The sequence below is a fragment of the Capricornis sumatraensis genome, chromosome 10 (genome assembly GCF_032405125.1).
Source record: "Capricornis sumatraensis isolate serow.1 chromosome 10, serow.2, whole genome shotgun sequence".
NCBI classification, from domain to species: domain Eukaryota; kingdom Metazoa; phylum Chordata; class Mammalia; order Artiodactyla; family Bovidae; genus Capricornis; species Capricornis sumatraensis.
The window spans coordinates 78330960-78475138 of NC_091078.1; the positions used below are offsets into that span (position 1 = coordinate 78330960).

General features: G+C 42.0%; 1 protein-coding gene across 1 annotated transcript; it reads left to right on the forward strand.

Annotated features, from left to right (window-relative positions):
* The first annotated feature begins 577 nt into the window (after window positions 1–577).
* TAFA4 (TAFA chemokine like family member 4) lies at window positions 578–120680 on the forward strand. The gene is made up of 4 exons (XM_068983114.1): window positions 578–692; window positions 95386–95541; window positions 118041–118165; window positions 120669–120680. The coding sequence occupies exons 1-4, from the start codon at window positions 578–580 to the stop codon at window positions 120678–120680; spliced, it is 408 nt and encodes a 135-aa protein (XP_068839215.1).
* The last annotated feature ends 23499 nt before the right edge of the window (window positions 120681–144179 follow it).

Below are 144179 nucleotides of genomic sequence, written 5' to 3' on the forward strand. Positions count from 1 at the left end.
ATCTTTATCCATTTATCTATTGATATCTATATGAAGTTGTTTATATATTTATCTGTAGTTGCCCATGTTCTCATCAAACTCTGAGATTGGATTAATACACTATGCAGCCAGTATTCTAGGCCAAAAGGCATTAATATGCAGTCAGAGAAACCAGGGGAAAGTTCTCAGGCCTGGTGTGTGAATTTCTGTGGTTTCTTTCACATGCAGAAACCACATATCTTTTATTTGAATCCTGCTTAAAGTATGTTGCTTTTTAAATTTTGTGGTATAAAGTAGTATATAGCCCCCATGTTCTATCAGAACCACTCAGGCTACGCTCTAGGGGTTCATAAATAGACTTCTCACTGAGGCATGCAGTTAACTTGAAAAACTTTTAATTATAAAAGGTGTGTATTGAAAACTAAGTGAATGCACAGTGCATGTAAGGTTCACTTGGCCTGTAGTCTCTTTGGTGAGGTAGGGTAGAGGTGCATTGCGCAACATCTTCCTCTGCTCTCCGTGCCGTCTAAGGACGGTGTTTGCTCAGAGTCTCTCACCAGCCACCCATCGCTGACCTGCATCCTGCTTTCCCTCCAGGATGAGAGCCTGTGCCAGATCCGTCTTGCTGTCTAACTGGCTCTTTCTGGCCTACGTGTTGATGGTGTGCTGTAAGCTCATGTCCGCCTCCAGCCAGCACCTCCGGGGACACACAGGTAAGCCCTTTAAACTTGTCATGCGCCACTGAGATCAATTAATAAAACCGTTTGAAACGTCAAAGCCCACATTTTAGGCACAGGTAATTGACAGGAGCCTTGGATGGTGTGTAAATAATCAGAGGAAGCATGAAATACAGCAGGGTAAAGCAGTTTGATGGTTTGATGCTTCCAGATATCTTTTTAAGATTTCTCCAGGTTTTCCTTTCCTGAGTACACTTCCATTCTTTGGAAGTGATTTTTCTCGAGAATCCTGGAAACCCAGCAGCATTTTGTGCTTATATATTCCAGCTTCCTTTGAAGGCAGAACATCTTTTTTGATAAACTTGAATGAACACTGAAGGCAGTTTGCACATAATATGGTTCTTTTAGGAAAAGATGGTGAATGATTTAAAAAGAAGAAAGAAAGGAAAAAAAATGTGGTGGTAACTTTTGCACAGGACCTAAAATAGAAAGTGTGTGAAGTCTTAGAGAAGCATTCTGATACTTTGTAGTGAGACCCATGTCTGTCCTTTGCTTATTTCTAAAGACAGATCAAAATAATTAGTTAAGTATCTCGGTGTGTATTGTGTATTTGTCTTCACCTTTCCCTTTAACATCTACATTTAAAGTGTTACAGATTTGAAAACTCCCCAGTGAATTGTGTTTTCCTGAATAATTGATATTTGTCAGCAAACTTGTTGCTAAACAATTAATTTACTGTCTATGCTTCAGTAATTGGAGGTGTGGCAGTGCCAGGCATGCTCTGAGTTTTTGGTGAAACAGTGAAGCTTGAACCCTAAGCCGTGTATGTGTCAGAATTGTAAAGTTTGTGTCTAAGAAAGTGTGCTGGTCGCATAGCCTTATTCTCAGATATACAGCAGGTCAAGTTTTCCTGGTAGTTATTCTGATAATTTAGGACTAAGACTTAAATTTAGGCTGAAGTTTTTAAACTCTCTCACAATTCAATTTTCCTTAAGCAACAGTTTCAAGAAGACAAGGAAAATAATGATTGCAATTTTAATAAATCAGTGTAAAATCGATACCATTTGACTGCTGTGAAAGTGCCCAGGGCTAGTTGGTTATTGTGCTGTGTATCTTTGGGTGAGCTTACTCTCAGGAATAGGGTATTTGAAGTCATCAGTCTTACCTGTTTAATACACATCTCTTTTCTTGGGTTGCAGGTAGAGAGTCAGTATAGTTCAGAAGCAGAACATTTCATTGGGGCGGGTTAGCACCGGCACATTCCAGACTTCTCAAAACTGGGTTTGAGATTGTGATCAACAGTGATTAAACCTGAGGGAAACAGGGGCCATGACTGACCCTTCAATTCTTCATCTTTGTTGGCAATCCTCATTCCATACCATAACGTTTTAAATTTGGAAAAGGTGAGACCATAGGGTATCTGTGTGAAAGTGAAGGTGCAGTTTGGTAATAAAGTGTGTTATACGTGAGCAAAAAAAAAAAAAAAAAAATCTGAATTAAATCTAAGTTAAGATTAGAATCGTGAACACAAGAGATGCAGTATTTTCCCTATAAGCCAAGACTCAACTGTAACAGGGAAGGTAAGAAGTCTGAGCAAAGCCTTCGAAAGTTTTGCCCAAGAAATGAAATTTTCATCATCGATTTCTTTCAGTGATTTTATTTGGATTCTTGGTTTTTGGTTTCTCTTTGACTTTTGGGGTATTCTTCCTGATTTTGTTTTTGGAATTTAAGTACCTGTCATCCCTCATCTTTTTAAATTAATTAATTAATTTTTAATTGGAGGATAATTGCTTTGCAATGTTGTATTGGTTTCTACCACACATCAATACGAAGCAGCCATAGGTATACGTACGTCCCTTCCTTCTTGAACCTCCCTCCCACCTTCCACTCCATCCCACCCCTCTAGGTTGTCACAAAGCATCAAGTTGAGCTTCTTGTGTCATACAACAAATGACCACTGGCTATCTATTTTACATATGGTAATGTGTATCTTTCCATGCTATACTCTCAATTCATCCACCTTCTCCTTCCCCCACTGTGTCCACACGTCTCCATGTCTGTATTGCCTTGGCTGCCGTGCTTAGGTTCATCAGTGCCATCTTTCTAGATTCCATATATACGTCTCACCCCTCATCTCAGTAACCATCAAAGTAGTCAGGATGGCTCCTGCCCACGGGGAGCTCTGTTCTCTCCCTGGGGCCGCAGGCTGTATATGAAGAATCATCTTTGCAGAAGTACAGATGTGCTTTGTTTAGTTTGCTCTTGGCTTCTTTCTTGTACTTTACTGCTTTTTTTTTTTTTTTTTTTAACAAATCAAATGTTTGTGGCAACCCTTCATCCAGTAGGTCTATTGGCTCCATTTATTCCCAACTGCGTTTGCTCTCTTTGTGGGTCTGTGTCATAGTTTGGTAATCCTTACACTATTTCAAGCTTTTCCATTATTTATTTGTTATGCTGTCTGACCCATGATCTTTGATGTGACCACTGCAAAAAGCTTATGACTTGATGAAGGCTCAGATAATGGTTTGGAGAAGGCAATGGCACCCCACTCCAGTACTTTTGCCTGGAAAATCCCATGGACAGAGGAGCCTGGTAGGCTGCAGTCCTGGGGTAGCTACTAGTCGGACACGACTGAGTGACTTCCCTTTCACTTTTCACTTTCATGCATTGGAGAAGGAAATAGCAACCCACTCCAGTGTTCTTGCCTGGAGAATCCCAGGGACGGGGGAGCCTGGTGGGCTGCCGTCTATGGGGTCGCACAGAGTCGGACATGACTGAAGCGACTTAGCAGCAGGAGCAGCAGATAATGGTTAGCGTTTGTAGCAATGAAGTATTTTAAAATTAAGGGACGTGAATTCTATTTTAGACATAATGCTTTTGCACACTTACTAGACTACAGTAACATAACTTTTATATGCAGAACCAAAAAACTCACGTGTCTTGAGTTATCGTGATATTCTTTTAATTGCGGTGGTCCGGAAGCACACTGGCAAAGTCCCTGTGATCTGCCCATACCCTTTGTTTAACTACAGTTGAAGGCTCCTGAATCCTACTGTGAAGTCTTATTCCCTCATGGGTTTCTTAAGCTGTGTCCTTGATGCCTGGAAGATAATGGGTGCTAAATGAATATTTATTAATAGGCTGATTTTGCCTATTTGTCACCATGGAATCAGTTATGTAATTTTCTGCTGGTTCTAAAAATTCCAGACAGTAACAGGCAGGTTGAAAATATATCCTGTTAACTTTTTGTTGATTATTAGGGTTCTCCGGAGAAACAGAACCAATAAGATATATATATACACACATATTGTTGTTGTTTAGTTGCTCAGCTGTGTCTATTGACTGTAGCCTGCCAGGCTCCTCTGCCCATGGGATTTCCCAGGCAGGAATTCTGGAGTGGATTGCCATTTCATTCTCCAGGGGATCTTCCCCACTCAGAGATCAAACCCACATCTCCTGTTTGGCAGCCAGATTCTTTTACCACCGAATCACCAGGGAAACCCTACATATGCACAGTGTACATTCCAGCCTTCCGAAGGCCTGTGGCCCAGGAGCACAGAGGGCAGGAGACAGTCAGTGTCCCAGCCCAGCAGTCAGGGAAGGAACACATTCCACCTTCTGCTTTTTTCTTCTTTTCAAGTCCTCAAGCGCTTGGATGAGGCCCACCCGCAATGGGCCATCAGCTTCACTCAGCCCCCTAGTTCAAATGCTAACTTCTTCCAGGAACACCTTCACAGACATATTCAGGGGTCATGTTTTGGCAGATATCTAGGTGTCCCCTGGGCCACTCAAGTTGACAATTTCATGTATCTTTCTAGATAGTGTTTTATATAGTCATCTATATTTTCTATATTATTTTACAGTTTTTATGTATGTACACACCTATCCTTCCAGAAAAAGGAATGTGTATACTAGTACGTGCGTATGCACAGATATCTCACTCTATACTGTTGTGTACCTTGATTTTTTTTCCCCATTTAACAGTAGAGTTTAAAGAGTCTTCGTTTGAGTGCATGCAGATTTATATCACTCTCTGTTGTACAGATGTGCTCTCATTTATTTGATCACTCCCAGTTTTGGTGGACATTTAGCTTGTTGCCTGTTGTATTTCCCAAATATATGTCCTGACTTCAGATGAATCTCTAGTAGTGGAATTGTTGAATTCAAGTGCACGTAAATGTATTAGTGGGGCTTCCCAGGTGGCGTTGTTGGTAAAAGAATCCACCTGTCAGTGCGGGAGATGCAGAAGACGCAGGTTTGATCGCTGGGTCAGGAAGATCCCTTGGAGAAAGGCATGGCAACCCACTCCAGTATTCTTACCTGGAGAATCCCACAGACAGAGGAGCCTGTCAGGATACATTCCATGGGGTTGCAAAGAGCTGGACACGACTAAACTTCTGAGCACACACACAGCAAATGATTTAGTGAGAGTGGGCTAATTCCTGTTACACATAGACCAAATGGCTTAAACAAAAGAAGTTGTATTTCTTGCTCACGAGTGCTGGGTAGGTAACATGTCAACTGGCTGTCCTCTACTGTGGCCTTTTTGGAATCACAGGGCATGGAAGCTATACTCTTCTCAGCCTGTGTCCTTGAAGGTTGTTCTGGAGCCCTCTTCAGCCAGCTAGAAGGGGAATGGGTGGGGAGGGTACACCTGGGAGGTGATGATGAACCGGGTTAGAAGCTGGCAGTATCCCTTGACCTGTCCTCTCTTGCCATTGGCTACAGCTGAGTGCCCATGGCCACACCTTGCTGCAGGGGCTGCTGGGAAACATACCCTAGCTGGGACCCAGGTCCGAGAGGAGATGATGGTTTTTGGTGAGTGTCCTGCATCCTCTGACAGCCACATTAAGATTTCAGTAGTGTAGGGGGTTTCCTGGTGGTCCAGTGGTGGAGTCTGAGCTTCCTCTGTAGGGGGCACAGGGTCTATCTATCCCTAGACACAAAGTACCTGGACTATCATTTCCTTGTTTCTTCCTGCTTTTTCTTTGCCCAGGTTCTAGCGAGGCCGTGTATTCTAGTGTATGAGAGAGAGAGAGAGAGATGGGGAGGGAAATGGCAATGGGAGGCAGGTGTTGTAAATGTCTCTAATGACCTTGCAGTGGCCACATGGATTTTCTTCCCAGAATTGTGCTCACCTGATGACAAAGTCAAGGGTCAGACTTGAGAAACTCTGGTCAGGTCTTTGGGTGTATCTGAAACAGCCTGAGAGTGGGAGCAAGCTGTAGAGAGTTAACTGCAAAAGACAGTGTACTGTGTCCAAAAGGACTCCTGACACCGTCCCAAGAGCTTTGTGGTTTGTGCTGGCCAATTAAAGAAACGGTGGCCCTAGGAAACCCTAGTTGGAAGTTTATTGGATGCTTTTAATGGCTCAGATTAGAACAACTTGCTGAAGGTTGTGTATAAACAAGGAGATATTTTCCAATCCCATCTCCACTCATCCCTCTAAGACAGAGCCAGAGGGGAAGAAGGTAGGACCCCATCCCTGATTTGGGCTGATCAGATTGGGTGTTAGGTGTGGGCCGAAGTTCACTTTACTTCAAATGTTAGAAAACAAAAATGCACCGAATTTTCGCGGAACAGGGAGTGGGAATCTTTCTTTAAGGCATTGATCATCTTCCGCTAGAGTACAGAGGCAGTATTTTTAAGGAATTAGAAAACACAAACGGCCACCTTTGTTGTTTTTTAAACTTCTACCTGACACAGTGATTGAGTAGGAGGCCTTGGGGTCGCGAAGAGGCAGACACGACTTAACAACGGAGGAGACCGTGTGGGCGTCTGTATCCCCGAACCACAGAAAACGTGCCTGGGGCCAATTGGTAGGTTACATTCTTTTAAAAGGAAGCCAGAGTTAACTCTCTTGTTTCTTCAAGGAGCAGTTTGTCCTTTTGTTCCCTGTGCCCCAGCCTTTCCCCGCCGCTGTACATTTCCCCACAAGAGGGCAGCACGTGTAATGCTGTGGAAAGATGCTGACAGTTTCACAGACTTCAGTCATTTGAAATTAACCGCTTAGGGGATGTTTGTGAGTTTCATTCGAGGTTCACGTGATGAGTTTGGGACACAAAACATCCTGCATCCTGGAGATTTATCCCTGGGTATATTTTGTTGCTGTTCAGTCGCTCAGTCGTGTCTGTCTCTTTGCGACTCCATGGACTGCAGCATGCCAGGCTTCCCTGTCCTTCACAAACGAGCCTAAGAATGAATATTTAGACACTTTAAATTTCCCCTTTGAAGACAGAATCATAGCTACTTTTCCCAGGTAGCTGAGAGAGTTGGAAACTTGGGTGCTGCTGGTTTGCAGGTTCATTTTAATAGTCCCATTTCTCCAGACAGCTTTAAATATGAATGACTTTGGTCACATTTAATTCCTGCAGATGCCATGGTGCCTAGCTGCTGTTCAGTATACTCTGTTTTGGTGTAAAGTCTCCTGTTTAATACATTGTGCCCAGGTGTTAAGGCCCCGAGAAACGGGCGCACAACTGAGAATTGAGGCAGCAGAGCACAAGCTGATCTTCAGTAAAGCATAGTCCTGGTTCTGCCACTTCCCAGCTGTGTGACCTTGTCCAAGTCACTTAACCTCTCTGAACTTGCTTCATTATCTGTAAAAATAGAATGATGTACTCAATAAAAAAGTAAGTGAAAGGATTAGTACATAGTCAACACTCAGTAAATGGTAGCTGTCTTCCTGTTTAGAGGCATTTAGAATAAGCAGGAGTCTGGAAACCTTCAAGGAATAATTGAGGGCTCCGTATGGGTGGGGGATATAGTCAGTGACATAATGTTTGAAGCTGTATTGTGTACAAGAGAAAATGCTTGTTTTTCATTGTTCTAAAGAGCTGACTGTAATGAAGAGAATGTCTTTATGAAGACTGGTGTTTCACTCAACCTTAAGAAAAGAGGAAAGGAATTTCTTTCACCACGTTGGGGACAGGGCAACCCCAGGGCGCGCTGAGAGTCCTTTTACCTTCTAGTCTTCAGCCAGGTCTTCTGTAGAGGGAGGCACCTCACTGATGGGGAGCTGTGTCAAGAACTGTCACAAGTCTGAGGCTTAACCTTCCTTGTGAGATCACAGGGCAGCCTGTTGGTTTCCTGGATGCTGGTGGAAGATGAGAGATCCTCAGCCAGAGGCAAGGGGTTTCTTCTTACTGCAGCAAGTAGCAGGGTTCAGGTTAGCTACTGCTCTCCTTTCATATTTGAGCTGGTTACAGAATCTCTTTGGGACTCAGTCTCTTCTGGAAAGTGGAGATAATAAACAGTAAAAGTCATCTTTAAGGAGTTGTAAACAGGAGTCAGTTCCTGTCTTGGAAAGTGCTAAGAATTGTGTTTGTGCTGTGAATGTTCAATAAATGTTGGTCATGTTTATTGAAAACTGCCTTCTCCTTATGAGGGCATTCCATTTTATAGAGGTTCTGTGATGTTTACATTTATGGAAGTTTAGATGTTCTGTTTTCTCTGTGATACAGGATGATCGCAGAATATGAATGTTGGACTTGGGTGCCTTGTGTTGTTTTCAGCTTTGGTTAAATTGTTTGCAAAGTAACTGCACCTAAATTTAAGCTCATGTTTCTGTCCCCTAAAACAGCTGAAATTTTATAGGAACCCTGCTAATGATTTTGATTGGAATGACTACTTTAGCCCTCATTTACTCTAAGACATTTCTTTCAAAGATCATACAGATAGTTTTGAAAAATAATTAGTCTGCATTGCCAGAGTTCTGACACGAGGGGGCAGGCAGGGCTTAGAAGAGCTAAACAGGAAGAAACAGTATTCTAGCCTGATGCAGATGTTGTCTAGTAGAAATAGGAGAGGCACGTATGTAATTTTAAATGTTCTATATAACCACATTTAAAAAGTAAAAAGAAACACATGAAGCAGTAATATATTTTATTTAATCTAATACATTGAAATATGATTATTTCAACCTGTGGCCCAAGCCACATTCTGAGCACTCAGTAGCTACACGCAGCCAGAGGCCAGTGTAATCTGCTTAGTGCAGGAGAATGAATTGAGTCTTAGCATTACTTTCTGAAAGATTAGAATTATGAGTTATTTGTATTTTCATGGGTCAATCCTAGGGCACAGTGTTGTATCTCCCTTTTGTTCACTGAATTTCTTTTTAAGTTTTTAGTTTTAGTTCTTTATTTTTTTCTTGAATGACTGCTTCTAAATTTAGGTTAAGTACCAGGTAAGTGGGGTGTGTAGCCTTCATAAAGTGTGGAAAAGATGGCTGCATTTCCTGATGAACTGCTTATACGATCATTCCTTGCAAGAGTGTTTTTTTTTTTTAGGAAAAGAAGAATGGCAGGATAGTATGTGTGTATCTGTGTGTGTGTGTGTGTGTGTGTGTGTGTGTGTCTGTGTATGTGTGTGTGATGGCTTCAACCGTTAAGTCTTAAAGTTAGTCCCTGGAAGTTATTTGACCATTAACAGGTATTTATCCACTGGAGTGAAGTCCAACAATATAGATTTAATATGGTTTCTTCTGTAACTTTTTCATCTTCCTGCCCTGCCCCCAGTGAATGGTTACTTCTTTAACTGTATGGGTATATTTCTATGTAGGCAACTCCACAGGAATATCCTCTATTTTATAAACCAGAAAAAGGCTCTGGAATGGCCCCAAAGCCCACGTTTTGGTAGTACAGAGGGTTTCCATGTGATGATGCTTACTTGATTTCTCTGGGGAGCTTTTACATGAAAAAACAGAGCGGCTCCACCACAGCTATATCTGAATCTTGCACGGTGGAGCCCAGGCAACTATATTCCTGGTGAGTATCAGAACCACTCATTCAGAAGAAAAAAAATCAGAAGTTTGACTCAAGCTCTTGTCATGCTACAGTTTGATCGCAGTGGTGATGAGTCTCCATTTTCGGCTCACTACACACGATCAGGCTTGAAGAGAGGTCTGTTTGCTCCCTGTAGCGATGACCTCCATCTTCACTTCTTTGGAAGGACTGTGAGGATATTTGGTCATTTTGCACTGGCATGACTGTTTCTGGATGCTAAGAGCTCGTAGAGTGAGGGATTCCACTGACTTCCCTTGGACCCTTCATTATTTTTGTCCAGTGCCATTTGATGGGCTCATCTTAATCTCAGTGTTCATAAGAAAAAGGAACCAATTATATGAGGTGTTAACATTTGACTTCTCATCTCAGCTGCAAGTTCAAGTCCCAGTGCCACAGACAAGGTCAGCTTGGCAAAATATCTGACAAATGAGCATGCTTCACATTGTTTTTTGTGGGGAGGAAGGGGTGTTTCACAGAGAGGGGAGTAAAGAATTTCAGGTCCTTAAATAAGCTTGTGAGCCCCTGAAGGTGACAGAGCAGGCTTTTTTTTTCTGATGCATTTTTGTGCCTTTGAGGCAGAAGAGGCAACCCAAGGCCTTTGAAGAGTTCTCTGGGTAGTTAGGCAAAAGATTCTCTTTACCCTAGAGAAGAAAGCTGCTTTTTCTTTCTTCAAGTCATACCTTTGAACTTACCTAAACAAAGCCTACACTTTGGGGTTTAAAAAGCCCGAGATCTCATCTGTGTGTTGGCTTTATCCAAGGAAACCAGAATCTTTTGTATAAGGAAAACAAAATCATTTGGTAAGAAGAATCAGGACGGTAGAGATGGCATGGGAAGAAAAATGAAGTTTTATGTTTTTCTAGGTGTAACGTGAATGCTGGAAATAACGTGGCCCATATGGTGATAGTCATATTGTTGAAAGGATGTTCAGAAACCTATTAAAACTTCAATTCACTCCGAGAAGAGAGGGTGTACAATAGTTAAAAACTTTCCCACTCCTGCCATGGGCTGTCAGTGCATATGTCTTGGGGAATGTCTGAAATCAGATAAAAACTACAGTCATTTTAAACTGGGCTGGGAGGGTCTGACCAGGTGGCTCAGTGCTTAAGAATCTGCCTGCAATGCAGGAGACATGGGTTCAATCCCTGAGTCAGGAAGATCCCCTGGAGGAGGAAATGGCACCCCACCCCAGTATTCTGGCCTGGAAAATCCCACAGAGATATACTCCATGAGGTCACAAATAGTGGAACACGACTGAGCATACTCACAATGTGTTGTGGAACAGGTAGTGAGGGATTCAGAAAGGGAAAGAGTAGATAACTTTGTTTCAGGGAAAAGTAATACGGGCATGAAATAAAATGGAAGAATGACTCTACCAGTGGGCCTTCTTTCTAGAGTTTGTTACTGACTCTTACATAACTACTCGTTAAAAGGCTAGAAGTAAATACCAGCAATCCAGGCAAGTGTATGGCAGGGGAACGTGAACAGTTTCAACTTGGCACAAAGTTAAAGGTGTGTGTCTTCTGCCCTCAAGCCAAACATAGTTCTAAGCTTTGCTGTTAGGAAAGCATTTGCAAGGCATGGTGGTCCAGGAAGTCATTTCTTTCAAGAGAACCATGGAAAGGCCTGGTTGGATTTGAGATATAGGCATGAACTTATTGCTGTTTTCTCTACCTGACCTTCCCCAGATGTCCTATAGTCATCTAGCCGGTTTCCAAAGTGCCAGCCAGTGGAGATCAGTGACTTCTATTTGGAGAGATTCTGTGTGTTTGAGCTACTGAAATAGGAAATACTGACTGTATATAAAGAAAGATAGTGGCAAGTAATACTGAATATTTTTCTAGTTAGTGGACATCTAGAAATTTGAAACATCCACACAATGGCTAGCTCAGCGTTTTAGTTGCCAGATCTGTGTGTGTGTTTATTCTCCAGAAGAAAAATTATGGTGTTTGATTTCTCCAGGTGGGAGCCTCTCTCTTCTACTGTATGTTGTGCTGATTTTGGGTTTGTTTCCAATGAGCCTGACTTGGTGACTCTTGGCTGTGTGACACGTCAGAACCTGGATTGTTTCTCTAAGTCACTGAAACCTTAAATTGAACCCTATTAATTTTAGAATTTGTGATGATCCTGAAATGATGGGGTTGACATTTACCCATGCTCTGTCTATGAAAGGAGATTTGCTAAGCAAATAAATAGTGTAAACAGTGGGAGCTGTTGAAGTTACCTTTAAAAAATATCAAGTGCTTTGAAAGCATTTATTTAACAGGAAATCAAAATGCTTGTGCTTTGGCTCTGTGAAGCCCTAGCTGTGTGTTATTGAAAAACAGTTATTCAGTCTCTCTGGCAATGGGACTGCACCCTCTATCTCAAAGTTTTTTCATGAAGTTTAAATTAAATAGTGCAGAGTTGGGTATTACATTGGGAACTTAAATGTATTTTTAAATTTTTTTAAACAGCTTTATTGAGATGTAATTGAATGCAGTAAACTTTGTGTAAGTGTGCAATTTGGTAACTTTTAGCATACATAATGCATAGGTATAATTGTACACACACATACACACACACACGCATGAAAACAATCTCGATGATCAAAATAATGAATATACCCATTATCCCTGAAAATTTTCTTGTGCCCCTTTGTAATCAATCTCTCTTGTCCCTACCTGTACCATTGCCAGGCAACCACTGATCTTTTTTGCCATTGTAGATGAGTTTCCGTTTTCTGAAATCATGTTTAAGTAAAACCATACAGGATCTGTTCTTTTTTTGCTTGATTTCTATTTCATAGTCGCTGTATGGTTCATCTGGGGTGTCATATGCATCAGTAGCTCATTTCTTTTCTTCATTTTTATTAGAGTATAGTTGCTTTACAATACTGTGTTTCTTCCTGCTGTACGGCAAAGTGAATCACCTATATATACATATATATACACACACCCTCTATTTTGGATCTCCTTTCCATTTAGGTCACTACAGAGCATTAAAAAAATAGTTTTATTTATTTACTTTGTCTGTGCTGGGTCTTGCTGCGTGGGCTTTTGTCTAGTTGCAGCGAGTGGGGTCTTTTCTCTAGTTGCAGTGCAGGGCTTCTCACTGTGGTGGCTTCTCTTGTTAGGGAGCAAGGGCTGTAGGGCACACGGCCTTCAGCAGTGGTGGCTCCTGGGCTCTAGAGCAGAGGCTCAATAGTTATGGCACATGGGCTTAGTTACTTCATGGCACGTAGGACTGGGGATCGAAGCTGTGTCTCCTGCATTGGCAGGTGGATTCTTTACCACTGAGCCACCAGGGAAGCCCACTGTAGAGCTGAGTAAAGGTCCCTGAGCTATACAGTAGGTTCTCATTAGTTATCTGTTTTATACATAGTAGTATATTTACGTCAATCCTAATCTCGCAGTTCATCACATCCCTGTTTCCCCCGTTAGTGTCCATACATTTGTTCTCGAAGAAGCTCATTTTATTGCTGAATAGTAGCCCATCCTGTGTCACACGCTGTTTATCCATTCATGTGTTGGTGGACATTTGAGGGTGTCCGGTGTTAGGAACATTTCTTACAAGTGCTTACATGAACATATGCTTGCATTTCTCCTAAGGAAGTTCCTAGGGGACAGAATGGCTGGTTCATATGGTAGATGTATGATTGACTTTTCAAGAAACTGTCAAACTGTTCTCCGGTGTGGTTGTACCAGCTCACACTCTCCCCAGCAGAGTAAGAGAGTCTTAGTTCCTTCACATTCTTGTCAGCACTTGGCATGGTCTGTATTTTTAATTTTAGCCCATTTACTAGGTGAGTAGTGATATCACATGATGGTTTTAATTTGCATTTTCCTTATGACCGGTGACATTGTGAATCTTTTTGTTTGCTTTTCTCTATATCTGTGAAGTGTCTATTCAAATCATTTGCCCATGTTTTAGAAAGTTGGGTTATTTTCTTAATATTGAATTTTGAGAGCTCTTTACATATTCTCAATACAATTCCTTCATCAGATAAGTGAATTGCAAATATTTCCTCCCAGTCTGTTCATTCCCTTAACAGTTCCTTTTGAAAAGCAGTTTTTTGTTTTGATGAGATTCCATTTACCAGTTTGTTCTTTTAGCTACCATGCTTTTGATATCTTTTGCTTCTAACTCAAGGTCACAAAGCTTGCTTTCTATGAAATGGTTTAATTTTAGTCTTGATGTTTAGGTCTGTGATTCATTTTGAGTTAATTTCCGTAGATGATGTACTTGAGTGCATTTTGAGTAGGTAAGAAAATACTGCTCATTGTAAATTCTCCTCCTGTTACCTAGGTGAAGTTGCCGAGAGTACTTGAAAATAATAAAATCATAGATTTATTTTCAAAAGACTTAGGCATTTTAGTAAGCCAGACTGATAGTCCCACACTAGTTAGTCTGAATTAGTGAGTTAAAATAATGATGTCCAATAAGGTAAACAGTACAGCTCTACAGATAAGGATATTTTAAACAGAGTGCATTTGTGAAGCTGTTAACAGTAAGAGGACTGCCATCCTGGAAGCCAGGAGACCAGCTCTTCTTCCAGACTTGGGCAGTAACCAGGCGTATAGACCGTGACAAGTTTAATCTCTTGGCCTCAGTTTCTGCAGCTGTTAAACACAGAAGTTAGATGATCTTTGCTGTTCACAGTGTGTAGCTCTGTTCACTAGAGGTGGGTTGGATTCTTATGGGTCTTTATGTTCATCCTAGTACCAGTAACTGACTAGGTTGAATAGATGTCCCACAACTGTGTGCAGCTCACTTTTCAAGCATGCATTGATGGCATCTAATGAAAAAAATAGAAATTGACTTAAAAGGGCTTTGACTTCCTATTAATGCTATGTCAGGTCTACGTTTTCATAATCAAAGACTTATCAGCAGTGCAACCACTGTCTGATTGGAAATACATTGTGAACTTTATTCTTACTAGTAGGATGTGGTGGCTCAGCTAGTAAAGAATCCTCCTGCAATGTGGGAGATCTGGGTTTGATCCCTCGATTGGGCAGATCCCCCGGAGAAGGGAAAGGCTACCCACTCCAGTATTCTGGCCTGGAGAATACCATGGACTGTATGGTCCACGGGGTTGCAAAGACTTGGATATGACTGAGCGACTTTCACTTTTCAAAATAGTCTTATTCATTTTAGCTGGGAAACCTGTGTCTAAATGATCTTCTGCTAAGGATTTTTCAAATTTGGAGGTGTAATGAGACTGTGAGGAACTACAGTTCATCATTTGTGGCTAGTGGGTTTCAGCTGAGATGCCTCCCTGCCCTTCACAAGTCGGCTAAGTGGGTAAGAGTGGCAGGGAGCACAGGCGTCTCGCAGCCTCCTCATAGAACTCTTTCCCCTGCAGGGAAGTGACTCGCTGGTCACGTGGGAAGCTGCTCTATCATGATGTCAGGTGTCCAGAGAGGTGAGCTTCCCCTTGGGCCAGCGAGGAGAGGGAACAGCAGCGGGCAGAAGTGAAATCAGTTGCACCATCTGGCAGAGCTGGGACATGGAGCTTATGTGTGACTGGTTCTGGGGGAGCATCAGCAAAGTTGTCATCAGACCAGTCCCCTCCCCACATCCCCGCATCAGGTGTCCAGTATTGAATCTCCATTCCTGACATCTGCCGTGTCGGTCTGCATCGCTAGCAGGTGGGGGAGATCAGATGACAGGTCATAGATGGCTTAGTTTGCTGATGAGTCCTCGTGACCCTTTTCCAAACCATTGGGTGGCATTTCAACGGGCTCCGAAAATCTCCCATCCTTTATGTCTCAGCACAGAAAGAGACAAAGTGATAGATAAGAGGTGATTTATTAGAATAGGATGCTTGGGAAGCTTACAAGCCAGGCAGGTGAGAGGGTGCCATGCCTCACGAGCTTAGTGGGCTACAGTTTTATAATCAAGGGAAAAGTGGGGAGGAGGGAAAGATGGCCTTCTTCCTCATTCTTTTATTTTTTATTTTTATTTTAGTATTTATTATTATTATTTTTTACTTTACAATATTATATTGGTTTTGCCATACATCAACATGAACCCGCCCTGGGTGTACACGTGTTCCCGATCCTGAACCCCCTCCCACCTCCCTCCCCAGAATGGACATCACACTTCCATCATCAGTTCTTTGACCCGTTTGGGCAGGAGAGTCTTCTTGTCCTTTTATGGTCTAGCCAGGACTGTCACGACACTATGGAAAACTTAATTCAGGTCTCTCTGTTCAGTGAGGGTATTTCACTTTGAAATGTCGCCTTTCCAGAAAGCATCCCTTCTCATGTGCAGAAAGCATGTCCTGGGAATCATGAACTTACTGAGCTCACTGGGCAGGATGTGGGTCTCATGCTACCATTGGTTTATTGTTTAGGGGCATGTCTCATGCTTCTGCTTATGAATTTTGTTGCTAAGCAAGCCTTGCTGGTTTTGTGGTTAAGCAAATGTGCTTCCTTGAGTAATCATTAACTGATTAACCATTGTTAACCATTAACATGTTAGTGTTATCTCCCATACTTTTTTTATAACTTATAGTGCCCTAGTGGGATGAAGTATTTAACCCTTTGTCCCTTTACTCCTTTCCTGTCCCTTTCTCTTAGTGGAGAGAGGAGGAAGTGAGTGCTGGAACACCTCCAGGGCTGTGGGGTCCTCTCTGAGTCTGTGCCTTCTCCTCCTTGGTGAGTTCCAGCACAAGCCCTGAACAGGTATACTTGACTTTGTGGCCTTTATTGTTGTGTATGAGCGTGATTTGTGTGTGTCTCCCTCTCTAGGCAAGAGTTCCAGCAGGGTAGGCACAGGGGTCTTACTTTTGTTTCACAAGGTACCTGACACTGATTTAAAAATTAACAGCGTGAGTGAATATTGAATGCAACAGGATACTTTCTATCCGAAAGTAAAATTTCACAAGGCCTGTCATCCTAGCTTTCTGGGATACAAGTGGGAGAGATTTTTCACGAGTTATTTCCTGAGAGTGAATGAAGAACAAACTAAGATTCCAAGTGCTGTGGAATATTTCATCGTGAATGCCCATTACGTGAATTCTTCATTTGCTTAGTCAGACAGATTGTTCTTGCTCTCCACCATCCCCAAACAGAAACAAACAACAATGAAAGTGCATTGGTGATAATCCGTGTGAATGTCTCTGTCTGGAACTGTTCTGGAATTTTGGAGATATACAGATGGGTGGGAGGAATTACTGGGTAGCCAGGGAAGAGGGTGCATACATAATATGACAAAATACTAACAGATGGGCTGGCCACAGCAGCCACTCTCCTTTGCAGTCCCTGAAGCTGTGTGTGAGATATATTCTTTGAAAGGAAGGAATTTGAAGGCAAAGATTGTAGACAATAATATCTGTGCCTCGCTTGATGAGTTTCAGGGTCTTAGCCCATTGATTAGTATATATGATTAAAATTTTGGGTCAGGGACCTAAGTGCTACATAAGTACTTGAGGACTTAAAGTTTTTTTGCAATCATAGGATTCAAGCGTTCTACATAAATAGTTGTTGTCGCTAAGTTGTGACTCTTTGAGACCCCATGAACTGTAGCCCACCAGTCTCCTCTGTCCATCCAACCATCTCATCCTCTGTTGTCCCCTTCTCCTCTCACCTTCAGCCTTTCCCAGCAGCAGTCTTTTCAAATGAGTCAGTTCTTCACATCAGGTGGCCAAAGTATTGGAGTTTCAGCTTCAACATCAGTCCTTCCAATGAATATTCAGGACTGATTTCCCTTGGGATGGACTGGTTGCATCTGCTTGCAGTCCAAGGGTCTCTCAAGAGTCTTCTCCAACACCACAGTTCAAAACCATCAGTTCTTCGGTGCTCAGCTTTCTTTATAGTCCAGCTCTCGTATCCATACACGACCACTGAAAAAAACCATAGCTTTGTCTAGATAGACCTTTGTCGGCAAAGTAATGTCTCTGCTTTTTAATATACTGTCTAGGTTGGCCAAAACTTTTCTTCCAAGGAGCAAGCATCTTTTAATTTCATAGCTGCAGTCACCATCTGCAGGGATTTTAGAGCCCAAGAAAATCAAGTCAGCCACTGTTTGCACTGTTTCCCCATCTGTTTGCCATGAAGCGATGGGACCAGATGCATTGATCTTAGTTTTCTGAATGTTGAGTTTTAAGGCAACTTTTTTCACTCTCCTCTTTCACTTTCATCAAGAGGCTCTTTAGTTCTTCTTAACTTTCTGCCATAAGGGTGGTATCAGCTGTATATCTGAGGTTATTGATATTTCTCCTGGCAATCTTGATTCTAGCTTGTGCTTCATCCAGCCTGGCATCTCGCATGATGTACTCTGCATAGAAGTTACATAAGCAGGGTGACAATATACAGCCTTGACGTACTCCTTTCCCAATTTGGAACCAGTCCATTTTCCCAAGTTCAGTTCTAACTGTTGCTTCTTGACCTGCATACAGATTTCTCAGGTGGCAGGTCAGGTGGTCTGGTACTCCCATCTCTTTAAGAATTTTCTACAGTCTGTTGTGATCCACACAGTCAAATGCTTTCATGTAGTCAGTAAAGCAGAAATAGTTGTTTTTCTGGAACTCTCTTGCTTTTTCAGTGATCCAGCGGATGTTGGGTATTTGATCTCTGGTTCCTATGCCTTTTCTAAACCCAGCTTGAACATCTGGACGTTCACCGTTCAACGTACTGTTGAAGGCTGGTTTGGAGAATTTTGAGAATTACTTTGCTAGCATGTGAGATGAGTGGAATTGGGTGGTAGTTTGAACATTCTTTGGCATTGCCTTTCTTTGGGGTTGGAATGAAAACTGACCTTTTCCACTCCTGTGGCCACTGGTGTATATTCCAGCTTTGCTGGCATATTGAGTGCAGCACTTTCACAGCATCATCTTTTAGGATTTAAAATAGCTCAACTGAAATTCCATCACCTCCACTAGCTTTGTTTGTAGTGATGCTTTCTAAGGCCCACTTGACTTCACATTTCAGGATATCTGGCTCTAGATGAGTAATCACAGCATCATGGTTATCTCAGTCATGAGCTTTTTTGTATAGTTCTGTGTAATCTTGCTGCCTCTTCTTAATATCTTCTGCTTCTGTTAGGTCCATAACATTTCTGTCCTTTATTGTGCTCATCTTTGCATGAAATGTTCCCTTGGTATCTCTAATTTTCTTGAAGAGATCTCTAGCCTTTCCCATTCTACCTTTTGTTAGAGTCGTAAGAGTCCTTGCTGGTGGTTAAGCTCTTGGCACAGCTGTGGGCTGGGCTGACTTGGTGTGTGTAGCTTTCACTGTACGGATGCAGCACGATGCAGGGTTGATGCATGGTTGGGAAGTTCTCTGCCTAAATCGTTTCCATTATTTCCCAAGTCTCAGTCCATTAACTAACTTGGTCAAAAGGCCAGGAAGAGAAATGGCATTCTCGAAATATTATTAGTATTTGTGGTGAATGCTAACTGCTGTACACTTACAGCCGATTAAGTTTTGCTCTCTGTTTTATTATACAGTATGACAGGGATTTTGAGACTGAATTCTGTTAAATAATAAATAGAACCAGCAAGATCACTTTCTACCTCACCAAAGGTAAACTTTGCAGCAGGAAGACATGAATGAAGAAACAGGTCGAGCTAAACATCTCAGGGGGGTGAGGTGGGGTAGGCAGGGATTCAAGATTTTCAGAATCAAAGAGAATCCAACAGATGCTGGGGACTTCCCAGTGGTCCAGTGGCTAAGACTCTGGACTCCAAAGGCACAAGGCCAAGGTTTGATCCCTCATCAGGGAACTAGATCCCAAATGCTGCAACTCATACCTGGCATAGTCAAATAAATATTTAAACATAAAAGAATTTTCTATAGCTGGGAAGAATACTAAAGAACAAGAAAAACAATCAATCAAATGGATGCCAAATAAACACCTGCAGTGAAATGTGAATATTGCTATTATTTATTGCCAGTTATTTGATGGATTTTTTTTTCCCTCACCAAAATTGCTAGGGCTTGAAACAAGGGTCTCCAAGTGACAGCCCACAGGCAAATTAGGCCCATGGATGTGTTTTGTTTGGCCCCGATGATGTTTAAAAAGCATCTTCAAAATCAGTTGTATTGTTTGAAAATCACAGGGTTGCACACATAAATCCAGATTTTGGGCAACACTAGGTTTTCCCCTCTGCTTTGTAGCAGTTCGCTGTAGCTGACTGCTGGCTGCTCTCAGCAGAATGGGCCATTTTTCATTCTCTTTGTCACCTGCTTCCCTCATTTATGTTGACCCCCTTGACTCTGAAGTATAAGCAATTGAGTTTGAGAGCCTTGACTCCCATGTTTCAAAATGAAGACAAAGATAACTAGAAGATTGTGTTTCAGGTTCCAAGCCTCTTTGTTATTTTATAGCATAGTGGTTAAGAGTTGGGTTTTGGGATCAGAATTGCATGGAAACATGTGCTGGTTTCTTCCAGTTTAGCTGTGTGACCTTAAGAGGGGTTATTTAACCTCTCTGAATACTAGTTTTCTTGTTTAAATTGGACCGCAGTTTTATCTGCCTCCTAAGATTGCTACAAGTATTCCGTTTGTGTCTGTGTGGATGTGTATCCATTCAACACTATCACACAGATAAACAAACACACACACCACTTAGAGTAGTATCTTGTTCATGCTAACTCATCTTATATTTTCAAGTAAAGTTTGGTTGAAAAAGAAAATTTAATTGATAAATAAAAGGATAATTTCTCTTCTATTACTCATCAGTTGAAAAAGGCAAAAAGTGATATTTTTCAGGCTTCATGTGATTTTTCTTAAAATGCAGGTATGCTAGGTTGATGGTATTATTAACTCCATTCTAACTTGACTACAAAAGAGAAATTGTCAAAGCTGATGGACATTATCCTGCTCTTGATATTCTGCCAAGCAGTGAGACTTGAGAAGATGGTGCATTGTATAAAGGATGCCAAGCATTTCCACAAAGCATTTTTGTTATGTATGTGAGCCTTGTTCCTTATACATGAATCAGATGGCTCTAAGTGATGGCTTCCATGATCCACCTGAGGAGGTGGAGATGATTCCAGGCTGATGGATAAAGTGAGCAGTATCTGACAGTCCACAGGGGCAGAAAAGCAGGATCAGTCTCAGAGACAGTGTCTCATGCTGATGGCTGGTGTTTGATATGCAAATGGGGCATCAGAAACCAGATTTAAATTACTGGGTGATGGAAGGAGATGGAGATAAACTGGCCTGCTTTAGTCATTATGTCCTCTCTTGAGTAGAATCAGAGCTTAATATATTGTTTTTCTTCAGCTGCTTCTTATTTTAAAAGATGATGTTATTGTTTTTCTCTACCCGCTTCTTATTTTAAAAGATGATGTTGGCTTCCAGAGCTATTTAGTGTTATTTCTGAGTGTTTTCCCCCCCTCTGGAACTCTTAACACTCAAGAAAATTAGTAATACATAACTATAGTACATGTATGTGTGTGTGTATCTATATGCTACATATATGTATGTGAATTTACATTTCACTTCTATATAATGTATTTTAGATAATGATAAATTAGTAAAGCAATCATAGTATGTAAGGTGAAGTGAAATGAAAGTTGCTCAGTCGTTTCCGACTTTGTGACCCCACGGACTATACAGTCCATGGAATTCTCCAGGCCAGAATACTGGAGCGGGTAGCCATTCCCTTCTCCAGGGGATCTTCCCAACCCAGGGATCGAACTCACGTCTGCCGCATCTGCAGGCAGATTCTTTACCAGTTGAGCTACCGGGGAAGCCCTAGTAGTCTGTAAAAGTCATTTTTAATTTCAGTGATTTGATAATTAAGAGCATTATCTGGGTGATAAAAGATTTCCATCTGTGGGTTCTAATTAGCTACCATTATTTCTTGTTGATCCTTTTATACCGTAGAGTGCAGGCATTGTGTTTCTGTCCTTCTAACACTGTGTAAGCATACAGTGCTTAACGAATCAACAGGTTATGATATTTCTTTATTAAGAGGGACTTTGTCCTTTAGCTGTGCTGTGTTATTTAACACTTGTGCCACCAATTTATCTTTGAGTTTTCAGAACTGGTTATGTTCCTATATTTTGACAATTTGCATAAAACGGAGCATCACTGAATGCCATGGTGAAAGGGAATCTGATTGTCACACTTCGTACATACAACAGGTACATGGAAGCTGATAATAAGAATGCTCAGGAATGTAAGCTTAATTCAGAAAGAATGTTATTGCATACTAATGAGTTTAGTTAATATTAATACCTAGAATATTATAAATTATTATACTGGGCCAAGTGCTCTACCCCGTGTACATTCCATTTGACTCACCCTCAATCGTGGAGGGCTGTGTTGTTACCTCCTCACATGTGCACTGAGGCTCAGACCTCTTCAGTGAGTGGCCCGACGTCACATAGCCAGCAGATGGTGGAGCTGGGGGTGGAATGGTACTGGTTTTCCTTCCCTCCGTATCCCAGTGCTTCACTAGTGATAGGTTTCGTTTCTGAGTTGTGGTTCTCACCTGCATCTCCCTGAGAACGGGTGAGGTGGAATTATCATTTATTCCATCCATAGGAATGCTGACTTCCTCCACACTGTTATGTGCTAGGGGTGAGAGTGGAACCGTGTCTTGTTTTCCAGCTTAAGCTTCTTACTATTCTTAGGAGTTAATTTGAAAATCATATGAGGTTTACTGCTCCATAGCTAGTAAAGTCTGGTACCCCAAGAGGTTGCCTAATAAGTTGAAGCCACAGGTCAACAGAAGTTTTCATAAACTCTGGGAGAATGTTGTGAGAGGAGTGAGACAAGTTAGGTGTGCTTGGGACCATCTCAGGCTCTGGATATGGATGCTGGATGAGGTAACCGTAAGAGACTGCCTTATTCCTCTGTGCCTCTTTTCACATAGACTCTCAGAATGATCCTCTGTTTTATTATTATTTACTTTTATTGAAAAATGATGGCTTACAATGCTATATTAGTTTCAGATATACAACAGTGATTCCATATTTTTATACATTAAGAAGTGATCATTATGCTAAGTCTAGTCACCGTCTGGCATCTATCTTTGAATTAAGTATGACATAAATAACGATGCTGCTGCTGCTTAGTCGCTAAGTCGTGTCCAACTCTTTGCGACCCTGTGGACTGTAGCCCGCCAGGCTCCTCTGTCCATGGCATTTCCCAGGCAAGAATACTGGAGTGGGTTGCCATGCCTTTCTCCAGGGGATCTTCCCAACCCAGGGATCAGACCCTAGTCTCCTGCTTGGCAAGCAGATTGTTTACCACTGAGCCACCTGGAAAGCCCCGACATAAATAATACAGATTGTTATTTTGAAACCTTTAAGAAGACAAAGCTGCCTTACATCTCCCAGTCCACTTCTCCCATTGTGCCCTTAACTGTTTTCTCCTCAGGGTAACCACTTTTGTAAGAGTGGTGTATGAATCCTTTAGGATTGTGTCATCTACCTGTAATCAACTAAACGTAATAAGAAGGCAATGGCACCCCACTCCAGTACTCTTGCCTGGGAAATACCATGGATGGAGGAGCCTGGTAGGCTGCAATCCATGGGGTCGCTAAGAGTCAGACACGACTGAGTGACTTCACTTTCACTTTTCCCTTTCATGCATTGGAGAAGGAAATGGTAACCTACTCCAGTGTTCTTGCCTGGAGAATCCCAGGGACAGGGGAGCCTGGTGGGCTGCCGTCTATGGAGTCGCACTGAGTCAGACATGACTGAAGCGACTTAGCAGCTCCCTCTTAACAAGGAATCTAGCAATGCATAGTCCAGAGAGGCACAACTGTTCAAAAATCCAGACTCCTCTCTTTCTGCCTCACCATCCTTAGTTTGCAACTTTTGTTTTCATGGTGGCAAGATGGCTGCTCTAGCTCTGGAGAGCCTGTGTGCCTTTGGGGCAGAACAAACAGGAAAGGGCAAACAGAAACAGGTGCATGACAGCGGATTCTGGTCCTTTTTCTAGGAAAACTAACTTTTCCGGAGACCAGGGACATCTTCTTATCTTTAATGGTCAGAATGTTGTCACAAACCACTTGGGAAAAACAAATGATGTTTCTCAGTAAGAAAAATGGGATAAAGGGATGTTGAGTTGGTATTTATCAGTGTCTGCTTAGTCATTCATTCTTTTTTCAACGAATTTATGTATCTGTTTACCTATGTATATATAGAGTCTCTTTCTCTTTTTTTATTCTAACTGACGTATACTCTCAATATTGTTCTGCAACTTATTTTCCCTGCTTGTCAGTTTGTTACGTTAGTAATTTATTGGGCTTCATTACAGAAATAAAATTTTCTTCCCATTATGAGTAAAATGCAAGAGTAAATCAAGCTGTTTCTGTCATACAGCAAAACTTTGCTGATTTTAACCATTTTGCATAGAACTCCATCTAGATGATAATTTACTGTTTACTTTCTTGTAAATGAAAAGATACAAAACATAATTGAAATCTTTGGTGTCAGCCACTTTAGAAATAACTAGTTTGGAGTTTGGGGAGAGCACCCAGCTATAATTTAGATTTCCTTTCTTACTGAGCTTTTTTTCTTTTAATTTTATTTATTTTTGACTGCACTGGGTCTTTGTTGCTGCACGGGCCTTTCTCTAGTTGCAGTGAGCGGAAGCTCTCTTGTTGGGGTGTATGGGCTTCTCATTGTGGTGGTTGCTCGTATTGGGGAGCATTGGCTTCAGTAGTTGGGGGTCCCGGGCTCTAGAGCATAGGCTCAGTAGCTGTGGTACACGGGCTTAGTTGCTCTGAGGCATGTGGGATCTTCCCAGACCAGGGATCAAACCTGTGTCTCCTGCATTGGCAGATAGATTCCTTACCACTGAGCCACCAGGAAAGGTCTTTACTTAGGTTTTATAGAATCACCTTTTACTTATTATTGTCAGTTTTCTGGCCCCTAAGGACTCCACTGTTCCCTGTTACGATTTTTATTCTGTTGGGAGTTTGGGACCAGAGCTATTGGAATTCTGTGTCAACCAAGAGTGAGTTGGAGTGTGTCCAGATGGTTACAAGTAAAATACAGACATAGTGTGTTGGGAAATTATGATTGATTCTTGGAGAGCTCAGTAGACTGTTTCTTGTTTTTCAAGACTGTTCGAGAAGCTTGAGGTTGTTGGAAAATGGACTTCAGTGAAGGTGAAATTGTTGTTCAACTGTCTTTGAATGTTGGTTAGGAAAGGAGGCAATCCATGTCCCATGACTGCCACCCGCCCCCACCCCCCCCCGCCCCACCCCAGCCCCGCTGCCCCACACATACACACAAAAACAGAACAGAGAAAAAACATACTCCAAGATGCTTGGTGACTTTTTCTTTTTAAACTGTGTCAGCTGAGAGGAAAAGATCATTCTTTCAGTCAAACAAGGCTTTTATCATGAATCTGTTCCCTGCCCCATGTGAACTGTATAAGAGTCCAAGAATTTTAAGACTTAGTGCCTGCCAACAAGCAACTCAGAGCTCACAAGAGCAACTAGCGAACATATGTAATTGTTTTGACAATTAGTGAAACTGTATGTGATTCTAGCATGTTCTCCACATAGCAGATGATGTCACACCCATCCCCCCACCCCTACCCCACCCCCAGCATGTAACCCTCCAGCAGCTTCCTGCAATTCTTAGAATAAAGCCGTCATCCTTCCTGTTACCTCTAAGGCTGTCTTCAGTCTGGGCCCTGGCTACACCCTTGGCATCATCTCCTGTCTTTTTCTTTCTTACTCACTTTTTCTAACTATGCTGGGCCCCTTGCCCTTCCTCACAGAACATTCTCATCGTGGGCTTGAGTTCCCTCTGCCTTGAACCCTCTTTCCTGTTCACTGTCCCATTTCATTGAGAACTTTGCTTAAATGTCATCTCTTCTGGGATTACCGCTCTGCTCCATCTCTCTCCCCATTTTCTCTGCTTTGGCATTCTTTATGGAACTCATTGTTATCTGATATCCTGGTATGTCTTCATTCATTTTTCTCCTGGTTCTTGTTTTTCTCTCTCAATGAAAAAGAGAATTTTCACACTTACATCCCCTGAATAGTGTCAGGTACATAGTAGGTGCTCAGTAAATCTTTGCTAAATCAGTGAATGAGTTCTAAAATATGAAACAGACACCTTGCCCTATTTATTTGTGTACTTCCTGAGCCCAGGGATATGATTAGGAGTAGTGATAAAAGTAACAGCTAACGTTTGCTGAAGCTTTCTACACTCCAAGCCCTGTTCCATGTGCTTTGCAAGTGTGGATTTATTTGAGGACTCTTTGAGGTAGGACAGACTGTTAGCTCTGTTTGTAGAGAGGAGGAAGCCGAGGCACAGAGGTTGACCAGTTAGCCTGAAGTCAAGCAGGTAGTAAGTGGAGGATCCTTGTATGTGGGCATTCTGTGATCCCTTAACCACTTCACTGCAGTGTCTTTGCCTCCAGAAGACCTTCTGTAAATAGTTATTGCATTGAAATGAATAATAAAGGGCCATATTATGGAAAATGGATGATAAGAGACTAAAGGAGTGTGTAGAGAGGCAGTAATTGTATAAATTAGTAGAGTAGGATTTAGCCAGGGTAGGATCAGGGAAGGAAGGGTTGTGGCCCAACCCCTCCCTGGAAGGAGAGATAGGGCTTATCTGGATTTTAAGAATAAGTCTCTTTTAGTAGGCGGAGAAGGGGAGAGGTGATTTTCCAGGGGAAATGAATAGAAACAGTATATCATGCATTTAAAACATTACTTAAAATAGACTTGAAGGTAATAGAAGGAATATGGGTGTTTCAGAGTCACACTCTCCTGTATTAAAAACACAACTGAGTCATATCTATTAACAACTCAAGGTTTATTTTTAGAACACTGGCAAGGGAAAATTTTTTTTCCCTTTAACTCTGTAGTAGATAATGATAATAATTAAGACTATTAGATGTATAAACATTGTGACACTCCAACTTTATATCTATTTGACATTGTAAATTAAAGTATAATTTACTTAGCAGCAATCACATTGCTTCAAATGCTCTTACCATGTTCTTGCAAAAGACTCAGGGGAATCACAGCTGAACCTTCGCATTTCTGTGGAATCTAAGAAGTACAACAGAATTCTATAGTGACTATAACAAAAAAGAATCACAGATATCCAGTGGGGGGGCAGTAAAGGAGTGAGGGGATGGGAGGTACAAACTGTTGGGTGTTGGATAGGCTCAAAGGTATATTGTACAACATGGGGAATATAGCCAATATTTGTAATAACCACAAGTGGATTGTAACCTTTAAAATTGTATATCAGATTAAAAATTAGATTTACAAAAGCAAACAAAAATCACCGAAAAAGGAATAAAAAACCCTCAGATTTTCTTTGAAGGAAGAAGAGTTTATTAAGGAGGAGTTATTTTAGAACACTTTTGGGAAACATGTAAGGTTTTTAGATTCAAAAGGATTATGTAATCTGATCATGAATATGAGATGAGGGGATTTTTTTTGTTGTTGTTCTCGTCTTATACCTCTCCCCCACAATCCTGGGCCCTCAAGAACCAAGGAGCTCAGTGTTAGCTTTCTTTCTGGACTTTGACAATGCTAAGTTGAGAGTGCCCTAATGGTGTTTGGGACCTTTGTTAATGACTTTCAGTGACTAAGGAGCCAAGCTTAATAAATCTGAAAGGAAACTGATGACTGTTGTGTATTGACTTTTCTGCAGAAGCTGGAGTTTGACCAAACCATTTTGAAACTTGTGATTGGAGTTTTGGGAGGCCTGGGAACTTGCACCCCCTACTTTGAGTCTGAACTGGTTGAGAGAGAGCTATGAAGTCAGGCAAGTGGAGATGAGCATATTGCCTTGGGCACTGTTCAAGCTGGTTGGAGAATGTGCCTTCCTGTCTGTAGCCAGGGGAGCTTGCTGATGCTTCTGCATGAAATTAGATGGACTTCTCTACCCTGTCCCTGGCAGGGTTGGACAAGCACAGCCCCTGACACAGGAATAGCCCTCAGATGATGCAGAACTGACCAAATGCAAATGTCCTGAAGGAATGCAAGTCCCAAAGTAGGAAAGGGAAGGAACTGGGTTCAGTTTATCCTTCAAAACTTAGTATTTCAGTTAGTTGCTCCTCTTCAGATGCCTGGTCCCTCCTAATTGTATCTGGCATGAAACAGTCACCTCCCTCGAAACCAGCCCCTCCTCATCTCCCTACTTCTCTCTTAGCTGTTCTAAATCTTGAGACATAAGAGTCACTGATTCATCTTTTCTTTTCATCTTTGTCACCCATCAGGGGATTAGATCTCAAGCCGGGATTTTCAGAGTGGTCTGTGGCCACTGTATCAGAATCACCAGGAAGATGTCAAAACATACATTCCTGGGATCCCACTCAGAGGCACTGAATCAGAGTCTCTTGGTTGGAGCCTGGGAGTCTGAATTTTTAGGGTGGTCATCTGCTCCTTCTGAGGCATGCTGAAGTTTGCTCACCCTGGTTCGATCTTAATACTGCCTCCTGAAATGCGTTCGTTCCATTTCTGCTAATATCGCCCCAGGATCCAGGCTCATTTATCTCTACCTAGGTTGTTTCCCCTTCACGTCTTGCCAGACTTTCTCCTTTCCTTTGATTTTTCTGCACCTACTATGACTATATAGTGAGTTTTGAAATCAGATAACCCAATTTCTGGGCTTCCCTGGTGGTACTAGTGGTAACGAACCCACCTGCCAATACAGGAGATGTAAGAGATACAGGTTCAGTCCCTGGGTCAGGAAGATCCCCTGGAGGAGGGCCTGGCAACCCACTCCAGTATTGTTGCCTGGAGAATTCCATGGACAGAGGAGCCTGGCAGGCTATAGTCCATGGGGTCACAAAAAAATTGGACATGACTGAAGCAATTTAGCACACACACGCAACCCAGTTGCTAAAGCCTACCCCCTCAGTGTTTAGTAGTAATGAGTTGCATTTATGTAAAGGTATAAGAGCCCTTAGCAGATCAGATGAGATTTGAAAAGGGCCTCCTACATCTGGTTGTTTCCCAGTGAAAGAGACAACTGTGGACCATGGTGGTAAATGACAACCAGCACTCACAACACCCTCTGGAGAGGCAGAGAGGAGTGGGAGAGGGAAGGAACCTGGTGGGGGCTGGTGGGTGAGCTGTTCAGTAGCAGAGGAAGAGGCAAGTGAAGCAACATGAATTAAAATTTGTGTTTTGTGAAGGGACTGGTGTTCCACTTGTTCAATGCAACCTAAGAAATGACTCCTAAAATTGTGACTTAAAGCAATGTTTTATCTTAGATCGTGATTTCAGATCAGGACTTCCGGACACTTGGTTAAGGGTGGTTCTCCACAGGGACTGGCTTGCTTGGTGCTATTCAGATGACATCTGGGCTAGTTTGAAGGATTCAGGTACCTTCAGTCACATTGGGAGGTTGGAGGCACTGAATCTCTTTGCGTGAGTCTCAGAGCCTGTCCATGTTGTCTTCTGGGAGGTGGTGGTTATTACACTTGTCAGCAGGGGCTCAGGGCTCAAGAACAAACTTTCCAAAAGCCAAGGAATGGGAGCTGCCAGTCTTTTAAGGTCCAGATCCAGAAACTGGTGCAGTGTCATTTCTGCCACATTCTATTATTCAGAATGGTCACAGAGCACATCATCTTCAAAGAGGGGCAGAGACCCCACGCCTCCGTCAGAGGAACATCAAAGCCTTTGCAGCCATCTTTCTTGTGTCACAGTGACTTACTGTCTCTTTCTGATGCATCTCTTGGCCAGAAGAAAGTTAAGAGATATGAGAAGAAGGAAATAGGGGGTTGGAATGCAATAATCCTACTAGAATAGCCAAGGAAAGATAAATGTAGAAAAACTATACATACATTATATTCATCAGCTGTAGTTTCTCTTGCACCTGTTTTTCTGGATGGATAACTTGTCCCAGTGATCATGTACAGTTGTGAGAGCTGGACCATAAAGAAGGCAGAATGCCAATGTCTCACGTCTAGAAATAGAGTTGTATAGAGCCTCAGAAAATTCTGAACTGGTTAATTTTGTGTCTTTCCACTGAAATATGGAGAAGACAGATTTCCACAGACATGACGAGCTGGTATGGGGGGGCAGCAGTTAGTGCTGGTATGGTGGGGGAGCGCTTCGTAGCATAAGCCCTGGGGTCATATTTCTTGTGATCTGATCATGGTGCTGCCATGGAATAGCTGAGACACTAAGATTGTTATTTAATCTTTCTTTCCTCAGTTTCCCCACCAAGAAGTGAGGCTAACAGTAGCATTGCCTTCTTGGTAGAAGTGTGAAAATTAAAATACATGACTGTATATAAAGTGGACAGAGAGCTATAAAAATGATAGCTCTTAGCAGTAGTGGTGGTTCTCTTTTCTAGAGCAATTCCTGACATCAATTCTTGGCTAAAAGTAGGGTGAGTGAATTTGGCATGTGTTTGCCTTGGCCTTTGGAGGACATGTTCATAGCAAGAAGCACAGGAAAAGTTAGTAAATATTTCCAAAACATGCTGTACACCTGGGAAATTAATGTGCATTTCATGACCAAGTGATTTCGTACCTTACTGTGCTCAAATCTACCAATCTGGAACTTGTGACCTTTGAGAAGTTCAGTTCCTCTGAAACCTGTCCAGTAAATCAGTTGGAGGTGACATCACATGAATTGTGGAGGGTCATAGTCACGCCTTGCTATTTAGCTCAGGGCCTGGGGGCCTTGTGCTGTCAGGGAAGAAAGGCAAGAACTCTGGCAGTCAGTTGTGGAACCAGAGAGATATAATGCAGATTAAAAGTTTTTTTTTTTTTTTTTTGCATGTGTGTATGTACTTTTAAGATCACCTTCAATTAAGACTTGTGAAGAAAGAGTGAACGCCTTGGAGTGTTGTAAGGTTTTCACACTGCAGTGTTTATCTTGACAATAGATGTGGGGAGTGGGTGACAGGGAAAGTCCAGCATTAGGAAGACACTCCACTTAGTTCAGTATTTCAAGAAGTAACAGTGAGTGAGGCCAGGATGATTCTCACCACAGTGGGGGCAAGTGGTGTTTGGCAGGCGTGGTGGCACCTAGGGACAGACTATGAAAGGCTTGTCATGCAGGCAGAGTGTTTGCTGCTAAACCAACTGTGAAACTATGATTTTTTCCCCATGGGGAAGGGCTGGGGCTCTATTTTCCCTTCTCTGTCACCGTATTGGGTACGTGTAAATGTCACCTGCTCACTTCTCAGGTTCTGTCTTTGTGTGTTGAAGAAAACAGAATGTTAGTTTTAATTTTGAAAAGTCATGTATATTATATCTCTCCAGCATTTCTTAGAGAGACTTCCAGCCTAGCCTGACAATTGCTCTTTCTTATTCTTGGCGGTTCAATTAAAAAAAATTATTAAAAAAATTTTTTTAATTAAAAAAATTTTTTTTTAATTTTATTAAAAATTAAAAAATATTTTTTATATTGGAATATAGTTGATTCACAATGGTATCTTAGTTGTAGGTGTACCACAAAGTGATTCATTTATACCCCTGCAAGCATCCATTCTTTTCCAGATTCTTTTCCCATTTAGGTTATTATAGAATATTGAGCCAGGTTCCCTGTGTTGTGCAGTAGGTCCTTGTTCATCTGTTTTAAATATAGTAGTAAATACACGTCAATTCCAAACTCCGAATCTATTCTTCCCCCCACCCTTTCCTCCTGGTAACCATAAGTTTGTTCTCTAAGTCTGTGAGTGTTTCTGTTTTGTATATAAGTTCATTTGCACCAAACAAATGGTGTTCCTAAAACCACTAAGTGGCGAGACCTGAAATCTAGTCAGGGAAGGTTCACTGATGTAGCCCGTGCTTGCCATGGGGTCTTTTGTCCTACAGTCTGCATCTTTCCTTGAGATTTTAGCCTCAGGGAACAAAAGCTTCTTTTTTGGAGGAAAGACAGAATTGTATCACAGCTTCTACCTGGAAGCGGAAGGACGTGATGAGACTCTAAGAAAGCCTTCTGCTGCTGCTGGTGCTGCTGCTGCTAAGTTGCTTCAGTTGTGGCCGACTCCGTGCGGCCCCGTAGACGGCAGCCCACCAGGCTCCGCCGTCCCTGGGATTCTCCAAGCAAGAACACAGGAGTGGTTTGCCATTTCCTTCTCCAATGCATGAACGTGAAAAGTGAAAGTGAAGTTGCTCAGTCATGTCCAACTCTTAGTGACCCCATGGACTGCAGCCTACCAGGCTCCTCCGCCCATGGGATTCTCCAGGCAAGAGTACTGGAGTGGGGTGCCATTGCAAAAGCTTTCTGGCTGTGTATTAAGTCTGTGTATTAAGGCTGTGTATTAAGGCTGTGTATTAAGTCTGTGGCCAGTGCTGCATGTTCATGGGGGCCCATCAGTGGTCTTTTACACTTTCTCCTTCCATCTCAGCCCAGTGCCTCTGTGACTATAGTTGGTGGTCTGTCTAACCTCTGAAACTTGCAACCAGCTTAAGGAGTTGCTCTCTCTAGATTTCCCCCCCTTAACTGTAACTTCCCAAGGCACCTCCTTTACAACAAACTGCTTTGGTAAGGACCCACAGACCTCAACGTTAATACTTCTAATGGATTACCGTGAGGCTAGAAAGCAGGGCAGCAGGCCATGTGTCAGGGAAGGGAGGAATTAGAATGGTTTTCTAAGAGGCAGGGGAACATTTCTCAATATGAAAAGGTTGTGAATTGCATCTGGGTGTTAATGAAGCTTGGTTGGTACCAACTTTCCCAGGGGCCATTTGAAGCACTTGCTTTCACATCATGTGGTAAAATTTTCACATTCCACCTTGATGGTGTGTGTTTGGGTCCTGAGGCCCATTTCATACTGCATGACTTCTGTGTGTTTGTTTTGGACATTGTTTCTACCATTCCCCAAATGGTGTTAATGTCATTCTCCACGATGAGATTTTTTTTTTAAGCTTTTACTTTTTATTTATTTATTTTTTTCTGTGCTGGATCTTCACTGCTATGGGGACTTTACTCTAGTCGCAGCAAGTGGGGGCTGCCCTTGAGTTGTGATCACGGACTTCTCACTGGAGCAGCTTCCCTTGTTGCGGAGCACGATCTTCAGAAGTTGTCGCTCCCTGGGCTTTAGAGCACAGGCTCAGTAGTTGTGGCCCACAGGCTCAATTGCCCTGCAACATGTAGAATCTTCGCAGATCAGGGATCAAACCTGTGTCTCCTGAATTAGCATTTGGATTCTTTGCCTCTGAGTCACCGGGAAAGCCCCTCATGATAATAATTTATTGTGAGTAAGTCTTGCCATATCTGGAAGAGTACTCATTTCCCCACTTGATTCAAATCTCTGCTTAAATGTCACCTTCCTTGGCCACCTCCTATGACTGTCCTCTTCTGCTGTCATTCTTTAATCCCTTTAGTATTTTTTTCTTCGTAGAGCTTAATTGCTATCATCCTTTTACTGTCTTTGTTTATCATACATGTCCTTTGGCTAGAGCGCACTCCCCATAAGGGCAGGGACTTTTGTTCACGCCTGTATTCATTCCTATCACCTAAGGATTGAAAAATGACAGCCCACAGACTACATCTGGCTCATGGCTTGTTTTTGTGGATTGCTTGAGAATCAAGAATGATTTTTGCATTTTTTAAAAAGGCTTTTAAATGATTTTGTTTTAAAGGGTTGCAGAAGGGGTAACAAAGAAACAGAGGAATAATATAAGACAGAGACTATATGTGGCCCACAAAGCCTAAAATATTGACCATCTACCCTTTGGAGAAAACATCTGCTGACCCCTGACATAGAACAGTGCCTGGCTGTTGAGCCAACCCTCATCAAATATTTGAGGAGTGAAAGAATGTCACTTGGGTCCCCCAATTTTGTTCTCTCCATCTTCCTAGAATGATGTCTCACTGACATCTGGTGTTGAATAAAATGCCTTGAATATGGCCCTGAAGACTTCAACCTGGACTCCTGTCATTGAAAACAGTAATTGTAGTGAAATATTTTTTTATAGCTCTTAGAGTTTGCAGCAGCTGACTCCTAGGTAGCCACAGAGGCACCATGAGTCTTTACTTTACAATAAACTGTAGCTCTCAGGTCTCCTGGATATTTTAAGTGTCCAAAAGTAAAACTCTGATAGTGATGGACACAAATGATGCTTCTTGATTTTGGCCCCAACTGTGATGGAGGTGGTTTAGTCTCTCGGGCTTTCCTGGTGACTCTATTGGTAAAAAATCAATTACTGCCAATTCAGGAGACCTGGGTTCAATCCCTGGGTCAGGAAGATCCCCTGGAGAAGAAAATGGCAACCCACTCCAATATTCTTGCCTGGGAAATCCCATGGGCAGAGGAGCCTGGCGGGCTACAGATTCAAAAGTCTACTCTTTTAAAGCAGTATTTCCAGAGTAATGTCCCAGGCTCACTTGTGTCTGAATCTTCTCAGGGGTACTTGTTTAAAAATTCTGGAGTCTTTGACTCCATCTCAGGTATGCTGAATCAGAATCACTGGAGGGAGGTCCCAGGACTTTATATTTCTTACAAGCTCCGTTTGTGATTCTGATTTTACTAAGGTGGAAAGTCATTGTTTTGAATTCCGATGTTGGTAGGAAGGGGTAGGGTGAAATTTACATCAGTGTAGGGATGGGTATTTCTATCATCATGAAACACTCCATGGCAGTGTTTCCCAGGCTTCAGTGTCATAGAATCCCACTTGGGGATCTTGTTACAATGTAGATTCTGATTCAGTTTTGGAGTAGAACCTCAGATTCTGCATTTCAAATAAGCCAGGGTGATAGTATCTGTTCTTGAACCTCATTCAGTATAACAGGGGATTAGAGCAGCAGCTGTCAAATTTTTTTTCTCTAAAGGATGAGGAAGTAAAAATATTAGTCTTTGTGGGTTGTAAACCCTCTGTCTCAACTACTCAACTCTGCCTGTAGCGCCAAAGCAGCCACAGATTATATATAAATGAATGGCAGTGTGGCTGTTTCCCAATAAAACTTTATTTGCAAAAACAGGCGGCCAGTCAGACTTGGTATGAGGGCTATGATTTGCCAATGCTGTGTTAGAGAATCATACCAGTCAATATCACTGTTCTTCAGAATTATTGAGCATCTTCCGTATGACAAGTCATTTGGTAGGTGGTTTCATTCATTTGTTTCCTGGTAGCATATGCAAAAATAGTTCTGAAAGGTTAATTAAGGAACATTCACAGCTACCACTTGGGAGAGTTGAGACTTGAGCTCCTCCGACTTCTGGGCTCCCATGTGAGTGTTTCTTATACTGTACAAGGCGAGTTCCACATTAGGAATGAAACTTGTTTTGAAAATAACTTTCCTTTTGAAGGACAAATAGAATGGAGACTTCATGAGGGCAGGAATTTATACCTTTGGTTCTCTCTGTATCCTCACTGCCTGGAAGAGGGCTTGGAACACAGTAAGTAGTTCACAGTTCAGTGAACATTTATTGAATGAATGGGTATTTCATGATTTCCCACTTCTAATAATAGTGTTTTATGGGAAGGGGTTTTCTATGTAAAGTGATGCAACCCCTTATACAGTTAGTGACCCTGAGTGCAAGTCCTAGGAACCAGGTTGTTCTGCACCCAGGCTCTTTCATTCTGAGCAGTGCACTCAAGTTAGATAGAAGACGATTTGTAGGGACCGAAACTGTGACCTTATAGCTTCCAGCAGATACTACCCGCCTCTTAATTTTAAGTCTTCAGTCCCTCTTCAACATTGCAAATAAAACTGTGTTTTGACAAACCTCCTGGTGAATGGAGGAGTCAAGGACTATTCTTGGGGCAAGAGATCCCAGACAAAACTCCTGTCTTCTTGTTGTAGGGAGTTCCTCCAAAATGTCAATAGTCATGTCACCAATCGGAAGAAAAAGGGGCCCGACAAAAGGGACCCTCTTCCTTGTTCTTCTTTGGAGTTTCTCATTTTAGGACACTAAAGAAGATTTTTGCAATGAAATCCATAGATCTTGCTAGAATGAGTTTCTTGGTAATAGTATTGCATAAAACCACTGTAATTGGCACAAGGTGCTTCTGACTCAAGGAAGGGCAGTTGGCAGGTGTGTTGAAAGCATCACAAATAATTTTTGAAGAAGGATATGAGAAGAAGCCCGAATGACTGCTTGAGGTGGAATTTACTAGAGATGCTGCTGCAAGGCTGGGAGTCAGGGTTTTGATCCTAAGGCAGCAAGAGGGGAAGGTACACCTGCTAAAGCTACAAAGAGACTGACTTGAGAAGTTGAATCGAGCTCTTTATCATTTCTAAGCCTTCTTGCTTCAGGTGACCTAATGGTGTCACCTCTGAGCTAACTTTGTGACCCATGCAAGACTGCCCCCTGATGTCTAAGCTTCATAATGAGATTTCTCACAAAAGTGTTCCCTTGTACTGCACTTGAACAACTAACTTGACTAGTTTACCTTCGATGGAGAAATTGAAACTGTATAATCTGGGGATTTATTTTTTCATGGTGTTATCATCAGGCCATGCAGAAGCCAGTCAGCAAGGAAGAAATATATTTGTTTCTATCATATACCTTGACTTCATTCATTCATTTTTTCATTTATTCATTCTACAAATATTTGCATACTGACTGTGTGTCAGATAGCATTCTCATTCTAGGACAAGCCTGCCTTCAGGTTGTTTTTAATCCTAGTGCATTAAGAGAGATAGTCAACAGACAGAAAAAAGTAAACATCAGATGGTCACCAGTTCTAAGGAGAAAAATACCAGATTCAAGGGATCTGGGGAGCAGGGTGGGTGTGGGGGAGGTAATTATATAGGGCCGTTAGGGAGGCTTTGATGGGGGTACCCCTTAGATAAAGACCTGAGGATACGTGGGAGCCAGGGTTCCAGGTGGGGCGCACAGCAAACGTGAAGGCTGTGAGAGAGGAGGTGGGGGAATAGAGGGTTCAGCGGAGTGAATACGGCACTTGCCACCCCTGGATGGAGATGCAGACAGTTTTGGGCTTATGGGCCATTGTGAAGACTTTGGCTTCTCTCCTGAATGAGATGCAAGATTTTGAAGGTTGGTTTTGTTTTTTTTTTTTCAATTGGAGTATAGTTGCTTCACAATGTTATGTTAGTTTCTGCTGAGTGAATCAGCTATACGTTTACGTGAAAGTGAAAGTGTTAGTCGCTCAGTTGTATCTGACTTGTTGAGACCCTATGGACTGTAGCCCACTAGGCTCCTCTGTCCGTGTAATTCTTCAGCCATAATACTGGAGTAGGCTGCCATTCACTTCTCCAGGGGATCTTCCCAACCTAGGGGTCAAACCCAGGTCTGCTGCATTGCAGGCAGGTTCTTTACCATCTGAGCCACCAGGGAAACCAAGGTGTTTAAGTATGCCCTCTCCTTTTTGGATTTCCTTCCCATTTAGGTCACCACAGAGCATTGGGTAGAGTTCCCTGTGCTTATATAGTAGGTTCTTATTATCTGTTTTATACATAATATCAGTAGTGTATGTATGTCAATCCCAATCTCTCAATCTATTCCGTGCCATCCCCTACCTTGGTATCCATAAGTTTGGTCTCTATGTCTTTGTTTCTGCTTTGCACATAAGATCTATACTATTTTTCTAGATTCCACATGTATGTGTTAATGTATGATATTTGTTTTTCTCTTTCTGACTTAACTTTGCTCTCTGTGACAGTCTCTAGATCCATCCACATCTCTGCAAATGGCACAATTTGATTCCTTTTTATGGCTGAGTAACATTCCATTGTATGTAGGTACCACATCTTCTTATTCCTTTCTTCTGTTGATGGACATTCAGGTTGTTTCATGTCCTGGCTATTATAAATAGTCCGGCAGTGAACACTGAAGTGTGTGTCTCTTTTGAATTGTGGTTTTCCCTGGGTATATGCCCAGGAGTGGGATTGCTGGATTATGTGGCAGCTCTGTTTTCAGTTTTTCAAGGAACCTCCAGGCTGTTCTAATGTTGGAGGGTTTTGAGCAGGGCGACAGGGTCTGACTAGCACTTGAAAAGCACCACTCTTGTGCTATATTGGCGAGTAGAAGAGCACGAACCAGAACAGGGTGACCACTTAGGGGCCTATTGAAATAAATTCCTGGCAAGAACTGTGGGGAGCTTGGATGAGGGTGGTAGCAGTAGAGATTTAATAAGCTCTGAAAATGTTGTGCAGTGGAGCCAACACAATTTTTCTGACAGGTAGAATGTAGATGGTGAGAGAGAGATCAAGGATGAGGCCAATATTTTGGGCCTGAGCAACCAGAAGGGAGGTAATGCTGCTTCTAAGATGAGGGAGTGTATGGGGGAAACAGGGGTTAGGGGTGGGCGTGGAAGTCAGGAGTTTGACTTAGGGTATGTTGAGTGGAAATGCTGATGACCTCAGATGAAGAGGCCAGGAAGGCACCCGGGTGTGTGGTGGTGAAGATGGTAGGGAGTGTTCGGAAGACGCTGTGATGCTGGTAAGAGTCATTAGGATTGAGTGCCTTTTATTTGAATGTACGAAAACAGTAAAGAACCTTCTTTTTCACAAGTGTCTGCATTCAGAACCAAGTGATACATGAAAACAAAAGCTATATAGTTACAGAGTTGAAATTTCACCTTTATTGCTCATAATGGCAGGATTAGAGAATGTGGCTTTGAGTCTATGGCAAAGTGGACTTGCCCATGCTTTACTTTTGAATCACATGGACTTTTCCACAGGCATGGTCAAGATGGACATTTTCAGGGATGAGTCCCTTCTTGAGTGGAGGCACCAAGCAGATCAGAATGTTAGCCTGTGCTCAGGTAAGCGGATTCTAAATGAACACTTAGCAAAGACAGACTTTTGAATGTCCACTTCCTTCTTGAACTTGCCAGTTAGTCAACTGCATAAGTCATTCTTCTTCCTCCAGAGAGGGGCTCCAGATGTTTTGGGAGAGAAGCCAGGGTGTGCGTTAACTTAGATAATGGAGTGTCAGGAGTTGGGAACACATATCTAACTGAATGTTAGATTCTTTACACTTACTGTTTCAAGTGATCTTCACATCTTTATTATCATTTTACCGATGAGGCAGCACTCTGCTTAAAGAGGTTACTTTACCTCATATCATATAGCTTGGAATGGGAAGACCTCTGTGTACATTTGACACTAGTCTAATTCCACTGTATGTCTTCCAAAGAAATGAACTATCAAATGGGTGATCATTTTATTTTATTTCTTAAACTATAGACATGAAAACATTTGTTTTTGTTATTGTTGATGGGGTGGTCAGAGTATATGTCATTTAAGAGAAACTTGTATTCACATCACAAAAGAATTAAGAAAAAAAACACATTGAATATTTACATGCAATTTAAACATAAAAGACTGTGACTGTTCATTATCATTGAACTTATTTTTAGGAAAACTTTTTCCTCTCACTTTTATTCCCAAGTGCCTGAATGCTTCAAAGATTCAAAATCATCTTGACATTGGCATTTTTATTGGGACTTCTTAGACAGACATGCAGCTGTAAGTCTGGGTGCTGTATTTCATACAAAGTCAGGTTTCAGTTGTGGAAAATTCTAGACTGTGATCTCTATGTTCATCGGCTGAATCTGTGATTATTCTGTGGTCTTTTGAGAAATAAAGTCCTTTAAAATGGATATTTTCTGAAATAATAAGGACCTGTTATTCCTTCTCATACCTTGTTGCTCTCATATTACTGAGTAAGAAAGAATTTGCAGGAGAAAGTATTGAGTCTTCAGAAGAAATATAGGTTTCCCTGACTCTTGAGCTTCTTCAGAGCAGACTGAATCTCCACTCCTCCCAGTGAGACTTTTCTGTTGGGGTTCTGCCCTCAAATTCAGGTCAACATCTACACTGGCTTAGTTATTTTATTTTTGCAAACCACCTCCCTGAACAGCCTTTCTTTTATCCCTTGTTATGGGTGACAGAACTTGAGATGATGGAGTATTTGTGGTTCCACGGGTAGTGGCAGAACTGGTCCTTAAATGTCAGCCTTCCAATTCCAAGTCCAGTGTTCTATTCCTAACTCACTGCCTTGCTTCAGCCCCAACAAAACTTCTCTCTGAACTACACCATCATTTCTGTCCCACAGCCTTTGCTCAACTGCAAAACCCTCTTCATTCTGCAGAGCTCCCTGCCTGTTCTAAAGGTCCTCCTGGTTTGATCTGTTTGCTTATTAAAAGCCCCTTCATGATGCTGACCTAAAGCCTGGGTCACTGACTGAGTCCCCCCTCTATTGAAGAGTCATGTTTGCACTGGTTGATTTCTACTTATTCCCTCTACCATCCCTTATGTTATAAACAGTGTGTGAGCAGGGACAGGTGCCTTTCCGTGTCCCCAACAGATTCCATGACAAAGTCTTGCACCAGTGAGTGGAGATGGTCATTGAATCGGCCTGAGAGTCCCTGTAAAAGGCCTGAGATATTGAAAGTCATTCCCTTCAAAGGTTGCATTTTCATTCTTATGAATTATGGGGGCCACGTTCATTGAAGGATAAAGAAGCTGCTAAGTCTCTGCCCTTGTTTTCCCCCCATGCTGAAGTTTGTACAGTAATACAAGTTAATAATGGATGAATAAACATTAAATTCAGGGACATAACAATGAAGGTACCAGGCATTCGAGAGCCATGAAGGAAGCATTAAACTTTGCATCCAAGTGTAAATGGGACTTGGTCGAGAGAGCATGGGACAGCAAGTCTGGAGGGTAAAGTACAAGGGAATCTGGATATAAAGCATTTGATATATAGAAGGCAGGGCTTGTATATATCAGGTAAAGAAACCGCCTGCAATGCAGGAGACCTGGGTTCAATCCCTGGGTCAGGAAGATCCCCTGGAGAAGAGAATGGCTACCCAGTCCAGTATTCTTGCTTGGGAAATCCTGTGGACAGAGGAGCCTGACAGGATACAGTCCTTGGGGTTGCAGAGTCAGATATGACTGAGCAACTAAGCACACACACACACATCAGCACACACACACACACACACACAAACACACACAAGTACACACACACACATAAGCACACACACACACATAAGCACACACACACACACACAAGCACATGGGCAGCTCATAGAAGCTGGAGAAGGCAGGGAGACAGCTTCTCCCCTTGAGCTTTCAGAGCAAACACAGTGCTGCTGACATTTTGATTTTGACCCAGTAGATCCGTTTTGGATTTCTGAGAGATCCAGCCCAGAGAGATAATGCTTGTATTGTTTTAAGCCACTGAATTTGAGATGATTTGTGTAACAAATTTCCAGCAGTAACAGGAAACCAATTCAGTAAGCATTCATCTGTATTGTGGTTGCTGTTGTTGTTACTATTATTTCTGGAGTAATTTACAGTAATTTAAAGCTTGAAGTTGCTGAAGTAAGTTACCCTCTCCAAGCTTTGGGTGCTCACCCCTACTCTGATACCATCACTGTACTGCACTTCATTTTGTTCTTTTTCTGAACCATGCACCCATTTGGTAGCATATTATGTAAAGCCTGTGGATGATTCTCATAATTATTTTAATTCATAAAGTCAGTATTGTAACACAGAAAACCCATTATATTGAATCACGTTTATCAAATATATATATAAAAAACTCAATTGTTGCATTAAATTGATGTTTGAACCTTAGTAACTCATCAGAAAAGATCTTGTGTGAGGCCTTAAATCTACTGTACTTTTGAAATAGTAATGACCATAAATGGTACTTCAGCACATCTGCAAAAACTGAAATGTGAGATGAAAATATTCATGATTTCTTTTGGTGATAAAACCTCAGGTACCTCTGATACTATTTCATTTCATTGCCTCATCTTTGGAGGAACAGCTAGATTGCAGTTCAAGATTAGTGGAATGAAAATGTAATTTCCCCCTCCCCCCATCCTGGTTCACTTGCCAAGTCTCCCAAGCTCCATTTCTCTCTGTGGACCTCCTTGAGGGCCTGAGGCCCTCAGGTCAGAATCCCTGGGAAGGACAGTGTTGAAAGACCACAAGGCAGGATAGTGAAACTTCAAGATCTTAGTACCTCTAGCAAGATTCAGTGTGTGTATTCTGTGAATACTTGAGGATAGAAGGGTGATAGGTCTGTTAGAATGAGGAAATGACTGCTCTGTTTCATTTGGGAAAGGCCAAAACCATTATTGTAAACCCAACTGAATTTATTTGGGCTTCACAGTTTGAAACATTTTTTTTGTAAAGCTAACTTACCAGGAGAGAAGACGTATCAATAAACAGTAGGATAGGGTGATGAGAGTGAAATTAATTCCATATTAGCAAAGCATGAAACACAATGAAAGGAATGAGTATTGTTGCAAGAATTTCAGTGAAGTTGCCTCTTAGAGGAAATTCTGGGTATATAACAGTGGTCAGGGAAATATTCTTGACCAAGAATGAGCAAGTTGGTCTGGAAATGGTACTGACCATTGTCACGGAGCAGTATCCACAGGTGAGCTTCAACCAGAGTTGAAAGAGAGAGCTCCAACCAGAGAGAGGAGCTCATGGGATAGCACATCAAATAGCTTGTTTGGTGAGAGTTTTATGCTTAAATCTGGCACATGGCTTTGCACATAGTAAGCGTGCTCATGGTTGTCAAATTGGCTTGACTCAAGAACCTTTTACCCCCTTCTCACCATTTGGATTACACTTTTGGAAAAGTCAGTATTCTCACTGGATAATTTAGAAAGACAGCTGTGGCAGCCACAAGTAAGCATGTAGCTTTTCAAAGCTGTCCACACCTGCCATATAACAAGAGTGAGCATAATACATTTTTATTTTGTTAACACGAGGCTCAACAGGATTGCAAAATTAATAACAGTAGAGCTTTTCTTCAGGCAGTTTCCATTGCAGATTGACTGGAGGACTTGCAAGTATCTTTGTAAGTGATGGATTTGACAGCCATGTCTTGAAATAGAAGACAGAGAGCTGTTAGGTACTTAGCATGGTTTAAACAGCCAATATTTTCTCTTTTGTCTTTCAGATAAAAAGTTACATAGGGGCAAAACACCCCAATGAAGCATAGTTATTGGGAATATGCCTTCTTGGATTCACTCTTTATGGCAAGGTTTAAAATTCAGAGTGGCAGTGGGGTTTTTTGTGAGGAGTGTTACCTAAAGGAATCACATAATTCACGGTGCACAAGGCATCCGAGCCTTATTTTCTTCTGGAAAAAAAAAATCAAATGGGGTTGCCTTCATGGACCATAAATCTACAGCCATCATGTCTTATTGTTTCGATGCTATGTGTATTTCCTTAGTATTATTTCTAATGTCTCAGAGTTTGTTCTTAAATTAACAGCATGGTATATGTTGGCAGTGGTTCAAAAGCTATTGATTTTTTGCTGTGTTTTTCAGCATCAGTGAATGTATGGATGACATTATTATAGATTTTTTAAAAATTTAATCTGTAAGTATTGACTGTTAAAAACAACAGCTAAAATAATCAGTAAAATAATTGGCAGAATTGGTTTCCACAATGTTAACAAAGTCCGTGTATTGGCAACTTTATATGGTGCAGTGCAAACGATAGTTTCCATAGCTCGCCAACTCTGAAATGAAATCCTTTATCTTTAATTGTGAAGGGTTTATGTTGTTTCCAACTTTGTACATATAGTGAGATTTAATAATATTTTATATCTTGCCATACCAAAATTGTATATTTCAGAACTGCCTAAAAGAAGCAACCAAATTATGTTGGCAACAAATTATATTTCTAGATAAATAACTCTAAATGCCATGCTGTTAATAGTGAACTTTAAATCCATGTCCAGATTATTTTGTTGTACTAGAATTTCATTGCATTGGTTAGCTGAGTTCACAAACTGGCAATCCAAAGGAGATGTTATTGGTTGTTATTCATACGGATCAACTGTGTTTTTGGGGTTTCAGTTTATACTTTAAAATATACAAATCTACTGCTGTCATCATATTAGAACAGAATACAGGCAAAGCTCAAAGATCATATAGGTTTAGTTCCAGACCACCGCAATAAAGATTGCAATTATGACAGTCACACAAATCTTTTGGTTTTCCAACACATATAAAAGTTTTGTTTATGCTGTACTGTGGTCTGTTAAGTGTGCAGTAGATAGCATTGTCTAAAAAGAATGATGTACATACCTTAAGTTAAAAATATATATTTGCTAAAAAAACCCACTAACCATTCTCTGAGTCCTCATCGAGTCATCATCACTTTGCAATGGTCACATCAAAGATCACTGTCCACAGTCACCATAACAAAAACAATAATAATGAAAAAGTGTCAAATATTGCAAAAATTACCAAAATGCGACAAAGATACAAAGTCAGCAGAGGCTGTTGGAAAAATGGTGCCTATAGATCTGCTTGATACACGATTGCCACAAGGCTTCAGTTGTAGAAAACACAGTGTCTGCAAAATGCAATAAAGTGAGGTCTGCCTCACAGAAACAGTTTGTTGCTGACCATGGAACTTGTGCAGTCCTCTGGAGATTTGAGACTATGCCTGGGAAGTGATCACGAGCTATGCAAGTTGATTCAACCACTATTGATTTTAATGTTATTTGAAAACATTTGTTGCCCCGCTTTTTCCTGTCTCACTGACATCAGGTTTGGTCATGTGGTTTTCTCTGGCCAGTGAAATCTGAGTGGAAATGACTTGTGAACTTTCTGGGCAAAAGCTTAAAAGTTACTGGGGCTTCCCATGTTCTCTTTTCTTGATGTGCAGCAACCTTCCAGATCAAAGCTGGTTCCCTTTCTCATCCCCAGCTCCCAGAACAATTTCTGATACACCTTAGCACTCAGTGAACAACTACTGAATGAATATTGGTGGCATTTGTATATCTTCAGAGTGTTGTATACTCTTGGCCAAGTCCTAGATGGTAAGCTTTTTTGTAACAATAACAAAAACTTAACCACAGAATATATAATGTGAGATTTTAGACAGGTAACCTGGAATGGCAAACAAAATCAGGAGGGATTATTTCTTCTTTAGAAATTCACTTGAATTGAAACAGTGTTTTCTCATTTGTTGCTTTTGACATTTTTAAAAAGTTTTTAATTTTTTAAAAAATTGAAGTATTGTTGATTTACAGTGCGGTATTAATTTCAAGAGTAGAACAAAGTGATTCAATATATATACATATGTATATGATTGTGTGTGGATGTACTCAGTAATGTCTGACTCTTTGCGACCCCATGGACTGTATTCTACCAGGGTTTCCTGTCCATGGGATTTCCCAGGCGAGAATATTGGAGTAGGTTGCCATTTCCTCTTCTAGAAGATCTTCCTGATTCAGGGATTGGACCCCCATCTCTTGCATCTCCTGTATTGGCAAGTGGATTCTTTACCACTGTTACCACTATGCCACGTGGAAAGCCCATACATATGATCATGCATATACTTTTTAAACATTATTTTCCACTATAGATGATTATATCATGCATATCTTATATGGAATATATACATATATTCTTTTTCAGATTTGTTTCCCTTGTAGGTTATTACAAAATGTTACATATACTTCCTTATGCTATAAAATAGGTCTTTTGCTGTTTATTTGGTATCTGTTAATCCAAAGCTCCTAATATATCCCTCCTCCCCTTTCCCCTTTGGTAACTGTAAGTTTGTTTCTTGTGTCTGTGGGTCTGGTTTTTTTTTTTTTTTGTCTTTGTCTTTGCTATATTGAAGTATAGTTGGTACCTAATACTATGTAAGTTACAGGTGTAAAATATAGAGATTCACAATTTTTAAAGGTTATACTCCAGTCATAGTTACTGTAAAATATTGGCTGTATTCCCCAATGGTACAATATATCCCTACAGTTCATATTTTTATTGGTTTTATAAAAACATTTATATTTGGGTGTGTTGAGTTTTCATTGCTGTGCGTGAACTTTCTCTAGTTGGGGAGGGTGGGGGCTACTCTCTGTTGTGGTGTGTGGACTTCTCATTGCAGTGGCTTCAGTCGTGGAGCATGGGCTGTATGGTGCATGAGCTTCAGTTGTTGTGGCATGCGGGATCTTCCTGGACCAGGGGTCGAACTGGTGTTCCCCTGCATTGCAAAGTAGATTCTTAACCACTGGACCGCCAGGGAAATCATATGGTTTTTATTCTTCAATTTGTTAATGTGGTATATCACATAGATTGACATATATTGAAGAATCCTTGGATCCCTGGGATAAATTCCGCTTGATCTAGGTGTATTATCCTTTTAATGTGTTGTTGTATTTGGTTTGCTAGTATTTTGTTGAGGATTTTTGCATCTGTGTTCATCAGTGATATAGACCTGTGATTTTGTGTGTGTGTGTGTGTGTGTGTGATATCTTTGTTTGGTTTTGGTATCATGGTGATGATAGTCTCATAGAATGAGCTTGGTAGTATTCCTTCCTCTGCAATTTTTGAAACAGTTTCAGAAGTGTAGGTGTTAACTTTTCTCTAAATGTTTGATAATTGTGAAGTCACCTGCCCTGGATTTTTGTTTGTTGGAAGATTTTTAGTCAGAGTTTCAATTTCAGTACTTGCGATTGGTCTGTTCATACTTCCTATATCTTCCTGGTTCAGTCTTGGAAGGTTATATCTTTCTAAGAATTTGTCCATTTTCCTAGATTGTGTGTTTTTCTTGGTGTATAGTTGCTTGTAGCAATCTCTTATGATTCTTTGTATCTCTGTGGTGTCTGTTGTAACTTCTCCTTTTTCATTTATAATTTTATTGATTTGAATCCTCTCCCTTCTTTTCTTGATGAGTCTGGCTAAGGGCTTATTAATTTTCTTTATTTCTGTTTTGTATATGTTCATTTGTGTAATTATTTTAGATTCATATATAAGTGATAATATTTGCTTTTCTCTGCCTTTTTGATAATTTTTAAAGTAGACAATTATGTGTGGAAACCAGTAGAAAAGTGTTTTCTACCGACTAGTCGAATTTGAGCAAAACACTTTTTCTCCTTACTTGGAAAGCACAACATTCCTGGTGAAAGTCTTTTTTTCTCTGCCCTGTGATTACCAGGTCATAAACTCTATAATAACTACTGCTCAGGTCACTGGCATATGAGTTTTGGTGTTGTTTTTTTTTACAGTGTTTAGATTGTTACCAAGTGCTTAAAGCCACCTAAATCCAAGACACCAGGTACTCAATTTTCTGTTTTTATTTTCTTATATAATATTTTGTATGTAACTAATGCCGTTTGTGTATTGACTTAATTGGAGACTGTGTTCTTAGATGTCTGTAGGCGTATAGACTGGTAGTTCCTTTAAAGGGTTGAATTGAATTCATGTTTCTTGGAAAAGTGGGCTAGATTTTCTTATCTACTCATGGTTTAATTATATTATATATAGTGTATATGAAAAAAAATCAGAAGTAAAGATCCTGGAAGGCTCTGAGCTTCTTGAGGGCAGGAATCTTATTTGTTGGGGTCTGAGAGCTGTTAAGGAGTAAGAGCTATCTTTTTTTTCGACTTAATGAACCTTGTGAAAAGCAGACACAGGCAGAAAAAAATCAAAATATCAATTTTACGTCTAATGTTAAGAGAGTAAAACAGAGTTGAAGAATGAGGCTGAGACCTCTAACCCAGGCAGACTTTTTCAGCTCTCTATTAATTACTTGGCTGCACTGCACAGCATGTGAAATCTTAGTTCCCCGCCAGGGACTGAATCTGCGTCCCCTGCAATGGAAGGGTGAGTCTTAACCACTGGATTGCCAGAAAATTCCCAGATGGACTTCTTGATTCCTCCCTCCTGACCCTGAGTTTCCTCTGTGGGACTCACACATGGGAGAACAGTCATCCAGTAACCCAAGGGCAGCATCTTGGTGGATCATGGCCTTCGTCAGTACAGCGACTGTGAATCAGTCAGCCTTGCCCAGGACCGAACAGTGGACCAGGGATTTGGGATTCTCGTTATTTCACCAATCAAATCAGTTCCTCCTTTCCCCATTTGGGGGACTGAGTGTGAGAAGGCTGCAGTGTCAAAACCAACTGTGTAGGAACACAGGGAGAGGAGTATTGTTTTCTGTAAATTATTCATCCCTGTATTTCTTGTTATCTCGCACAGCACATAATAGGCATTAACAAATAGATGGATGGCTCTCACTTGTGTTTATTTATTGAAGTCTGGTAACTAAAAAATACTACGGCTGTAGCTGCTGCAGATATAAAGTGAGCTACTTGCGTAATTCATCAGTGAAGGGAATTTTCAATAAAGATCTCTTTGAGTGGCATCTCAGGTACTCATTTAGGCAGATGGGAACAAGGGGGGAAAATCACAGTGCCTAGAGAAGGGTGGAAAGTTACTCTTGAGCAGAAGCATACCATCCTATTAGAGTTCTCCTTTGCAACATACAGCTCTTCATCTTACTAGTAAGCTGCGGTTTTGACAGCAAGTTTCCAAAGAAGAAAGCACTTGAAATTCTATTTCAAGTTCTTTGTTGCAAAAATGTAGTAATTTAATTGAAAGAAAGGCTAACTTCCTTGCCATGGAAGCTTTTTAAAATGGGGCTGCTCTATGCTTTACTGCTGTGTGGGAAAGCTAGGTGACATCTCAGAAGCTCTGCTTAGAAACCGTCCTGTCTGGGGGCAGGATTCGCCTTCTTCTATAGGTGTCAGACGCTTCTCTCTGTGCTCTGTGTTGTTCAACAGCGTTGTGTTTTGGCTGCTCTTCAGAGCACTTCTGGGGCTTCCATATTTATGATAACTTCAGGCCATCTGCTGCTCGACTGCTATCAGAATGAAGAAGAATCTTCAACTTAAACAGAGCCATACTCCTCATGCCAAAGCACTTTCCATAGTATTTATCTTCCAGTGCAGTAGATTTTGTTGTTGTAAACTCCCATGGAGTTCACATTGAGTTATGATTTGCAGCCTTTTTTTTTTTTTTGGAATTATCTTTCATCCCATCAAAAAAATAAAAAACAAAAACAAAACCAACATGCTGCCTTCTATTTCTGGGCCTATGTATGGGGCTCTAAATATGACAAAGATTCATTCTGACCTTCTGATTCAGCATGTAAATTAGGATACTTGAAGCAGAAGGCTCCGCATTTTCTTCCAGTTCATGTGTAATGCCAGCAGATTGGTATGAATCAAAATGGAACACTTAGAAGCAGCTACCATTTATAAAATGTCAATTAGAGAAGGCTAAACTGCATATAAAAGTTAGCTAACTGGTGATATCAATTAGAAGAGCTTTCTTTCCGTGTTGCTTAATACTGCTATCATTGTTTTGCAATAGAGTAAAAATATAATGTAATCCCCACCCTGTTATTTTGAGAAAAACATCATGGATGTAAGTGTGCATCAATATTCCTTAATTATATTTACCTGCGGCAAATCCTGAAGCTCCCAATGGTGCATCTGATACACCCTATTGATCTCTGGGCTCCAGGAAAACACACACACAGACTACAGGGATTTAATGTAAAGAATTTGAATGATTAAGGGAACAGTTCAAAATTCAAATTCCAGGATTCCCACCCCTCGACCTGTGAATAGACTTTCTTAATTATCTGAATTTTTGTGGTTGTTGAGTTGCTACGTCCTGTCCAGCTCTTGGTGACCCCATGGGACTGCAGCACGCCAGGCTTGCCTGTGCTTTACTATCTCCTGGAGGTTGCTTAAACTCATGTCCACTGAGTTGGTGATGCCATCCGACCATCTCATGCTCTGTCGTCCCCTTCTCCTCCTGCCCTCAATCTTTCCCAGCGTCAGGTCTTTTCCAGTGAGTCAGCTCTTCGCATCAGGTGGCCAAAGTATTGGAGCTTCAGCATCAGTCCTTCCAATGAATATTCAGGGCTGACTTCCTTTAGCTAGGTGAGAGGTTGGCAAAGTATGGCCCTTGTGCTAATGCTGGTCCACTACCTCTTTCTGTAGGATCTATGAGCAAGAATATTCTTTACACTTTTAAAAGATTATGTTTCAAATGATTGTTTAGGCATGGATATAATAGCCTTAATTCTGCGTCTCGGGCCTGAAAGCCTAATGTATTTACTGTTTGGTCTTTTAAGAAAAAGTTTGCCAACCTCTGGTCTAGATTATGGTGATAAGACTTTGCCTAATTGCATTGCTATGATAGGCAGACAGTCGGTAAAAAATAGGTGAAGCAGAAGAAAGTGTTAGTCTCTCAGTCATGTCCAACTCTTTTCGACCCCATGGACTATACTTCCCCTGGCTCCTCTGTCCATGGAATTCTCCAGGCAAGAATACTGGAGTGGGTAGCCATTTCCTTCTCCTCTGTAGTAAATTTAAAAAAAAAAAAAAAAAAAAAAAAGGCTTTCTGAGCCACATTGATGTTGTGGTCACCAGAGCATTGTCATAAGCAAAGCAGCAATGCAGTTGGTGCTGTGAGTGGAGAACCTTTGTAAACTAAGAAGGTTCTTAATCCCCATTTTTCACATAAGCCACTGAACAGCCATCAGTGGAAAAGAGATGAGAGAGATTCCTAACCTGGATCCGATAATCCCCCTGAAGCCTGCCACAAAATCCATGGGATTCTGGAGCTTATTCAGAGGTATAAGGGGATGGTCGATCAGGCAGAGACAGAATTCAACCCAGGGATACCTCAGCAAAATGGCAGTGCTTCCTAGTATTTCAGCCGGTGAGGATATGGTGTGAGTTTTCACTTAGAAATCTACATGCCGATAGCAGTAACTGAATATTGTATATATTGAATTTACTATTTTCATAAAACTCATGACCTTAGGGGTTGTGGGTGGAGGGAGTTACCTTTCCTGGAACTTAAATCCAAAACAGATCTGGCTGTTAGACTCTGGGGCCTTGAGGGGCTGGTCCTGAAAGTTAATGGGGGGCTCTTTCATACCAGGCAGCTGTGGCCATTTGACACTTGCAAGCCCAATTAGCTTTGTGGCTGTGCAAGGGGTGCCATCTGCTCTGTTCGCCTCGATGCTTGGCACACACCCGTGGCTTTGCTAACAAAGCTGGTGTCCCATCACTTTGATCTGACTTTGTCCCATTCTGAGCCTTATTTTCAATTCCACATCTTGGTAGTAATGATACCAACTTATTTCTTCACGTGCTTCAGTTCTCATTAGGTCTGTGGAATATACACCTGGCAGAAGAGCTTACTTTTCTTTCTCCCTTTAAGTGGTGGCAAGTATTTCAAACATGCGTTAATGACACTCTTCAAAAACAGGCTTTATGTTCCAGTGCCAGGCTTGGAGAGCTTGAAGAAAGTGTGGAGCGAACCTGTTCAGAGATAAGGGTGAGCTGGAGGCCGAGAACTCACACATTATGAGTTTGGCAGGTTGCCTGGAGGCACCATGGCTTAGTTTTTCTTCATATAAGTCAAATTGTGGAGTTGAACAAGAGCCACAGCATGTTTCCAGCTGTTTTGAAATGTTTGACTTTAGGACAGAGTATCTGTATGAAAATCGCTTTCTGCCACACACTTGATTTCCTAAAACAACACAAATTTATTACTTTATAGTTCCAGAGCTGAGAACTCCTAAAACCAGACTTCCACAGGGCTGTGGAAAATTGAATTTGCATGAAAGAAACAGTGAAAGTGTTAGTCGCTCAGTCATGTCCGATTCTGTGCGACCCCATGGACTATAGCCCGCCAGGCTCCTCTGTCCATGGAATTCTCCTGGCAAGAGCAGTGGAGTAGGCTGCCATTTCTTTCTCCATGAATTTACATACTTTACTATTTTCCTGGGTTCTATTTTATTTTATATAAGTTAGTTTTCCTAGTTCTGCTTTCCTGGAAAAGTAGTTGATGATTTTTTAATGTTTGGTAAATGGAAAACTCACTTTTCTATCTCTCTGTCTAGGGGAAACCCACTTCTTTCCTGTTATGTCTTTCTTCCCTGTGTGTTTCCTTTCATTCAAGAAAATGCCTCACTTCGACACTGCTGCTCATCTAATGTGTGGAGGTATTTACACCACATCAAGCAATTCTCTGACACCGGCTGGCTGTCCTACAATTTAATGGAATTCTAGTTAAATTTTATTTTGTACTGGAGTTTAGGTGATTTACAATGCTGTGTTAGTTGCAGCTGTACACCAAAGTATACCTGAGTAGTTTTCTCTGAGTGTACCCCTTGGACTGCAATTTACAGATCATATGGTAGTTCTTTTTTTAGTTTATTAAGAAACCTCCAGACTGTTCTCCGTTGTGGCTGTTACCAATTTACATCCCCCCAAGTACTGTAGGAGGCTTCCGTTTTCTCCATGCCCTCTCCGACATCTACTGTTGGTAGTCTTTTTGCTAACGCACATTCTGACTATTGCAGTGTGATACCACCTTACAGATGTCAGCATCTTTTCATGTGCTTAAAAAAAACCCACAGACACAGTGCATTAAATTGACCTCTTGCAACTGGCTTCTTGAAGGTCTGCCCTGTTTTGAATTGCTTTTCCATTACCTACCCCTGGACATTTGTCAAGGGCAGGCGTCCTTTACAGGCCACCAGGCCTTATGATTTTGGAGTGCCCCTAGCTGTGCTGTGTTCAGTCGCGTCTGACTCTTTGCAACCCCATGGACCGTAGCCCTCCAGGCCCCTCTGTCCATGGGATTTCCCAGGCAAGAATACTGGTGTGGGTTGCCATTTCCTTCTCTGGGGGCTCTCCCGACCCACGGATCAAACCTGCATCTCTTGCGTCTCCTGCATTGGCAGATGGATTCTTTACCAGCAGTGGCACCTAGGGAGTCCCGGAGTGCCCCATGCACTGACTGTAAAGTTGTTGTTATGGGAAATGTCCACAAGGTGGCAGCACTCCCCCATGCCCTTCTCAGGTTCCTCCAGCAACTGGAACCCTAGAGAAAGGCATGTTCCTGGGCTGTGGATCAGAGTGGACTGTGCCAGGGCTCCTGTCTCATGACTTCTTCCCCTCTAACCCTGGGACCCCCAGACAGGTCCCAGATCCTGCCAAAACTGAAGTTGAAGGTGCTGTCCTGGTTAGGTGGAGGGACTCTGAGGAAGGAGGCTGCTGCTGGGAACACCACACTGGGAGACTGGTAACATTTCAAAGCTCTTTCAGCGCAGAGGGTCCGTTGTTTTGGCTTGCGCTAGGCTTGGTTGAGCTGTATGAGGGCCTGCCTGGATCTGGAGGTCAGGGTCCCTCCACAGGGAACCAGGCACTCCAGTTTCAAGAGAGACTCATTTGCTGCCACATCCTCCCCCATTCCCACAGCTCCACCGGAGTCCAGCCTTGGGAACCAGGGCTGTCAGACGTTAGGGATGTGACAGCAGCCGAGGCATTTCTCTGCTTTTCTTTTGCATTTAATTTTTATTTTATATTGGAGTCTAGTTGATTTTAAAAAAGGTTGTGTTTGTTTTGGGGGTACAGCAACCTGATTCAATTATACATATATATTTTATTCTTCTTTGGATTGTTTTTACATATAGGTTATTAAAGAACATTCAGTAGAGTTCCCTGTGCTCTACAATAGTTGCTTGTTGATTGGCTTTTTTACGTATGTTACTGAATTTATGTTAATCAAAGCCTGCTAATTTATTCTTTGCGCTGCCTCTTGTGTTTTTTAACCATAAGCTTGTTTGCAAAATTGTTGAGTCTATATTTGTTTGGTAAATAAGGTCATGTACCTCGATTTTTAGATTCTCCTTGTAAGTGGTATCATAGGTTATTTGTCTGTGTCCAACTTCCTTCACTTGGTATGGTCATCCCCAGGTCCATTCGTGTTGCTGCTGCTAAGTCGCTTCAGTTGTGTCCAACTCTGTGCGACCCCATAGACGGCAGCTCACCGGGCTCCCCCATCCCTGGGATTCTCCAGGCAAGAACACTGGAGTGGGTTGCCATTTCCTTCTCCAATGCATGAAAGTGAAAAGTCAAAGTGAAGTCACTCAGTCATGTCCGACTCTTAATGACCCCATGGACTGCAGCTTACCAGGCTGCTCTGTCCATGGGATTTTCCAGGCAAGAGTACTGGAGTGGGGTGCCATTGCCTTCTCCATTTGTGTTGCTAGAAAAGGCATTATTTTATTCTTCTTAATGGCTGAGGAATATTTCACTGTATGTATGTACCACATTTTCTTTATCCATCCTTCTGACGATGGATATGTTGCTTGCATCCATTAAGGTTGGAGTGCATGTCTTTTTTTTTAAATTTATTTTAATTAGAGGCTAATTACGTTACAATATTGTATTGGTTTTGCCACACATTAACATGAATCCGCCACGGGTGTACATGTGTTCCCCTTCCTGAACCCCCCTTCTTCCTCCCTCCCCACACCATCCCTCTGGGTCATCCCAGTGCACCAGCCCCAAGCATCCTGTATCCTGCATCGAACGTGGACTGGCGATTCATTTCTTACATGATATTATACATGTTTCAATGCTATTCTCCCAAATCATCCCACCCTCTCCCTCTCCCACAGAGCCAAAAAGACTGTTCTATACATCTGTGTCTCTTTTGCTGTCTTGCATACAGGGTTATCATTACCATCTTTCTAAATTCCATGTATATGCATTAGTATACTGTATTGGTGTTTTTCTTTCTGGCTTACTTCACTCTGTATAATCGGCTCCATTTTCATCCAACTCATTAGACCTGATTCAAATGTATTCTTTTTAATGGCTGAGTAATACTCCATTGTGTATATGTACCACAGCTTTCTTATCCATTCATCTGCTGATGGACATCTAGGTTGCTTCCATGTCCTGGCTATTATAAACAGTGCTGCAATGAACACTGGGGTACACGTGTCTCTTTCAATTCTGGTTTCCTCGGTGTGTATGCCCAACAGTGGAATTGCTGGGTCATAAGGCAGTCCAGTTTTTTAACGGATCTCCACACTGTTCTCCATAGTGGCTGTACTAGTTTGTATTCCCACCAACAGTGTAATAGGGTTCCCTTTTCTCCACACCCTCTCCAGCATTTATTGCTTGCAGATTTTTGGATCACAGCCATTCTGACTGGTGTGAAATGGTACCTCATTGTGGTTTGATTTGCATTTCTCTGATAATGAGTGATGTTGAGCATCTTTTCATGTGTTTGTTAGCCATCTGTATGTCTTCTTTGGAGAAATGTCTATTTAGTTCTTTGGCCTATTTTTTGATTGGGTCATTTATTTTTCTGGATTTGAGCTGCAGGAGTTGCTTGTATATTTTTGAGATTAGTTGTTTGTCAGTTGCTTCATTTGCTATTATTTTCTCCCATTCTGAAGGCTGTCTTTTCACCTTACGTATAGTTTCCTTTGTTGTGCAGAAGCTTTTAAGTTTAATTAGGTCCCATTTGTTTATTTTTGCTTTTATTTCCAATATTCTGGGAGGTGGGTCATAGAGGATCCTGCTGTGATTTATGTCGGAGAGTGTTTTGCCTATGTTCTCCTCTAGGAGTTTTATAGTTTCTGGTCTTACTTTTATATCTTTAATCCATTTTGAGTTTATTTTTGTGTGCGGTGTTAGAAAGTGATCTAGTTTCATTCTTTTACAAGTGGTTGACCAGTTTTCCCAGCACCACTTGTTAAAGAGATTGTCTCTAATCCATTGTATATTCTTGCCTCCTTTGTCAAAGATAACATGGTGTGTGGATTTATCTCTGGGCTTTCTATTTTGTTCCATTGACCTGTATTTCTGTCTTTGTGCCAGTACCATACTGTCTTGATGACTGTGGCTTTGTAGTAGAGCCTGAAGTCAGGCAGGTTGATTCCTCCAGTTCCATTCTTCTTTCTCAAGATTGCCTTGGCTATTTGAGGTTTTTTAAAATTTCCATACAAATTGTGAAATTATTTGTTCTAGCTCTGTGAAAAATACTGTTGGTAGCTTGATAGGGATTGCATTGAATCTATAGATTGTTTTGGGTAGTACACTCATTTTCACTATACTGATTCTTCCAATCCATGAACATGGTATATTTCTCCATCTATTAGTGTCCTTTTTGATTTCTTTCACCAGTGTTTTATAGTTTTCTATATATAGGTATTTAGTTTCTTTAGGTAGATATATTCCTAAGTATTTTATTCTTTTCATTGCAATGGTGAATGGAATTGTTCCCTTAATTTCTCTTTCTATTTTCTCTTTATTAGTGTATAGGAATGCAAGGGATTTCTCTGTGTTGATTTTGTATCCTGCAACTTTACTATATTCATTGATTAGCTCTAGTAATTTTCTGGTGGAGTCTTTTTAGGGTTTTCTATGTAGAGGATCATGTCATCTGCAAACAGTGAGAGTTTTACTTCTTTTCCAATTTGGATTCCTTTTATTTCTTTTTCTGCTCTGATTGCTGTGGCCAAAACTTTGTTGAATAGTAGTGGTGTGAGTGGTCACCCTTGTCTTGTTCCTGACTTTAGGGGAAATGCTTTCAGTTTTTCACCATTGAGGATAATGTTTGCTGTGGGTTTGTCATATATAGCTTGTATTATGTTGAGGTATGTTCCTTCTATTCCTGCTTTCTGGAGAGTTTTTTTTTTTTTTTTAAATCATAAGTGGGTGTTGAATTTTGCCAAAGGCTTTCTCTGCATCTGTTGAGATAATCATATGGCTTTTGTCTTTCAATTTGTTAATGTGATATATTACATTGATTGATTTGTGGATATTGAAGAATCCTTGCATCCCTGGGATAAAGCCCACTGGGTCATGGTGTATGATCTTTTTAATGTGTTGTTGGATTCCGATTGCTAGAATTTTGTTAAGGATTTTTGCATCTATGTTCATCAATGATATTGGCCTGTAGTTTTCTTTTTTTGTGGCATCTTTTTCGGGTTTTGATATCAGGGTGATGGTGGCCTCATAGAATGAGTTTAGAAGTTTACCTTCCTCTGCAATTTTCTGGAAGAGTTTGAGTAGGATAGGTGTTAGCTCTTTTATAAATTTTTGGTGGAATTCAGCTGTGAAGCCATCTGGACCTGGGCTTTTGTTTGCTGGAAGATTTCTGATTACAGTTTCAATTTCCGTGCTTGTGATGGGTCTGTTAAGATTTTCTATTTCTTTCTGGTTCAGTTTTGGAAAGTTGTACTTTTCTAAGAACTTGTCCTTTTCTTCCAAGTTGTCCATTTTATTGGCATATAATTGCTGATAGTAGTCTCTTATGATCCTTTGTATTTCTTTGTTGTCTGTTGTGATGTCTCCATTTTCATTTCTAATTTTATTCATTTGATTTTTCTCCTTTTGTTTCTTGATGAGTTTGACTAATGGTTTGTCAATTTTATTTATCCTTTCAAAGAACCAGCTTTTGGCTTTGTTGGTATTTGCTATGGTCTGTTTTGTTTCTTTTGCATTTATTTCTGCCCTAATTTTTAAAATTTCTTTCCTTCTACTAACCCTGGGGTTCTTCATTTCTTCCTTTTCTAGTGACTTTAGGTGTAGAGTTAGGTAATTTATTTGACTTTTTTTCTTGTTTCTTGAGATATGCCTGTATTGCTATGAACTTTCCCCTTAGCACTGCTTTTACAGTGTCCCAGAGGTTTTGGGTTGTTGTGTTTTCATTTTCATTAGTTTCTATGCCTATTTTGATTTCTTTTTTGATTTCTTCTGTGATTTGTTGGTTATTCAGCAGTGTGTTGTTCAGCCTCCATATGTTGCAATTTTTAATAGTTTTTCTCCTGTAATTGAGATCTTACTGCATTGTGGTCAGAAAAGATGCTTGGAATTATTTCAATTTTTTTGAATTTGCCAAGGCTAGATTTATGGCCCAGGATGTAATCTATCCTGAAGAAGGTTCCGTGTGCACTTGTGAAAAAGGTGAAATTCATTGTTTTGGGATGAAATGTCCTATAGATATCAATTAGGTCTAACTGGTCTATTGTATCATTTAAAGTTTGTGTTTCCTTGTTAATTTTCTGTTTAGTTGATCTATCCATAGGTGTGAGTGGGGTATTAAAGTCTCCCACTATTATTGTGTTATTGTTAATTTCCCCTCTCATACTTGTTAGTATTTGTCTTACATATTGCGGTGCTCCTATGTTGGGTGCATATATATTTATAATTGTTATATCTTCTTGGATTGATCCTTTAATCATTATGTAGTGTCCTTCTTTGTCTCTTTTCACAGCCTTTGTTTTAAAGTCTATTTTATCTGATATGAGTATTGCTACTCCTGCTTTCTTTTGGTCTCTATTTGCATGGAATATCTTTTTCCAGCCCTTCACTTTCAGTCGGTATGTATCTCCTGTTTTGAGGTGGTCTCTTGTAGACAACATATATAGGGGTCTTGTTTTTGTATCCATTCAGCCAGTCTTTGTCTTTTGGTTGGGGCATTCAACCCATTTACATTTAAGGTAATTATTGCTAAGTATGATCCTGTTGCCATTTACTTTATTGTTTTGGGTTCGCGTTTGTACACCCTTTTTGTGTTTCCTGTCTAGAGAATATCCTTTGGCATTTGTTGGAGAGCTGGTTTGGTGGTGCTGAATTCTCTCAGCTTTTGCTTGTCTGTAAAGCTTTTGATTTCTCCTTCATATTTGAATGAGAACCTCGCTGGGTACAGTAATCTGGGCTGTAGGTTATTTTCTTTCATCACTTTAAGTATGTCTTGCCATTCCCTCCTGGCCTGAAGAGTTTCTTTTGAAAGATCAGCTGTTATCCTTATGGGAATCCTTTTGTGTATTATTTGTTGTTTTTCCCTTGCTGCTTTTAATATTTGTTCTTTGTGTTTGATCTTTGTTAATTTAATTAATATGTGTCTTGGGGTGTTTCGCCTTGGGTTTATCCTGTTTGGGACTCTCTGGGTTTCTTGGACTTGGGTGATTATTTCCTTCCCCATTAAAACTCCCCTAAAAGGAGGTTTTCAACTATTATCTCAAGTATTTTCTCATGGTCTTTCTTTTTGTCTTCTTCTTCTGGGACTCCTATGATTCAAATGTTGGGGTGTTTAATATTGTTCTGGAGGTCTCTGAGATTATCCTCATTTCTTTTAATTTGTTTTTCTTTTTTCCTCTCTGATTCTACCATTCTATCTTCTATTTCACGTATCCTATCTTCTGCCTCCATTATTCTACTATTTGTTGCCTCCAGAGTGTTTTTGATCTCATTTATTGCATTATTCATTATATATTGACCCTTTTTTATTTCTTCTAGGTCCTCGTTAAACCCTTCTTGCACCTTCTCAATCCTTGTTTCCAGGCTATTTATCTATGATTCCATTTTGATTTCAAGATTTTGGATCATTTTCACTATCATTATTCATAATTTTTTTATCAGGTAGATTCCCTATCTTTTCCTCTTTTGTTTGGTTTGGTGGGCATTTATCCTGTTCCTTTACCTGCTGGGTATTCCTCTGTCTCTTCATCTCTTTATATTGCTGCGTTTGGGGTGGCCTTTCTGTATTCTGGCAGTTTGTGGAGTTCTCTTTATTGTGGAGTTTCCTCAATGTGGATGGGGTTGTACAGGTGGCTTGTCAAGGTTTCCTGATTAGGGAAGCTTGTGTCGGTGTTCTGGTGGATGGAGCTGGATTTCTTCTCTCTGGAGTGCAATGAAGTGTCCAGTAATGAGTTATGAGATGTCAATGGGTTTGGAGTAACTTTGGGCAGCCTGTATACTGAAGCTCAGGGCTGTGTTCCTGCATTGCTGGAGAGTTTGTGTGGTATGTCTTGCTCTGGAACTTGTTGGCCCTTGGGTGGTGCTTGGTTTCAGTGTAGGTATGGAGGCCGTCTCTTTGAATTATGGTTTTTGTCAGCATATAGGCCCAGAAGTGGCTTTTCCAGATCATGTGGCTGCTCTAATTTTAGTTTTCTAAGGAACCTTCATACTGTTTTCCCCTGTGTCTGTTACCAACTTACATTCCCCCAAATAGCACAGATGTTTCCTTTTGCTCCATGCTCTCCCATGCATTTTTTGTTTGTAGACTTTATGATGATGGCCATTGAGACCAGTGGGAGGTGACACCTCGTTGTACTTTTGATTGGCATTCCCGTAATAATTGGTGATGCTGACAGAAGATGAGATGGTTGGATGGCATCACCAACTCAATGGACATGAGTTTGAGCAAGCTCTGGGAGTTGGTGATGGTCAGGGAAGCCTGGCGTGCTGCAGTCCATGGGGTCACAAAGAGTCAAACACGACTGAGTGACTGAACCGAGCTGAGCATCCTGTGCTGTGGTGGTTTTGTGTTTTTTTGCTTTTTTTCCCCTTCAAGAATGTGAGAAAAATTTACCTGTTGCGATTGGCTTCTTGAAAATTGATTGTGTTTGGAACTGATTTATGAAATAACTATCCCAGGAAACTTCCTGAGGGCAGCTGTCATTAACAGTCCCCCAGGCCTTGTGTTCTTGCCTGGAGAATCCCAGGGTCGGGGGAGCCTGGTGGGCTGCTGTCTATGGGGTTGCACAGAGTCGGGCACGACTGAAGCGGCTTAACAGCAACAGCAGCAGGCCTTGTGAATTGGAGGTGACAGTAAGCAGCAGTCAGAGAAGTCAATGGCACCCCACTCTAGTACTCTGGCCTGGAAAATCCCATGGACGGAAGAGCCTGGTAGGCTGCAGTCCATGGGGTCGCTGAGAGTCAGACATGACTGAGCAACTTCACTTTCACTTTTCACTTTCATGCATTGGAGAAGGAAATGGCAGCCCAGTCCAGTGTTCTTGCCTGGAGAATCCCAGGGACGGGGGAGCCTGGTGGGCTGCCGTCTATGGGGTTGCACAGAGTCGGACACGACTGAAGCGACTTAGCAGCTGCAGCTGCAGGCCTTGTGAATTAGAGGTGCCAGTAAGCAGCAGTGGTCAAGCTGTAGTTACAGGAAATGCCCACAAGGCGACAGCACTTTTTCATGCCCAACAGGTTCCTCAGGCCACCAGAGCCTTAAGGAAAGCCGACTTCCTGGGGTGTGAATTAGATGACATGTGCCTGAGAAAACACGCAGGGCCTTGTGTCTCACTGCTTCTTCCTCCTAAAGATTCACCACCCCGCCAACTCCAGGCTCATCCCAACCTGAGCCACAGCACCCTGCTGAGGGTTCATAGGTGCCTAGAAGTCTGCACTCTCAGGAAGGAGGCTTGAGCTGAGAAACCCAGGGCAAGGTGACTTTTCCAAGGTCTTCAAGGATACGGGGTCGGGCCAGCATCATTTGGGTGCACTAGGGACTCTGGTTCCAGCCAGAGCAAATCAGACACTCGAGGTCTAAGAAGGGGGCTCAATAAAGGGCACCCCCTCGGCTGCCTCGACCACAGCACAGTCGAGCCATGGGACTCAAACCTTCTGAGGCTCTAGGGATGTGATAGCAGCCCAAGTCAAGGAAGCCGGAGTGTAGAAACCATGCATTGCTTCTCATTTCTTTAACTTCATTATGATGCCATGTTGGAGTATAGTCAATTTGCAATGTTTAGCTTGTTGTCTATTTCAGTAATGACATGTACATACCTGTATGCCTGTTCTTTTTAGGACTCATTTGCCATAGAGGTTATTGCAGAAGGTTGATCAAAGTCCCTGTGCTGAACATCAGTCCCTTGCTTATGGCTTATCTAGTACAGTTGCAGATTTCTGTGTATATGTTAATTCCGACCTCCTAACTGATCCCTAGCCCTTCAATACTTTTTTTTTTCTTTTTTGTAGCCCTGTGTTTGAATTCTGAGAATCTCTCTTTGTTTTCTAAATCAGTTCCTTTGTATTTCTTTTTTCATTTTCCCTAGAAGGGAGATTTTTCGCTATTATATTCCTCTCTCTGCCTGACTTCACTTAGCGTGTGATCCTCCAAGGTCATTTCTGTGCCTTGGAGGCATAATTTCATTCATTTTTTTATGGCTGAGTAATACTACATTTTATGTATGTACCGCGTCTTTTTAAGCTTTAATCTGTTGGTGGACATTTTGCTGGTTTAGTCCTGGCTATTATAAGTAGTGCTGCAATGAACAGTGGGGCGCATGTGTCTTTTTAAATTATGATTTTCTCGGGATATAGACCCAGGTGTGGGCATGTCAGATCCGAGGCTTAGTTCTTCTGATAGGTTTTTCTGGCATTTGGTGACTGTCCTTTGTAGTGGCTGTTGCCCAGGTACATTCCCACCAGCAGTGTAGGTGGGTTCCCTTTCCTGCAGGCCCTCTCCTGCATTTATTGTTGGTAGACTTGTGAGGATGCCCATTCTGACTGGTGGAATTTGATTTCTTGTTGTAGTTTTGATGGGCATTACTGTAATAAGAGAGATAAGGTCACACCTCACAGGTTGAGGGCTCAGTTTCACAAGATGACCCCCTGGCTGCCCCAGCACAACCTCAGATATCAGCTGCAAGCCTGGCTTGTCACCTGTGCTTGTGACTAACTGGCGGTAGATTGGGTGTTCCCAAAGCCTCTCGCTGAGTTCAGTTCACTTGCTGTGGCAGATCACGGAACCCAGAGGCACTTACCTACATCTACTAGTTTGTTAAAAGGTACGAAAGAGGACACACATGAATGTCCAGGTGCGAGATGTGTGGAGCTGAGTATGTTTTAAGGGCCAGAGCTTCCTTGCCCTCTCCCAGCCGCCATTCTCCCAAGTGTTCAGCAACCAGGAAGCTCTGTGAACCGCATCATGCTGGGTCTCTATGGTGGGTTCATTCCACAGGCAAGATAGATAGAATCATCAGCCACTGATGCTTTAACTCAGTCTCCAGCCCTTCTCCCCTCCCCCGAGGTTAGGGGATGGGACTGGCAATTCCAACCCTCTAATCACAGGGTTGGCTCCACTGGCATCCAGCCCTCATCTTAGGTCCTGTCCAAAAGTGATGTCAGTAACCTAACAAAAGACATCTTTATCACTCTCTTCACTTAGGAAATTCCAAAGGTTTGGGAGCTCTGTGCCAGAAATCAGGAATGAAGATCAAATATATATTTACTATAAATCACTGTATCACCATTCTGTAGATAGATTTCAAAAATACTGAGGAGTACCCCTGTATTCTTTGTTGAAGTAGTATGGTATGTGGACCGTGCAATCGGGGCTTTGCTCCTCTATAATTGGCCAAGAAATATTTTTCATAAGCTCCACCCCCTAGGCACCAACCTATAGACTTCCTGCAACCAACATGTAGTTTATTGAGGGTCTGGATCTTTCGTAAGTTTCTGGATCTTTCAAAAGAATAATTCCTTATTCTACTTAGGTCTCTTTCCAAGTGTCAGAAACTCGTCCACTTTGCTCAAGCAGAGGGCAAATATGGTGGCTCTTGTGAGGGCAGAATTTGTTCTAATTATAGCTTGAATAGCACTGAGATACAGTTTTCCTCTATCTCTTGCCTCTGCTTTCATCCAGATTTTATTTTTATTTTTGGGGTCCCTGTGGTAGCAAGATAGGAGCAGTAGTTCCACCCTTCGAGTTTCAGTGTCATGGGATAGAGTGATATATTTGTTAGTAGTGTATAAGACCAGGCTAGCTTTATCTAGGTAGACTCGAACTCATCACTAAAGCAATAATATTAAAAAAAAAAATAGTTGAAATATAGCTAATTTATAGTGCTGTGTTAATTTCTACTATATAGCAAAGTAACTCAGTTATGCATATATATGTGTTCTTTTTCATAGTCTTTTCCACTATAGTTTATCATAGGATATATATTATACTTTCCTGTGCTATACAGTAGGACCTTATTGTTTACTAAACCAATTATTGTGACTTACGGGAAATACGAGATGCTGAAATTTGGGTCTGGGTCATAAGATCTGTAGGTGGAGCTGGAAGAATCATGAGACTGAAGATGGGGAAGGCTTTTACTGAAGTCAGATCAGGCTCTTACTAGCACTGAAGGAGATGGATGGTGCTGAGTGGCCTGAAATTAACAGCTGTTGGAACTCTCCTCTCCTGAATGCTTTCTGCTCTCCCTATTGTTATTAGTGTCTGCATCTCTTCTTTAACATCTAGCTAAAACTTTACCTCTTCTTGGAGTCCTTCCTGTAAGGTTCCCAGAGCAAAGTGATCTCGAACTTGCCTCATTATTTATGGAATCTGTCCGTTTACTTAATAAATACCTGAAGTGTGTTCATCTTTTGGCATCTGTGTTCTAAGCATTTGAAAGGTTGATTATTTCCTCTGAGGGGTTTAGTATGTAGTGGAGGTGACTGGCATTTCACAGGTAATTGTAGGTGCAATGAAAATTACAAGAGGAAAAGGGGGTGAGAGAATTTAACAGGAAGAATTAATCTGTAGGATCAGAGAGGGCTTCCACAAGGAGGTGTTGTTTAATGTGAATCCTGGAGTTACTGAGACGCAGATGAGGATAGTTTAGGGTGAATGGAATGCTGTAGATGGAAGGAGGTAGACAGGCCCAGAAACTGTCATACATCAAGGATTTCAGACTCCTGTCTGGGGGGAGGATGAATAATTGAAAGAAGTCCACTGTCATGAAGACAATACAGGTTGGCAGGGTTGTGAGTCAAAGGGCTATTTTAAATAGCTTTGTCCTCTCAGCTCTAGTCCAGGTTGCCAGATCTTCTGATGTTTGAAGAGTTTTTATTTCACTTTTGCCAATTCAAAAATTTTGGCAGTGGATTAAAATTTTCTAAACTCTGTGTGGGAAAAATAAAATTCTGCTGGCTAAAGTGATCCTTTGTCTAGTTTGCAGTGTCTGCTAACCCTGAATCTGTTTAGGTAGATACAACTTGTAATCTCTGGATTCTTTGCCTAAGAAGTTCTAATTTGAGATCACTAGGATGATGCTTTGTTATCTCAATTTTTTAAACCAATCTTTTATGTATTATTATTAGCCATGCTGCACAGCATGTGGGATCTTAGTTTCCCAACCAAGAGTCAAACCCACCCCCTGGATTGGTATCGTGGAATCTTAACCTCCAGACCACTAGGGAAGTCCCATTTGTTATTCCAATTTTTAACTAGTGTTCTTCCCATGAGATTGTTTTAAAAGGATCAGATTATAGAGTTTGAGAAGGAAAGAGAAGCAGAATCTGGTCCTATAAACCTTCTAGGATTTGGCATGTAAAGTTTGGGCTTTATTCTGAGTTTAATGGGGAACCATTGGAAGTTTTAAGGAGAGAAGTGTGTTGTGCTAGGGTGAGTTTCATACTGGTCCATGAGAGCTGGTGGTTCTTTTTTCAAAATTTGGGCAAGCAAGTGGTTAAACAATTGGTAGCTTGAAAATAATTGGTAGCCATGAGGGGCTGTTGTTTACATCATGGAAATTGGTAGATGCTACAAATGACTGTTCCTGCCCTTGTGAGGATCACTAAATATTTATCATACATCAGTGAGTACATTTATCAAATGTATGTATGTTGATATGTATATAAATCTGTACATTGTATATTTAATGTACAACATATATTTATATAGTATATATATAATATTTATGTACATATACATGTACACACATATAGGTATAATTTCAAAGTTCCATCTAGATGCATTGTGGAGAGTGGATGGGAAGATGTAATAGTCTGGGTGAGAAATTATGATAGCAGAGGGCAGAGATGAGTAAGTTGGTGTGTGAGCTTTTGCCTCAAAACTTAAGGCTTAAAACAATAGCATTTATTCAGCTCACAGGGCTTCTGGACAGTTCTCTTAGTTTGTGACAGGCTGTTGCTTTGACTAGGTTTGCTTGTTTGTCTGTGGTCACTTAGCAGGTCAGCAGCGGCCCAAGTGGTCAGAATGGTCCTATTTACATGTTTGAGGAGGGCTGCCTGCTGGCTGGGTGAGGGGGTGATGGCACCCTACGTCTCTCGTCATGCAGGATTACCCACGGCTTGTTCATGGGGCAGCCAGTTATAAAGAGCAGCAAGGAGGCAAGTCTCCATGCTGAGGGCTTTCCAAATGTTTGCTGAGGTTGTACTGGCCAAAGCAGGTCTCAAGTCCAACCCTGGTTCAGGTGTAGAAAAAGTCTTTTTTATTTTTTAAACTGAAGGCCATACTTTATTCAGATTCCTTAGTCTCTACCCAGTGTTCTTTTTCTGTTCCGGAAATCCCATCTAGTATGCCACGTTCCATTTAGTCTTTACGTCTCCATAGGCTCCTCTTGGCTGTGACAGTTTCTCAGACTTTCCTTGTTTTTAATGACCTTGACCATTTTGTTTCTGTTTATCTGTTTGTTTGATTTTTGGCTGTGCCTTGTGACTTGTGGGATCTTACTTCCCCACCCAGGAACCAAACCCCTGCCCCTGCAATGGAAGACTCCACCTCTTGACGGAGAAGGTACCAGATTACACTGCATAGATGAAAGAGGGAAGGAGCCTGTGGCCAGTCTGGCATTCCACCATGATTGGTTTATGAGATAGGACAGTGTTATCAGGACATGGGTGACTGAATGTGGAGGTGAGGGAGAAGTCACTGAGGCATCATTGGTTAAGTGTGTGTGTGTGTGTGGTGTGTGTGGTGTGTGTGGTGTGTGTGTGTGTGTGTGTGTGTGTGTGTGTGATCTGCTGCCAACCAGAATTTAAATACAGGACAGAGAGCATTAAAAAGTATAAGAAACTATTGCCCAACACCTTGAGCAACGATCTCTACCTCTTAGGCACATATTTGTTGTCTAGTGAAGTAGACTCATCCTCCTCTCAATTTTGTCACCTGTCTGAATTTGACCAAGTCACAGCACCAGTTTTGCTATACATGGACTATTAGTCCATGTTCTTAATTTCCTTACAGATAAACCTTACTCCAAACTTTCCTGTTCCAAAAAGTCCTCCCTGAAGAATAACATCTACACATTCCGGTTCTTCCTGATGTCATGCATTTGATAATCATGTATATTGAGACCTGGCTCTTCAGCCTCGGTCCTATGTGTGTGTATGTACAGGTCCAGTGGTTTGTAATTCTCCTAACGACGTACGATGTTGTAATATCTGTTGTTACTCTCAGACTCATCCAGTGAGCAAAGCAGAGAAGCTTGTATGCTTCATGGGGGTGGGATCCTTCCTGTTCAGAGCTGCAGCCCTGATGCTCACACAATGTGGACACACAGTAGCCTTGAAACACCCAAGTATTAGAGAAGGAAGTGGGCGCCCACTCCAGTATTCTTGCCCAGAGGATCCCATGGACAGAGGAACCTGGCGGGCTGCATACAGTCCATGGGGTTGCAAAGAGCCAGGCATGACTTAGCAACTGAACAACAACAAATTGATAGAGGAAGCCCTTGGAATCTCTTCTGTAGCTCATGGACTCATATACCTGACTTTCTTCTCTAAATAAGACTGTGAAAGCGCATCAGAAACCCAGCTTCCACTCAAAGTCTACTTCCTTTGCTCTTTGCTCTGATTCCTCAGGAAATTCCACATCCAGAGAATCGCTTCTGCAAGCAAAGTGTGTTTTATGCTCATTCTTTCTGTAACATGCTATTCTTGTCTCAATAAAAATCCAGGTATGTTTTTAAGTGCTAGTAAAGCACTTATAACACTCTGATTTAATTTTTCAAAATTAATTGTGATATCCCTATTGAAGCATAAATGTGAGTCAAAAGCACACACTCAGTTTAGACTTTATAATAACTCTTGGTAGCTTAAGTTTTTTCATCTGTATCAACACTTGGTTCTGCTGAGGTAAAAATCATTGCTCAAGTTGCTATATATTTTTTTCTCTTTGTTTTTGATGGGGTCAATTCCTGTTAGTCTTTGGTTTAGTGGAGTTAAGTAGGTGATCCTTAAAAACAGTAGTAAAAAGAATCAGAATCATTGGGCCACAGTCAATAAAGGGGCGATATATATACACCCCATATTGATTCCTCATGGTTAGCAAAGGCATCTTTCTGGCCTTCAGTTACTCTTGTAACTGCAGGGAGGCCTAAGCTGTTCACCGAAATCAGTATATGGTGTGGAATTTTGAAAGAAATGTGAAGAAAGGAGGGCACCATGGAAAACAGGAAGAAGTGATAAGGAAATGTAAGGAGATGGAAAAGCAGACCAGCGACCAACTAGGGGAAGAGGAAAAAGTCATCTGAAGGCCAGAGCTGTCCCTGTTGTTTTTAGTTCACTGAGACTGAGGGTCTTTAAAGTTACCGTGTGTTACTCGATACTAGTCCAGCATGTATTTAACACAAGTCAGATAGGAAGATCGTTATAGACATTATAGCTTTTCAAAGTACAAGGAAAAAAAGGAACACAGCCAGGGTAGAAAATAGACCTCCCTGTGTTAGTAATGAGTTCTCCAGAAAAGGGTAGGTGGAGGAGAAAAAAATGGCACAAATTAACTGGTACCATTTCCTTAGCTTGTATTCATGGATACCCACTCCTTGTAGTGTGAAGTCTATATTTTCATCAATGGCAAAATAAATTGGCATATTCCAACCAGGATTCGTTAAGATCTTGAATTTTGAAGAACACCTTTTATTTCAAGGAGAGGATTGTGAAAAAATAAAAAATAAGGAGTTGCACTGGTCAGGATCCTAGCAGATCCTCAGGGAATAAGAGGTGTTTATGTTTCATTGGTTGTGACAACCTGCCCACTTTTGAATGAGTCACTGGCAACAGGTTGTAAGTGGAGCAGCTTTGCCATTCCAGTGTCTTGACTTTTTATTATTACTATTCCATTAAACACAGAGAGACTGCATCTTGGGTGATTAAATAGATTGGCAGGTAAAGATGGCATTTTCTGAATTTCACTTTGTCTGATTTGGAATCCCTCGTTATGTGTCCACATTTGATTCATTATTACAGAGTGAATTAAACATGCATCCAAGATGCAGTTTTCTAAAATCCATAACTTGAGCACAGCAATAAAAATGGCAGCTCCTCTTAAAAAAAAAGACGAACAAAAACTGGCTCCGAGTTTTGTTCATTGCTTTTGCGCAAAAGATCGTAATTGTTACTCTCTGAAGTTCAGCTAACTGTTACAAGAGGAGATTGGTTCATGCTCAGTGTTTTTAATGTTCTCTTGCTCAAATGTAAGCTCAAAATTAAAATGCCATTTTTGCCATTTAGCTTTATGACTAATCATTATCTAAGTGGCAGTTGGATTTCCAAGCTGGGCTGTCTAGCTCTGAACAGCCAAATAGGATTGCTTATCTGAAACAGTTTGCTGCAAAACCAAACCCTGCAACGAATTGCAAGCGAGCAATTAAAACAGAGGGTGTTCTTCAGTAGAGCAGTGATCATCTTAATGTACTTATTGGGCCTATATTCTATTAATGATGAAATCTGCTTGTGCTTGCTCAGTCACTTCAGTTGCGTTCAACTCTTTGCAACCCTATGAACCATAGCCTGCCAAGCTCCTCTGCCCGTGGGGATTCTCCAGGCAAGAATGCTGGAGAGGGTTGCCATTTCCGTCTCCAGGGCATCTTCCCGATTTGGGGATCGAACCCACATCTCTTAAGTTTCCTACATTGGCAGGTGGGTTCTTTACCACTAGTGCCACCAAAAGTCCAGTTTCTTTTTCTGTTTAGTAAATTCTGGGGTTGTGTTCATGGACCATCTTCTTTTTTCTGACTTTTTCAAAGGATCTTGTTTGAAAATCTATGTCCCAGAGGGAGATTTGGATATGTCAGCTTCTACCCTGACCCTACAGAGCGATTAACTGCCTGTATTTGCTTGCCAAAGTTGAGATGCTTTGCGAAGTTAAAAATAACGAAAGCAGAAACACAGGAAAAACATAATTCCACTATTAAGAGATAATATAACCCGTTGATCTCACAGAAGCAGTAGCACAGCTGTACAAGGATGATGAAGAGAATGAGGAGGCTTTTTACTGGTGTGTAGATGGCCATCAATTTGATAGAAATATAAAAGTATCAAACTCATTTCATTTTAGTGTTTGAAATTCTGCTTGAATTTAAGATGAAAGGTCTGAGTTTCATTAGAAATGGAAGCACAGTTGTATCTGTCTTCAGAACACATTGTGTTCATAATAAGTGGCATTTCTTTTAATCTAGTTAATTTGAAAACATTTTAGATGAAAATTACTGCTGCATGAAGAACAATGATGATAAAATGATGTGGGCAACTTTAGAGAATTTGAGGAAACTAGAAGATTTTCATTAACCAAAAATCAGAGCAAGAGATGGCATAAATCAATCTTTTTTTTTCCCCCTGAAACTTTGAAAGCTTTGAAGGGATTATCTTTGGGGTATGAGTGCATATCATATTTTGAATTTTAAATAGAGAATGTTATCTCAGTGTTAGAAATGCCCTTCATTCTACTGTCTGTTGTAGAGGTTTGCAAACTTTGCTGCACGCTAAAATCGTCAGGGAAACTTAAAAATCCTGATACCTAGGCCATATCCCAGACCGTGAATTGAGGATGTGTGTCCCCGAATTTGAAATTTTATTTCTGTCTCTTCCAAAAAATTTCCTTGACTTGCAGAGGAATAAAATTATTGTGAATGGAGCAGTCCACATGTGTCGTGGTAGCTAATGTTCCCAACCAAACATAGGACTAAGATTATATTTGATATTTTCCCTCCACTAATGATGATGAGTTAAGGGTTGTTTTTCGTCCATTAAGCTCTGTCTTTGATAAGTACTGTTTGATAATGTATCAGCCCCACATGTCATTTTCTGGAAAAGTAGGAAGAGCTTGCTGGGGCCTCTCTGGTGATCTAGTGTTCAGGGCTCACCTTCCAGTGTAGAGGGTGTGGGTTCCATCCCTGGTCATGGAGCCAGGAGCCATGTGCCTTCCAGCCAAGGAGCCAAAACACACACGCACACACAAAATAGAAGCAGTGTTGTAACAAATCCAGTAAAGATTGAATGGATGGATGATGAAGGTATTTTTTCTAAGAACATCTAAGAGTATTTAATACTTGGGAAACTCTAGACATCTCATAAAATCCATCGGTAGATTGTGAAATTTTGTAGGTGAGTGACTTTCCTGCTGATCTTGGGACTCTTTGCCTTGAGGTGCAGGGACGTGATTATAAGGAGATATTATCAGCTGGTGGCTTGTGGGACATTCAGCCCTAATACGAGGTGTGTTCAGTCTGCAGTGTTCAGTGTGGGAATATCAAAATCCTAATCTCTAGTTGTGAACAAAATATTAGCATATCTTTGTTACACTAGGTAGACTTAACAGATATATACAAAATATTGCATCCAAAAACAACAGCACAGATGGAACATTGTCCAGGATAGCTCATACATTAGGCCACCAAACAAGTCATAATACATTTAAGATTGAAATCATATCAAGCATCTTTGCCAACCACAGTGATACAAGACCAGAAATCAATTCCAAAAGAAAACTAGAAAATTCAGAAGCATGTGGAGATTAAACCACATGCTACCGAACAACCAATGGATCAAAGAAGAAATCAAAAGAGAAATTTAAAAAAGTACTTGAAATAAATGGAAACGGGCCTACCATTTTGTACTTTGTTTTCTGTTTGTAACTTCCGTTTTTTGTTTCATGTTCCCCTTCTTGCCTTCTTTTGGGTCATTTGAATAATTTTTAATGTTTTAGATTACTTTGTCTGTTGGCCTTTTGGCTATAGCTCTTTCTTTCTTTCTTTTTTTCAGAGCTTGCTCTCAGGCTTAGAAGGTACGTACTAATCTTGCCCAGTCACTTTAGAGTTAACATTTTGACACCCTGAGCAAAATGTAAAAGCATTACGTGCATATAGATCCATTTATCTTGACTTTATGTATACATGATACACTGCAAACCCTACCAGATAATGTTATAAGTTTTGCTTTCAATAGTCCTCCATATTTTTAAGAACTGAAAAATAAACCCTGTTTACCTATGTTTACCATTTACCTGTTGCTTTGCCATCATGGATGAAAGTCCAAGTTTCCCTCTAAAATGATTTCCCTTCAGCTTGAAGAATAGTTTTAGGGAAAAAATCATCCCTAATAAATGGTACTCTTCTTTTAGAAGTATGCGACCAACATCGTTTCACTGATGTATGTGGGTATTTGTTGAATGCGTGATTTTCTTTTGTTTTCTGATGAGAAGCAAAGTTAATTTGTCCAATGAGATTTTTTTTTCCCATTCTTCTTCTGTACCCAGTGCTGATATTCATCAGAAAAATGATGACAGAGAGGTGAACAAGACAGATAAACACGTTTGCTTTCTTGAGGCTTATTACATCATGTGTGAAGGGAGACTGACAACAAATACGGAAGAACAACGTAGTGTGTCATATGTCACGAGTTCTAAGGAAAAAGTAAAACCAGGGTCAGAGATAGAATTTTATTTATTTGCTTTTAATTTTCTTTTCTTTTTTTTCTGCACTGGGTCTTAGTTGCAGCTCACAGGATCTTTAGTGGTGGCATGCAAACTTTTAGTTGCAGAATGCAGGACCTAGTTTCCTGACCAGGGGTTGAACCTGAGCCCCGTGCTTTGGGAGTATGGAGTTTTAGCCACTGGACCACGAGGGAAGTCCCCAGAGATGGACTTTTAAAAAGGGTGGTCAAAAAGACGACCTCTCAGAGAAGGAAATCTGAGCACAAAGACTCACATGAGGGAACCAGCCCTGATGATACCTGGGGGAAGAATGTTCCAGGTGAGGGAACAGCAAGTGGAGGTGGCCTGACACAGAGGGTGACCAGCAAGGGGGATGAGGCAGCGGGAGTAGGGCCGGATGGGGGAAGATGTGGTCATAGAGATGGTGCTGCACAACAGAGGTAAGAAGACCAGCCATCTGCTATACCACATGAGACTGAGGTATGGAAAACGCTTGTTTTTGTTTTATTTTTTAGTGCAAGCTTTATTAATTTCAGTTTATTCTTGCAACAACATAAAGTTAGAACAAAGCTCATATCCTTAATTTAAATACACTTATCACTAAACTAGTATGCAGTCACGTGCAACTGTGCCTCCAGTCTGCCCCAGCTTGTTATGCATTGTACATAAAATAGGCTGTTGGTGTTAATCACCTCAGTAAAAATAACATTTATGCTAGTAATGGCTCATTACGTGCCAAGCACTGTGTTGGAGGATGTTAAGAACCATTTCTCCTCTGGAGAGACAGCTGGAGTGGTGTCTGTTATTTATAATAATTCACTCTTCTGGGGCAATAAAAAGGGTAAAAAAGCTCAAATACCTAAGACTAGTCTTATCTCCTCTTGAAATAGGCAAATGTGGGCCTAGCATTGCAATCTTCCAGTTTTGCCAAACAAGCTAGAGACAGACTGTTCAGGGACTTCTCTTAACTTTAATATTGACAACTGAAAAATGAGAGAATTTTTGGAGCTTTGAGCCAACATAACACCCATGGGTTAGAATGAGGCTGCAAATTGCTTTATATGAGTGCTGGTCTGGAAGCTTGATCAGTCAATAAGCAGCTCCTTTCCATCTCTCTTGAAGGAAAGCAATGGTGTGTGCTCAGCTAGTTTTGAGTCTTGATTTGCAGCCTTCGTTCTCTTTTGTTTAATGTGTGCGCGTGCTCAGTCCCTTCAGTCCAATTGCTCAGTTGGTCTGACTCTTTGCGACCCCATGAATCGCAGCACGCCAGGCCTCCCTGTCCATCACCAACTCCCGGAGTTCACTCAGACTCACATCCATCGAGTCAGTGATGCCATCCAGCCGTCTCATCCTCTGTTGTCCCCTTCTCCTCCTGCCCCCAATCCCTCCCAGGGTCAGAGTCTTCCAATGAGACAACTCTTTGCATGAGGTGGCCAGAGTACTGGAGTTTCAGCTTTAGCATCATTCCCTCCAAAGAAATCCCAGGGCTGATCTCCTTCAGAATGGACTGGTTGGATCTTCTTGCAGTTCAAGGGACTCTCGTGTCTTCTCCAACACCACAGTTCAAAAGCATCAATTCTTTGGTGCTCAGCTTTCTTTATAGTCCAACTCTCACATCCATACATGACCACAGGAAAAACCATAGCCTTGACTAGATGGACCTTTGTTGGCAAAGTAATGTCTCTGCTTTTCAACATGCTGTCTAGGTTGGTCACAACTTTCCTTCCAAGGAGTAAGTGTCTTTTAATTTCATGGCTGCAGTCACCATCTGCAGTGATTTTGGAGCCCCCCAAAAATAAAGTCTGACACTGTTTCCTCTGTTTCCCCATCTATTTCCCATCAAGTGATGGGACCAGATGCCATGATCTTCGTTTTCTGAATGTTGAGCTTTAAGCCAACTTTTTCACTCTCCACTTTCACTTTCATCAAGAGGCTTTTTAGTTCCTCTTCACTTTCTGCCATAAGGGTGGTGTCAGTTGTGTCCAACTCTTTGCAACCCCATGGACTGTAGCCCGCCAGGCTACTCTGTCCGTGGGATTCTCCAGGTGAGAAGGCTGGAGTGGTTACCATTTCCTCCTCCAGGGGATCTTCCTGACCTAGGGATCAAACTCGTCTCCTTCATTGGCAGGTTGAGCCACCTGGGTAGCCCAGGGACTGTGTACCAAGTCAATAACTTGGTGAAATACATATTTCCTTGCAGGTGTGGCTGCTTGTGGCATTGATTAGACGTGACCCAGCGGGGTGGTTGGTGGGGCTCTGATGTGTAAGCGGCGCAAGGATGAGTCCCCCAATGTTACTGGGCGTCCACTCTGCCCTTCTGTCCTCCTGACTCAGCAGGTTGTGGACATTCATCTGACTTTATTGCCCGAGAGGTTCATTATACTTAGCACAGCTTTCTCCACAGCCTGGTGATATAATTATGATTGTTATCTTCTCCTTATCTTTCCCCTCTCTCTCTTTTATGAGATGAAAACCTCTGGTATAAATATGTGGCAGTGAGGGCGTGCATTTTCCCTTACTCTCCGCCTAATGGATGAACAGCTGGGAGTTAATGAGCTTTTAATAGGAAGTGTAGGGGGTGAGTTTGTTGCAGTTTCAGTCTCCGCAGAATACTCTGAGGTCTCGTTGTTTTTCTGTTTCTCTTTAACGTTAGCTTTATTGATACCTGCAAACACCTGTTTAAAATGCACTCAGCATGGAGGGAACATATTTTTCTTTCGATCACCTTGGCCTCCACTGACTCTCCTTTAATTATAAGGCTCCTGGGCAACCTCACACAAGGTTTTTATCTTCATTTTTAAGGACCTTGAAAATGTTCTATAGGCCTGAGTTTTTATTTAGCAATTTTTTAAAGTTTACATGAGCATTTGTATATATTTTTTGCCCCTTTTTATTCTTCTGTTCTGACCTTAAAGGCAAACAAGACCAAAGCCTTGTTCCACTCATATTTTGTAGCAGGGTTCTTAGCCTTTCTCATTCATCCTTTTCCCTAAAACTTTCCTCATACCTAGCCATTGTAAATTCTGGGTTATAAAATGATTTTCTGTAGCTAAAAAGTCATCATTAGCAATAATACCTAACTTCTGAGCATTACAGGCTTCCCTAGTGGCTCAGCTAGTAAAGAATCCGCCTGCAATGCTGGAGACCTTGGTTCAATTCCTGGGTCAGGAAGATCCGCTGGAGGAGGGATAAGCTACCCACCCCAGTAATCTTGGGTTTCCCTGGTGGCTCAGCTGATAAAGAATCCACCTGCAATGCTGGAGACCTGGGTTTGATCCCTGGGTTGGGAAGATCCCCCGGAGTAGGGAAAGGCTACCCACTTCAGTATTCTGGCCTGGAGAATTCCATGGACTTTACATTCCATGGGGTTGCAAAGAGTTGGACACAACTGAGTGACTTTCACTTTCACTTTCTATGCGTTCCTATGTAAAGCTGATAAATCTCTTTCGGTGCACCTGCGTTTTCTCATTTGGTATTCCAAATACCATCTGGAGTTAACTAGACAAGTATTATTACCATCTTACAGAGTAGAAAACCAAGATCATTGGTCAAGGTTAAATGCTTATAAAAGCTAATACAGGTAAACGGTAAAATTTGAAACAGCACAGAGGATGTGCAGATGTTTCCCTACCAAGAGATAACCATACTTAATCATTTTCTTGTGTTTCTTCCTGTAGTTTTCCAGTTTTCCATGCATGTTCAAACTCGTATCTGCTTTCTTTTTTAAACACAAAGAGGATAATGTTCTTCATAGTTTTGCAACTTGCTTTATTTCTTTTTGTGGATGGAAAGTGAATATATATGATCACAGGTCCAGCAGCTATCCCTGTGGCATTGTAGGGACTTAACAGAGTTTATTTACCCAGTCCCCTATGGGTGGACATCTAGGTTGCTTCCACTTCTTTAGGACCATGCAAGCTATATCTCAGATGCCTGTTCCTAGACAAATGGGCAAATTCCTAGGAGTAGAATTGCTGAGTTGTCAGGTAGATGTGTTTAAAATTTTGATGCATGTTTCTAAAAGTGTCTTAATACATCCTTGCAATATTTACACAGTAAATCAGTTTTCCTGAAAGGTGGTGTCTTCACCTTGCTGTTGTTGCTTAGTTGCTAAGTTGTGTCCGACTCTTGCAACCCTATGGATTGTAGGCTGCCAGGCTCCTCTGTCCATGGGATTTTCCAGGCAAGAATACTGGAGTGGGTTGCCATTTCCTTCTCCAGAGAATCTTCCCGGCTCAGGGATTGAAGCCGGGTCTCTTATTGCTGAGCCACCAGGGAAACCAACTAGTGTAATACCCTAAATCATAACCCTTTTTAAACTGACAATCTGTTTTAATCTGTATTTCTTTAATTAGTGAGATTGGTCATGTTTTCATAGAATTATAGGCAATTTGTATTTCATTTCCTGTTCTCTGTTCTGTTATTCATTTTTTAAAAAATCTTAATGAATCTAAGCACTCTGTGTATTGAAGAACATATCTGTCCTGCTGCAGATATTTTTCCCAACTTATCATTTATGTTTTGACCCTTTTAAATTTTAAAGACTCACTTTTTATTACAATAGTAAACATGGCCATTGTAAGATTATAGTTGGTAAAATCTGGAAAGCAACAAGAAGAAAATGAAAGGCAGCATAATTCCGTCATTTAGTGACAACCACTTTTGTCATTTCATTGTAACATCTTCTAGTCTTTTTCTAATATGTGTGTGCGTGGTAATTGTTTTTCAAAATTTGTTTTAGCTTGCAGTTTCTGTAGCCCTGTGGGGGTCAGAAAGGTAGGTGGTAAGCTCTGAAGCAGATCCCTTAACTTGTGTGTGTCACCTCCCTTTCCCCATTTTCTTTAGGGAGGAAAGTCCTCAGTGCTTATAAGGATCCTTCTCTTTGTTTCTCTAGGGAGGGTGTAAAAGGGTTGCTCCGTTTACTGTTTGCTCACATTACTGAAGTTCCCAAACTGAATGGAGCTCCTTTGTCCGTATTTGTCTGTCTGATTCTGAGACTGTCTTTGTTTTGGTTTGTTATTAGTGGACATAATTATTACCCTTTAGGATCACTCTCTGCTTCTCAGCTCACATTTTTTTTTAAGAAGTTAGATTTATTAAGACATAATTTACATATACACAGTTACCCTTTCCAATGTAGTTTGATGAGCTTTGATAGACATATATATGTGTATCTGTATATATATTATATATATAGTAAGTTTAATCATCATAGTCACAGATACCGAAAATTTCCACCACCCTGAAAAGTATCCTCAGACACTTATACAGTCTACCGTCTCCTTGACATCCAGCTCTGATTTCTGTCTCTGTGATTTTCCTATTTGTAGGTTAATAGATGATAGAATCACAGAGTATACAGACTTCTGAGTTGGCTTCTTTGACTCACGTAACACACCTAGGATTCATCCATGTTGTTGAGTGTCAGTGATTCATTCATTTTTATTGTTCAGTAATAGTATTGAGTTCTATGGATATACCACAGTTTGCTTATCTGATCACCAGGTAATGGACATTTGGGATGTTTGCACTTGTTGACTATTATGAAAGAAAGCTGCTATTGCCATTCATATATAAGTCTTTGTATAAAAATATGATTTCATTCCTCTACTGAGGAATTAGATTGCTGAGTTGTATGGTAATTGCATGCTTATCTTTGTGATCAACTGTGAGCTTGCTTCCCATAGTGACTATACCATTTTGCGTTCCCACCAATAATGTATGAGATTTCTAGTTGGTCCTCATTCTTACCAGCAGTTGGTTTTGTCACTTTTATGATTTTAGCCATTTTAGTAGATACTTAGCAGTATCTTACTGTAGTTTTAATTTGTGAAAGCTTCTCTGCTGGTGTTGTGAGTACTTTCATATGCTAAATTGTCTATTCATAAATTGTCTTTGATGAAATATCTCTTTAATGCTGTGCCTGTTGTTTGGTGAGAGAAGGTATTTATTTTCTTATTGAGTTGGAAGAGTTCTTTTTTGTATTCTAGATTAAAGACATTTATTAGATATGTTTTCCAAATTATATTTCCCAGCATGTATCTTATAATTTAATTCTTAAATGTATTTTTATAATTAATATGTTTTTAATTATCATGAAGTTCCCTTTATCTTGTGATTTCTGGCTTGGTATTTTGGTGTCAAATATGTATCTAAGAATCCACTGCTAAATCCAAGTTTATGAAGGTTTACTCCTCTGTTATCTTATAAAAGTTTTGGTTTTAGCTCTTATTGATTTATTTGATTTTAAATGCTATGAAAGTGCTGCACTCAATATGTCAGCAAATTTGGAAAACTCAGCAGTGGCCACAGGACTGGAAAAGGTCAGTTTTCATTCCAATCCCAAAGAAAGGCAATGCCAAAGAATGCTCAAACTATTGCATAATTGCACTCATCTCACACGTTAGTAAAATAGTGCTCAAAATTCTCCAAGCCAGGCTTCAACAGTATGTGAACCGTGAACTCCCAGATGTTCAAGCTAGTTTTAGAAAAGGCAGAGGAACCAGAGATCAAATTGCCAACATCTGCTGGATCATGGAAAAAGCAAGAGAGTTCCAGAAAAACATCTATTTCTGCTTCATTGACTATACTGAAGCCTTTGACTGTGTGGATCACAATAAACTGTGGAAAATTCTGAAAGAGATGGGAGTACCAGCCCACCTGCCTTGCCTCTTGAGAAACCTATATGCAGATCAGGAAGCAACAGTTAGAACTGGAACAATAGACTGGTTCCAAATCGGGAAAGGAGTACATCAAGGCTGTATATTGTCACCCTGCTTATTTAACTTCTATGCAAAGTACATCATGAGAAACACTGGACTGGATGAAGTGCAAGCTGGAATTAAGATTGCCGGGAGAAATATCAATAACCTCAGATATGCAGATGACACCACCCTTATGGCAGAAAGTGAAGAAGAACTAAAGAGCCTCTTGATGAAAGTGAAAGAGGAGAGGGAAAAAGTTGGCTTAAAGCTCAACATTCAGAAAACGAAGATCATGGCATCCGGTCCCATCACTTCATGGCAAATAGATGAGGAAACAGTGGAAACAGTGGCTGACTTTATTTTCTTGGGCTCCAAAATCACTGCAAATGGTGACTGCAGCCAAGAAATTAAAAGATACTTACTCCTTGGAAGGAAAGTTGTGACCAACCTAGATAGCATATTAAAAAGCAGAGCCATTACTTTGCCAACAAAGGTCTGTTTAGTCAAGGCTATGGTTTTTCCAGTGGTCATGTATGGATGTGCGAGTTGGACTATAAAGAAAGCTGAGCACCGAAGAACTGATGCTTTTGAACTGTGGTGTTGGAGAAGACTCTTGAGAGTCCTTGGACTGCAAGGAGATTCAACCAGTCCATCCTAAAGGAAATCAGTCCTGAATATTCATTGGAAGAATTGATGCTGAAGCTGAAACTCCAAATCTTTGGCCACCTGATGCGACGAACTGACTCATTTGAAAAGACCCTGATGCTGGGAAAGGTTGATGGCAGGAGAAGAAGGTGATGACAGAGGGTGAGATGGTTGGATGGCATTACTGACTCAGTGGACATGAGTTTGAGTAATTCCGGAAGTTGGTGATGGACAAGGAGGCCTGGCATGCTGCAGTCCATAGGGTTGCAAAGAGTTGGATACGACAGAGTGACTGAACTGAACTGAATAGTTCTAAATTAATTGAGACATATTATATGGCACATAGTATGGTCTTTTCCGATTAACTTACTGTATGGGTCCAAAATAACGTATTTCCTGTTGTTGAGTAGAGTGTTCTTTAAATCTTGTCAAATTGGTTGATAGTGCTGTTTTGATTTTCTGTGTCGCTGTTGACTTCATCTTGTTATTGTAATAGTTGCTGAGAGAAGGGGATGAAATCCCCCCTTCCTCCTCTCTCTTTTCTTTTGAAGTCATGCTACTACTGTTAGTACTTGTAGGTCTTTGTTTGTCCCTTGAGTTAAGTCTTTGTCTGTTCCTTGTGTTAAATCTTTGTCCTCTAGTTTTATTTTTCCTATTTGTTTATTTTGCTCATTTTCTTGTTGGAACCTTTCTGTCAGTGTTGTACCTCCTTGTAGAAGAGTGGAATCTCTGAGTACGTACAGGACTTGGTGATCAGTGGACTTTGGTTTTGAGTGTATGGGTGTTCAGGCAGGCCTCCTTCTTTGAGCGCCATGCCTTGAAGGACCTTGAGGTCCTTGCAAGTGAAGTGGTTGCATCGTCTTCTCCTGTCCCAATCAGTCACTTCTAATCTACCTGCTTTCCATCTCCCAAAACACAATGAAATGTTTCTCACTTGTTTGATGTGTTAACTTTTATTTTTTGTTCTTGTGAGTTTGACTCCTTTGTCTTCCTCAACTATAGTAATGGTTGCATCTCTGGAAGGAGAAAACACTGACCTAAGTGGTTAATTTACCATTTTCAACTGGAACTTAAAAAATTAAAACATTTACTGAAAACTGGTTCTGCTAAGTTGCTGTTCAGAAAAGGTTCATGGTGGCATGTCAGGTTCAGAATGCTATTTTAATTCTGGGCTTAGATAGTTAGTGACATGTATAATATGACAACAAAAATAATGCTTATAAGAGGGTTTAACAACTAAAAATTGTTTAGTTTTTGTTAAAAAAATCATTATGCAGTATTTCTGTTCTAGTCTATTTTAGCTAGAAGTAAAATGGATCAAAATTTTCTAAGAGAAAATGTGAAAAAAATAATATATTTTTTATGTTTGAAATGTACAAGTGGAAGCTTATTGCCAGTTTGTACATGCATATAGATTTATTCACTTTTGTCTACTGAGATGGTTCTGCATATAAATTTAGTAGAACGATTAAGAAATCTATCCAACTGTGCAAGAAATGTTGTTGAAATCACAGATACAGATATTGAAAGGACTTGCAGGGACTAAAACAAGTCCTTTTGTTTATTTTTATCTTTTAACTCTCTGTTTGGCTTTATTCTGACATTAGCATACACATACACACACATACTAGTTGTGTAACAGGTTCTTTGAAACTGAAGTCAGCAGTTACACTTATTTTTTTTTCTTTCTTGCACTTACTTCTGATTTACATTGGAGTGCTAGGAATGGGGAGGAGTGTGTCTGGGGCGGGGAGGGAAGGTGCCAGTAAATCCTAACGTCAGTTCTCTACTTCATCAGCTACCGCTATGGGAGAGGCGTCTTGCAGTCTTTTCCATGTCTCTGCAATCATGTTCCTCTTTCGGAAGAAAACGGCTCAATCTGATCATCTGAGCATGGGGAGCCACTTTATTTGATTTCCCGTCCTCCAGTGGGGCCTGCTGAATTTAAAACCTTTGAAGGTACGAGGCAGTGATGAAACCAGGAACCAGAGACACGGAAACTGGAGCACCCAGTATGTAGTCCAGTGCAGTGGGGATAGGAGTTGTGACTCACGCTTGAAGATGCCCTAAATTTGGCAGCAGCTGGCTTATAATGGGAGAGTCAAGGGTTTAAGGAAGCACTGAAGGAATATTTCTTAGGAAATAAAGGAATTAATGCACCAGGTGAGGGCTTCCCTGGTGACTCAGCTGATAAAGAATCTGCCTGCAATGCTGGAGGCCTGGGTTTTATCCCTGGATTGGGAATATCCCCTGGAGAAGGAAATGGCAACCCATTCCAGTATTCTTGCCTGGGAAATCCCATGGACACAGGAGCCTGTAGCCCTGGACACAGGGCTACAGTTCACAGACTCACAAGAGTCGGACATGACTGAGCAACAAAACCACCACCACATACCAGGTGGGAAAAAATTAAAACAGAGGTTGCTATTTCAAATCTTTAATAATTATCAGTTGAGTGAGGGGAGCGTTATTAGGGGGATGTTTTGCTAACAGAAGGCATTTACTTTTTCCTTGTTCTGAGAAGCATAATTTTTTTTTAATGATTTGAATTCAGTTCTTTGCATTCTTCCTAGATCATCCCAGTTTAACAGTTATTTAAGTAGTCCGTCATAATTACAGCAGTGATGTTACTGTCACGTGTGGGTGTGTGAGTCACTCGGTCGTGTCCGACTCTTTGTGACCCCATGCACTGTAGCCCACCAGGCTCCTCTGTCCGTGGGATTCTCCAGGCAAGGTTACTGTTAATTAGCAGTAAAAACTTACTGTTTTACTGTTAATAACTTACTGTTATTAGCAGTAAAAACTTTATTGAAGTTGAACATTGAACAATGTTGTGTTAGTTTCTGCTGCATAGAAAAGGTACTCAGCTATCCATATACATATTCTTTTTCATATTCCTTTCCATGTAATTTATCAGAGGATATTGAATATAGTTCCCTGTGCTATACAGTAGGACCTTATTGTCATATTCATCCTGAGTATACTAGTTTGTGCCTCATACTTCCATATGTATTGAACACTTACCACTTCACCTGTATTACTGTTTATCCTCAACCCACCCTCTGAAGGTTTATTATTTTGCAGACATGGAAATGGAGGCAAACAGGAATGAAGTTACTTGTTGAAAACCTCCCAGAAGTAGAGAGATGGCAAGCTAGCTGTTGAAACAGAGGTACCTGGAGTCTTTAAAGACTGGAATGACTTTGAGTTCTTTCTTGCAATGTTAGCTTCTCCCGCCCCCAACTTATTATTTGGAAACTCCTCAAATCTAGAGAAAGGTTAAATGAAAAGTATATCTTCATATCCCTTATGAGGCATTGCAGGCAGATTGTTTACCATCTGAGCCACCACGGAAGCCCCCCTATCATATTAGAACTGCCAATTACACACTCCTATGCCTCTGATGCTGGGAGGGATAGGGGGCAGGAGGAGAAGGGGACAACAGAGAATGAGATGGCTGGATGGCATCACTGACTCGATGGACGTGAGTCTGAGTGAACTCTGGGAGTTGGTGATGAACAGGGAGGCCTGGCGTGCTGCGATTCATGGGGTCGCAAAGAGTTGGACACGACTGAGCGACTGAACTGAATTGAACTGATGCCTGTGTAGGTATTCCTTTTTTTTTAAAATTGTTTGAAAGTAACTGACAAACTGCATATATTTTCCAAGAATAAGACCATTCTCCAAAACAATTTACTACTGTAACAAACTATGTCACTATAAACTAAAGCAAATAATGAATTGGGCTTAAATCTCCAATTTACCACACAGACACACACACTTTTTCAGAATCACAAATGATCCCAAACAATGTATTTTGCCCAGTCGTGTTAGTGCTGTGATACCTCTTGATGTGAAGCTCATCACCTTCTTGCAGTCCATGAAATGAGAATGAGTAAGTGATTATGTATGAGTCATCTCAGGCTGCCATAACATATTAGAGTCATCTCAGGCTGCCATAACATATTAGCACAGACTGGGTGGTATAAACAATAGAAATTTATTTTCTCATAGTTCTTGAAGTTAGAAGTCCAAGATCAAGGTGTCAGCACATTCATCTTCCGGTGTGATCTCTTCCTGGCTTGCAGACTCCCCTCTTCTCACCGTGTCCTCGCACAGCCTGTTCTGTGTGCGTGTGCAGAGGGGCCAGGTCTCTGGTATCTCTTCCTTTTCTTATAAGAACACCAGTCCTCTTGGGTTGGGGCTCTGCCCTTAAGACCTCATTTAACCTGAATACCTGCCCAAAGGCCCTATCTCCAAATACTGTCATATGGGGATTCAGCATACAGATTTTTGTGGGAAGAGGGCATAATTCAGTCTATGACAGATGCCTTGAAGGAATACTTCTGAAATATAGGAAGATTCAGTCACTCATTCGTGTCTGACTCTTTGCGATCCCAGGACTACAGCATGCCAGGCCTCCCTGTCCATCACCAACTCCTGGAGTTCATCCAAACCCATGTCCATTGAGTCAGTGATGCCATCCAACCATATCATCATCTGTCATCCCTTTCTTCTCCACCTTCAATCTTTCCCAGCATCTTTGCCAATGAGTCAGTTCTTCACATCAGGTGGCCAAAGTATTGGAGTTTCAGCTTTAACATCAGTCCTTCCAATGAACACTCAGGACTGATCTCCTTTAGGATGGACTGGTTGGATCTCCTTGCTGTCCAAGGGACTCTCAAGAGTCTTCTCCAACACCACAGTTCAAAAACATTAATTTCTCGGTGCTCAGCTTTCTTTATAGTCCAACTCTCACGTCCATACTTGACCACTGGAAAAGGCGCATCTCAGTGTAACATATGAAAGTATATGTTACTAATTAAAGACAGCTTTTATATTATATAATAATTAATCTGGAACTTTTAGTTTGTATATATAAATAATCAGAAATACTACATGTGAAATATATAGTCATCTAATATTGAGATCCTCTCGAGCGCTTATTCTATGCTGCTTATTGTCTTCCCTGTATATGTGTCTTCTAGTTGATGGTATTTTTAACAAAGAATGGCAAAGAGATAGTGCCCTTGATTAAGTGTGGAGGGAAAGTCTTTAGAATACGTGTGTTGTTGAGTAGTGAAAGAAGAAAATTTTTGGTAAGATGAATTAAACTTGCTGAGTATGGGAAGTTTGTAGATACTCTAAAAACTAAGGAAAGCCACTGAGTTGTGTTGAGTTAGAACATATTATTCTTTTGACTTTTAATCTGTTATTGAAAATTATATTTATAATATCTATTATAATAGGATAGTAATAATTTTCTCCCCAAAAATGGTATTGCATTTTTTGAGTACAGGAAGAAGGTCTTGAGGGGGGAAAGAGCAAGTAGGTGGGATATAATTCTTAGACTGGATTAGATACGACTTTATACCTTGAAAAGTTGTTACATATTGTAATGTGTAATTTTTAATTTTATTATTGCCTTCTGCTGTATGATGATAAATGTCTACGAAACCATTCAGGAGCTTCCCTCGTTTCTCTATGAACTTCTCTTTAGCCCTTTGGCAGTTCAGTCAGTCTCTCTTTTTTAAGAATATATTTATTTGTTTGTGCCGGGTCTTAGCTGTGGCACATGGATCTTTAGTTGTAGCATGCGAACTCTTAGTTGTGGGATCTAGTTCCCTGATGAGGGACTGAGGATCGAACCCTGGCCCCCTGCGTTGCGAGCACAGAGTCTGAAACACTGGGCCACCAGGGACGTCCCAGCCACTCTCTTCTGAGAAGTCTTTCCAGGTGACTTTCTCCTCTTGACTTAAATCTGCTGTATTCTCAGTAAAATGGCTTTGAGTAGTATTCAGGCAGCTATTCTGTTCATGCCACTGGCAATGGCTGTATGAGATTCTTCAGCATTTGTAATACTCGCGTCATGGGATGGTTTGGACCATCGCCAAGAGGCTGCCCTGAGACTTGACGGTACAGTTCCTGCTGTTGAGCGGGGGCTAGATTTGTGTGACCAGGCATACTTTTTTACCTGATGATGTCAGTGAATAGTCATATAGCAGTGAACACAGGTTCCATATAGAATATCTGGCACAATGGTGACACCCAGAAAACTGGGATAAGGAGGGTTATAAGTGAGCTCTGTGTGCTTCTATCAAATGCCCACCTCTTCACATAGGTTGCGCCCATAACCTCCTACCTGCTCAGATGTCTCTATAGCAGTTTTCTGTATCCAGTTTTCTCCAATAAAACCTAGGAAGCATATTGGAAAGCAGAGACATTACTTTGCCAACAAAGGTCCATCTAGTCAAGGCTGTGGTTTTTCCAGTAGTCATGTATGGATGTGAGAGTTGGACTATAAAGAAAGCTGAGCGCCAAAGAATTGATGCTTTTGAATTGTGGTGTTGGAGAACTCGAGAGTCCCTTGGACTGCAAGGAGATCCAACCAGTGCATCCTAAATGAGATCAGTCCTGAGTATTCATTGGAAGGACTGATGTTGAAGCTGAAACTCTAATACTTTGGCCACCTGATGCGAAGAGCTGGTTTATTTGAAGAGACCCCGATGCTGGAAAAGATTGAAGGTGGGAGAGGAAGGGGATGACAGAGGATGAATCGGCATCACCGATTCAATGGAAATGAATTTGGGTAAACTCCAGTAGTTGGTGATGGACAGGGAGGCCTGGTGTACTGCAGTCCATGGGGTCGCAAAGAATTGGACACGACTGAGTGACTGAACTGAGCTGATATATGTTTGCTATAAACTCTCCTACCTAAAAATTGCTAACATCTGTATACCATATGCATTCTTATTTTTCTTCTGCCTTTCACAGCACAATTTCTAGCTGTAATTATTGTTTCCAATTTCTCACTTTACATGTTTTCTTGAAACCTGTTCCAATCGTGATTTGCCTCCACTGTTCTTCTGATACTTTTCTTGCGAACGCCACCAGTGGCTTTAACACTGTAATGTCCAGGGGTCCTCATCTTACTTCAGTGCACAGCAGCATTTAACACGATCACTCCCTTATCTTTGAAACCTTTGTCCCCTGGGGCTGCCAGGATACCCCTCATTCATCCTTGGTTCTCGTTTTAGGCCGCTGGTCACTCCTTTTCTTCCAAATGTGTACCATTAAAGTGAGCCTTAAAAAAAAATTCTTGAGGTCCAATTACTTCCTTGGGGATTTGACCCAGTCTGACGACTTTAAATACCATCCACATATTCTAATGATGGACAGACTTAAGCCAACCTTCTCTCTTAATTTTCAGACTCAAGTCTCACACCTAACCACCTAGTTGATGTTCCTCAGTTAGGTATCTAACCAGCAACCTAAAACCAAGTAAGCTCCTGGTTTGCTCTCATTTCTTGGCGGATCATCGCCACCCTTCTTGTTGTTCAAGGGAGCAGCGTCAGAGTCTGCTTTGACGCCTCTCTTCCGCTCACACCGTACGTGTAACCCCTCAGCACATCCCATCACCTCTGCCTTCTAACTGTATCCAAATCCCCACCTTTCATCACCAATGCTGCCCCCTGCTCCACGCCATCGCCACCTCTCGCTGGACTATGGTGACAGGAGCTGCGTCCCTGCTTCCAGCCTTGCTCCTCTTCAGTCTGTGCTCATCACAGGAGAGCCCTTGCAGAGGTTTGTCATAGCAGGTCACTCCAAGTTCACACTTCCCAGGGGCTCTGAGTCATATTGTAAGTAAAGCCCAAGCCCCCACTGTGACCCACGAGGTGCTGGGGAAGCTGCCCACTCAGTCTGCATTATCTCTCACGCGGCACCAGGTGTCAGGGCCTCTTGCCCTCAGATATCTGCAAGTGTTCGTCTCTCATCTACTGCGATGTCACACTGACATGTTAGGTTCTTGGGCCCCCCCTATTTTAAATTCCATCTCTGCTGCTTTGTGTTGCTTTCATCACCAGAATCTGAGAGGTCCTTGTCCTGTCTTGGTCAGTGTTATGTTTCCATGTGTCTGGCACAGAGCAAGTGTTCAACAAACAGTTATTGAATAAATGTGTAAACAAAAACCCAAAGTCATTTATTCAACATCTATGGTGTTTGAAGTAGCTCATGATATCATTAAGCACTTTAATTGAAATTCAGAACCATCGTGTGTGATAGATAAGACTAGCTCTGTATTCAGAAAAATGAGGTTGAATTACTGAGTTGAATTCCCCAAGTCTGGAAGCTGGCATTGCAGCTCAGTAATTCTGACTCCAAGTCCAGTGCTCTCTCCTTGGTTACCTTCAGGGAAGAAGTCCGTTTCCACCTTGGGAGAATCATCAGATACTGCCATTTGTTATCTCTACTTGCTGAGGCCAGAAGCATCTCTCTTCTTTACTACTGTCTGCTCAACCCCAGTGGAGGCCTGGAGCATAGCAGGAGCCCAGGGGATACTTGTCTGCACAACGAAGTTATGACTTTTGTCCAGCTGATGGTCCCGTGGCTACCATAGTCTTAATGTCCATAGTGTCATGTATCTCGTTTTGACAGAGAGCCAAGTTGGGGCCAGGACTGGGGAAGAAAGTTGAGAGTTTAGATGGGAAGCACAACTAGGCGTAGTGAGCTTGTCTCCCAAAGGCAAGTGGCGCGCCACGGCCTCATTCTGTGCTTTCATTTCATGAAGTCTTGTTTTCAGCCTTCTGTTTGCTGTGTTCCACTCCCATGGAGGGGGAGGCCGAGAATACTGTAGAGAAAACCCTGCTCAAATCAAAGAAACACTTGCTAAGATCACTGGAGTGTGACGCTTCCCTCTGAGGGTGTATTTTCCTGTGCTGGGCTGGAGGAGGAAGTGGGGAAAGGATTTAAACAAAAGCAAAAGGATGTGAGGGAAATAACAGTATCAGGAAACTCACCCTAATCGGACGCCTTCTGTCTCTCCATCAGCTTTTAGTTAGCTTCAGCCAATCAAAGTAGAACTTTTATTGCAAATGAGGTTTTGTATTTTATCCCTTTTATCCTGGGAAGACCCTGACTGCACTGGGACAAATATGTATTTATTTACCCTGCTGTCAACTTTTCTTAAAAACATATTTAATAAGAAAAACAGATATATATTTAAGCATATAACGTTAATCTATCCTCTGTAGCAATCCCAAAGCAATGAATTTTTGTCGTAAGGATTGTCATAACTCTTTTAATGGTATATACATAAATTATTCAGGTGAGTGAGAAGCCAGGCATATTAGATTTTACAATTCCGCCAGTATGTTATGTCACCTTTTGGGAAAAGAACGTATACAACCTGATTGCAAATTCAGAAGTGTGGAAAGCAATAAGAAGGTGAGATGATTTGAGAGAGTAGCACTGAAATGTATATATTACCATATGTAAAATATATAGCCCGTGGGAATTTGCTGTATAACACAGGGAGCCCAAAGGCTGTGCTCTGTGACAACCTAGAGGGGCGGGATGGGGTGGGAGGTTTTAGAAGGAGGGGACGTATGTATACCTATGGCTGATTCATGTTGATATGTGGCAGAAGCTATCACAATATTGCAAAGTAATTATCCTCCAATTAAAAAAAAGTAAAATTAAAAATAAATAATTTTTCAAGTTTCCCCAGTTTAAAGATATGCCTCTAAGAGCACTAAGAATAGTGTCTGGCACATAGTACACTGTATGAAACTGTTGGTTAAATAAATAGAAATAATACACTTCCATCCACCTATCCAGAGAAGAAGCTTGGAAGGGAAATGGCTCAGAAACTGACAAGGATTAATGGCGTAAAAAGGATAGTGATTTTCTTTTCTTCCCCCTTCTTTGGCCAGTTTCTGTCCAGTGAACCTGGCTCCACTTCTGTGTAACTCATTTGTCCATCCTCCACTCCACACCTTGAAGCTCTAAAGTAAACCTCACATGAGAAATTTCAGCACAACTTCTCACTTACTGCATAGCCCTTATGTTATTATATGTATGTTGCTGTAGTTTTCAAGACAGTTCCCCTAGCAAAATGTTCCTTGCTGTTTAAGAGAGAAAATGCATCTTTGTTTTAAGTGAATTTATCTGAAGTGGCCAATTCCTGGTACTAAGCTTACTGAACAAGGCATCCCTCTTCTACGTCTTCATAGAGAACTAAGCCGCTAGTTTCTTGTCTGCTTCCTACTCTCATCGTTTTCCTGTCTAGCAACACTAAACTTCATAGATAGATGTATGATGTTTATGATGGTTACATTTATATGTCAGCTTGACTGGTGGGGTGCCTGGTCAAACATTATTCTGGGTGTTTCTGTGAGAGTGTTTTGGATAAGATGATCATTTGAATTTATAGGTTAATCTTTATTTTTTATTTTTTTAAATGCCCTGATTTTATTATTATTATTTTTATTTTACTTTACATTACTGTATTGGTTTTGCCATACATCAACATGAATCCGCCACGGGTGTACATGTGTTCCCAATCCTGAACCCCCCTTCTTCCTCCCTCCCCATACCATCCCTCTGGGTCACCTCAGTGCACCAGCCCCCAGCATCCTGTATCCTGCATCGAACGTGGACTGGCGATTCGTTTCTTATATGATATTATACATGTTTCAATGCCATTCTCCCAAATCATCCCACCTTTTCCCTCTCCCACAGAGTCCAAAAGACTGTTTGATACATCTGTGTCTCTTTTGCTGTCTCGCATACAGGGTTATCATTACCATCTTTCTAAATTCCATATATATGTGTTAGTATACTGTATTGGTGTTTTTCTTTCTGGCTTACTTCACTCTGTATAATCGGCTCCAGTTTCATCCACCTCATTAGACCTGATTCAAATGTATTCTTTTTAATGGCTGAGTAATACTCCATTGTGTATATGTACCACAGCTTTCTTATCCATTCATCTGCTGATGGACATCTAGGTTGCTTCCATGTCCTGGCTATTATAAACAGTGCTGCGATGAACATTGGGGTACAAGTGTCTCTTTCAATTCTGGTTTCCTCGGTGTGTATGCCCAGCAGTGAGATTGCTGGGTCATATGGCAGTTCTATTTCCAGTTTTTTAAGGAATCTCCACACTGTTCTCCATAGTGGCTGTACTAGTTTGCATTCCCACCAACAGTGTAAGAGGGTTCCCTTTTCTCCACACCCTCTTCAGCATTTATTGCTTGTAGACTTCTGGATCGCAGCCATTCCGACTGGTGTGAAATGGTACCTCATTGTGGTTTTGATTTGCATTTCTCTGATAATGAGTGATGCTGAGCATCTTTTCATGTGTTTATTAGTTGACCTCCCCAAAATGAGTGGGCCTCATCCAATCAATTGAAGGCCTAAATAGAGCAAAAAGCGGTATGTTCCTCTTGAATAAGAGAGATTTCTTCCAAACTTTTTAGACGCTAACTAAAACACGCACTTCCTGGGTCTTGAGTTTGTCCACCTTTGGACTAGAATGACACTGTGGCTCTCCTGCTTCTCCAGCTTGCTGATTCACCCTGTAGATCTTGGGAATTGCCAGCTTCCATAATCACTTGAGCCAGTTCCTTAGGATAAATCTCTTTCTGTGTATATACAACCTGCTGTAGCATTCTTGCCTGGAAAATCTCATGGACAGAGGAGCCTGGCCAGCTACAGGCCATGGGGTCACAAAAAGTCACACACAACTAACTAACTGAACATACATACAGTAAAATATTAGCTATCATAGCTATTGCATTATCCACCATCCTGTGACATCGTAGACACTATATAGGTTTGAATCTCTCCTCTTTCCATTCTCTAGTTGTGTTAATGTGGGCAAATTAATTTCTGGATATTTTGTTAAATGTAAAATAGAAATGAAAATAGTACCTACATCATAGCATCTTTAAAGACTACATGGGACAATATTTATAGGAAGTTTAGAACAGTGCTTGCAACCTGCCATAGTTCATCAAGTCAAGAATGCTGTCGGTTGTGAAATACACTGCTATTTTGTGTATTTCAAAGAAGGGAAAGCAATGCCAATTATAATGGTAAGATGCTATCAGTTGTGACATCTCCTGACACGTTAAAAGATGAAAAAAAATGTTTCTAAAAATCAATAAAGTACCAGAGTTGGTGCTATATAAGTGAATAAAATCTACACCAGGCAAGCTGATTATTCAGACAAGACTGAATAGAAAAAAAAAAAAATCTATTTGCATTTGTGGATGGTCATCTAAATAGCAACAAACTCTCAGCAAACTATAATATTAATGAATGTTCACATCACTTCTTGGCTAATCTAGGAAGTTACTAAAGCATATTTCTTTTATTTTCTTAATGGGGTATACAGCTGCTTTCATTATAGACTCTCTATGGTCATTTAAAGTCTAATTAAGGCATGATGGCTGTTATAGACTTCCCCCACCAAATTCATATGTTGAAGCCCTGAGCCCCAAATGCAGCTGTGTTTGGAGACAGGGTCTATGAGGAGGCGATAAAAGTTAAATGAAGTCATAGGGTGGGCCCTAATTTAACAGGGCTGGTGTCCTTAGAGAAAAGAGGAAGCGATGCTAGAGCGTGCTATCTCTGCCACGTGAGGACACGGTAAGAAGGAGGGGGACTTCCCTGCGGTCCACTGGCTGTGACTCTAACCTCCCAGTTCAGGGGGGTCAGGTGAACTAAGAGCCTGCCCACATGCTGTGCAGCCAAAAAACTAAAGGAAATTAATTAAAATAAAAAGCAACAGGCTGTCTAAAGCCAGGGAAAGAACTCTTACCAGGAATTGAATTGGCCAGCACCTTGGTCTTGGGTGTCTAGCTTTCAGAACTCTGAGACACAAAGTCTGTTTGGAGGCCACCCAGTCTGGGTTAGTGTGTCGCGGCAGCTGATGGGGAGGGTGGCCACTGGGAGAGGACTGGCCCCCCTCTCCGCCGGCCCCCAGTCATTGCCTGTCTGGGATTGTTTGACCCGAAGGCGCTTATGTGCAATTGGAAACCAGAGAAAGACTCTCCCGTGAACTCTCCCCGTCCTCACTTCTCTGCTCATATGGTGTTGAAGTTCCATGCTACTTTACCGACACTGTAATTACTCTTTATTTTTTATTTATGTACTTTCTTACAATCACAACTACCTATGGGAAATAAACACTCTTCTTGTGAACATTTAATTAGGTTTATAGTTTTAATTATATCTTTCATATTTATGTGTTCTTGTGTTGTGGATTGAAAGCTGTCTCTCATGTTGGCGGTTTGAGTCTCTGGGTCCTGGTTCCACTTTTATATATTTTACAAATGAAACTTTGCCTTAGTGTTTGTTCTCACCATTATTTGGATTTTGTTTTTCCCCATTTAAGATGGTATGATAGGGAAGGGCCAGAAAATCATTCAGCATGATACAGAGATTATTTTGTAGAAGGCCCGTCTGTATGGACTGAAAATCTGAAATCCGGAATTTTTTAAATGAGTTTTGTTATTCGAAGCATATTCGCCAAACAACAGAGACCGAGGAAAACATTCACCCATGGGACTCCTTGGGGAAACCTGTTTTAATGAGTAGATGAGATTTCTTGTAATTCACAGAACAATTTATATGTAAATGGAATCTGTGAAAACCGTGAGTTGGGTGCTCTGAGGGTACTCAAAAGCTTGCCTTTCATTAATAATTTCTTAACACTGCCTCTGTAATGTTGTTTGTATTGCTTTTTAAAAATTAGAGCAAAGCTAAGTCTTTCCATCCTAGTTATAACCAGAGTTAGTGTATTAGTTATCTATTACTCTGTAACAAATTAGCCCTGATCTTAGATGCTTGAAACAACGTACAGTTGACCCTTGAACAACACGGGCTTGAACTGTGCAGGTCCACTATCCTCTGATTTTCTTTAATAAATATGCACTATAGTGCCATATGGTTGGTTGGTTGGTTGGTGCCATATGGTGGTTGGTTGAATTCATGGATGTGTAACTGTAGGTAAGGAGCACCAACCATAAGTTACACTCAGATTTTCGATTGTCTGTGGGAGTTGGTACTTCTGACTCCTGCATTGTTCACAGGTCAGCTGTATATTATTTTACTCACTCCTGTGACTGGTGGCAGCAGACTTTAACTCGTGGCCACAAGGCCCTCAGAGCTGCACGCCCATGGCTTCCTCAAACCCCTGCTCCTGGTGTTTGCTGTCGGTATTGGCACACAGACCAGTGCTGGTGCAGCATCAGAGGAAATATACCTAGAAGCTCACGTACAGGGTTAGGGGCAAGAAGCTTCAGTTTCTTTATAAGGGCCGCTTATGCCATGGTTTCCCTAGAGTGTGATCCGAAGCGCACAGGAAGAGTGGCCACCTAATGTTGGAAGTGCCGTTTTACGACAGCAGGCTCTTGGTCATGCAGACCCACCCTGGTACCATGTGGGAAGGTCTGCACAAGTGTGTGGTCTAGGGGAGGCAGGGCTGACTGGGGATCACCTTAGATGGTGGTTGCCACAGCTGACATGACCTTGAACAGAATGATGGAGTCACTGAGTAGAGTCATTCCCTCAGGGTCACTCATGAGAATAGGTTCAGCTACTATTAACCTGGGCTTCCCTGGTGGCTCAGATGGTAAAGAATCCACCTGTAATGCAGGAGACCTGGGTTTGATCCCTGGATTGGGAAGATCCCCTGGAGGAGGGCATGGCAACCCACTCCAGTATTCTTGGCCTGGGGGAAATCCCACGGACAGAGAAGCCTGGTGGGCTACAGTCCACGGGGTCGCGAAGAGTCAGACACGACTGAGTGACTAAGCGCACACACATTATTAACCTAAGTTCTCTCTTTGCTCTGCACGCTCCTGATACTCTTCCAGTAAATCCTCTTTGAATTAAGTGAGCTCAGATCAGTTTCCGTTGTTATAACAGAAGAGTTCTAACTGGTAAAATGAACTCCAAAGTAAATTAAACCCAAACTACTTTTTGTTTGTTACAGGACTGTGGAAGTCAGGTTTCTCATTGTTGGTGTCAGGAGATACAAATAGAGAATTGTGGACAGAGCACTGAGAACCTGTGGTGCTAGGTTGGAATTGGAGATATTGGTGTGAACTTACGCTGTACACACACATGCACACACACACTCCTAGATCTATCTATCCTTTCAGCCCCAAATCACTCCCTGGTAGCAAGGAATAAACCTTTGTGCCAAGACCTTGGTTTCTAAATCTGATGCCCCACTAAGAACAATCAGGTCTCCTTTGAGAAAAATGATGACGGCAGGGAAAATAAAGGGTGAGTCTGGCACATCTTTGAGTCTCCATTTGAGCCAGAAAGTTAGTAAGAACTCAAAGAGTAATGGGGATATGTCAAAATGACAGAGCTGCCAGTGTGAAGGGTCTCCTCCTGTCTAGATCTGAGAGAATTTGAACATTAATATAGAATCAGTTATGCAACCATCGTGTTAATAACTGGTTCAGATAGAAATCATCGATGGATGCTAAAAATGGGTGAACGTTTGATGAAGAATGGGGTGTTGCCATTGTTTTAATATATCTCCCCTTAAAATGCATATTAATTACAAAGGGCAAAATAATACCTTTAGAGATGGAGAAACATGGTAGACACCACCTTAAGCATGTAATTAACAGTTACAGCACCGGTCGTGGAATAAATGGACGTTAAGTGCCTCCTGATAGGATGCACTGAGAACAGAGTCACTTCTAGGGTAATCTGCCAGAGTGCATTGCCTGACTCTCATCGGGAGGAAACATCAGACAAATCCAAAGTGAGGAACATTCTACACAATAACTGACTATATTCTTTAAAAATGTCAAAGTTGTGAAAGATAAAGCCTGAGGAATAGTTCTGCCAAAAGAAGACTAAAGAAAGGTGAATTGAATATAACGCAGGATCCTGCATTAGATCCTGAGGGAGAAGGAAAACTGCTCTGAAGGACAATCTTTGGGAAATTACTTCTGGCCACCTGATGTGAAGAACTGACTCATTACAAAAGACCCTGATGCTGGGAAAGATTGAAGGCAGGAGGAGAAGGGGACGACAGAGGATGAGATGGTTGGATGGCATCACCGACTCAATGGACGTGGGTTTGAGCAAGCTCCAGAAGTTGGTGATGGACAGGGAGGCCTGGCATGCTGCAGTCCATGGGGTCGCAAAGAGTCGGACACGACTGAGCAACTGAACTGAACTGAGGATTGTCAATTATGTAACAGCTTTATGTTAACATTCTTTTGTGAATTTGTTAATTATGTCAGAGAGTTAATTAATTATTCTTGGGAAATACACAGTACTTAGGGGTGAAGGAATGTCATGTCTTCAACTTATTCTTAAATGGCTCAGAAAAAAGATATGAAAGAAAGTGAATGATGAAGCAAGTGGGGTCACATGTTAATGATGAGGGTATCTTGGTGAAGGTCTTCTATCAGTTTGCTATTACTCCTCTGACAAATGACCATAAATTTAGTGGCTTGTTTCTATGAGAAGACTGGCGCACTTGGCTGGTTTCTCTGGGTTAAATTCAAGGCGTCAACAGGACAGCATTCCTTTATGGGGTCCTGAAGGAAGAATCTATTTGCAAGCACACCCATGTTTTTGGCAGATTTCAGCTCCTTGTAGTTGTAGGACTGAGGTCTCCATTTCCTTGGCTCTTGGCCCCTCTGTCTTCAAGCCAACAGTGATGCTTTTGAGCCCTCCTCAGATTTTCAACCTGCCTTCCCCTTCTGATTCTCTCTCTCTGCTTTGAAGGGCTCACATGATGACATTAGCTCCACATAGGTAACCGAGGATAATCCCCCTCTCTGAAACTCAACCAATTAATAATCTTAATTACAGCTGCAAAATCTCTCTGCCATGTAAATAACATAACATAGCCATGGGTATGATACCAGGGGACTAAAGGTCCCAGAAGCCAAATCTCTGTCTACTGCAGGTTCATAGGAGTTCATGCCACTATTCTTTTGTTACCTTTATCTAAGTTTAAGGTTACATCCAAACAAAAACGTTGCATAGATTCATGAATACAGTGCACGGAATTGGAAAGCTGTAGTTGTGGCGTCGTTGACCCTCTTGGTAGTTCCATTTCCTCCTAACAGTCCTGGGTCTCTTTTGTTCCCCTCTTATCCACCAGGTCACCAGCAAATCAAGCAAGGGACCTGTGAGGTGGTTGCAGTGCACAGGTGCTGTAACAAGAACCGCATAGAGGAGCGATCCCAGACGGTCAAGTGTTCTTGCTTCCCAGGACAGGTTGCTGGCACGACTCGGGCTCAGCCCTCTTGTGTTGAAGGTAAGACCTTTACAGTCAGTTTCCCTAATGTTGCCAAAGGACCTAACACTATAAGAACCTTCTTGCTTTATTGTCTTTGCAACTCCAAAGAAAAGTAGGCTGCACCTAGGTCAACTACGTCAGTGTCATTTAAAAAATGAACATAAAGGGACTTCCCTGGTGGTACAGTGGTTAAGAATCTGCCTGCCAGTGCAGGGGTCACAGGTTTGATTCCTGGCCTGGGAGGATTCCCTAGGACCCCCCAACTAAGCCCATGTGCCACCAACTACTGAGCCTGTGCTCTAGAGTGCATGCTCCACAGCCAGAAGCCGGTGTGCATTACAACTAGAAGAAGCCTGTGGTTAGAAATGAAGACCTAGTGTGGCGAAAAATAAATTAAATAAAAATAAGCATAAATATAACCCTACACATTTCTTGATGAGAAAGACATTAATGATGTCTCTCAAAAGGTACCAATGAGGAGTTCTCTTACTGGACAATGAGGAAGATATGGTTTGATTTCTTCTTGCCTGGCTGTCTCTTCAAATATCATCCAATGGAGCAGTTACCTCCCCAGACACGCTCTTCTCCCTGCTCTCAAACGCTGCTCAAAAAGTTAGCAACCTGGTTTTCTCCCCTCCTCTTCAATGTTACAGACTAATACTCTCTTTTCTTTTCCTAGTTTACTATTTGTGAGACATCTTTGGGGCAGGTTCCCTGAGAATAGTCTGGGATCATGTATCATTTATTTGTTGTTTCCACATCTCCCAGCTGAGTACTGAGCCAGTAGTTTAGAAAAATGAATGAGGATAGATGGTTGTAGATGGAGGCCTGGGACTGATTCCTTTTGATGCCCCTGGCTCCTTCCAGCAGACACCTTGTTAGACGCAAGTGTAGTCCCCAGGGGAACACACACATGAGGTAAGTCTTGTAGCTGTTTCTCTACAGCAGTGTGGAACCTCTGTGAAAACGAACACTTCCCATCTTACCAGATGCATCTCTAAAGGTAAGTGGTTAAAACACACACACCCACACAACAATAGCTGACTTACACGTGCCAACTCCCCTACCGAAGGCAGACACAGATTTATAGATTGTATAGCGTTCTTGTGTGCTATGCATGCCCGTGGTCTGTATCAGCACGATCTTAGTCACCTTTCAAGCTGGAGGGTGAACGTGGAATGTTTCCTGATTACAATTCCTCACCAGAAACCCTGGAGGTCAGGTGAGTTGCCAAATGTAGATTTCGTCAGATTTTCTCAAGGTAAAAAAGTACATATACCATCTATTAGCTAACAGTCATGAAGTCTTCTTCAGTTGCACCCCATAATCACAGATACTAATATTTATGCAGTGAAATATATGAATATTCATGCAGGATGGGATAAGCCAAGATGAAGAGCCTCATGTTAATTCAAGTCAGGTATTGCTACCATCATAAATAAATTCTTGCCATTTTCAGAGCTTTTCGGATTTGGGGATTAAAGATAAAGGATTGTGAAAGTGAAATGAAGTCATTCAGTCATGTCCGACTCTTTGCGACCCCGTGGACTGTAACCTACCAGGCTCCTCCGTCCATGGGATTCTCCAGGCAAGAATACTGGAGTGGGTTAAAAAAAGAATGAGGAGCTTTAACATTTTTTTTTAATTGCTAATTTTGGCTCTCCAGATGGAACAGTTTTGTTGTCGTCGTTGTTGTTCAGTCGCTCAGTCGTGTCTGACTCTTTGCGACCCCATGGACTGCAGCACACCAGGCTTCCCTGTCCTTCATCGTCTCCCGGAGCTTGCTCAAACTCATGGCCATCGAGTTGGTGATGCCATCCAACCATCTCATTCTCTGTCATCCCTTTCTCCTCCTGCATTTGGTGACTCACCTGACCTCCAGGGTTTCTGGTGAGGAATTGTAGTCTTTCCCAGCATCAGGGTGTCATCTAATGAGTCAGCCCTTCACATCAGGTGGCCAAAGTATTGGAGCTTTAGCTTTAGCATCAGTCCTTCCAATGAATATTTAGGACTGATTTCCTTTAGGATTGACGGGTTTGATAGCCTTTCAGTCCAAGAAACTCTCAAGAGACTTCTCCAACACCATATGGAAAAGCATCAATTCTTCGGTGCCCAGCCTTCTTTATGGTTCAAATTTCACCTCCATATGTGACTACTGGAAAAACCATAGCTTCGACTATATGGACCTTTGTCAGCAAAGTAATGTCTCTGCTTTTTAATACACTGTTTAGATTGGTTAGAGCTTTTCTTCCAAGGAGCAAGCATATTTTAATTTGATGGCTGCAGTCACCATCAAATACATAGTGATTTGGGAACCCAAGAAAATAAAGTCTGTCACTTTGTCCATTGTTTCCCCATCTATTTGCCATGAAGTGATGGGACTGGGTGCCATGATCTTCATTTTTTGAATGTTGAGTCTTAAGCCAGCTTTTTCACTCTCCTTTTTTACCTTCAAGAGGATCTTTTGTTCTTCACTTTCTGCCACTAGGGTGGTGTCATCTGCATATCTGAGGTTATTGATAGTTCTCCCAGCAATCTTGATTCCAGTTGTGCTTCATCTAGTCTGGCATTTCACATGATGTATTCTGCATATAAATTAAATAAGCAAGGTGACAATATACTGCCTTGACATATTCCTTTCCTGATTTAGAACCAGTTCATTGTTCTATATCCAGTTCTGACTGTTGCTTCTTGACCTGCATACAGGCTTCTCAGAAGGCAGGTCAGGTGGTCTGGTATTCCCATCACTTTAATAATTTTCCACAGTTTGTTGTGATCCACACAGTCAAAGGCTTTAGCATAGCCAATGAAGCAGTAGATGTTTTTCTGGAATTCTCTTGGTTTTTCTATGATCCAATGGATGCTGGCAATTTGATCTCTAGTTCATCTGTCTTTCCTAAATCCGGCTTGAACATCTGAAAATTCTCGTTTCATGTGCTGTTGAAACCTAGCTTAGAGGATTTTGAGCATTACTTTGCTAGCTTGTGAGATGAGTGCATCTGTGTGGTAGTTTGAACATTCTCTGGCATGGCCTTTCTTTGGGATTGGAATGAAAACTGACCTTTGCCAGGCCTGTGGCCTCTGCTGAGTTTTCCCAATTTGCTGGCATATTGAGTGCAGCAGTTTTGCTCATCACCTCCTCTACAGTGTTATGAACAGTTTAATACGTGCATTTCTCCATTATTGAGCCCAAATCATACTCGCTCCTTGTTCTCGCTCAGATCAGTTTGCTTTTCTGTACTCTGCTGTCCCCTCCACAGTCTAAGAGCCTTGTCATATTTTGCGGAGTTTGCTATCTTGGCGTTCCAACATTCACCCAGTAGCCAGAATGATCTTTCCACGGAAATAGAACTCATCACGTCACTCTCATATTTATTAATAAACCTTACCTCAGAGACTTTCTACTGTCTTTAAAATGAAATCTAAAGTCCTTACCCTGTTGGTGTGGCTGCTGAAACCCTGCGTAATCTGGTTTTGTCTTTCTTTCTTTCCACTACTGTACCCTAGCCACACTGGAGTCTTCTCCGTTCTCTTTCATCTCTGCACTTCACCCGTCTGTATCCACTACTTGAATCTTTGCCTTTGTCCCCTCAAAACACATTTGTCCAGCTGATGCCTGTTCTTTCAAATCTATATGTTCTGCATCTCACCATACTTCCAGTTCCTGGCATGGATCTCATTTTGTTGTGAAAACTTGCTGAATGTTTGTCTTCCTATTAGTCTACAAGTTGCTTGAAGATGGGGACGGGATCTTTTATTTATATCTCTCCACATTGGCTGATGCTTGGTGAGTGTTAGCATAGCAGAGAATTATTTCATCTTCCCTAATCACAGATTCATTTCGAAAAGTAACAGCAGTGTTTGCTTGCCTCTGTAGATTTTTGATTTTTTAATAAAAATCATGTAGATTTTTATTGTTTTTGTTGAATTATTATGACAGTAATAATAGTTGACAGTATTATGATAGTTTTAAGTGATCAACATAGTGATTCAATATTGATATACATTGCACAGTGATCACCATGGTAAGTCTAGTAACTATCTGTTGCCATACAAAATTATTAAAGTATTACTGATTGTATTCCCCATGCTGTATATTATATCCCCATGGCTTAATTTATAACTGGGAGTTTGTACCTCTTAATTCTCTTCACCTGTTTTGTCTAACCTCCCATACTTCTCCCCTCTGGAGACCACCAGTTGTTTTTTTTTTCCTGTATCTTTGAAATTTTTTCCGTTTTGTTTGTTCAATTATTTTATTTTATGGATTCCACATACAAGTGAAATCGTATGTTATTTTTTCTTTATCTAATTCATTTCACTTAGCATGATACCCTTTAGATACATTCATGTTGTTGCAGATGACAGCATTTCATTCTTTTTATGGCTGAGTAATATTTCACTGTGTGTATAGGGACTTCCCACATGGCTCAGTGGTAAAGAATCCACCTGCCAATGCAGGAGACATGGGTTCAATCCCTGGGTCAGGAAGATCCTCTGGAGGAGGGCATGGCAATCCACTCCAGTATTCATGCCAGGATAATCCCACGGACAGAGGAGCATGGCGGGCTGCAGTCCATGGGGTTGCAAAGAGCTGGATATAACTGAGCGCGCACGTGCACGCATGCGCGCACACACACACTCATACACACACATCTGTATCTCACATCTTCTTTATCCATACATTGGCTATTGTAAATTAATGCTGCAGTGAACATAGGGGTGCATATTTCTTTTCCAGTTAGTTTTTTTTTTTATTCTTTGGATGAATAGCCAGAAATGGGATCGCTGGATCGTATGGTAGTTCTAACATTAGTATTTTGAGCAATCTCCATACTGTTTTCCATAGTGGCTGCACCAGTTTAAATTCCCACCAGTGGTGTATGAGATTGACTTATCCCATGTGGGATCATTTTCTGAACTTTTCTTTCTGATAGTTTGTTACTAGCTTATAGAAATACAGTATACTTATGTATATTGATTTTTGTATCCTGCAACTTTACTGAATCCCTTGATCAGTTTTAAGTTTTTTGGTGGCGTCTTTAAGGTTTTTTAAAAATACATACTATTGTAACATCTGCAAACAGTGACAGCTTTTGCTTCTTTCTTTCTAATGTGGATAACCTTTATTTCTTTCTCATAGGAGTGGGACTTCAATACTGCATTGAATAAAAGTGATAGTAGGGATCCTTGTCTTGTTCCTGATCTTAGAGGACAAGCTCTCAGCTTTTGACCTTTGACTGTGATGCCACCTGTGGTCTCTTGTATGTGGCTTTTACTATGTGAGGTGCATTCCTCTATACTCATTTTGTTGTGAGCTTTTAAGCAACTGGATGTTGAATTTTGTCAAGTGCTTTTCCTTTATCTGTTGAGATGATCATGCAGTTTTCTCCTTTATTTTGTAAATATGGTCTATCACATTGATTGATTTGCAGATACTGAATCACCCTAAAATTCCTGGAATAAATCCCACTTAATCATGGCATGTGGTCCTTTTAGGGTTTCCCTGGTGCTCAGTTGGTAAAGAATCTGCCTGCCAATGCAGGAGACCCAAGTTTGATCCCCAGGTCAGGAAGATCCCCTGGAGAAGGAAATGGCAGCCCACTCCAGTATTCTTCCCAGGAGAATCCCATGGACAGGGGAGCCTAGCAGGCTACAATCCATAGGGTTGCCGAGAGTTGGACATGACTGAGTGACTGGACCACTACCATGGTCCTTCTAATGTATATTGTTGAATTAGGCTTGCTAATGTTTTGTTGAGATTTTTTGCATCTGTGTTCACTACGTTCACTGGTCAGTAATTTTCTTTCTTTTTTTTTTGGTAGAGTCTTGGTCTTAAGTTTTGGTCTGTAGTTTTAGTATAAGGATAATGAGTTTGGAAACATTCCTTCCTCTTTAAATTTTTGGAATAATATGAATAGAATAGGTATTAACTCTTTCTTTAAGTGTTTTACAGAATTCATCTGTGAAGCCATCTGGTCCTGGACTTTGTTTTGAGTTTTTGGATCACTGATTCCATTTCAATACTGGTAATCAATTTATCCATATTTTCTATTTCTTCTTGATTGTCTTGGAAGTACGTGTTTCTAGATTTCTTTGAGGTTGTTCAGTTTGTTGGTATATAATTATCTGTACGAATCTCTTACTATTCTCTGTTTTTCTGTGGTGTCAGTTGTAACTTCTCTTTCATTTCTGATTTTATTTATTTGGGCTCTTTCTCTTTTTTTGCTTGATGAGTCTGGTTAACGGTTAATCAATTTTGTTGATCTTTTCAGAGAACCAGCTCTTAGTTTTACTGATCTTGTCTATTTTCTTTCTGGTCTCTATTTCATTTATTTCTGCTCTAATATTTCTTTCTTATGCTGACTTTGGGCTGTGTTTGTCATTCTTCTAATTTCTTTAGATGGTAAGTTAGGTTGGTTCAGATTTTTCTTGTTTCTTGAGGTAGGCCTGTATCACTATGACTTCCCTCTTAGAACTACATTTCCTGTATCCTATAGATTTTGGAAAATTGTATTTTATTTTTATTTTTGAGATATTTTCTGATTTCCTGTTTGATTTCTTCATTGACTCATTGTTTGTTTTTAGTAACATGTTATTCCGATGCCTCATCTTTGTGTTTTCTCCAGGTTTCTTCTTGTGATTTGATTTCTTGTTTCATACTTTTGTGGTTGGTAAAGATGCTTGATTTCAGTCATCTTAAATTTATTGAGACTTGTTTTATGGCAATAATGTGATCTGTCCTGGAAAGTGTTCCATGACACTTGTATGTGCTTTTTTTGTTGTTTTTAAAAATGATTTTTATTGGAGTGTAGTTAATAGTATTGTGTTTCAGGTGTACAGCAAAGTGATTTGGTTATACATATACATGTATCTATTCTTTTCCAAAGTCTTTTCCTATTTAGATTATTACAGAATACTGAACAGAGTTCCATGCAACTATATAATAGGTTCTTATTGGTTATCTATTTTAATACAGCAGTGTGTAATTTTCAGTTTTACCTCAATAAAAAGTTCTGAACTTATATATATAACATGTCATTATATATTAACTGTGACACACATATGTATATATATTTAATCATTTTAAAATGACCTCATGGTTTGGGACATATGCTTGTAACAAATACATTTACAGATAAAAGAAAAATATAGCAGTGTGTACATGCGAATACTAGACTCCCAATCTATAGGTTCACCCTGGGAACCATTAAGTTCTTACTCTAATAAGTTAATAAATACATTAATTAGCATTTTTAAAAAGATTCCACATAGAGGAGATATTATATGATACTTGTCTTTCTCTTTCTGACTTTATTTGATAATCTCCGGAGAAGGAAATGGCAACCCACTCCAGTGTTCTTGCCTGGAGAATCCCAGGGACGGGGGAGCCTGGTAGGCTGCTGTCTATGGGGTCGCGCAGAGTCAGACACAACTGAAGTGACTTAGCAGCAGCAGCAGCAGTACCATCCAGTTCAGTTCAGTTCAGTCTCTCAGTTGTGTCTGACTCTTTGCGACCCCATGAATCGCAGCACGCCAGGCCTCCCTGTCCATCACCAACTCCCGGACTTCACTCAGACTCATGTCTATCGAGTCAGTGATGCCATCCAGCCATCTCATCCTCTGTCGTCCCCTTCTCCTCCTGCCCCCAATCTCTCCCAGCATCAGGGTCTTTTCTAGTGAGTCAACTCTTCGCATGAGGTGGCCAAAGTACTGGAGTTTCAGCTTTAGCATCAGTCCCTCCAGTGAACACCCAGGACTGATCTTCTTTAGGATGGACTGGTTGGATCTCCTTGCAGTCCAAGGGACTCTTAAGAGTCTTCTCCAACACCACAGTTCAAAAGCATCAATTCTTTGGCACTCCGCCTTCTTCACATTCCAACTCTCACATCCATACATGACCACAGGAAAAACCATGGCCTTGACGAGATGGACCTTAGTCGGCAAAGTAATGTCTCTGCTTTTGAATATGCTGTCTGGGTTGGTCATAACTTTTCTTCCAAGGAGTAAGCATCTTTTAATTTCATGGCTGCAGTCACCATCTGCAGTGATTTTGGAGCCCCCAAAATAAAGTCTGACACTGTTTCCCCATCTATTTCCCATGAAGTGATGGGACCAGATGCCATGATCTTCATTTTCTGAATGTTGAGCTTTAAGCCAACTTTTTCACTCTCCTCTTTCAGTTTCATCAAGAGGCTTTTTAGTTCCTCTTCACTTTCTGCCATAAGGGTGGTGTCATCTGCATATCTGAGGTGATTGATATTTCTCCCGGCAATCTTGATTCCAGCTTGTGCTTCTTCCAGTCCAGCGTTTCTCATGATGTATTCTGCATAGAAGTTAAATAAGCAGGGTGACAATATACAGCCTTGACGTACTCTGTTTCCTATTTGGAACCAGTCTGTTGTTCCATGTCCAGTTCTAATTGTTGCTTCCTGACCTGCCTACAGATTTCTCAAGAGGCAGGTCAGGTGGTCTGGTATTCCCATCTCTTTCAGAATTGTCTACAGTTTATTGTGATCCACACAGTCAAAGGCTTTGGCATAGTCAATAAGGCAGAAGTGGATGTTTTTCTGGAACTCTTTTGCTTTTTCCATGATCCAGTGGATGTTGGCAATTTGATCTCTGAGGGGGCTCATTTGCTGGCACATCCCTCCCCAGGCCCCTCAGGGGCACCCCAGTCCAGCCTTGGGACCCAGGGCAGCTCAGGCTTCAGGGATGTGACACCAGGCCAGGCACCTGAGGCCTGAGGGGAATCTTGATGGCATTTAAAAACTCTTTTTATTTTCTATTGGAATGTAGTTGATTTATAATCTTGTGTTTGAGTGTACAGCAACTTGATTCAGTGAACATAGGCCTATATCGATTCTGCTTTGGATTGTTTTCCTGTTTAGGTTATTACAGTGTTCTGTTGAGTTCGCTGTACTATACAGTAGGTCCTCATTGATTAACTTGTTTATATATATTGATGGGTATATGTTCATCCCAGCCTCCTCATTCATCCCTCCCTCCGCCCCACCTTTCCTGTTTGGTAACACTAAGTTTGTTTTCTAAGGTGTGGGTCACTGTTTTTCCTTTGCAAATGAGTTCGTTTGCATTGATTTTTAGATTCTACCCATAAGTGATCCTGTAGGCTATTTGTCGTTCTCTGACTTCCTTCACTTAGTACCCTCATCTCTAGATCCATCTGTGTTGCTGGCAGAGGCCTTATTTCATCCTTTTTTTTTATGGCTGAGTCATTGTACCGCATCTTCTTCGTCATCCATCTGTCCATGCACACACTGGCTGCTTCCCCATCGTGGCTATTGTGAATAGTGCTGCAGTGAATGTTGGCATGCAAGCATCTTTTCCAGTTTTTCTCTGCCTATAGGCCCAAGGGTGGAATTACTAGATCGTGTGGTAGCTCTGTTTTTATTTTTTTAAGGAACCGGCATACTATTCTCCATTGTGACTATTACCAATTTACACTCCCCCCAAGAAAAAAACAAAAAACAACAGAATGGGAAGGTTCCCTTTCTCCATGTGCTCTCTGGCATTTACTGTTTGTAGACTTTATGATGATGGCCATTGTGACCGGTAAGGGGTGATACCTCATTGTGGTTTTGATTTGCAGTTCTCTAATGAGCCGTGTGGAGCATCTTTCCGTGTGCTTTAAAAAAAAAAAAAAGTTATGTTAAATTGACCTCTTGAAATTGGCTTCTTGAAGGTCTGCCTTGTGAATTCTTTTTCAGTTACCTACTTCAGGACATTACGTGAGGGCAGGTGTCCTTTCCATCCCGGAATAGTGAATTTGAAGTGTCCCAAGTCCTGGTTTTCAAGTTGCTGTTACAGGAGAAGTCCACAAGGCGGCAGCACTTTCTCTGGCCCCACTTGGGTTCCTCAGGCAACCAGAGCCCCAGAGAAAATCTGTTCCAGAGTTGTCTCGTGACTTCGTCCCCCTTAACCTGCACTCCCCACAGAAATCCTAAGCCCTCCCCTAACTGTGATGCTGAGTGTGCTGTGGTACTTAGGTGGGAGGACTGCCAGGAAGGAGGCTGCTGGTGGGAACCCCACCACTGGGGTTGTGGGAGGACAGGGGACTTCTTTAAAATCCCAGCCCAAAGGGTTGGCATCATTTGAGAGCACTGGGTTTGCTTGAGCGGTAGGAGGGTGCATCTGGATATGGAGATTGGGGTCCCATCCACAGGGACCAGGCACTTCAGGTTGAAGGGGGCTTATTTACTGGCACATCCTCCCCAGCTCCAGCCCAGTCCAGCCTTGGGACTCAGGGTGGCTCAGGCTCCAAGGATGTGACACCAGGCCAGGGGTCCAAGGCCTATACCATTGGCATTTATCTTTTTAATTTTTGTTTTATATTGGAGTAACATTGACATACAATGTTGTGTTTCTTCTCAGCATACATCAACCTGGTTCAGTTATACATATGCATATATCAATTCTTCTTCAGATTCTCTTCCCACACATCTTACTGCAGTATGTTGAGTGGAGTTCCGTCTGCTATACAAATGGTCCTGGTTGATTTATTACTGTGTATGTGTTAATTTCAGTCTCCTAATTTATGCTTCCCTGCCACCCCACCTTGCCCCTTGGGCAGCCGTTTGTTTTTTATGTCTGTGATTCTGTTTCTGTTTTGCAAATGAGTGCATGTGTATCGATTCTGAGGTTGCAGGCAACAGTGATACCATTGCCATTTTGTCATTCTTGGTCTGACTTCCTTCACTTAGGATGATGATATCCAGATCTACCCATGTTGCTGGAATAGGCATTTTTTTCACTCTGTTTTATTCCTGAGGAATATTCCACTGTATATATGTACCACTTCTTTATCTGTTCATCTCTGGATGGAGATTCTCATTGCTTCCACCCCTTGGGTTTTGCCAGCAGTGCTCCAGTGAACATTAACGTGCATGTGCCAATTCCAGTTATGGTTTTTGTTTCCATATGGGCCTAGGAGTGGTCATGTGGTGGTACTTTTGTTAGTTTATTAAGGAACTTCTGTACTGTTCTCCATCGTGGCTGTTAACAATTTTCATTCCCCAAACGAGTGCTTAGGAGGGTTCCCTTTTCTCCATGCTTTCTCTGGCATTTATTATTTGTAGATTTTTGATGTTGGTCATCCTGACTAGTGGCAGATGATACCTTGTTGTAGTTTTAATTTCAGTTCTGTAATAATAAGCCATGTGGAGCATCTTTTCATGTGCTTAAAAAAAAAAAAGCTGTGTTAAATTTACCTCTTGAAATTGCCTTCGTGGAAGTCCTCCATGTTGTGAATTCTTTTTTGATTACCTACCCCAGGACATTTCTTGAGAGCAGGTGTGCTTTCAGTTCAGTTCAGTGCTCAGTCGTGTCCGACTCTTTGTGACCCCATGAATCACAGCATGCCAGGCCTCCCTGTCCATCACCAACTCCCGGAGTTCACTCAGACTCACGTCCATTGAGTCAGTGATACCATCCAGCCATCTCATCCTCTGTCGTCCCCTTCTCCTCCTGCCCCCAATCCCTCCCAGCATCAGACTCTTTTCCAATGAGTCAACTCTTCACATGAGGTGGCCAAAGTACTGGAGTTTCAGCTTTAGCATCATTCCCTCCAAAGAAATCCCAGGGCTGATCTCCTTCAGAATGGACTGGTTGGATCTCCTTGCAGTCCAAGGGACTCTCAAGAGTCTTCTCCAACACCACAGTTCAAAAGCATCAATTCTTTGGCACTCAGCTTTCTTCACAGTCCAACTCTCACATCCATACATGACCACAGGAAAAACCATAGCCTTGATGAGACAGACCTTAGTTGGCAAAGTAATGTCTCTGCTTTTGAATATACTATCTGGGTTGGTCACAACTTTTCTTCCAAGAAGCAACCATATTTTAATTTCATGGCTGCAATCAGCACCTGCAGTGATTTTGGAGCCCCCAAAATAAAGTCTGACACTGTTTTCACTGTTTCCCCATCTATTTCCCATGAAGTGATGGGACCGGATGCCATGATCTTCATTTTCTGAATGTTGAGCTTTAAGCCAACTTTTTCACTCTCCACTTTCAGTTTCATCAAGAGGCCTTTTAGTTCCTCTTCACTTTCTGCCATAAGGGTGGTGTCATCTGCATATCTGAGGTGATTGATATTTCTCCCGGCAATCTTGATTCCAGCTTATGCTTCTTCCAGTCCAGCGTTTCTCATGATGTACTCTGCATAAAAGTTAAATAAGCAGGGTGACAATATACAGCCTTGACGTACTCCTTTTCCTATTTGGAACCAGTCTGTTGTTCCATGTCCAGTTCTAACTGTTGCTTTCTGACCTGCCTACAGATTTCTCAAGAGGCAGGTCAGGTGGTCTTGTATTCCCGTCTCTTTCAGAATTTTCCACAGTTTATTGTGATCCACACAGTCAAAGACTTTGGCATAGTCAATAAGGCAGAAATAGATGTTTTTCTGGAACTCTCTTGCTTTTTCCATGATCCAGCAGTTGCTGGCAATTGGATCTCTGGTTCCTCTGCCTTTTCTAAAACCAGCTTGAACATCAGGAAGTTCACGGTTCACGTATTGCTGAAGCCTGGCTTGGATAATTTTGAGCATTACTTTACTAGCATGTGAGATGAGTGCAATTGTGCAGTAGTTTGAGCATTCTTTGGCACTGCCTTTCTTTGGAATTGGAATGAAAACTGACCTTTTCCAGTTCTGTAGCCACTGCTGAGTGTTCCAAATTTGCTGGCATATTGAGTGCAGCACTTTCACAGCATCATCTTTCAGGATTTGAAACAGCTCAACTGGAATTCCATCACCTCCACTAGCTTTGTTTGTAGTGATGCTTTCTAAGGCCCACTTGACTTCACATTCCAGGATGTCTGGCTCTAGATGAGTGATCACACCATCATGATTATCTGGGTCGTGAAGATCTTTTTTGTACAGTTCTTCTGTATATTCTTGCCCCCTCTTCTTAATATCTTCTGCTTCTGTTAGGTCCATACCATTTCTGTCCTTTATTGAGCCCATCTTTGTATGAAATGTTCCATTGGTATCTCTGATTTTCTTGAAGAGATCTCTAGTCTTTCCCATTCTGTTCCTCAGTTTCTTTGCATTGATCGCTGAAGAAGGTTTGCTTATCTCTTCTTGCTATTCTCTGGAACTCTGCATTCAGATGCTTATATCTTTCCTTTCTCCTTTGCTTTTTGCCTCTCTTCTTTTCACAGCTATTTGTAAGGCCTCCCCAGACAGCCATTCTGCTTTTTTGCATTTCTTTTCCCCACAAACTTTGTAAATACGAAGTGCCAGAAACACTGGGTTTAAAGTTGTTAATACAGGAAATGTCCACAAGGCGGCAGCACTTCTTCATGCCCCACCCCGGTTCTTCTGGCAACCAGAGCCCTGGAGAAAAGTGTTCCTGGCTTGCAGATTAGAGAGGAGTGTGCCAGGGCTCAGGTCCCATATGTCTTCCCCCTTACCCTGCACCCCCCAGACACCGGAATCACCGGCGTGGGCCGTGTGCACCTTTCTTTTAGGGCTGAGTCTCTACTGCTGCAGACACACTGGTGGGCAGGGTTGACGCCCAGGATGGCTGGTTGCGTGGGTTGGCCAGGACTGTTTATGGCACGTCCTGGGTATAAAATTGGTCTCTGGGACAACTGGCTGTGAGGCTTGATCACGACGCTTGTGAGAGTGCGGTTGTGCAGAGTTGCCTGAATGGGAGCTGGTTTGCAGGGGCACCTGGGCGCTGAGGTGGCCCACCAGGGAGCGGGGAATCTCCTTGGGAGGGACTGACCCCAGCGGGGCGGGGCGGGGCGGGGCACAGTGTTAGCCTGGTAGATGGGGCTGCAGAAATGCCGCTCAGCAGCGCTGGACCAGCTAGGTAAAAAGAGGGTTAAAGAAAACAGTCCCTGTCAGCACTTCTGTCCCTGGAGGTGATACCAGAGGCTTGCCTCTCTGGTACACGCCCTAAACGTAGTCCCTGAATTTCCTTCCTGTGTGACAGGGGCACTTTGCAAGCTGCTGCCTCACTTGGAATAAGTGAGTTTGTGTGTGAACCCTTCAAGAGCGGAGTGTCAGTTGTCTGCGCTCCCCCAGCTCTCCTCGCCGTGAGTCCCGCTGGTTTTCAAGGCCGTTCTAAGGGCTCACCTTGCTGGTGCAGGACCCCTGGGCTGAGCTACCCGACGTGGTGCCTGTCCCTCCGCTCCTGGGCGGGGGGCTTCCCGGTCGCGACGTCCCTCCCGCCCTGGGTCCCGCACCAGGGGTGTGGGTTCTGACTGCCCCTGTGCCCCTCCTACCTGTTTGGACGTGACGTTCTCTTTTATAGACTTACTTGCAGAAAACCTGTTCTCCCAGCCTTCAGGTCATTCTCGGAAATAGTTGTTCTGTATCTGCTTGTGGCTTTGGTGTCTCCAGGGTAGGAGATGAACTCAAGTTCCTCCTTCTCTGCCATTTTATCCAGACCAAACATGACCTCTGTAGATTTCACATGTCTACAGGAAGTCATGAATCAGTACATAACTGTGTTCATACTCTGCCTGGTTTGGGATATTTGAATATAAAAATCTTGTATGTCTAAATCATGTGTTACAATTCGTTAAGCACTTTTACTGGGGCCTGGAGAGTACAGATAAGGTAGTAGCTCCCATTAGCATCTGTCTCTTAGTAAAGGAAATGCTAATCCCTTACCGTAAACTAGCTTGTTTTACGTTTGATATGTGGGGAAATCCTTTTTGGCCTCTACTCTCTGGGTAACTACATTTCTCTCTTTGGTCAATATATGGTGTATTTAAAACAGGTCTGTAGAAAATGTGGTAGATCTCGGAATGAATGTGCATTACACAAACGGATATCCCAGGGGCTATTTCTTGACTCAGTGTACAGTACTCCTGTTAGTACTGGGTTGTGGAGATCTTTGTGTGCTAGTACCTGTTGACCTGTTTTCTTTTTAATTGCTCCACAGCACTCCTTCATAAGGACAGGTTGTAATTTATTTAGCTGTTCTACTGAAAGGCATTTTGGTTCCGTCTCTGGCAAAGGAAACATGCTCACAGGCTACATGAGTGCCTTGGTGGGGAGGACCGGTGAGGGCTGGAGACAGATTGTCTGCTCTCAGAGCGGACTCTGCACAGCAGAACTTTCTGTGATGATGCAAGTGTTCTTTCTGTGCATCTCCATCTCTGAGCGGCATCATGTACGTGTGTCCAGTGCGACTGGGAGCCCCTAAGCATGTGAGGCTCCAGAGCATTCCAGATGTGCGAGTGTGTTTAAGTGGGAACGTGGGACCTGAAGCTTCTGTGTTGGGCAGTGCAGGATAAGCTTTATGCCATTGTGTAAGCTTAGTGTAATTTGGTGGCCAGGGCATCCAAAACCCCTGAGAGAGATAGGACTGTGTCTTCATATCTGTGTCCCCTGCACGAGCACTGCCTGGCAAATAGTCGGTGGTCGATCAGTGTTCATGGGCTCAAAGTCACGGAGGCAGTGTTAGAAGTTGTACTTTAGACTCTAGTTAGGATGTATGACTGTTCTCGTACGTCTCTGATCTTCTGTTCCTTGTTTGAATGTGTTTGAGTCGAGCTTTTTAGCTTTACCTGCTTAATCTTTATCCTATAATAATTATGCAATATCATGCTGCTAACTGGCACGTGGGGAGACCTAGTGTCTGCTGATACCTTCCTTTTATCTTATTTGTCAATAAGGATAGAAAGGATCTAAAATATAAAATTTACTTGAATTTACATTAAATTAAAGGCGAGAAGAGGGGCATTAATTTTGGTACAGACGCTGGACTATCTTTATGCATTTTTGTTAATCCATACCACAGATACTTATCTAGTGTTTTTGTTGCTTTTCCGGGAAAGCACAGCTTTTAGTAGTTAAAAATAGCTCTCTTTTCCTCCCATCAAGCTTTCTTTGTTATAATTAACTTATGAAGTCCCCCTGAATTATTGAAATGTGTCTGTAATACACATTTGGGATTTGGGAGAAGGAATGAAGAATTATTTGATGGAAGCGATGATTACTTGGATCCTGAAACAGAAACTATTTAGCTGTTAAGCATTCTTACTTTCACATCTTCCACTGGCATAGACAAGGCTGTTTTGTGGTAGGAACTGTATTCTACACATTTATCAAAATACAGCCCTATAGCGATAATGCTGAATTGTTTTATGATAAAATGAGATAAATATGTACTACAATTTAGCTTAATTTATTTTGTCAAACTGAATGCTCTCTAAACATCAGGTTTATAAAAGCTTAATAAGACAAAAGCCTAGTACTAGAAGACAGTTACTTTTCAAAGGTTTTTTTTTTTTTTTTTTCCTTTCAGTGATGATGTCCCAGTGCCTTTTCTGAGATGTCAGACTTCGCTTGGTTAAGGATAAGAGTTACTGTGTGTCCTGAAGACGTCTTTTGTGATTTGTGGGTTGTGTGGTGAGATGTAGGGTCTGTCTTTAAGATGTGAGTTCACAAGGTTTTGTTCCTAGCTGTGTTCTCTGAGCCACCTGAACGATGAAGCAGTTTTCTGAGTTTTTCTCGGTGTTGGTCAGCTAAGTGACAATGAAGTATCCTTTACTAAAGCACTTTGACAGTTGGAAGGATATGTGTGTGCATTTATCTAGTTTTAATTTAGCTCTTTTGTGCCTGGCAAGTCCTAGATGCTGGAGGTCCTGTTTTCAACCCAGAGTTTGCTAATAATAATCAAGATAGATAATTAAAGTCTAGTAAATGAAGGACTCTTGGAGAATAGAGAAGGGGTCAAGGGTGGTACCCATGAGGAGCCGTGAGTCCGAGTTTACTACGTAGGAGGAGGGGCGGGGGTGTAGAGCACCTGAGAATGAGTGGGGGCAGCCTTGGGAAGTGGAAGCAGCTCGTCTGGCTCAGAAATGGTAGAAGACAAATCTGGAGGTGTACACAGGGCCTGTGATAGTAAAGGTCTGAGAGCAAATCAAATTTTTGGACTTACTGCCTGCTGTCTGGGAATTTGTATTCAAGGAGAGTGGACGAAGCCCACTCTGCCAATAAGAAAGGTAGGAAATGCTGTGAGCGAAGTTCGTATCAAATACCCTGAGATTTCTCAGAAGGAACAATGTGCTCTCTGAATTTGACAGGTCAGATAGATTGTCAGCCTAGGTGTCATGGTGAGCCCAGGATTTGGGTGTCTGTAGGGGACAGAGAAACACGCAGATGTTAGACTTGTGGAATTACCTTCAGTGGGGAAGAAGGGACACAGGACTAGAGCTGACATGGTATTAGAGTGAGTTGTATTATTTTATTTTCACCCGGCCAAGCTTTGATGAGGTTTGATGAACTAGCAAAGCCTCTCCTTCTGGGCTGAGGACATCTGGATCATAACTGTATGTGACCAGAGACCATTGTTGCTCAACTGGGGGTGGTTTTCTGCAGCTTGGAAACATGTGATAATGCCTGGAGATGCTTTTGGTCTTTATGCTGGGGGAGAGGGTCGTGCTGCTGAATATCTTAACACGCACAGGCTGTACCCCTGAAGTGAAGAATTAGATGGCTCCAAATGTCAGGCGTGTCACGGTTGAGAAGCCCGGCCTTCGAGGTCTCTGCTGTGTGTGGATGTGCTTGTGCGAGGTCGCATTTAGATGCATCTTAGATCACAGAGGAGGAGTGTGTATATCTTCACCCACAGCCTCACTGTGTACTCTGTGGAAATAACAATACTGGGTCATAGGTAAAATGTGTGAACAAGTAAAAGATTCCTTAAAAAAAAACAAACCATAGTCCTCCCACTACTGCTTTTATGCATGTTAGCTGGGTCAGCTTCTAATGGCTCCCTTTCTTGAATTCTAAGCATATCTATTGGCAGGCTTTTCCACCTACCTTTCTTAAAAGTTAATCAGTGGCTTAATATTGAAGGAACATGTCAGGTGTCTTGAAATAACACAGGTAAGAGCAAAAGAGCTAAAGATGAAATACATCAAAACCTCTTCTTCTTGTTTTGATGTTCTTGTGACTGTTTCCATTTTCCAGAGGACACATATCCTGGGGAAGATGCTGCTTAAACCTTTCTGTCCATAGTGTCAGTGTAGAAACACACTTTTCTTTAGAAAAGCCTTACCTATTTGTAAAAACAATCAAAATAAACCAATAAAGGAGAGACCAGATATAGAGAAGTGAGCCTCTTAGTCTTATTTGAAGGTGGGCTTATCTAAATAATTATGTATTAAAGAAAGCAGAGTATGTATTTAGAGTGATATTTATTTGGAACAAGGGCAAGAAACCAAAAACATCCATCTATTTTATACAACAGAGAGATAAAGACAGTGCATCAGCTTTCCTTAGTTACTTAGCCACCTCGCCACACTGTCCCCCAAAGAGAACACAGGAAGTACTAGCTGCTTCCATAAAACGGGAGCATCATCACTGTCTTTTTAAAATTTCCTTTCCTGCATAAAACCAGAAATTTGTTACAGCTCGGCAGCTTGGAGATAGGGATATTTTGTGTTTTTCTAAGTCAGGAAGGCATGGGGCTTTTTAAAGAATTTCATTTTAAAAATAGAAGTGACAAGATAAGTTTCTCATTAAAAATATATTATGGTACTTGGTAACAGGAAAAAAAAAACCATGTATTCCTCCTACAAACTTATTTTCCTGCAGAGACAAGACTCAGTTAAGTGGGCAGATGTTCTCAAGAGTTATTTTAATAGAATCCTATTTCTGAGTCCTTTGTCTCAGCCTACAGCCCTACAGTGTGCACGGAGGCTGACACTCGCAGGCTGCTTAATCACTCTCTTCTCTGTTAGGTCAGCCCCCTGCTTGGTTCTCCCCTTCACTGTGCTTTCTTTCCTCAATCCTTAACTCCTAAAGGAATGTGAAACTTGTATTTTGGCTACCGGGGCGCCTCTTAGTATGTCTTTCTTTTTTGAAAGAACATCGGGGATTAAGTTTTTCACAAAAACCTTTATCCAGATACAGTATGGACCTATGGAAGCCTCTCCCTCTTTGTGTTCTATCGAATATGAACAGGGTTTCTTTTTCACAAGTTAGCAGTGTTTTACATTCCAGGACAGCGTTGCTAGTTTTAGGAGTCAGTTGTGAATCTGTCTTTAGAAATATGATCTGTGTTTTCCAATTAAATGACAGGATCGTGGTAAATGATTTCATAAGGTCTTGATGGTGTCAATATATGCTTCTTTTATTTATTAAAATACACTTCAATCTTTAAACAAAACTAGGCAGTTCAGTAGTTAGGAATTGGCCTGTTTGTCTGTGATGAATGCCTGAATCCATCATCCTTCCCCCTCAAGATCTGTTTCTAGATTTGTCTTGGATCCCCATGGTCCAGGGAGGAGATACCAGCACTTCTCTGCTCTGAAGGTGAGAGAATTGGATTTCATCCATTTCCTCGGCAGGGAGTTTATTCCCCGACTTCTCACCTCACTCCAGCTCAGCTGGTCTTTTCTCTCAGACTCCTTTTTGTTCTACATTCTCTCATCTTCTAGGGACACAGGTTTCCTGGCTGAGGGTGCCATCTTGGTCACAAGCTTCTCAGAGCTTCCTGCTGCTGAGAGAACCAAGTGTTCACTTGCCCCTGACAGCCCCTGAGTGTCCATTGCTTCCTTGCTGACCTCTCACTTCAGCCACCCCTTCACTGTCCCTCTTACCTTCACTCGGATCTCTAGGCACCTGTCAGAGCTGCTTTCGAATCATCCGTGGAGCTCTGATACCTGCCAGGAGTACACAGGTCTCCACTGCTGAGTGGAAGAAAGTTTGTCTGTGGAACAGTTTTAAAGATTTTTCTGGACAGTATTTCATGTTCCATTTTAACTCTGTGTAAATATAACAAAGTCTGTCAACATTTATATAACTTTTCTGCCTGGAGATGGTATTTTAAATTGAAGGCTGGGAACCCCTTATCTTTGTACCTACTTGGGACCAGACTGAGGCAGTCAGAAAATAGGCAATGACTAGTCGGCACTATGAATATGGTCAACTCTGCGTAGCACTTCCTCGTCTAAACTATTCCCTTAAACTCTGGCGTAAGCAGGAAGATTGATGGATGCAGAGTCTAGATTCAGATACTACTCATGGTGTGGAAAGCTCTGGTGTTTTGTCTGGAACCATCTGCCTCCTTTTCTTGCTTCTGAAGGTTCTGGGGACAATCACAAGAAGAACAGTACATAAAAGTGCTTTGAAAATGACACTGCTCTGTACAATTTTAAGGTGAAACTGTTGTTGTGATATTGGGAGCTGAAAAAAATACAGCTTTCCTAGACTTGACCCCAGTGTGTCCATCCATCAAGTTCAGTCTCTGACACAATAAATAAGCCATTTAGCGCTATGCCTTTCTCAGTGTTGGCACCTTCTGATTTCAGTTGCTGCTGCTGCTAAGTCGCTTCAGTCGTGTCTGACTCTGTGCAACCCCATAGACGGCAGCCCACCAGGCTCCCCTGTCCCTGGGTTTCTCCAGGCAAGAACACTGGGGTGGGTTGCCATTTCCTTCTCCAATGCATGAAAGTGAACAGTGAAAGTGAAGTCGCTCAGTCGTGTCCGACTCTTGGAGACCCCATGGACCGCAGCCTACCAGGCTCCTCCGTCCATGGGATTTTCCAGGCAAGAGTACTGGAGTGGGGTGCCATTGCCTTCTCTGTTTGATTTCAGTAGCAGCTGGTTATTCTAGATCACAAATCTGCCTTACTCAGGCACTGTCTTGGTTTGGAGGGGACTTACTGGGCAACACCTCAGTGTTGGGTCAGAACCTGGAATGGTGTTTGCACGCAGGGAAGGCACAGTAAGTCGTCACTTCAGCCAGTCACGGAACCGTCCTGTCCCCTTGTCATGCCACGTCGCGTTTGCTCTGTTACCTGGCGTTGCTGCTGCCTCCAGTCGGGCCTCTGCTGGGGAGCAGGTAGGTACTCAGTGTTGCGCTTGGGCACCTCTGTTCAAATGCTGTTTGGCTACTTGCAAAAACTGTGACTTTGGGCAGGTTGCTTAATACCACTGGAGCTCAGTTTTCTCTCCTGTGTAAAACGCAGGAAAAAAAAACCCACTGTTAACCTTAGAGTTGTAATGAATTTGAAATTACTAAGTGTCTTCCCTTCATTTTTAAGGTGTCCTGCATTCACGACAAAGTAACTGTTAGGATTTAGTCATGCCTCATTTGATTGTACTTCACAGACACTGCGTTTTGACAAATTGAAGGTTTGAGGCAACCCCGCATTGAGTGAGTCTCTCAGCACCATTTTCCCCACCGCCTTTGCTCACTTTGTGTATTTGTGTCACATTTGGCAATTTTTGCAGTACTTCAAATCTTCTATCAGCGAAAAGAATATGACTCACTAAAGGCTCAGATGATAGTTCGCAATTTTGAGCAGTAAAATATTTTTTAAATTATGGTATATATACATTGAGGCTTGCTTTTTTAAAATAGATACAGTGCCATTGCACCCTTAAGAGACTACGGGGTAGTGTGAACCTGACCTTTATATGCACTGGGAAGTCATAAAGTTGTGTCACTTACTTTATGGTGGTGGTCCGGATTCCTCCAAGGTAGGCTTGTGTAATGCCTGCTTTTTCTTGAACTTGACTTTCAGAGTTCTGAGGCAGTAGTAGAATCCATTGGGGAATTATTAAAAAAGCAACCTGTTACTGTTTCAACAACAACGAAAGGTTAATCTGCTTCCACCCCCAATCCACACACACTACCCGCAGCTTTGGAACTTGGTCCTCTACCAGCCTCCTGCATGGGAGTCCCCTTAAAAAACCTATCACCATCTTTTTCGTCCTTTGAAATCTATGGAAATAACTAGTCATGCTGATGGTTTTTTTCCTTAATTTCTCATCTTTACCTGCAAACTCAGAGAACTGGGGGCTAGTTTCTGATTCATGGGCTTGCAGCATGAATCACTGTATTGGCAGACTGCTGTGGGGACGGTGAGGTGAAGGGAAGTCACAGGTAAGCCAGCTAACTGGTCGAGAATGTGGGCTTGTGAAGGGGTGCCAGTGCTCCCCCTCTTAACTTGGCGCCCAGGCGACTCAGGTTGACTCACCTAGCTGGAATGGCATGGAGAGATGAGCACCTTCTGGGATGAAAATATTGTCTGTTCCCAGTCTTGACACTCTGTTGTCAACAGCACTCACACCTGCAGTATCAGCATCCTCCACTGCCACCTGCAACCGGAGATGGAGACACAGTAACAGCTAGTATCTCCTGACAACACAGTGCCTGGTGCAAAGTCAGCCAGGGCTTTTACCTGGATCGGCTGTATCCCCTTGCTATCCTTTGGGGAGGCTCTATTTTTCTCCCCATTGTACAGGTGAAGAAACCAAAGCTGAGAGTAAAACAGCTCATCCGAGCTCCTTTAAAGAAGGGCACACAGTCTGAGATCTTACTACCGACATCATAATGTTAGCCAACTGCATAAAAAAAAATAGTGTTTTTCTGTTAAGTATATGGGTGGTTGGATTCTTTCCTTATGGTGACACCTATACGCAGTCTTGGAAGCCAGTGTACTAACCTGCATTGAGCTTTACGTTGCCTAGATTTGGAGGGAAGAAACCGCATCACAAATGTTACATGGCCTTTGTCTTCCAGCTTCCATTGTGATTCAGAAATGGTGGTGTCACATGGATCCTTGTTTGGAAGGAGAGGACTGCCGAGTGCTGCCCGATTACTCAGGTTGGTCCTGTAGCAGTGGCAACAAAGTCAAAACTACCAAGGCAAGTATAGACGGAATGCAACTGCACGCGACAGCTTCCGCACGCTGTAGCCTGCCCCCTGCATTCATCCTGCCACCAAGAGGGAGGGTAAAGTTCCGTGGGCAATGCCCCGCTAGGAGTCGGGCCCTGTGAAAGGCCCATTTCTCAGCATCACCCTCCATTTCAGATTTATGGAGTCGTGACTGGTGGAGGGATGCCTTATCTGAAGCAGGGCTCCTGAATTCATTTCAGCTCCTTCACGGGCGGATTTAAAGTAAAGGTTTCACAGTTGACAGTCCCGTGCATCAAACCAGTGTGGCCAGACCCCACATCCTGGTGACTCACTGAAATAGAATACCTGCCACCTCGGTGGAGATTTAGTCTGGCTGAATTGGCTGAAGACTCCAATTCAAGCCTTGTAAGTGGTGTTTCCTCCCCATTCATCCTCGTTCTCGTTGTGTCTCTGAAACACTCCATTTTCTACCCAGTTCTCGAGCCAGGAACTGCACTTCTTTCTCCTCTCCTGCTGTCCACGCTCTTGTTTTGTCTTAGGGACTGGTACTCCCACACCCCGCCCCCTCTCTGCATCATCATAGTTACCGCCCCTGGGTGGTCTCTGCTGTGTCTGGATGACCAGGGTTGCTTCCTCATACCCACTCTTGCTTCCCTTCCTGCCTGTTCTCCATAGAATGGAGTCATTTTTGTGAATTGCAGATCTGCTGAGCTAGTCCACCCCCAAATCTCTTGAGTGGCTTCTCTGTGCTCCTTAGCTCACCTCTGCTTGTGTGGCTCTCACTAAAAAACTCCGCAGAGCACCTACCTTCGTTCTTTCTGCTCCAACCATCTCAGCCTCGGTTAGTCCTTCCCGTGGTGCTTTTCCAGCTGCAAAGGAATGCGCTTTCTGCCATCCTTCTCTAGAAAGAAACCATTCTTCAGGGAATCCTTCACTGATCGGATGCACATCCCTTGTATCTCTGAGTGCATTATGTAAAACACAGTTCACAGGCCTTGCTCCACTTACTTGCTTCATTCTGTCAGCTTCCTGTCTGGGAGGAGAGCGGTGAAGTCAGGGCCTTTTGCTGGGTCGCTCACCTAATAGTCCCAGAGCTGGCTGAATCTCTCTGCACTGTTTCTTGTACAAAAATTAATAAAACAGGTCAGTCTAGGATTCTAATGAGCTACACACACTGGAATGGAATGGCTGTTTAATCCTAGTTGCTGTGTCAGCTTTGGCCCCCCAAAGAGGTATAATATCCCTTGAATGGTTTCTCACCTTGCTTACATTTTCCCCCTTTATGAGTGTTTTGAATTACTCAAGTTCTCAGTCATCTTCAGCCACTGAGGGCAAGAACAGGTGAGCTCTCCTGTGTGTGCACATGAGGTATTATAATAAACAAGATCTTATAAATATTTAAACAAGTCATTAATAAAAGATTAAGTCTAAAACATACTATTGTAAAACAAGATTTAAAAATAAACTTTACAGGTAAATTTTAGCTGATATTTATTACATCTCAGATTATTAATAGTCTAATAAGTTGTCTGACTTATTCTTCATTATGTAAGTAAAATAATTTCAAAATCAAGACCATTTTACCATTAATTACAATTATCAACGAAGTTGTCCTTGTTAGTGATATCATGATCACTAGGTTAAATGACCTGATCTATGCTTTTTTATCCAGGGCAGTAGAGGTTCATGGAGGTTGTAGGCAGAGGAAGGAAGTTACTACTGCCACCATTAAAAAAAATTGGAGTATAATTGCTTTACAATGTTGTGTTATTTTTTGCTGTACAATTAAGTGAATCAGCCATATGGATGCATCTATCACCTCTTTCCCATCCCCCACCCATCTAGGTCATCACAGAGCACCAAGCTGAGCTTCCTGTGTTATACAGCAGCTTTCTACTAGCTGTCTGTTTTACACATGGTAGTGAATATATCAGAGAAGGCAATGGCACCCCACTCCAGGACTCTTGCCTGGAAAATCCCATGGATGGAGGAGCCTGGGCTGCAGTCCATGGGGTTGCTGAGAGTTGGACACGACTCAGTGACTTCACTTTCACATGTTGGAGAAGGAAATGGCAACCCACTCCAGTGTTCTTGTCTGGAGAATCCCAGGGACGGCGGAGCCTGGTGGGCTGCCATCTACGGGGTCGCACAGAGTCGGACACGACTAAAGCGACTTAGCAGCAGCAGCAGCAGTGAATATATGTTATACCCTAAGCAAACCATAACTCTGAAAGACACATGGACCCCAATGGTCACTGCAGCACTGTTTCCAACACTGACATCATTTTTATCAGCTCTTCTAACCCACTCCCATAAACTTTCAATCTGGGTAAACCCAAGTGTGCCTGTTAAACAAATCCTGCCTTAAGATAATTCCAGTGTCCTTTCCCATGGGCCCCCATCAGCCTCTTTTCCCTTACCTCTTCCAAAATCCAAATCTTGTAGTGGCCAAAGAGCTAGAGTCTTAAATCCGTCAACCATAAACTTTTCCTTTTTGTGTGTTTCTTGTAGACTAAGAAATAACGTTTTGCAAGGCTATACTTGTATTGACTATTACACAGAAATATAAAATAAGATACTGAGCGCCAGTCAGCTGTGTTCTGGGACAGAATGCATCTAAGGAGCCCCTTGCTTGAGCAGCTCCCTGCTGTTTCCGTAGTTAGCGAGGGTATTTGCACGAAGCGGGCCTGGAGGGGTGTTGTAGCTCTATGTGCTGGGATTAGGAGTTTGCTCTAGCGAATCCTCAACGGCAGTGACATTTCATTTAGCGCTGTGAAAAGCTGCAGAGGCATGATACAGTTCCCCCAGTCCTCATGATACATAGCTGCTTTTCTTTTTTCTTTTTTGTGATACAGCACTGGAGAATAATCTTGGCGTCATAAAGCTTTGTTTCCTTTGGTAATCCAAGTCGGTGTGACTTGAACTATATAAAACATTTTATGTCTTTTATGGAGCTTATGCACGTAGAGTAAATCCATTTGTGGAGTGGTGCCTGGCATCGAGCTCACAAAAGCTGTGTCTGACACTGGATCTCACACCCTAGGTGAGACCACAGTCACATAAAGATAGAACACTTGCCTCTCTCAAGGGGGTATTAGTAACCATATAGCAAAAGAGTTTCCATTTTCATTAACAGTCCATGCATGGCAGCATCAAAACACAGAAGGGCTAAAAGGAAAAGATTAGCTACTGTCAGGCATCTAGGTCCAAATTTTCTTTCCCACTGAAATGCGAATGTAACAAAGTTAGCAGTCAACCTGCGATGTGAATAGTCTTAGATGAAGATAGGAACGTGAGAGCGGACAACTCCGTAACCAGGAAGCCAGACACTGAGCTAATTCTGCTTGTATTGTTTTCAATATCCCTGGAGAGGAGGCAGGTACTGCTTTGTTGGGGGAAATCTAACTTCTCTGACATCCTGCCTTGATTTTCCTTAATTAAATTCTGAGTTTTATTACCTGAAAGTGAAAAGTGTTAGTTGCTCAGTTGTGTCCAACTCTTTGCAACCCCATGGACTATACAGGCCGTGGAATTCTCCAGGCCAGAATACTGGAGTGGGTAGCCTTTCCCTTCTCCAGGGGATCTTCCCAACCCAGGGATTGAACCCAGGTCTCCCACATTGCAGGCGGATTCTTCAGCCACAAGGGAAGCCCAAGAATACTGGAGTGGGTAGCCTATCCCTTCCCCAGTGGAACTTCCCGACCCAGGAATCAAACCAGGGTCTCCTGAAATTGCTAATGTGCTGAATCATTTCTCCCTGTTTGAGTTGTCGGTGTTAAGGCTCCTTACAAGTGTGCAGTGTCTTAGCACCACAGGCAATGGTTTGAAGGCTTTTTGTTGTTTGCAAATACAAGCAGATCACATGCTGAAGTTTGAAAAGTTTTAGATTTTTACATGTTCCTAATTTTAAGACTTCTAAGAGTAAAGAAGTGTGCGTTGAGAGTGGTGATTCCCACTGAGGGACAGTTTTGCCCTCAAGGAGATGTTTGGCAATGTCTGAGGATGTTTTTAGTTGTCACACACTGGGGAGGGGGTTGCTGTGGGCTTCCGTGGTTAGAGGCCAGAGATGCGGCTCAACATCCTGAAATGCACAGGGCTGTCCCCGCGACAGAGTTGTATAGCCCCACACAGCAGCAGTGCTAAAGCTGGAAAACAGGTAGTTCTTTCGGTAACTGTGTGTGTAAGCATCCTACCTGATCCCATTGCTTCTTTTTGTTCTTCAGAGTTTCTATTAAGTGTCCAAGTGTTTGCAGTATTTCATACTGGAAAAGCTAGGGGTAGGAGGTAAGACACTCTCTTCCACACCTCCCTCTCCTCAGGATCTAAGATGACCAACGGCTCTGGTTCCTTCCTCACTGGTCCCTAATTGATACCCTTCCCTCTGGCTCTTGGTCTACTGCAACAGGTCATCCTTATCCTCTCTGCTGCTGCTGCTAAGTCACTGCAGTTGTGTCTGACTGTGTGACCCCGTAGACGGCAGCCCACCAGGCTCCCCCGTCCCTGGGATTCTCCAGGCAAGAACACTGGACTGGGTTGCCATTTCCTTCTCCAATGCATGAAAGTGAAAGGGAAGTCGCTCAGTCGTGTCCGACTCTTTGCGACCCCATGGACTGCAGCCCACTAGGCTCCTCCATCCATGGGATTTTCCAGGCAAGAGCACTGGAGTGGGGTGCCATCGCCTTCTCCGTGTCCTCTCTACCACCATGTTATAACTGTTTCATGATACCAGTGGCTGTAGAACAATCATCACGGGAACTTGTTAAAAATACAACTATTTTGAGCCTCATTCTAGGATGTTCTGGGATGGGGATTAGAAAACCATACTTTAAAAACAGTTGTTCTTAGGGAGATTCTGATGAGCAAACAGTATACCCTCGGTTTTCGAGCTCCCTACCTGCTCTCAGTTCCTACCTTTGTCTTGGCTTTCTGTGCCACGAGGGTGAGGTCCCTGCCCAGGTTCCTTCCTGGAATCATCGATGGATGCCCCTTGGTAACTGCTAGAAAATGTAGAATATAAGCATCTGGGGATGGGCCTTCATGGCTACTCAGCAGACAGGCCTATGTGTCCACACCTTCCTCTCCATCCCCTTCCACCTCTCGAGTCCACTTGTCTTTCAAGGTCGCACCGAGGTGACTCTTATCCTGAAGTCTTAGCTTCTCTGATCCCTAGAGCCTGAACACTTCGAGGCACAGTGTCACGTGAGAGTGGAGCTGATAGCGACACGATAGCAACCTTTCATCCACCAAGATGCAATGCACCTTCCACCTACAATCAGCAAGACAAAAATTTTTCAAAGCAACTAAATCTGAAAGCATCTCATCCAACCATCAGTGCAGAAAGGTTCCCGAAAGGGTTGGATGTGGAGAATGAGCTTCCTCAAATAAGATGCTTTTGAGAATACATTCTAGATGTAGACTGCTGCTTGGCTGACTCTAGAGATGGTTGGGTTTGAAACAGATGCTTGAAAGAGATCCAGGAACAGCTACCATGACAACAGTCACTGTTCCTTGAGCACGAACCTCACGACAAGTAGCGACCACACCCTTCGTGCAGTTCACTCCCTTCTCACAACAACTTAAGGAGGGTAGATGCTACTGGTTTTCATTTAGCAGACGAGGAACCTGAGGCTGAGAGAGCGAGTCCTCCCTGTGCAGAAAATGACCCGCTTCCTCCTCTGGCTGCACAAGCCTAAGACCCGAGAGCTGTCCTTGATGCCTTTCCCGCACATCCTGTATTCGTCACGAGTCCTGCTGGCTCCCCTCTTACCAAGTGGTCTCTCTGAGTTGACAGCCTGGAACCACATTCCTTGTCTCATCTCTGTGCCTCCCTTAGAAAAAGGCCAAAATCCTTGCATTTCCCTCTCCCTGGACAGTTCTTCGCTCAAGTAGTCAGGGCCCCGTTCTCTCAAGGTTCTCTGCAGGCACCTCCTTCCCCGACAAGCCTCTGTGAAATAGCTGCCGTCTCCCCTCCCTGCCCCAGTCCTGGGCACCATACACTCTATCACCTTTTGATATACTTTTAATTTACCTATTTGTCCAGCCCTTTTCCTCTAGGCTAGCAATAAGCAAGCTATGTCTTACGAGCTAAATCCAGCCCTTAGCTCACAGGTCCTTAAAACAGCAGAGAAAGAATGAGTTGTACTTTTTTTTAAAAATAGTTGGGGAAAAAAACAAAAGGAGTATGCTTTTCTTAGCATGAAAATTTTGTGAGTTTCAATTTGAACATCCAAAAATGAAGATTATTGGGACCTAGCAAAGCCCACTGGTTTATGTATTATTGCCTACGGCTGCTTTCACGGTATGAAGGCAGAGTGCAATAGATACAACAGGGACGGTGTGGCCTGCAAAACTGAAAATACTCTACCATTTGGTGTTTCACAGAAAAACTCTCTCTCTCCCTATTTTAGCTAAGTTCCACGAGGAAAGGGTTTTAATACTATTTGTGCGGAGAATACTGTATAGCAAACAAGAGAGCAGTTTCAGAATGCACAAATAAAGGACTGTGTCAGTTAAAGGCATATCTGAAGGGTGAATACATACCTGATTGGATGATGACACTGAGTAGTCACGACGACTGTGTGATTGGAGAATATCATTTACTTTGAAAGTATGCGGATGGTGTAGATGGGTTAACATATTATGCTTCTATTTATTCCTAGTTGGTGTATTGATTATCTAACCTGTACAATTTATTACACGACGATTTCAAACTATAGAAACTGCAGATCTGTTTTCTTAGATGCCAAGTAATGGTGAGCCTGGGTGCTTGAAAGTGGAAGAAACCACGCATTTTTTAATGGATGTAGGTTTTCAGAAAGGGTTTCCCTTGTAGCTTAGTTGGTAAAGAATCTGCCTGCAATACAGGAGGCCTGGGTTCAACTCCTGGATCAGGAAGATCCCCTGGAGGAGGGCATGGCAACCCACTCCAGTATTCTTGCCTGGAGAATCCCATGGACAGAGGAGCCTGGCAGGCTATAGTCAATGGGGTTGCAAAAAGTCAGACACGACTTAGCATCTAAACCACCACCACATTTTCAGAAAATATTGTAGTTTTATAAAATAACCTATTTTTGAAAACAAAAGTTAACTACCTTGTGCTTAGTGGCTCCTTAAAAATATAACAAAGGCAGTATTCTGATCCTTGACATACACTGATTTAAATCAGCACTCATCTGGCAAAAGTTTAGTCCCATTAATAAAAGCATGTCTTAGCATATGTTGAGTTACCTCGATGAGCAATCAATGTACTAATCTGCTGGGATTTTTTATAAACCCCACAAGATACAGAACTAGGGCCTATAACCATGTTGTGGAATGTTTTGGGTGTGTTTTCCTCTGCAACTTAAAAGGAAGACAAATAGAATTTGATGTCAACAGCTGATTGGGAGAGGTTGGTTACAGATCAAGGGGCCCGACTATTAATTGTACACATCTGACACAGACAGGGACTTCTGGGTCTGTTAAGAGGAAGGAATACCTTTGGTGGTTCTAGGGTGCTGAATGCTAACTTTTAAAATTCATTTCAGGTAACACGGTAGCAAAGAGAGAGGTGCCTCCACGCTGGAGGAGGGACGGGCTGCAGCACTCTCCTGTTGGGACTGCGGTCCCAGACTCTGCGGGAAATTGTCTTAGATTTTACCCACGTCACATTGGCATCTCTGCTATAAATGGTGGTGTTTACTTAACTGTTCCAGCTCTCACTGCCTCGTGACTTGACTATAGTGAGTTACAACCATGGGCTGCCACACACACACACAGCGGACAGCCCACCTGGATTCCTAAGGAGCATACCTCCAAGAGACTCTGGACCAACAAATTGGAAGTTGGAGAAACGGATCATCACTGAAGGAAGAAGACTGGGTCTGCAGCTTCTCTCTGCATTTACACAGGAGCACGGACCTGTTTCTGAGGGTCCTCATTCCCTTCCTCCTGTGAACTTTTCCTTTAGCCCTGTGTTGGTCATTTGAAAGCATCCAAATAACAAAACATTTTGGCAGAACATTTTTTTTTTTTTTTTGCAGATGTAGATTGATGAACTCTGATTAACTGGTGATGAAAACTTATTTTATAAACCTTGAGGAATAGAAAGGCTTATGTTGGGGTTACTGTGTGTGCATTTGTTTCACTGCTTTTAAATTCTCTGCATTGTAAGGTCCTTTGGCAGGTCAGCAGAAATAAAATGCTCCCATTGTAACTTCTGTGTGCCATTTCACCCAGTGCTAAGAAGTGTATCAACCCCAATAGTTTACAGCCAAAGCCCTCTCGTGACAGATACACAACAGAAAGGAAACCTGCTGGGATTTCTATGGCTTAAGCTTAGGCAGAGAGGTAAATCATTGAAAATATAGAATACTTTCTGTTTAGATCAAAGGTGATTTCTTAGAGCCAGTTTATGTCAATCAAACTGTTTTACTAACTAACTCTGAGACAAAAGTCATGAACGGCAGAACTTTTAGACTCTGACTGAGTTAGCCCTGCGCCTTCCCTCCTTATTTATTAGTTGTCTCATTTTTAAAATGTGAGTAAAATCTGAGTCATTTTTTTTCTTGGTTAAATGACTTTGCAGCAGCTGTGTCTCCACACATTCTCAGACGCTGTCATGCAGAAATGTATTACAGACAACAAGTGACCCAGATTTGAAATGCATAATGTTATTAAATAGATACCACTATAACAATATGGAATAAATTTTATATGTTAAGAAATGCCAAAAACATACTTTCTGCACTGTTGATTATCCCTGTCCTGTCACAATTATGGGAGAAAATAATATTATTGTATTGTTTGTAACAATAACAGTCTTGCAGAAGGAATGGAGAAAGGTGATAGCTACTTGTTTGCTAAATTTTGTTTGACTCTGATTGACTAGATGCTTACCAGAATTGTTAACTCTCATATTAGTAAGTAAAAAATTAGTTTCACTGATGGTGTTTGGTGTACACACTTTTGTGACTGTTTTATTCCATAAGACTTGGTGTTAACATTCTTAGGCTTGCAAATTTTTATTATCAATGTGAAAACTTTACATAAAGTTTAATGTTAGTATATGGAAATTTATATAGAGATCACTAATTTGTTTCTTCTCCAAAAATTATGTAGCACTAAGGAGAATTTAAAATGTAGGAAGATTTAATTAAGTTGAGGCCCATTCATAATGTTTTACATGCATTCTGCTGCCTTTAGTATAAGATGTTCCACTGTAAAAAAGCGAGTCAAAATGAAATTGTGTGGAACATGAGACAATGTCTTAGTTTTTCAGCCACACATCTGATCTTTTGCCCCAAACAAGATCAAGTAAAAATGACATCGCTTCACCTTGAGGTTCATTCCAGGATATAAACTGCCTCCAGGGAGTAAACAGTCCATTTGGGAAAGTGGCGGGTATGGAAGCTGCCATTTCATCCATTATTACTTCAAAGTGTTCTTTATACCTAGTTCGCAAGTCAGCTCTGAAATGGGTATTTGAGAAGCACTTTAGTGTTATCATTCCTTTTTTTTTTTCTGGTAGGGAAGCAGATAGGAGTCTTTGCTTTGAATTCTGTAAAAACCCACAAAAGATACGAAAGGAGGTACCGGTCATGTCAACCTCTGGCTGTCAGACGGTGGCGCAAGTGGTCTCAACAACGGAGAGACATTCGATTCTCCCATCTTAGGACTTTCGGCTGCCCTGCTAGGCCTGTGGACTCGGACAGGGCCTCTCGTAAGGCAGCAGCAACCTCCTTAATTTTAGAATGCTCCCTCAGGTTCCAGGGTGCTGCTCGGAACTACACAGACGCCTGTAGCTCATGCCCTTGGAAAAGTGGAATTCTGCTGACACGGCAAATTCAACAACACTTAGTGAACCTTCCCACGAGCCCTCAGAGTTCTGGGGGAGATTTTTCATCCTTTTACACACAAATAAATCTCTCGAACCCTATGTCCACTGTACTCTTTGCCACTGGATACATGCATGAAAAATGTCACACTTCCAACACTAAAAACAATTGGAAAAAGTATTCAGTATTGAACTTCAACATGAGATTACAAGAAAAACTGTATTCTTTATGTATTTTAAAAAATGGTTGGAAACTCACAGTTAGCATCATTCTTGACAGTGAAAAACTGAAAGCATTCCCTCTCGTATCAGGAAAAAGACCTGGGTGCCCATTGTCACCATTTCTACTCAGCATAGTTTTGGAAGACCTAACCAAGGTGGTCAGAAATGAAAGGAATCCAAATTGGAAAAGAAGTAAAACTTTCCCTGTTTGCAGATAACATGATACTACACATAGAAAATCATAAAGATGCTACCAGGAAATTATGAGAGCTCATCAATGAATTCAGTAAAGATGGAAGATACAAAATTAACACACAGATGACACCAGCATTCCTATACACTAACAGGAAAAGATCAGAAAGAAAAAGGAAACGATCCCGTTTACCACTGCAACAAGACAAATAAAATACCTAGGAATAAACCTACCCGAGAAGACAGAGGTACTCTGAAAACTGTAAGACACTGATTAGTTGTGTTGGAAAAACAGGACAGCGACATATAAATGAATGACATTAGAACATTCTCTAATACCACACACACAAATAAATTCAAAATGGACCGAAGACTAAAATATAAGGTGGGACACTATAAAACTCTTAGAGGAAAATATAGGCGGAACACTCTTTGAAACAAATTGTAGCAATATCTTTTTTGAACCACCTCCTAAAGTAATGAAAAAAAAAAACCCACAAAAATAAACAGATGGGACCTAATTAAACTTAAAACATTTTGCACACCAAAGGAAACCATAAATAAAACACAAAGCAACACACAAAATGCAAGGAAAAGTTTAGATATGTGGCACCAACAGGGGATTAATCTCCAAATTATTCAAAGAGCTCATGCAGCCATATGTCAAACAAATAAAGAATCCAATCAGACAATGCACAGATCTAAGTACACATTTCTCAGAAGAACACATATGGATGGACAAAACCACATGAAGAGATGCTAAATATCACTAATAATGGAGGCAATGCAAATCACAACATCAGCTCTCAGTTCAGAAAGGCCATCACCGAAAACTAAACACAACTCCTGGACAGAGTGTGCAGAGAAAGGAATACCTCCTCTTGGTAGGAATATAAGTTGGTACAGCCATTATGGAAAACATGTTGGAAGTTTCTTAAAAAACGAAAACTACAAGTACCATATTATCCAACAATCCCATTGCTGAGCAGCAGTCAGAACACACGAGAATTTGGAAGGATACATACACCCCAACGGTCACGCATCACTACTGACAACAGCTGAAAGATAAAAGCAAGCTAAACTCACAGAGGAGTGGGCACAGAGGACACAGGGCATATACACACAGGAGTTAAGAAAATGAAGGCGATACTGCCGTTGGCAGAAAAATGAATGGCTTATTGCACAACTGTAATCAGACCGAATGACGGACAGGCAGTGATATCACTGATGCCTGCAGCCTCAAAATGGACACAAATGAACTCTTTACAAAACACAGCGAGACCCGCAGAGTTGAAAAAGAAACTTATTAAAAAAGAAAGGTAAGAAGACACAGATAAACTAGCAAGTTGGGATTAACCTACATAGAGTAATACATTTAAACTCGATAATCAAAATGGACCTACTGCACAGCACGGGGAAGCCCACTCCATATACTACGATAATAGGCATGGGAAAGAACATGAAAAAATATATGCATATGTGTGACCAAATCAGGTTGGTGTACACCGAAAAAGAAACATATGGAAAATCATCTATGTTCCCATAGAAAATAAAAAAATGAAAATGAAAAAATGCCAGTGACATTCCCCTCAGGTCTCAGGCACCTGGCCAGGTGACACATTTCTGGAGCCTGAACAGCCTTGCGTGCCAGGGCTGGACAGGGTGGAGCGGAGGCAGTGCGGAGGCGGGGGCAGCATGCAAGCCCGCTGCAAACCGGGCGCCTGGTTCCCTGGGAGGATCCACATCTCCAGACCCACATGGGCCCTCCTACAGCTCAGCCAAGCTCAGTGCACTGCAGTGACGCAGGCCCTTTGGGCTGGAAAACCTGTGACAAGACCCCTGCTCTCTGAGTCTCCTGTTGGGGGGGTCCCCAGGGGTAACCTCTTTCCTGGAGTCGCCTCTCCTACGTGTGACTGCTTCCTCTGCTTAGTGGTGTAGGCAGGGCTTGGGACTTGCCCGGAGCTTGAGTTGTAAGGTGCAAGACGTAATGAGACAGGAGCTCTGGACTCTTACTTCTTGCACATTCCATTCTAATCTACAAGTGTGTCGCTTAGTCGTGTCCAACTCTTTGCGACCCCATAGACCTTAGCCCTGGAGAAGGAAATGGCAACCCACTCCAGTGTTCTTGCCTGGAGAATCCCAGGGATGGGGGAGCCTGGTGGGCTGCCGTCTATGGGGTCGCACAGAGTTGGACACGACTGAAGCGACTTGGCAGCAGCAGCAGCAGACCTTAGCCCGCCAGGCCTCTCTGTCCATGCAATTTCCCAGGCCAGAATACTGGAGTGGGTAGCTGTTCCCTTCTCCAGTTCACAAGGCCTGCAGGGCTATTAAAAACAAAAACAAAAACAAAAACACTTTGCCTTAAGGAATGTCTTGGGGAGGTAACTGAAAAAGAATTCAAAACAGGGTAGGTCTTGAAGAAGCCAATCTCAAGCGTACATTTAAAGCACAACATGGGTGTTTTGTTTTTAAAATTTTTAAACTCCCTAAAAGATGCTCCAACATGGCTCATTTTCAGGGAAAGGAAGTGAAAACTACAAAGATGTATCATGTCCCACCAAACAGAATGGCCGTCACCAAAAATTGATAAACAGTAAATGCAGGAGAAGGCATGGAGAAAAGGGAACACTCCTATGCCCTTTTTGGGGGGAGATAAAAATTGGTAACAGCCACCACAGAGAGCAGTATGGAGATTCCTTAATAGATGAACAAAAGAGGTACCACACGATCCAGCCGTCTCATTCTTGGACCCAGATGCAAAGACAAATCACAGCCAAGAGATGGAAAAAAAGATATCTATCCAGACATGGTTTCGATTAAGATGATGTGGAACACACACACACACACACACACACACACGCATATAACACATACAATGGAATACACCTCAGTCATAAAAAAAGAATAAAATAATGTCTTTTCCAGCAACATCAGTGGACGTAAACATAATACTGAGTGACGGAAGTCGGACAGAAAAACAACAAACTGCCCCTGATATCACTTATGCTTACAACCTCAAAACAGACAGAAATGGACTCATTAATAAGACAGATAGACACCCACAGATCAAAAAGGAATGTACTGTTACCAGAAAACAAAGGTCAGAAAGCAAGGATAAATTAGGACGGTTAAGTTAACATATACACAGTCCATATTTAAATTAGATAATCAACAAGCACGGAATGTATAGCACGGGGTTCCACGCAACATACTCTTATAACATGTATGGGAAAAGAATCTGAAAACCAATGGATATATGAATATGTATAAAGGAATCAGGTTGGTCTATACTGAAAAGGAACACGTGGAAAACCGTCTATATTCCCATAGAAAAGAAAAAATTAAAAAACAAAATGCCAACATTATTTCCCTCAGGTCTCGGGCACCTGGCCTGGTGACACGTTTCTGGAGCTTGAACAGCCCTGATGCCAAGGCTGGACAGGGTGGAGCGGAGGCAGCTGGGGAGGTGGTGCCAGCAAGTAAACCCCACTGCAAAACTCCCTGTGGAGGATCCACATCTCCAGAGCCACACGGGCCCTCCTACCGCTCAGCCAAGCCCGGTGCACTGCAGAGACGTGGACTCTCTCAGCTGGAAAACCTTTGAAAAGACCCCTGCTCTCCGAGTCTCCTGTTGGTGGGGAATTCAGGGGCAGCCTCTTTCCTGGAGTCACCTCTCTTACATATGACAGCACCCTCAGCATAGTGGTGTAGGGAGGGCTCGGGATTTGTCTGGGGGTTGAAACGTAAGGGGGATGAAGTAATGAGACAGGAGCCCTGGACTGTTTCTTCTGGCACATTCCATTCCTATCTATACCCCAGGAACAGAACCTTTCTCTAGCTCTCCTTGCCCCAGCAACCCGAGTGGGGCATTAAGAAATATTGCCACCTTGTGGACATTCCCTGTAACGACAACTTGAAACCTAGTGTTTTGGGCACCACATATACTCACAGAGCTTGAAGGGCTTAAAAAAAAGCACTTGCCCTTAAAGAATGTCCCAGGGAAGAAATAGAAGAATTGAAAACACAGTGGACCTTGAAGAAGCCAATCTCAGCATACATTTAAAGTACACTGTGGGTGGTTTTTTCATTTATTTTTAAACTCATGAAAAGATACTCCACATGGCACATTTTTAGGGAACTGAATGAAAAGTACAATGAGGTATCGTCTCCCATCCAACAGAATAGCTGTCACCAAAAATCTACAGTTAGTGAATGCAGGAAAGAGTATGGAGGAAAGGGAACCCTCTATGCCCCTTTTTTGGGAGATGAAAATTGGTAACAGCCACGATGGAGAGCAGTATGGACATTCCTTAGTAAATGAACAAAAGAGGGACCACACGATTCATACTCCCACTCTGGGGTCAGATACAAGTAAAAAGCAGAACTGGAACAGACACATGCACCCGAATGTTCAGCAGCATCACTGACAACAGGCAAGAGATGAAGCAAGAAAGATGACCGTCGAGACTTCCATGGTTAAAGAAGTCATGGTACATAAATCCAATGGACTGTTTCTTGGCCATTCAAATGAATAAAGTAAGGCCTTTTTGAGCAACATGGGTGGAACTAACATGATAATACTAAGTGACGGAGCTCAGACCGAGGACAAAATGACACTGATAACACTTGTGCCTGCAACCTCAAAATAGATAGAAATTAACTCATTTACAAAAGACAGACACCCACAGTTCAAAAACAACTGTGTCATTCCCAAAAAAGAAAGTGGGAAGGGAGGGATAAACTAGGAGGTTGGGATTAACATGTACACAGTAATATATTTAAACTAAATAATCAACAAACACTGACTGTATAGCACAGGGAACTCCACCCAGCACGCTGTAACTCCATGTATGATTAGAGAATTGAAAAAGAAATGATCTATGGATAGGTGTAACTGAATCAGGTTGGTGTACACCGAAAAGGAAAGGCATGGAAAACCATCTATGTTCTCATAGAAAATAAAAATTTATTTAGAAAGAAAAAAAATGGCAACGATATTTCCCTCAGGTCTCGGGCACCTGGCCTGGTAGACACATTTCTGGAACCTGAACAGCCTTGCGTCCCAGGGCTGGACAGGGTGGAGCGGAGGCAGTGCGGAGGCGGGGCGGGGGCGGTGTCAGCACATTAGCCCCACTGCAAACCGAGCGCCTGGTTCCCTGTGAGGATCCACATCTCCAGACCCACACGGGCCCTCCTACAGCTCAGCCAAGCCCAGTGCACTGCACTGACGGGGACCCTGTCAGCTGGAAAACCTTTGAAAAGACCCCTGCTCTCCGCGTCTCCTGTTGGTGGGGTCCCCAGAGGCAGCCTCCTTCCTGGAGGCGCCTCTCCTCCCTGTGGCCGCTCCCTCTGCATAGTGGTGTAGACAGGGCTTGGGACTTGTCTGGAGCTTGAACTGTACGTTGGAAGAAGTAATGAGACAGGAGCTCTGGATGGCTTCTTCTGGGATATTCCATTCTAATCTACGACTCAGTAACAGGAATTCTCTTTAGCTTTCCTTGCCTGAGCCAACTGAGTGGAGGGCGGTAGAAACCAGAAAATGCTGCCGCCTTGTGGCCATTTCCTGGAACAACAACGGTAAGCCTGGTGCTTCTGGGTACCACATACTCAAAAGGCCTGAGGTGTAAAAGCCTCCCTTGCCCTTAAGGATATCCCGCGTAGCTAATTGTATAACAGTGGAAAACACAGTGGACCTTTAAAAAGCCAATCTCAAGGATATATTTAAAGCATACCGTAAGTTTATATTTTTTTGAAGCATATGAATATATGCTCCACATGCCTTATTATTAGGGAACTGAAATCCAAACGAGAATGAAGTATCAGGTCTGTCTGGTGGTCCAGTGGTTGAGTCTGCCTGCCAGTGCCAGGGACGTGGGTTTGATCGCTGCCTTGGGAAGATTCCACATGCTGCGGAGTTGTTAAACCTGTGCGTTATATCTACTGAGCCCACACCCTAGTGCCTGCCAGTGCCAACTACTGAAGCCTGCGTGCCCTAGAGCCCGTGCTCTATAGTAAGGCAAGCCACCACAATGAGAAGCCTGTGCATTGCAAGGAAGAGTAGCCCCCGCTGGCCACAACTAGAGAAAGCCCACACAGCAACAAAGACCCAGGGTAGCCAAATATAAATACGAAATACATGAACCTTAAAGAAGAAAACAAAAACCCACAATGAGGTATCGCGTCACACAGGTCACAATGGCCAGCATCATAAAGTCTATAAACAGTAAATGTTGAAGCAGTTATGGAGAGAAGTGAACTGGGGAATGTAAGTTGGTACAGTCAGTATGCAGAACCGTATGGATTTTCACTGAAAAAAAAAAAAAGTAAAATAGGTACTTTACTGGTGGTTCAGTTTCAAGCCCTGGTGCTCCCAACTCAGGGGCCAGGTTCAGTCCCCGGTCAGGGAATGAGATCCCGGAGGTCACAAGTAAGAGTTTTTAGGCCACGACGAAATATCCCACATGCATCACTGAAGTTCCTGCATGCCTCCACCAATTACAAATAAATAAATAAATAAAGAGGATCCCACATTCCGAAAGTAAAGATTTCTGCATGCCACAGTGATGACTGAAGAAGGTGCATACAGCAACTAGGACCAAGCACAGACGAAGAATTATTTTTAAAAAACCAAGAAACATAAAACTAACCATAGTGCTCCCATATGATCCAGCAATCCCATTCCTGGGCATAAATCCAGAGGAAACCATACTTTGAAAAGACACATGTACCCCAGTGTTAACTCCAGTACTGTTTACAATAGCCAAGACATGGTTGTAAGCTAAATGTCCATTGAGAGATGATTGGATAAAGAAGTCATATATGTATATGTCTACACACACACACACACACACACACACACACAATGGAATACTACTCAGACATAAAGAAAATCAAGTGATTCATTTGCAGCAACAGAGATGGGCCTGAGAGAATCATGTCCTAGGCAGGTTGATAAGAAGTCTAGGGGTCCCCAAGGAGAGAGGGGTCTGGAATTCTCAAGGAGGAAGAAAGGAGAAACTCTTTTTCCTTCTCTACATTCCTTAGGATTATAGAACAACAGTGTATTCTGCCTGAGGACAGTCTCTGGATTAAACCTTCTGGCTAATTCTGTAAATTATGGGAGTAGACCTGCTCTTTACAAGGATTATATAACAACAATGTATTCTGCCTGAGGACAGTCTCTGGATTAAACCTTCTGGCTAATTCCGTTATCTTAAAAAGTAAATTATGGGAGTAGGTCTGATGAGGTCTTTACAACCTCCAGACATTCTTTGGATTTACTGGAGAGTATATAACTTCATTGCTAATACTAACAAGGATTTACTGGAGAGTATATAACTTCATTGCTAATACTAACAAGCGGGTACTCTTTCTACCCTCTTCTGATGCCTATGTCAGAAGCTTTCTCGATCTCCTTTATACTTTAATAAAACTTTATTACACAAAAGCTCCGAGCGATCAAGCCTCGTCTCTGGCCCCGGATTGAATTCTTCTCCTCCGGGGGCCAAGAATCCCGGCGTCGTGATTCAACAACAACCTTTCAGGCCTAGATATTATCATACGAAATGACATACTTCAGAAATTCCATATGCTAACACTTATATGTGAAATTAAAAAAGACGAGACAAATGGACTTGTTTACAGAACAGAAAGAGACTGACAGTTACCGAAAACAATCTTATAGTTACCAAAGCGGAAGGACGTGGGGAGGAATAAACCAGGAGCTTGGGACGAACATGTACACACTACTACGCATAAGACGGATAAGGTCCAGCAAGGGCCTTGTTATACAGCGCAGGAAGTTCTACTCAATACTCTGTGATAAGCTATTTGAGAGAAAATCTAAAAAGAATGAATATATTTCCATTAGAACTAAATCACACCCAAAACTAAGACAGTATTTTAAATCCACTATATTCCAATAAAATTTTAAACAGAAAACAACAAAAAATTGACCCCAAAGAATAATTTTTTTAAAAATACTATTGTCTAGTATAATATGAAAAATTAATTGAGCTGCTGTTAGTATGACTTATATACCATGAGCAGTGTTAAAGTTCTCTACCCCACTGTATACCCTGGCAGTACACCAGCCCTTCTCTATGTAAGTTTCAGTCAGAGGCTGTGTAAGTGCTGATGGGTCTCAAGTATATGTTCCATGGATATCTAAGGCCTTTTGAAGATGCAGTGGCATCGAGCCCATATTCTTCCATGTCAGTGTCATCAGCTGGAGTGGAGACAGCAGCCCCTTCAATTCACAGTACCACCCCCTACCCATCCCAGCCCAATGACCTGCCCGCTTGGCCAGCAACCCTCACTTGAATATTCAATATCTGCTTGTAGTATGGTATCTTGGAAAGAACTGGTTAGTGCACAAAGTTGGCAGCTGACTTCTGTCAATGTCTGTGGAAACAACCCCATCGAGGTGCCTGCGTCATTCAGTTCAGTTCATTCGCTCAGTCATATCCAACTCTTTGCGACCCCGTGGACTGCAGCACGCCAGGCTTCCCTGTCCATCATGCCTGTGCTATATTAATAGGTAATTTCTCCAAGACTGGAGCATGCTTCTGTGCAAAATTCTTAGTGATGGGCAATTAGGGACTCACTGGCCAAGGATTAACCCACTGCTGAGCTGGTCTCTCTGAACGAGGCGAAGCGTTATTAAGAATTGTATCTCAAATTAGAGTCCTACCTGGGTTCTCCTATACTGTGTGCTTAGTCACTCAGTTGTGCCCAACTCTTTGTGACCCCATGGACTGTAGCTCACCAGGCTCCTCTGTCTATGGGGATTCTCCAGAATCCTGGAAGAATTCTCCAAGAATACTTCAGTGGGTAGCCATGCCCTCCTCCAGGGGATCTTCCCAATCCAGGGATTGAACCCAAGTCTCTGGCACTGCAGGCGGATTCTTTTACCAGCTGAGCTACAAGGGAAGCCCTCTTCTACACTAGGGATTGGTAAAGTGTGGTCAAATTCAGCCAGCCCGGGTTTGTTAGTAAAGGTATATTAGAACGCAGCCATGCTGTGTGTGTGGAGCACCTCGAGCTTTGCATATTACAACACAGAGCAGACTGTGACAGAGCCCGCATGTTCCACAAAGTCTATGATATTTATTCTGCAGAGAAGGTGGCCAATTCATGTTCTATACAATGGAAGAACATAATATTCTTTTTTGAGTTCACTGAAACGCCGCAACACTGGCAGAGAGCTGAAGTGTTGGAGTCAGAAGAATAAACAAAGTTTGAATGTAGGTTCTGCTACTCATTTTTCAAAGGTTTTATACATCAACTGCAGTTTCTGTATAAAATGGGGATAAGGGGATGATGATATATACAGCCCGAAGGAGTTTTTTTTGATAAGAATTCTATATCAACAAACTCTTAGCATGGTGGTGAGCAAATAATAAACTCTTGTAAAAGCGGTGCCTCTGTTGTGAGCAACCCATAATCCAGGAGTCACCTCCTACAAAAAAAGCAAAGGACTGCCCTGGTGCTCCAGCGGATAGGAATCTGCCTGCCAATGCAGGGGACATGGGTTCAATCCCTGGTCTAGGAAGACACCACATGCCATGGGACAATGAAGCCTGTGTGCCACAACTACTGAGCCCACCTGCCCCAGAGCGTGTGCTCTGCAACAGGAGAAGCTGCCACAATGAGTCCATGCACCGTGCCTAGAGAGGAGCCCCTGCTCACCACACCTGGAGAAAAACTTGTACAGTAGTGAAGACCCAGTGCAGTGGGGAAGAAAAAAAAAAAAAATCCAACAGCAGGCCCTGGGCTCAAAAGTGGGGTGTAAGTTTAAGTAGACACAACTGATGGAAATTGGGGTCTGTTAAGATTAGACCTTCCCCTTCATGGATCACTGCATTGTTGTGGTGAAGGGGCTTGTGTAAGTCAATGAAGCTATGAGCCATGCCAGGCAGGCCCATCCAAGATGCATGGGTCATAGTGAAGAGTTCTGACAAAATTCGGTCCACTGGAGGAGGGAATGGCAAACCACTCCAGCATTCTTGCCGTGAGAACCCCAGGAACAGTATGAAAAGGCAAAGAGACAAGACACTGGAAGATGAGCCCCTTAGGTTGGAAGGTGTCCAGTCTGCTACTGGGGAAGAGTACAGGACAGCTAGTAGTAGCTCCAGAGAGAATGAAGCAGCCAGGCCAAAGCAGAAACAATGCTCAGTTGTGGATGTTGCTGGTGGTGAAAGTAAAATCCAATCACATAGGAACCTGGGATGTTAGGTCCATAAATTACGGTAAATTAGACACGGTCAAGCAGGAGATGGCAAGCGTGAACATCAACATCTTAGGGATCAGTGAACTAAACTGGATGGGAATGGGCGAATTTAATTCAGATGGCTGTTTTATATCTCCTACTGTGGGCAAAAATCTCTTAGAAGAAATGGAGATGCCCTCATAGTCAACAAGAGTCCAGAATGCAGTACTTGGGTGCAAACTCAAAAATGACAGAAAAATGGTTTCTAAGGCAAAGCATTCAACTCACAGTAATCCAAGTCTATGCCCGAACCACTGATGCTGAAGAAGCTGAAGTTGATCAGTTCTGTGAAGACCTATAAGACCTGATATAACTAAAAAACCAAACTATAAAACAACAACAAAAAAAGATGTGCTATTCATTATAGGGGACTGGAATGCAAAAGGAGGAAGTCAAGAGATACCTGGCTTAACAGGTAAGTTTGGCCTTGGAGTACAAAATGAAGCAGGCAAAGGCTAACAGAATTCTGCCAAGAGAACACACTGGTCATAACAGAGTTTTCCAACAACATAAGAGACAACTCTACACATGTACATCACTAGATGGTCAATACCAAAATCAGACGGATTACGTTCTTTGCAGCCAAAGATGGAGAAGCTCTATACAGTTAGCAAAAAGAAGACCAGGAGCTGACTGTGGCTCAGATCATCACCTCCTTATAACAAAACTCATATAGCAAAAACCTAACATTATAGGCTTAAACTAAAGAAAGTGGGGAAAACCGCTGGTCATTCAGGTATGGCCTAAATCAAATCACTTATGATTATACAATGGAGGTGATGAACAGATTCAAGGGATTAGATCTAGCAAACAGAGTGCCTGAAGAACTGTGGATTCAGGTTCATAATACTGTACAGGAGACAAGGACCAAAACCATCCCCGTGAAAAAGAAATGCAGGAAGGCCAAGTGTTGTCTCAGGAGGCTTTCCAAGTAGCTGAAGAAAGAAGGGAAGTGAAAGATACTGGAGAAAGGGAAAGATGTAACCCAACTGAATGCAGAGCTCCAAGGAATAGCAGGGAGAGACAAGAAAGCCTTCTTGAGTGAACAGTGGGAAAAAACACAGGAAAACAATAGAATGGGAAAGACTAGAGACCTCTTCAAGAAAACTGGAGATATCAAGGAACATTTCATGCAAGGATGGGCGTGATAAACGACAGAAATAGTGAAGACCTAACAGAGGCAGAAGAGGTTAAGAAGAGGTGGCATGAGCACACGGAACTGCACCAGAAAGGCTTACTGGCCAGGGTGACCACGATGGTGTGGCCACTCACCGAGAGCCAGACATTCTGGAATGTGAAGTCAAGAGGACCTTAGGAAGCGCTGTGACAAATAAAGCTAATGGAGGTGGAGGAATTCCAGCTGAGCTATTTCAAAGCCTAACAGATGATGCTGTTAAAGTGCTGCACTCAGTATGTCAGTGAATTTGGAAAACTCAGCAGTGGCCACAGGCCTGGAAAACGTCAGTCTTCATCCAAATTCCAAAGAAGGGCAGTGCTAAAGAATGTTCAAACTATCAGACAGTTTTGGTAACTTCCCATGTTAGTAAGGTTATACCCCAATTCCTTCAAGCTAGGTTTCAACAGTAGTTGAGTTGAGAACTTCCAGATGTACAACCTGGATTTAGAAAAGGCAGAGGAATCAGAGGTCAAATTTCCAACATTTGTTCAATTATAGAGATAGCATGGGAATTAGAAAAAAACAACAATCTCATCTACTTCTGCTTCACTGACTATGCTAAACCATTTGACTGTGTGGATCACAACAGACTGTGGAAAATTCTGAAAGAAATGAGGCTAACAAGCCATCTTACCTCTCTCTTCAGAAACCTGTATGCAGGTCAAGAAGCAATAGTTAGAACCAGGCACAGAACAATGGATGGTTCAAAATTGGGAAAAGAGTACGGCAAGGCTGTATACCGTCACCCTGTTTATTTAACTTATACGCAGGGTTTGTCATGTGAGATGCCAGCTTGGATGACTGACAAGCTGGAATCAAGATTACTAGAAGTAATATCAACAACCTCAGATATGCAGATGATACCACTCTAATGGCAGAAAGTGGAGAGGAACTAGAGAGCGTCTTGATGAGGGTGAAAGAAGAGAGTGGAAAAGCTGGCTTAAAACTCAATATTAAAAAAAAAACAACTAAGATCATGGCATCTGGTCGCATCACTTCATGGCAAATAGATGGGGAAAGTGGAAACAGTGGCAGATTTTTTCTTCTTGGGCTCCAAAATCACGGTGGACGGTGACTGCAGCCGTGAAATCAGAAGAGGCTTGCTCCTTGGAAGGAAAGCATTGACAAACCTAGCTGGGGTATTAAAAAACATCACGCTGCTGATGAAGGTTCATGTAGTCAGAACTATGGTTTTTCCAGCAGTCATGTACAGACGTGAGAGTTGGACCATAAGGAAGACTGAGTGCCAAAGAATCAATGCTTTTAAATTATGGTGCTGGAGAAGACTCTTGAGAGTCCACTGGATTTCAAGGAGATCAAATCAGTCAATCCTAAAGGAAATCAACCCTGAATATTCACTGGAAGGACTGATGCTGAAGCTGAAGCGCCAGTACTTTGGCCACCTGATGTGAAGGGCTGACTCACTGGAAAAGACCCTGATGCTGGGGAAGATTGAGCAGCAGGAGAAGAGGACGACAGAGGATGAGATGGTTGGATGGTGTCACTGACTCAACGGACCTGAGTTTGAGCAAATTCCAGGAGATAGTGAGGGACAGGGAAGCCTGGAGTGCTGCAGTCCATGGGGTCGCAAAGAGTCAGACAGGACTTAGCGGCTCAACGACAACAATAAGACTGGACCTTGATGTATTTTTTCCTGGTTTTTTCAGTCAGTTAAATCTCTTGAGAAAAGGTGGGCAAGGACAAACTCTGCAAACGACTCAAGAGGCATGGCTTCCCCCTGACTTTCGCTGTCCTTTGGCAGATACTGAAAATGCTTACGCTTTCTACATGGAGAGGTCAGTCTTGAGTCTGTAATACCTATCTGGGGGAATCCCGAGCACCGGTGGAAAGATGTATTACACAGTGATGCTGATTTGAACCTGCAGTCTGAGTTGAGGGATGTAGGACATACACAAACACCGTTCTTTCAGGTTCATCTCGTAAAAGACTCAAGCCCCCAGCCAGCAGCCGCATGAAAGGAAACAACCATTCCTAGTTACAAAGTAATCTTGTAAACAGAAACTCTGAACAAAAGAGCCCGGTAAATAATTGATGACTGGTTACTGAAGCATGTTGGGCAGTCTTTGTCCTATCGATTTGGGGCTGTGAACAAAGCAGGGCACTGCAAGCTCGTGCTGGAGTTTTTTCCTGTTCTCTTTGGTTCCCATGAGAGGCATGAGCAATGGTACTGCCCTCTCATATTGCTCACCTGGGCCTTTGCTCTCTGTGGATAGGGCCTGTGACCCATCCTTTAATTACCAGCTTTGATTCTCTTAAAGAGGAGTTATCAAAATAGTTCAGGACACTGAATTATTAATTGAAAACTGTAATTAACAACCAAGGGATGGAAGCAAGCAGATGAACTTGGGTCCCCTATTCCAAATCTAAAATCCTGCTATCAGGAGTTCAGCGTGCATCTCTGAACTGGCCTGCCCTCTTTTTGAATTGCCTCTTCACCCTTGCTTTCTTGTTACATATATTAACTTCAACATTCAGGGCTTTATTGCCTGTACACAGACATCATAGAAAATTTAATCATGCCCTTATTATTTTAGCATGCAATAACTGAAAAGAAAACATAAAAAACAATCCATACAGTCTCTCTTCACACACAAATCAATAGGGTGGACTGCTGAGGTCAGCTAGGTGGAGGCATGGGTTGAAACGGGAATCAGGACAACACTTTGAGACATTTAAATATGTATGAGCTCTACCCATCTGACAGAGGACTGAAACAGGTCCTTACTGCCACAGTGAAGAGGGAAGGAAAGCCACCAAGCCTCAGCTGGAGAAAAAAGTCAGTGACAACTCTTAAAACTGTCAGAGTCAGAAAAACCACTATCTGATGATGCCATAAGCTGTTTCAATCACAGTCTCTCCTGATTCACTATTAGAGCCCAGATGATGAGCGGTGATAGGGGAGGGGAATCTTTACAAGACACCATGTCTAATGTTCTCACGGGAAAGGGTCTTTCCTGTAGAAAATCAGTTCCGATGGCTCTGATGTGGTGATGTAGGCACCTGGGATGCGGTCAGATGGAGTCAAGCAGAAAATGGGTTTGAGTGTGGTTTTGAACAGCTCTTACTTCACTGCTGATTAGATAGAAACCTACCGGAGAAGGTCTCCCCATTTGTCACTCCACTTATCTTCCTGCACTTTAAAGAGAGCTGTATCACTTTCTCTTCCCCACCCTGACATTTCAAATGTGAAAAGGGATTGAAAGGGGGAAGGAGATCTCTTCAGGCTCAGAGTAGGACCTGGAAGGTCAGTCTCCTCAGCAAGAAAAAATTTGTAAAAAGTGATAGATTTGACTCCATAAAAAGCAAAATCTGGGGCATGGCCAAACCACAGAAACTCAACTAAAAGTTGCACTGGGACAAGTATTTGCAGCTTATATAGGCAAACAAAGTATTTATATCCATATACACAAAACTTATACAAACCAGTAAGCCGAAGACGAGCACCTCAATACAAAAGCAAACCAAAGGCATAATAATTCACAAAAGAAGAGAAACAAGAAGGCCAGATGGTTTGCAATCTTCGATGAGAAGCTGATGTTGAAGAATAGTCTCTCATGTCAGTTTGGCTGATATTAAAAAGAAAGAATACTTAACAGGAGCTGCAAGGGCTGTGATACTACCCAGTACATACCGCACCAAGAGTCTTAGCAGTCAACCTTCTTGTCTCAAGGTTTCTACTTATAGAAATGTGAGGGAGTAAGAGGCCAAGTGGCATAGGCAAGGCTATGAATCCCAGAACTGTTCAGAAGGGCTAGCAATCAGAAATCCTGTATTACCATCTCTCCTATATTGCCATCTGGTTCTGAGGACAGTGCATTCCGCTTTACTCAACAGTGTTGATCTCAACAGAAATCCCTGGACAAAACCCATTAAAAACCTGGCAGGCTCAAAGATGGATGACAGAGACAAGCTGGAATTTGGGGACTCAGGGGTCAAGTGAAAATGGTCACTTGAAGTCACTGGCCACTGTAGCTTTCAGCACACCCTGATGGGAGTCCATAGTGCAGATGAGGAAGGAGGTACTCTGTACTATAGGGAAAAAAGGCAGAAGAGGGCTTCAGATAGAAAGTTTCAGGAAGAGATGGTATCAGCCCAATTTCTTGCATCTTCTCACATCTGCTGCTGCTAAGTTGTTTCAGTCGTGTCTGACTCTGTGCGACCCCATAGATGGCAGCCCACCAGGCTCCCCTGTCCCTGGGATTCTCCAGGCAAGAACACTGGAGTGGGTTGCCATTTCCTTCTCCAATGCATGAAAGTGAAAATTGAAAGTGAAGTCGCTCAGTCATGTCTGACTCTTTGCGACCCCATGGACTGCAGCCTACCAGG

Coding starts and splice junctions, on each gene's coding strand:
- TAFA4 (XM_068983114.1), top strand. CDS start 578: ATGAGAGCCTGTGCCAGATCCGTCTTGCTGTCTAACTGGCTCTTTCTG. Junction 693..95,385: donor GCACCTCCGGGGACACACAG/GTAAGCCCTTTA, acceptor CTTATCCACCAG/GTCACCAGCAAATCAAGCAA. Junction 95,542..118,040: donor TCAGCCCTCTTGTGTTGAAG/GTAAGACCTTTA, acceptor TTTGTCTTCCAG/CTTCCATTGTGATTCAGAAA.